The sequence below is a fragment of the Canis lupus genome, chromosome X (assembly GCF_011100685.1).
Source record: "Canis lupus familiaris isolate Mischka breed German Shepherd chromosome X, alternate assembly UU_Cfam_GSD_1.0, whole genome shotgun sequence".
Taxonomy (NCBI): domain Eukaryota; kingdom Metazoa; phylum Chordata; class Mammalia; order Carnivora; family Canidae; genus Canis; species Canis lupus.
In genome coordinates, this window is record NC_049260.1 from 50,981,821 (window position 1) to 51,125,999 (window position 144,179).

The following is a 144,179-nucleotide window of genomic DNA, read 5'->3' on the forward strand; positions in this document are numbered from 1 at the left end:
TTCTTCAGTCTCATTGTTAGTGTATAGAAATGCCGTTGATTTCTGGGCATTGATTTTGTATCCTGCCACACTACCAAATTGCTGTATGAGTTCTAGCAATCTTGTGGTGGAGGCTTTTGGGTTTTCTATGTAGAGTATCATGTCATCGGCGAAGAGGGAGAGTTTGACTTCTTCTTTGTCAATTCGAATATCTTTAATGTCTTTTTGTTGTCTGATTGCTGACGCTAGGACTTCCAGTACTATGTTGAATAGCAGTGGTGAGAGTGGACATCCCTGTCTTGTTCCTGATCTTAGGGGAAAGACTCACAGTGCTTCCCCATTGAGAATGATATTTGCTGTGGGCTTTTCTTAGATGACTTTTAAGATGTCGAGGAATGCTCCCTCTATCCCTACACTCTGAAGAGTTTTGATCAGGAATGGATGCTGTATTTTGTCAAATGCTTTCTCTGCATCTAATGAGAGGATCATATGGTTCTTGGTTTTTCTCTTGCTGATATGATGAATCACATTGATTGTTTCACGAGTGTTGAACCAGCCTTCTGTCCCGGGGATAAATCCTACTTGGTCATGGTGAATAATTTTCTTAATGTACTGTTGGATCCCATTGGCTAGTATCTTGTTGAGAATTTTTGCATCCATGTTCATCAGGGATATTGGTCTGTAATTCTCCTTTTTGGTGGGGTCTTTGTCTGGTTTTGGAATTAAGGTGATGCTGGCCTCATAGAACGAATTTGGAAGTACTCCATCTCTTTCTATCTTTCCAAACAGCTTTGGTAGAATAGGTATGATTTCTTCTTTAAACGTTTGATAGAATTCCCCAGGAAAGCCATCTGGCCCTGGACTCTTGTGTCTTGGGAGGTTTTTGATGACTGCTTCAATTTCCTCCCTGGTTATTGGCCTGTTCAGGTTTTCTCTTTCTTCCTGTTCCAGTTTTGGTAGTTTTGGCTTTCCAGGAATGGGTCCATTTCTTCTAGATTGCCTAATTTATTGGCGTATAGCTGTTCATAATATGTTTTTAAAATCGTTTGTATTTCCTTGGTGTTGGTAGTGATCTCTCGTTTCTCATTCATGATTTTGTTAATTTGAGTCTTCTCTCTCTTCTTTTTAATAAGGCTGGCTAATGTTTTATCTATCTTATTAGTTCTTTCAAAGAACCAACTCCTGGTTTTGTTGATCTGTTCCACAGTTGTTCTGGTCTCGATTTGGTTGAGTTCTGCTCAAATTTTAATTAACTCTCTTCTTCTGCTGGGTGTGGGATCTATCTGCTGTTTTTTCTCCAGCTCCTTTATGTTTAAGGTTAGCTTTTGTATTTGAGTTCTTTCCAGTTTTTGAATGGTTGCTTGTATTGGGATGTATTTCCCCCTTAGGACTGCTTTTGCTGCATCCCAAAGATTTTGAATGGTTGTATCTTCATTCTCATTAGTTTCCATGAATCTTTTTAATTCTTCCTTAATTTCCTGGTTGACCCTTTCATCTTTTAGCAGGATGGTCCTTAACCTCCACGTGTTTGAGGTCCTTCCAAACTTCTTGTTGTGATTTAGTTCTAATTTCAAGGCATTATGGTCTGAGAATATGCAGGGGACGATCCCAATCTTTTGGTTTCGGTTCAGACCCGATTTGTGACCCAGTATGTGGTCTATACTGGAGAAAGTTCCATGTGCACTTGAGAAGAATGTGTATTCAGTTGAGTTTGGATGTAAAGTTCTGTAGATATCTGTGAAATCCATCTGGTCCAGTGTATCCTTTAAAGCTCTTATTTCTTTGATGATGTTGTGCTTAGAAGACCTGTCGATTGTAGAAAGCACTACATTCAAGTCGCCAAGTGTACGTGTATTATTATCTAAGTATGTCTTAACTTCGGTTATGAATTGACGATATATTTGGCAGCTCCCACATTCAGGGCATAAATATTGATGATTGTTAAGTCCTTTTGTTGGATAGATCCTTTAACTCTGATATAGTGTCCCTCTTCGTCTCTCACTACAGTCTTCGGGAGAAACTTTAGTTTATCTGATATAAGGATGGCTACTCCTCCTTTCTTTTGATGACCATGTGAATGGTACATTGTTCTCCAACCTTTTATTTCCTGGATGGAGATGTCCTCATGTCTAAAATTAGTCTCTTGTAGACAGCAAATAGATGGGTCTTGTTTTTTCATCCAGTCTGAAACCCTGCGCCTTTTGATGGGGTCATTAAGTCCATTCACGTTCAGAGTTTCTTTTGAAAGATATGAATGTAGTGTCATCATGATACCTATTCAGTCCCTGTGGATTGTTCCCTTGGACTTCCTCTTTCTTTTACAGAGTCCTCCTTAGTATTTCTTGCAGACCTGACTTGGTGGTCACCTATTCTTTCAGTTTCTGCCTATCTTGGAAGCTCTTTATCTCTCCTTGTATTCTATATGAGAGCCTTGCTGGATCAAATATTCTTGGCTCCATGTTCTTCCCATTTAGGACCCTGAATATATCCTGCAGCCTTTTCTGGACTGCCAGGTTTCTGTGGAGAGGTCTTCTGTTAATCTAATATTTCTCCCCATAAAAGTTAGAGATTTCTTGTCTCTTGCTGCTTTAAGGATTTTCTCTTTACCTTTGGAATTTGCAAGTTTCATTATTAAATGTCGAGGTGTTGAGTGGTTTTTATTGATTTTAGGGAGGGGATCTTTCTATTTCCTAGATCTGAATGCCTGCTTCCCTCCCCAAATTAGGGAAGTTCTCAGCTATGATTTGTCAAATACAGTTTCTGGACCTCTGTCCCTTTCGACGCCTCAAGAACCCCAAATAAATGTAGATTTTTCCTTCTGAGGCTGTCCTTTATTCCCTTAACCTATACTTATGATCTTTTAATTGTTTTTCTCTTTTTTTCTACAGTTTCTCTCCTTGCCATCAACTTGTCTTCTATGTCACTCGCTCCCTCTTCTACCTAGTTAGCCCTCGTCATTAGGACCTCTAATTTGGATTGCATCTCATTTAATTTATTTTTAATTTCTGCCTGATTAGATCTAAATTCTATAGTCATAAAGTTTCTTGAATCCTTTTTATTTTTTCTATAGCCACCAGTAGCTTTATAATAGTGCTTCTGCATTGGCTTTCTGACAATGAATTGTAATCCAAATTTTGTAGCTCTGTGGGAGAGAGGACTGATTCTGATTCTTTCTTTTGTGGTGAGTTTTTCCTTCTACTCATTTTGCTCAGTGCAGAGTGGCCAAAAACAGGTTGTACTGGGAAAAGGAGAAAAAAAGAGAAAAGAAAAAAAGGGGGGAGCAAAAAAAAAGGGGGAGTATCCTCTGATTCTATGTACTGTAAATCCCTCGGTTTACCCTGGAGCTTTCCAGGGCTGCTTGGTCAATTTCTGGGGAAGGGGCCTGCTGTGCTGATTCTCAGGTGTGGGCACCTGGGGGAGCTGCTCAGGCTCCTGCCTGGTGCAGGGCTCTGTGGGAGTTGTTTATCCTGAGGCCACTGTGAGGCTCAGTGTGGGTTGTTTTTCCTGTGAGGCCCCAGGAGGAACAACAACAGTGGCATCTGCCAGCTCTTCAGCCCTGGAGTCACCCTCCGCAGTAACTACCCCAGCTCCCAGTCCGCAGGGGCCTGGATGCTCCAGGGGTGGGGGCGTTGATTTGCACAGCTTGGGGCCGCCCAGTGGTAGGAGTGTCCTTGCTGTCCTGTGCCCTCCCACCCTCTGCCTGTCCCGGGGAAGCCCCAGATCCTGGGCTGTGTCCCTTGGCGCCCTGGGCTCCAGGGCCTGCACTGCTGCTGAATCGCGCTCCCGGGGCTGCTCAGCTCCCTCCATGCGGAGCCGCCTCTCAGCTGCTCCCGGGCCCAGCTTGGTGCATGCTGTAGCCCTTTAGGGTGCTTGGCTGTGGTGTGTGGCATGCTCTTCCCCGGGCGCAGGTCCTCTGTTAGTGCCCCTGGGAGCCAGAGGGCATCCCCGCCCCTCCTGGGATCCTGCTCCAAATCCCTGGGAGCACCTTTCCGTCTGGGAAGATTGGTGAAGCTCCTGCTTCTCCAGGACGGGGCTTTTCTGTCCTGGGGGCACTCACTGCGCAGCCTTCGCCCGGCTCATCGTGGGGCCCCTCCCCCTTGGATGCTTTTTATTTCTTTTTTTTTCTCCATCTTCCTACCTTGATAGAAGCGCAAACTCTTCTCACTGTAGCATTCCAGCTGTTCTCTCTTTAAATCTCAGGCCAAATTCGTAGGTTTTCAGGATGATTTGAAAGTTATCTAGGTAAGTTGGTGGGGACAGGTGACTTGGGGACCCTACTTTTCTGCCATCTTGTTCCCTCATTTGCCTCCTTTTGAATACTTTCCCCCTTCAGATAAAAATTATTTCCCTGAAGTTTGCATTTCAAAGAGATAGATAGCTCAGGGTTCTTTTTTTTTATATATAGGAGTTTTTTTTTAGGACGTACTGTTAACATCTTTTTTTTAAGATTTTATTTATTCATTCATGAGAGACAGAGAGAGAGAGAGGCAGAGACATAGGCAGAAGGAGAAACAGGCTCCATGCAAGGAGCCCAATGTGAGACTCGATCCCGGGAATCCAGGATCACCCGGAGGCAAAGGCAGGCGTTCAACCGCTGTGGCTCAGGGTTCTTAAAGAAGACAGGGTAGAACACCTCAAAGGCACAGAAAAATGATATATTTTTTTCTCCAAGAAGGAGTTTTGTTTTCTATGTCCAGACGTTTTACAAAATCTGCAAGCATTTTGAAATAAATAGGGGAGGTTTGGGGATTGGTTAAAAGGATTGGAGGGCTTTGATTACCTTCTAGAGCTGCATTTCTGTTTTTGTAAATACTCGATTTGTAGGACAAAGATAGTTTTTTTTCCCATTTATCAAAGAATTGGGTTGCAATCTGAATTGTAGTCAAGAGACTGACCCACCAATCCAATTATCCATCTTTCATTTCCTACTTTATATCAAGGAAAATAATTTTCAACCAAGATGGAAATCAAAAGATTCTTATGTTCTAGATTGAGAGCTGTGTGTTTTTGGAATGTTTTAGTAAATTATTTCGCAGTGGATTTGGGATATTCTCTTTCCCTCTGGGTACATAGTTCCTTTTAGTTGAGGGGAGAAGGCCCCCCAAAAGTTCCTTGTATTCTTGTATTCTCTGATTATCAGCTCCCTATTTGATCATAAAGCTCATTGAAAAATACTTTCAAGTATCTTATCATCATATTTTATCCAGGACAAATGTAAATATTCCTGACAATATTGAACTTTTAAATATATATATTATTTATAATTCAGGTAGTAATGTCTCTGACATTGACCATAGCAAAATTTTTCTAGATATGTCTCCTGAGACAGGCAGATAAAAACAAAAATAAACTGTTGGGACTTCATTAAAATAAAAAGCTTCTGCACAGAGAAGGAAACAATCACAAAACTAAAAAGCAACCTATGGAATAGGAGAGTATATTTGTAAACGACATATCTGATAATAAGTTACTATTTAAGATATATAAAGAACATGTACAACTGAACACTCAAAAAAAACAATCCAATTTAAAAATAGGCAGAAGACATGAAAAGACATTTCTCCAAAGAAGACATACAGATGGCCAACAGACATGAAAAGATGCTCAAATCACTTACCATTAGGGAAATGCAAATCAAAACTACAGTGATATATCACCTCACATCTGTGAGAATGGCAAAAATCAACGACACAAGAAACAACAAGTGTTGGTAAGGATGTGGAGAAAAATAAACCCCTTTTACACTACTCATAGGATTGCAGCCATTGTGGAAAACATTATGAAGATTCCTCAAAAAGTTAAAATTAGGAATATCCTATGATCCAGTAATTGCACTGCTGGATATTTATCCAAAATATGCAAGGACAAAAAATATGCAAGGACATTGATTCAAAGGGTTACATGTACCCCTATATTTATTGACATTATTAACAATAGCCAAATTATGTTAAAAGCCCAAATGTCCATCAACTGATGAATGGATAAATGTGATATATATTCACATTTTTTTGGCAAACATAGAAGGAACTAGAGAGTATAATGTGGTTTTTTAAGATTTAATTTATTTATTCATGAGAGAGAGAGAGAGAGAGAGAGAGAGAGAGACAGGCAGAGGGAGAAGCAGGCTCCACGCAGGGAGCCTGATGTGGGACTCGATCCCAGGACTCCAGGATCACGTCCTGGGCCAAAGGCAGGCGCTAAACCACTGGGCCACCCAGGCTGCCCAAGAGTATAATGTTAAGTGAAATACACCAGTCAGAGGAAGACAAATCCAGTATGATTTCATTCATATGTGGAATTTAAGGAACAAAACAAAGAGGGAGAGGAAAAGGCAGACTCCCCACTGATCTGGGAGCCTGCTGTGGGACTTGATCCCAGAACTCTGGGATCATGACCTGAGCTGAAGGCAAATGCTTAACCCACTGAGCCACTCAGAGAGCCTCCATTTTTTATTGCATCTTGTTAATAGCCTTTTTTTATTTCAACTTGATTAGATTTTAGTTCTTTTATTTCTCCAGAAAGTGATTCTCTAGTGTCTTCTATGCTTTTTAAAAGCCCCACAAGTGGGACACCTGGGTGGCTCAGTGGTTGAGCCTCTGTCTTTGGCTCAGCTCGTGATCTGGGATCCAGGATCGAGTCCCATGTTGGGCTCTCGGCCAGAAGCCTACTGCTCCCTCTGCCTTTGTCTCTGCCTCTCTGTATCTCTCATGAATAAAGAAATAAAATCTTTTAAAAATTAAATAAAAGCCCCATTAGTATCTTTATAATCATTATTCAGAACTCTAATTCTGACTTCTTACTTATATCCATATTGATTATGTCCCTGGCAGTCACTACAGCGTCTTGTTCTCTTTTTTGGGGTGAGTTTTTCTGTCTCGTCATTCTATCCAAAGAAGAATAGATGGATGAGGGAGCGAAATACTAAAATGGCAAGAACCCCAGAGACATATACACTAAACAAATCAGAAGATACTCGAATCTGAAAAAAAGTAAAAAACAATATAATTTGGCAGGTGAACATAATAGAGCAATATACTGGATCCTGTATATATTTTGGTACTTTTGTTAGAAAACTAGGTTCCAAAATTGTAATGAAAGAAAAACTTATATGTACAAAAAACTACAATAAAAGGATAGAATATAAGTGTAACAATGAAAATTAAAATACAAAAAAAAAAGGATTGTAAACAGACAGGTGAACAGAATGGAGCAATACACTATATCCTGAGTGTATTTTGGCTGATTTGTTAAAGAAACTACATCTCGAAATTGTAAATATACACATATATAGCCAAAATTAAATACATTGAAAGGATAGAATGTAAATGTAAAGATGAAAATTTAAAAAGACTTTAACAAAACAGAAAAAACCCAAAAGAACAAAAAAAGAAAAGAAAAAAGTGAATATGATCAGACAGGTGAAGAGAATAGAGCCATACACTAGATTCTGGGTGTATTTTCGTCTGTTAGAAGAAACTGTATCCAAAAATTTTAAAGAAAAAAATATATGAGATAAAATTAAATACAATGAAAGGGTATAATATAACAGTAAAAATGAAAATTAAGAAAGATTTTTAAAAAACATTGATAAAATAAGAAATTGGTTGAAAACGGAAAGAAAAAAAATAAATTGAGACTAAAGAATTGTGGGGGGGAAACCCCCATGAATTCTATATGCTATATATTCCTCTAAGTGCTGGAGTTTTGCATTTCTCAGTGTTCAGTAAACTTGGTCCTGGCTGGATGTTCGTGCTGATCTTCTGGGGGAGGGGACTGCTGCATTGATTCTCAAGCATCTTTTTCTCTGGAAATTGTACCACACTTGCCAGGGGACCAGCCTAAGTAATCTTCTCTGGATTGCTTATGTGGCTCCTGTTCCCTGAAGTCTTTCCATTCACACAAATTTAGAGGATGAAAGTGAAAATGGTGGCCTCCCAAATCTCCAGCCCCAGTGCCAAAAGCTTAGGGAAAAGCAGTAAGTAACTCCTGTTTCCCTGGTCTTTGTCTACACTTCATAGTCACCTAGCCTTTAACTGAATGTTTCTGTCTCAGGCATGCAACCCTGTTTTGAGTTCTCAAACCCTACAGATCCCTGAGGTGTGCTCCCATGCCACTCCTCCCTGGGGGAAAAAGGGATAGCTTACCTGTTCTGCCATTTGCTGGGCCCCTACTTGGAGAGCAGTCCATTAACTGTGCCATGGTTCGTGGTTTATGTCAACTCTGAGGTGAGAGCCCACTCCTGGGCTCGCTGATTCAGTTGGTTGCCCCAAATCTGATGCCTGGGAACACTGCTGTACTCAGGGTCCCGGGTGCTCCTGTGATCCTGAAGATCCCGAGACCAAGGATTCTTCCCCCACTTCACAGCCTGAGCACTTTTCAGGCAGGGGCGTCGTCACCAGAATAGACTTCCGGAAGTTCTTATTTTGCGCTCTGCTGCTACTTCACTTTCTAGTAGCCAGTTGATGGAGGCTCCCTATCCCTGTGGTTTATCTTCCCACATATCTCCTCAAATTCACTTCTCTGCACCTCATACCTTGCAGAAAGTGGTCGCTTTTCTATTTGTAGAGTTACAGCTTTTTCTTTTCTTTCTTTCTTCTTTTTCTTTCTTTCTTTCTTTCTTTCTTTCTTTCTTTCTTTCTTTCTTTCTCTTTCTTTCTTTCTTTCTTCTTTTTTTCTTTCTTCTTTCTTCTTTTTTTTTAGAGCTGGTTGAGTTCACAGGTATTCAGAATGCTTTAATACCTATCTAGCTAAAATCCTGGCACCAGAAGAAATTAAAGTCTCTTACCCCTTGCCATCTTGGACTCTCCCCAGAATCTTTTTATCATGATGAAATCCCAATAGTTCATTTTTGCTTTTATTTCCCTTGCCTCAGGAGACATATCTAGTAAGAAGTTGGCACAACTGCTGTCAAAGAGGTTATTGCCTGTGTTCTCCTCTAGGATTTTGATGGTTTCCTGTCCTTTCTCACATTTAGATCTCTCATCCTTTTGATTGATTGATTATGTATTTTTTTATTGGAGTTCGATTTGCCAACATATAGAATTTATTTTTGTGTCTGGTGTAAGAAAGTGGTCTAGTTTCATTCTTTTGCATGTTGCTGTCCAGTTTTTCTAACACAATTTGTTGAGGAGACTTTTTTCCCACTGGATATTCTTTGCTGCTTTGTCAAAGATTAATTGGCCACAGAGTTGTGGGTCCATTTCTGGGTTTTCTATTCTGTTCCATTGATCTATCTGTCTGTTTTTGTGTTAATACCATACTGTTTTGATCACTACAGCTTTGTAATATAACTTGAAGTCCAGAATTGTCATGCCTCCAGCTTTGGTTTTCTTTTTCAACATTCCTTTGTCTATTCAGGGTCTTTTGTGGTTCTATAGAAGTTTTAATATGGTTTATTCTAATTCTGTGAAATGTATTTTGATAGGATTGTGTTAAATGTGTAAATTACTTTGGGTAGTATGTGCATTTTAACAATATTTGTTCTAAAAATCCATGAGCATAGAATGCCTTTCCATTTTTTTGTGTCCTCTTCAAATTCTTTCATCAGAATTTTATAGCTTCAGAGTACAGAACTTTTGCCTCTTTGGTTAAGTTTATTCCTAGATATCTTATGGGTTTTGGTGCAATTGTAAATGGGATTAATTCTTTATTTCTATTTTTACTACTTCATTACTGGTGTATACAAATTCAACAGATTTCTGTACATTGATTTTGTATTCCTCAAATGTATTTAATTCTTATCAGTTCTAGAAATTTTTTGGTGGAGTCTTTTGGGTTTTTTATAGAGTGTATCATATTACCTGAAAATAGTGAACATTCTACTTCTTCCTTGCCTTTTTGGGAAGGGCGTTTTTTCTTTCTTTCTTTCTTTCTTTCTTTCTTTCTTTCTTTCTTTCTTTCTTTCTTTCTTCTTTCTTTCTTTCATTTTTTCTGATTGCTGAAGCTAGGACTTTCAGTAACTATGTTGAACAACAATGATAAGAGTGGACATCCCTGTCATGTTCCTGACTTTAGGGGGAAAGCTCTCAGTTTTTCCTCATTGAAGATTATATTAGCCATACGTTTTTCATCTATGGCATTTATTATATTGAGATATGTTCCTTCTGCCATTACTTCGTTGAAGGTTTTTATCAAGAATGGATGTTGTACTTTGCCAAATGCTTTTTCTGCATCTATTGAGAGGATCACATGGTTTTAATTATTTCTTTTCTTAATGTGGTGTATCCCATTGATTGACTTGTGAATATTGAACCACCCCTGAAGACCAGGAGTTACTCCCACTTGATCATGGTGAATGATTCTTTTAATGTAGTTTTGTATTGAGATTGTGAATTTTTGCATCCATATTCATTGGGGGTGTTGCCTATGTTGTCTTTTTTAGTGGAGTCTGTCTGGTTTTGGAATCAGGTGAATTCTGCCCTCATAGAATGAGTTTGGAAGTTCTCCTTCCATTTCTATTTTTTTAAAATAGTTTGAGAAGAATAGGTATTAACTCTTTAAATGTTTTGTAGAGTTCCCCTGTGAAGTCATCTGGCCCTGGGCTTTTGTTTGTTGGGAGATATTTTTATGATTGATTCAATTTCTTTGCTGGTTATTAGTCTGTTCAAGTTTTCTATTTCTTCCTGTTTCAGTTTGGTACTTTTACATGTTTCTAGAAATTTGACCATTTCCTCCAGATTGTTCAATTTGTTGTCATGTAATTTATAATTGTTTGCATTTCTGTGGTGTTGGTTGTCATTTCTCCTCTCTCATTGTGATTTTATCTCAGTTTTTCCCTTTTTCTTTTTGAGAAGTCTGACTAGGGGTTTATCAATTTTGTCAAAGAACCAGCTCCTGGTTTCATTGATCTATTCTACTGGGTGTTTGTTTGTTTGTTTCAATGTCATTTATTTCTGCTCTAATCTTTATTTTTTTTTTATTTTTTATTTATTTATTTATTTATTTATTTATTTATTTATTTATTTATTTTTTAGCCTTTTTTTTTTATTGGTGTTCAATTTACTAACATACAGAATAATACCCAGTGCCCGTCACCCATTCACTCCCACCCCCCGCCCTCCTCCCCTTCTACCACCCCTAGTTCGTTTCCCAGAGTTATATTTCTGCTCTAATCTTTATTATTTATTTTCCTCTACTGGCTTTGGGCTTCATTGTTCTTTTTCTAATTCCTTTAGGTATAAGTTTAGGTTGTTTATTGGAGTTTTATTTATTTTTTGAGGTAGGCCTCTATTGCTATATACTTCCCTCTTATGACCACTTTTGCTGCATCCCACTGGTTTTGAACCATTTTGTTTTCATTTTCATTTATTTTCAATGTACTTTAAAAAATCTTATTTAATTTCCTGATTGACCCATTCACTCATTAGCAGGCTATTCTTTAACCTCCATATACTTGTGGTCTTTCCAAATTTTTTCTTGTAGTTGACTTCAGATTTCATAGCATTGTGGTCAGAAAATATGTATGGTATGATCTCAATCTTTTTGTAGTTGCTGAGGCCTGATTTGTGACCCAGTATGTCATATAGAGAATGTTCTGTGTGCACTTGAAAAGAATGTGTATTCTGCTGCTTCAGGATGAAATGTTCTGAATATATGTGTTAAGTCCATCTAGTCCAGTGTGTTATTCAAATCCATTGTTTTCTTGTTGATTTTCTGTTTAGATAATCTGCCCATTGCTGTGAGTGGGGTTTTAAAGTCCTCTACTGTTATTGTAGTATTGTCAATGAGTTCTTTATATTTGTTATTAATTGTTTTATTTATTTGGGTGCTCCCAAATTATGAGCATAAATATTTACTGTTGTTAGGTTTTCTTGTTATATAGTCCCCTTTATTATGACATAGTGCCCTTCTTTATCTTTTCTTTCAGTTTTTGGTTTAAAATCTAATTTGTTTGATAGAATTATTGCTACACAGGCTTTGTTTTGACATCCATTTTCATGGTAAATATTTCTCCATTCCTTCCCTTTCAGTCTGCAGGTGTCTTTAGGTCTAAAATGAGTCTCTTGTGGATGGATCTTGTTGTTGTTGTTTTAATCCATTCTGACAGCCTATGTCTTTTGATTGTAGTGTTTAGTTCATTTACATTCAGAATGCTTCTTGATAGATATGTTTTTAGTGCCATTTTATTACTTGATTTGTTGTTTCTGGAGAGACTCTCTGTTCCTTTTTAGTCTTTGTTGTTTTTGACTTTTCCTTCCTACTCAAAGAGTCTCTCTTTCCCTACTATACTGAGTAGAGCTGAAGGGAAGAGACACTACTTAATAGTACACTGTGGTAGGAAAAATGTAGCTTTTGGTGTTGGCTGGGCCTAGAGATGGATCCTATCTTTGCCACTCTTATGTAACCTTTCAGAATCCTTGTCTATAAAAGCAAGATAGTAATAATACCTCCTTCAGAGAATTGCTGGGTGAGTAAATTTATAAATAATAGTAATTAGCATAATACTTAGAATAAATGACCCATATTTGATTTTTCTCCTCCTCTCTTTTTCTTGTGCCTCTCTGATGCATTGCTTAAACTGACCCAGACCTGGGCACCCAGTAGGCACTCCAACAACACTGGCTTATTCACAATTTAATTTGAAGTCTGAAACTACTGTCAGGACTAAGAAGGAACCTAAACTGTTTTAAAATGGTAAGTTGGTATATGAGTGGTTCAGAGTGTAAGTGTTCTTCCAGTACCAATACATTAATTTATCAAATTAATCAATTCATTGTGTAAACAAAGCATCTGCTGCTCATGGTTTAGAAGGGACTGGGAGTCCTTGTTGATGGGGGAGGCATACTATCATAAAAACAATTAATTGAAATTCATTGAATCTGGAACTGAAAATATGATCCTTTCTTTCTTTTTTTTTGTTTTTTTAAATAAATTTATTTATTGGTGTTCAATTTGACAACATATAGAATAATACCCAGTGCTCATCCCGTCAAGTGCCCACCTCAGTGCCCGTCATCCAGTCACCCCCACTCCCCGCCCATCTCCCCTTCCACCACTCCTAACTCCCAGAGTTAGGAGTCTTTCATGTTCTGTTTCCCTTTCTGATATTTCCCACTCATTTTTTCTCCTTTCCCCTTTATTCTCTTTCACTATTTTTTTATATTCCCCAAATGAATGAGACCATAAAATGTTTGTCCTTCTTCAATTGACTTATTTCACTCATCATAATACCCCCCAGTTCCATTCATGTCGAAGCAAATGGTGGGTATTTGTCGTTTCTAATGGCCGAGTAATATTCCATTGTATACATAAACCACATCTTCTTTATCCATTCATCTTTCGATGGACACCGAGGCTCCTTCCATAGTTTAGCTATTGTGGCCATTGCTGCTATAAACATCGGGGTGCAGGTGTCCCGGCGTTTCATTGCATCTGTATCTTTGGGGTAAATGCCCAGCAGTGCAATTGCTGGGTCGTAGGGCAGATCTATTTTCTTCAATGATAGTAATCATTTCACACAATCAACATCACATTGAGAAGGAGGTCTCACCCCATGGCCATGTTTAGCTCCCTGAACTGCAACATTAACAAGAAAGTTGTGCTGAAAGAACAAATACCAGGCAATAATTCTTCTCTTTGAATGTAAATAGCTGGACGGCTGAATTCATATGGCAGGCTGAAGAACTTGAGACATGGTGAGGTGAAGTGAATGGTGAGAGAGAATCCTGTGTAACAGAGATACTTATACTCACCCACATATATGCTTAATCCCATTCTCTACCCTAGCAGAGCTATAGAACATGTCCAACCAACATCCCCAACATGTTCCTTTGGTGTTTCTTCTATTCAATAGAAATATTGACAGTTATGTGTACAAATCTATGTGTATTAGGGAAAAAGTACTTGCAGATCAGAACAATAATTTCATGGATAGTTATTCCTTAAGATATAGCAGAAATTGTGAAAGTGGTATAAAAATGGCTGATGCTTAAAAATTTTGGTATGAAAGATCTTGGAGCCAGCAAGACCTGGGTTTGAATCCTGACTTGATGCTTTCTACTATCTTGGGGCCTTGGTCAAATTACCTTCCCTCCCTAAATTTCTGGTTCCTTATCTCTATGATAAGGATAGTGATAGTTACCTCCAAAGTAATTGTGAGCATTGACAATAAGCATGTATAAATATCTACTAAATCTAAAAATATGTGTGCCCTATGATCTAGGGATTCTCATCCTGGGGATGAACTCAGTAGAAATGAGTCTTTATAGCTTATTGTAATATGTTTCCAACATCCTTCAAGAAACTGAGACCTTCATTCCAGCAGCCTGCAAGTAACCAAATGCTGCCAATAACCATGTGTTTGGAAGTAAATATCTCCCCAATCAATCCCAGTTGTGACTATAAGCCCTAGCCAAATCTTGATTTCAGCTTTGAGATCTTGAATCAGAGGACCCAGTTAAGCCATACACAGACTCTTGGCCCATAGAAATTATGAGATAATAAATGTGTGTTATTTTAATTTGCTAACTGTAAGGTAATATAGTTACAGAGAAATATATGACTAATACAATTGGACAATATAAAATAATTTCAAAAACACGCTTAGTGAAAGAAGCCAGACACAAAAGTGTACATACTATGTGATTATATTTACAAAAAGTTCAGGCATTATATGTTTATATGTTATACAAACAATAGGCAAGATTAATCTATGGTGCTAGAACTCCGAATAAGATTTGCCCCTAGGGAGTTATATTGAATAGAAGAATTTAGACAAAGCTGGAGATAGGCAGACACAGGAAGCATGAAAAGTGATGTGGGAAAGAAACAAAGGCATAAGGGAATGTAGATAAAATTAAATGTCCTTATAACCTGCAACCTATTGACAAATACTTGAGGCAGGCAGAGTATAATCTTCCTCTAGAAAGCTTCCAAGTGTCTTAATGTTAATGCCTTGTTCTAGGGAAAAATAACCTTGGTCTGACAATATCCTGTCCTAGTATCCTGTGAGTCTTTTTTAGCATATGAAAATCCTTTTGGAACTTCCCTTATCTTTTCTTCCCCCCCACCACAAAGTATATAATCAGTTGCCTCTCACAATCCTGGGGCAGCAGGGACCAGCAGGTAACAGCAGCTCTTTCTGACAATGAGTCCTGTCCCTGTGCTTTTTTCCTTTAAAGATTTTATTTATTTATTCATGACACACACACAGAGAGAAGCAGAGACACAGGCAGAGGGAGAAGCAGACTCCATGCAGGGAGCCCGACGTGGGCCTCGATCCCGGGACTCCAGGATCATGCCCAGGGCAAACAAAGGCGCTAAACCGCTGAGCCCCCCGGGCTGCCCCTGTCCCTGTGCTTTTAATAAAACTACCATTTTGCACCTAAGACATCTCAAGAATTCCTTCTTGGTCATCAGCTCTGGACCCCACCAAACCTCACCTATCTTCTAAAACTACATCAAAAAGAACTTGGAAGATCCCAGTTTTCTAGAGAAAGACAGGACTGAGAAAGGAAGGAGGGGTCAGACTGCCACCATCATTAAGAAGAGATGGGTTATATCTGAATGGGAACTTATGATGGGTTAGAATAATAGAGTGGCATTGTACATCCTGCTAGAACTGAAGTAAACTTCAGGCCAGAAAATTTCAGAAAGGCTGAGATTGTGTGTGTGTGTGTGTGTGTGTGTGTGTGTGTGTGTGTGTGTAATTGAGGTGTTGGAACAGAAGGCTGGTCCTATTACTGAGACCTACACTGAGACTCAGATGAAAACTACCACTGTTTGGAAAGAATTATATACATTTCTCCCCCCTTTTTTTTCCCTTTAGCAGTAGTAGGGAAGGAGGAGAAAGGCCAAGCAGAGGGAGTGAGGAAAATTTTCTCTAGGTAGTTACAAATTGCTTAGAGATCTCAGAGAAACTTATTATTATGCTTGTTGCTTAAAGAACATGTTCCATGATATGGAAGATTATTGTAAAAGAATACATATTTGAGATTAAAACTAAATGATGAATTATGGCAATTAGTGATCTGTTTATTCTCTAAAGCAAGCATAATTACTTGTTACCTGATGCAAGGCATGATACCTTGATTATAGGGAATGTATTCAATTCCACTTGACAGATATCTCAAGAGTTATGGCTCCAGATCTGTTAATCCAGTTACTTCTCCTCTTTAGGTCTCAGTCTCCCCATGTATACTATGAGATCCAGATCTTAGTTACCATTCCCTCTGAAATAAACATGCTGGAGATATATGTCAGAACTTTGCAGCCAGGGGTCTGAGCCACACTGAGGACTGTTGAAGGCTTTGAAATATGAGATGTAGAGTAGTTACAGGAGCACTGAATTTTGAGTTCTCAGTCTTAAATTTTACAGTAACAAGTTGGATGATTCTGAGCAAATCATTTGTTAGAGTTTCCTTTTCCTCATTTGTGGAACAAGGACTAGATAATACCTAAGGTATCTTCCAACTTAGGAACCTTACACATGCCTAAGCTTTCAATCACAAAGTCCTTACTTCAGGTGCTATGGGGGAATAATTAGATAAGGCAATTTCTTGCTCCCAATCAACTCTTATCTAGGAGAAAAAAATGGAGATTTTTGTAATTATCCCTTACCTCAGCTACAATCCTTGGCCCAATTCACAAATCCCTCTCTCCAATTAAAAAATCTCTTCAAATGACCCATTTTATACTGGACTGAGTGATTCACCAAACATGAATTGACATGATAAGTATATGAATAGCATTTATCCAAAGATGTACGCTCTGCCTTCATATTTATCTGGCATTCCAGCTGGCTCTAACCTAGTTTTCTCAGCCCTTTTCAGTCCTTTTGTGTATTTGTGTACCTCTATTATCATACAATACATACACAACCAATACGGTGTGATATATGCCATTCTCCAGATGCACACAGCTCTCGGAGGGCCACAACTAAGTGTTGTTCATTTCTGTGCTCTTTACATGGTACCTGGCATATAAGAAATGCTCAGTCAATATATGCTAAACTAAAGAATAAATGAGTAAGTGAATGAATGACACAAATCTAATCTAAGTGAAAAACATATAAATCCCAGAGAAGTCTCTGGCTTCTGGCAGTTTTTGTGACTAGTAGAATAAGGGGAGGCTCTATGGGAAAAATTGTTATGCAACAGTGTCATTAAAGACTATTAGAGTTTCATCTTATGGAAGATTCCAATACAGTGAGCCAAGTTAAGCCAATAGAACTATGCAAGGAGCAGATATGTTCAGAGACTGGACAGCAGTCCAGCTTGGTTGTTCCATGGAAGTTGATAAAAAGGTGAGGAGGGAGGCAGACAAAGGTTCTTCAGAAGCAGGTTATAGTAAACCATGAGTACCAGACTAAAAGGTTTTAACTTTGTTCTGTAGGCAAGGAAGAGCTACTGGTAGCTTCTGAGCAGGTAAGTACTGTAATTCAAGGTGTGATTAATGGAAATGATAGTGGGAATGGGGCCAAGGAAGGACTAAGTGTTTGGTCAGTGAAGTGAGACAGCCCCAGAGACAGGAAGACAGACCTTGTACCCTGCTGTGAGATGGCAGAAGAGTAGCATTTTAGCATGTTCGTGAGAACTCAAACACATTAAATTTGGTGATACATACCAACAATCTCAACAAATGAATAGTGATTCATTCTTTCCAGCTATGAACACCAGTAAGCTGTGGCCCATTTATGTAGTTTCAATCACCTGGTATGTGACATATCAAACTTAAGAGGGAACTCTAAGTTCTGACTGAGCCTCCAGCAGTCTGTGTTCCTATATGACTTCGTCCATTTTGCTGGACCTTTTCCGCATGCTACTAGGGAAATTTTCCCTGCCATAATATTGCCCTCTAGTGGTCTTTGTTCTTCCAACAACCAGCGTTACCTTTAACTCTGACCTTAAACTGTTTCTCTTCCTCACAAATTGCAGTTTTCCTTTATATCTCTCTCTGTTTCCTCTTTCATCTTTACCTTCTCTTTCTTTTCCCTCACTTATTCCATGTTGGAGTAAACTGAGTGAAGCAGAAAGGACTAGAGAGTATTAACTCAATATAAGAGATAAACTGAAGCTTAGAAAGGTGAAGTAATTTGTTCTACATCATTCAGTTACAAGTTGGCTGGATTGGAATTCAAACCTAACCAGGTGATTTTGAATTCTGGGTTCTTTCCTGGCAGCTTTCCTCCTCCCCTCCCCACCCTCTTTTCTTCCCTGTTCTTTTCTTCCACAAATGCCAAGTGACTACTGTGTGTGAGGGACAATGTTAAGACCTGGGGATGAATAGATTCTGTTTTAGAGAAAGCTCCTAGTGTCTCTCTAAGTAAAGACAGACAAATGATGATAAAACCCAGTGTGATTAGAGTAATAATAGAGTCATGTTGGATGTGCTGGATCACCAAGGATGTAGGGTAATTTACCTATCAGTGAAGGAGGAAAAGGGGAGATGATTTCAGGCCAAGAGACAAGCAAGCATTAAAGTTCAGATTTGTGTGAGGTGGTATCTCATTGTGGTTTTGATTTGTATTTCCCTGATGGCCAGTGATGCAGAGCATTTTCTCATGTGCTTGTTGGCCATGTCTATGTCTTCTTCTGTGAGATTTCTCTTCATGTCTTTTGCCCATTTCATGATTGGATTGTTTGTTTCTTTGCTGTTGAGTTTAATAAGTTCTTTATACATCTTGGATACTAGCCCTTTATCTGATACATCATTCGCACATATCCTCTCCCATTCTGTAGGTTGTCTTTTAGTTTTGCTGACTGTATCCTTTGCTGTGCAAAAGCTTCTTATCTTGATGAAGTCCCAATAGTTCATTTTTTGCTTTTGTTTCTTTTGCCTTCGTGGATGTATCTTGCAAGAAGTTACTGTGGCCGAGTTCAAAAAGGGTGTTGCCTGTGTTCTCCTCTAGGATTTTGATGGAATTTTGTCTCACATTTAGATCTTTCATCCATTTTGAGTTTATCTTTGTGTATGGTGCAAGAGAGTGGTCTAGTTTCATTCTTCTGCATGTAGATGTCCAATTTTCCCAGCACCATTTATTGAAGAGACTGTCTAAAAGATATCGCATTTTCAGAGAAAATGGTAAGGGATAGAAGAGACACTGGGACCTTGTGCCAGATTGTAAAAGCTTTTATATGCCAGGCAGAGTACTTTTCTCGATTTATGTAATTCCTGAAACTTCTAAGCAACTACACTTTCTAGTCTATTATTATTACCACCACCACCACCACCCCCCCACACACACCAAGCTGTGTAGTTAATTTGTCAGGCAGGACAGAAGAATAACAAATTATTTTTAAGTTTGCTCAGAGATACAATGTAAGTCCAGGGATGATGGGGCCCAAACTCTGGTCTCCTGCCTTCTAGGTCTTCTGATATTGATCAAAATGGAGGATAGGAGGCAGATATGGAGAGAGTAATTCAAAAATAATAGGCAGATTCCAGACATCTGGACAAGCTTCAGGTAAATCAATATGCAGACTATGTCCTATTTACTCTGGCTTTTACATTGCTTTAATGCCTAGGAATTGAATGGGAAGCAAATATTAGTTTGCCAAAGTATATTATATACCAAAGTATGTTATCCATTGACCTCCAGAATATTTTCAAGAATGGTTGCAATTCCATTGAAAACATGCAGGCCACACACATTAGCCTCAAACTACACAAGAATCCTCATGTAGTACTCCCTCTGTTTTCATGTTTTATCTGAGTGCACGTATTGATAATTATTAGCCTACTAATTTCACTTCTTCACATTTATGAAACTTCTTATGAATAAAGTCCTCTCACAACCAATGTAATCTTCAACAATTTCAGGAGAGATTTTAAGAGGTGAATTCAGCTCCTTATTTTGCAGAAGAAAAACTAAAGTTTCAGAGATGGAGTTGACCACACTAAGGGAAGGAGGCAGAGAAAAACTCCAAGTTCAGTACTGTTGTTACTCATCCAGTTCCTGTCAGGAAATGTAATCAAAGGAACACTAAAGCCTGAATCTATTTGAATACACTTTAATAATACTTTCATTAAAAATACCTCACAGTTAATTTTTATTTGCTGCACATTTTCTTCAGACTCAGGGTCCTAAAACCCAGAGGAGACACACTGAGCTTTTCATCTGACCAATGTGATGCATTGATGCATTTACATTAAGAGCCAAAAACATCAATTAAGGTCCGTATTACCTTTCAAAATAGGGCTCTTCAAGGGGAGAAAGGTCCCTAAGGAGAGCATGACCACTTGAGCAGCATTTATGCTTATCACTCCAAGAATTAGAAATGTACCAGAGAATTGACTTATTTTTTTCCCACCAGATAAAATAGCCCTGGAAAGCCTGAGTTGTTCAATGACATTAAAGCATTTTTACCTTTAGCTGCTTTTCTTTGATAACTGACTTTCTCTTCCTTTGCACATCCTGACCTCAGGGGATGGGACTCAAGGGATCTTTCTCTAAACATTGTCTTTCTCTAAACATTCTTTCTCTCTGTGTCTTGTATCTTTATCACTCTGTGTGTGTGCTTCTAAGAGACCTCATCTCTTCTGTGCTGAGACTCTCACATGTCTTTATGTGGTACTAAGCCATATATAATATAATAACAAAGGTTAAGATATTTGTCCAAAGTCAACCAGTTTAAAAGTGCAAGATTTAAACCCAAGTAGTATGGTTCTAAAGCCTGTATATTAAAGTATCATCCATTTTGTCTTTTTTTCAATAAATTTATTTTTATTAGTGTTCAATTTGTCAACATACAGAATAACATCCAGTGCTCATCCCGTCAAGTGCCCACCTCAGTGCCTGCCACCCAGTCACCCCCATCCCCCTCCCACCTCCCCTTCCACCACCCCTAGTTTGTTTCCCAGAGTTAGAAGTCTTTCATGTTCTGTCTCCCTTTCTGATATTTCCCACTTATTTTTTCTCCTTTCCCCTTTATTCCTTTTCATTATTTTTTATATTCCCCAAATGAATGAAACCATATAATGTTTGTCCTTCTCCGATTGACTTATTTCACTCAGCATAATACCCTCCAGTTCCATCCACATCGAACCAAATGGTGGGTATTTGTCATTTCTAATGGCTGAGTAATATTCCATTGTATACATAGACCACATCTTCTTTATCCATTCATCTTTCGATGGACACCGAGGCTCCTTCCACAGTTTGGCTATTGTGGACATTGCTGCTATAAACATCGGGTGCAGGTGTCCCAGCGTTTCATTGCATCCTTATCTGGGGTAAATCCCCAGCAGTGCAATTGCTGAGTCGTAGGGCAGATCTATTTTTAACTCTTTGAGTGTCTTGATTTTAATTTCAGTATTCAGGGCCTCACATCCTTTGCCTCTTGTCCCAGTTGTATTAGGTTTATTCCAAACCTTATATCTTTTTTTTTTAAGATTTATTTGAGAGACAGAGCGAGAATGAGAGGGGGAAGGGAGAAAGGGAAAGGAAAAGGGAAAGGGAGAAAAAGAAAGAGAGACAGATAAAGAGAGAAGAGAGAGAATCTCCAGCAGACTCCCCACTGAACACAGAGTCCAACTTGGGCCTGAATTCCACAACCATGAGATTATAACCTGAGTTGAAATCAAGAGTAAGATGCTTAGCCCGCTGAGCCCCCCAGGTGCTCCTTCAAACCTTTTATCTTGAGTTTAAGCTGTTCTCCTGCCTCCCATTCTCTTTCCCTTTCTCTGTACCTGTTACAGGCATTTGGAGGCTTAATTTGAAGCCTCCTTTCTCTACAAAAAGAATCCTTTCCTAAATATGCCATTGTTAGGATATCTATCAATTTGATTGTAATTAGCATGGTATCTCAGAATCATCTCAGAATTTTTTCATTGATTTCAAGGATAAATATTCAAGGATAAATATCTTTTCAATTTTATTTTAACTTTTTTAAAGAGCAGAGACACTTCTTTGCTTGTACACACATAGCTTTAGCACAATACCTATGTACATACTTCTACTGAACCCATTTTCCAAACCTAAATAAATACTGATTTGACAAGAATTCAAATTACTCAAATCTAGAATGAATTATTCCAATCCAGTGAAACCATGTTAAATAATCAATTACCTTATCAATTAATCACTTCATGCTCAGAATGTTATCAGACTAAGCTGAAATATTGAGAGCCAAGCCCTGCACTGGGTAATAATCATTTACTCTTTTCCATAACTCTCACAGTAGTCCTGAGAATGACTTCCCACTTACTAAATGAGCAAATCATTATGACTTGCATGAAAAATATTCTTATATGTCAGGGTACTTTTCATGAAGGAGATTCTCACCAAAATTGATCTTTGATGATAGCAATTCAAAGCAGGGCAGAGTTGAATTCTCTCAGTGTAGAAGTGTAAGAGTTTTGTGTCCATCTCTTCTCAAAGGCTACAGACTAAGCCAGTGCTTTATTATAAATTAGAATAAAGATAACAAAAGTTCCTTAGGATAATTCCTTTAATATGAAACCAGCAAAAGGGCTTAAGATTTTTTTAAGTGTTTTGTAGCAAGGTAACTATCTGTATAGTTGTATATAAGAATATATGCTATCTCTCTGTCTACCTATTTGAATAAGAATCCTTAAATAAGTCCACATCCTTTGACTCAACATTTCCATTTACTTCTAGAAATCTATTCTAAGGAAATAAAGATTCTGACAAAGACTTCTGCACAAAGGTATCCAGGACTTCAGAGGTTACATTTTTGTCATTATAGCAGGCTGGACACTGGAAAAAGAAATTAACTTGAGGGACGCCTGGGTGGCTCAGTGGTTGAGAGTCAGCCTTCACCTCTGGCAGTGATCCCAGAGTCCTGGGATCAAGTCCTACATCAGGCTCCCCAAGAGGAGCCTCCCTCACCCTCTGCCTATGTCTCTGCTTCTCTCTCTCTCTTTCTCTCTCTCTGTGTGTCTCTCATGAATAAATAAAATCTTTTTAAAAAGAGAAATTAAATTGAGTTATAAAACAAAAAATTATTTTGACTACACATGCATGTTTATAGATTTACTGAGATTTACACCTGATATATATATATATACTATATATAGTATATAGTATATATATATATACTAATTCTGGGAAACGAACTAGGGGTGGTGGAAGGGGAGGTGGGTGGGGGGTGGGGGTGACTGGGTGGCGGGCACTGAGGTGGGCACTTGACGGGATGAGCACTGGGTGTTTTTCTGTATGTTGACAAATTGAACACCAAAAAACTATAAATAACCCAGAAATAAATTTTGTTAAGATACCTTTAAAATATATATATATATATAACATAAAAAAAAGAAATGGAGCCAGAGCAAAGAAAAAGATATATATACATATACATACACATTCACGTATACATATAGATTTATGGTGGACTGCATTAAATGTTCCAGGGAATAGCTAAATAAATGTGGTATAACTGTAAGAGATAATATAGAACCATTTCAAAGAATATTTACCAACAGGAGGAAATGTCAGTTTTATGACATTAAGTGAGTAAAAGAGGACACAACAGAGTATAATGTCAAGGAAAACAAGTAATACACACACACATACACACATTCAGAAAAAGGACTGGAAAGAAATGAACCAACAAAGTTAACTATAGTTACCTCTTGATTGTAGAATGGCATTCTTGTTCCATTACGTGTATTTTGTTCTCTCTACATTTTTTTATTTTCCTCATTGATCACTATTTTTTATTAATTTATTTCATTTGAGTTTAGTTGGCACACAATGTTATATTAGCTTCAGGTGTACAACATAGTGATTCAACAAGTTTATACATTATGCTTTACTCACCATGAGCATAGCTACTATCTGTCACCATATAATACTATTGCAATGCTGTCAACTACATTCTTTATTGGTAAAGAAGTTAAACTGTCATTATTTGCAACCGACATGATACTATACATAGAAAACCCTAAATACTGCACCAAAAATCTTCTAGAAGTAACAAATGAAATCAGTAAAGCTGTAGAATACAAAATTATTATCCTATACACTATTAATGAAGTGACAGAAGGATAAATTAAGAAAACAATTCCATTTATAATTGCACCAAAAAAGGGATCCCTGGGTGGCTCAGCGGTTTAGCACCTGCCTTTGGCCCAGGGCGTGATCCTGGAGTCCTGGGATCGAGTCCCATGTCGGGTTCCCTGCATGGAACCTGCTTCTCCCTCTGCCTGTGTCTCTGTCTCTCTGTCTCTGTCTCTTTCTCATGAATGGATAAAATCTTAAAAAAAATAATTGCACCAAAAATAATAAAATACCTCGGGATAAATTTAACCAAGGAGATTAAAGATCTGTACCCTGAAAACTATAAGACACTGATGAAAGAAATTGAACATGACACAAACAAATGGAAAGATATTTAATTCTCATGGGTTGGAAGAATTAACATTGTGAAAACCTCCATATTACCCATAACAATCAACAGATTCAAAGCAATCCCTATACTACACTTTGTATGAAACTGCTAAAGACCCTGAATAGCCAAAACAATCTTGAAAAAAACAAAGCAAGAGGTATTACAATCCCATATTTCAAGACATACTACAAAGCTCTAGTAATCAAAACAGTGTAGTGTTGGCATGAAAATAGACACATAGATCAATGAAACAGAATAGAGTGCAGAAACAAACCCACATTTATATGGTTAATTAATGTATGACAGAGGGGACAAAAAATACAGTGGGGGGAAGGCTATCTTTTCAGTAACTGGTGTAGGGAAAAGTGGATAACTATAATAAAAGAATGAAACTGAATCACTTTCTAACATCATACACAAAAACAAACTGAAAATAAATTAAAAACCTAAATGTGAGGCCTCATACCATAAAAATTCTAGAAGAGAACACAGGCAGCAATTTCTCTGATGTTGGCTATAGCAACATTTTTCTAGGTATGTCTCCTGAGGCAAGGAAAACAAAGCAAAGGTGAACTATTGGCATTACATCAAAATAAAGAGCTTTTGTATAGTGAAGGAAACCATCAACAAAGCAAAAAGGCAAACCTACTGAATGGGAGAAATATTTGCAAATGATATATCCAATAAGGGGTTATAACCCAAAATATATAAAAACAAACTTATACAACTCAACACCAAAAACAAACAACCTGTTCTCTGTACACTTAAAGTTTTCTATTTTTAGCATCTTTACTTCTATAATAGCAAGAAAAAAGAAAAAAATACATAAAGGAAGGTGTGTGTGCGTGTGTGTGTGTGTGTGTGTGTGTGTGTGTGTTTGTGTGTGTGTATGTTTGCTTGGGAATATGGGTGGAAAAACACCAATGAGATAAGGATATTATATGAGGATAATAAAATGGTTCTTAACATTAAGGGACTGGAAGAGAAGGAGTGCAACCAAGGTTAGAGCAGCTTATGGAAAGCTGAAGGTAGCTATTTAAAAGAATTGGAGGGCTTGGTTGCTTTTCAGAATGAATTTGGAACCTGAAATGAATATATTGAAAGTAAATTTTCTATGTTTGTATTCTCTGTAATGGTAGGGGTTGGAAAAGAGAGGGTTGGTGTCTGGACAAGGTGGTAGCAGTGGTAAGTATAGTGACAGAGCCTCAAGGTCAAGTTCAGCCTTAGGATAAAAATTTGGTTTTCATCCTACCACTCCCTCCATCCCACCACCTCACCCTCCATACTCTAAACAGGGCCTGACAGAATAAACTGCTCAGTGTTTCAGTGTTTGTTGATGGAAGATTCAGTGGCAAGGAGATAGAGGCCCTTCTACCTAGAGGTTTCCTTCTAGGTTTTTCCTCTCCTTCATTGGCTTTTTTTTCTTTTTAAAATGGAGGCTGTTTTCTTATATAAACTCAATAACTATTACATTTTTTTAGCTCGCTTTTTTCTAGATATATTACATACTTATAATAAAATGCAAAAATACAGGTTCACAAATACAACATAAACAAACAAAGAAATAAACAAAACTACCTGCAATTTCACCAACATTACTGCCTAAAGATAATCCTGTAAACATTTTGGTGTACATCCATTCAGACATCTTTATTTATTTTTGAAATATGATTATGTTGTTTTGCAACCTATTTCCTTTCACTTGGCAATTTAACATAAACATTTTTCCAGGTTATTAATTTTTAATTTTGGATCTTTTTGTTAAAGAAGGTACTTCTTTTTGTTAAGGTACTCAACATTTTTAATGTAAAAGTTAAAATACATAAAATGTACAGATAAGATCAATGCTGTCTTTAACCACCAGTCTTCCCTCTACACTAGTCCTGGTCCCTTTCCGCATCCCTTAGAAATAACACTATAATCATTAGTATGTATTCTTACAGGCGATTCTCTAAAGATTCCCATCTATAATCTACGTACCTATTTATCTATCATCTCTCTCTGTATCTCTCTGTGTGTGTGTATGTGTGTGTAATACACATGGCATTGTTTTGAATGGTCTGCATGGTATTTATTTTCTATAGAAATGGTATCTTGTTGAACATATTAGTCTACAATTTACTTTTCTCACTCAAAAGCATGACTTGGGTATCTTGATGCATTTCATTCTATTTAATTGATATGTGGTATTGTATGGTATATATGTACAATCATTTATCTGACTACATCATTACTGATGTAGGTTTAAATTATTTCTAATTTTTTACTATTTCCAACAGTACTGAGATAAATATCCTTGACATGCTTCCTTGTGCATATGTGTAGGAATATTTTTTTTAGGATAGATACCAGAAGAGAAATTAGTAGGTCATGGGATGCATAACACTTAGCTTCAACATTTATCAACACATGGCCAGCCTTGTTTCATCTATATTCCACCTCCATACATACAGAATTATTTAAAAGCAGGGCAGCCCTGGTGGCTCAGTGGTTTAGCACCGACATCAGCCCAGGACATGATCCTGGAGACCTGGGATCTGGTCCCACGTCAGGCTCTCTGCATGGAGCCTGCTTCTCCCTCTGCCTGTGTCTCTGCCTCTCTCTCTCTCTCTCTTTCTCTCTCTGTGTATCTCTCATGAATAAATAAATAAAATCTTTAAAAAATAATTATTTTAAAGCAATAATATCACATGGATACTTATTTTATTTTATTTTTTTATTTTTTATTTTTTTTAAATTTTTATTTATTTATGATAGTCACACACACAGAGAGAGAGAGAGAGAGAGGCAGAGACACAGGCAGAGGGAGAAGCAGACTCCATGCACCGGGAGCCCGACGTGGGATTCGATCCTGGGTCTCCAGGATCACGCCCTGGGCCAAAGGCAGGCGCCAAACCGCTGCGCCACCCAGGGATCCCTGGATACTTATTTTAACATTTAGTTTATGCTGAAAAATTGCCTCTAAGATGTCTATACCAATTCAAATTCCCATTATTAATGTTTGAGGTTACCTATTTTCAGTATCTTTGCCAAATTTGAAATGATCAAACTTTAAAACTCTGCTAATGAGAGATATTTTATTATTTTTTAATTTGCAATTACCTGATTAGTAGTAAAATTGTGCATCTTTTTATATATTTAACAACTATTTGTTTTTCCTCTTCTGTGAAATTCCTGTTCAAATCCTTTGCTTATTTTTCCATTTTGGTTTGTCTTTTTATGAAACAAATTAGATGATTATGAATGATGACATAATAAATGTATACAATGTTAGCTTATGTTTAGCATTTTGAATCTTGAGAGACAAGTGGACTTTTCCTAGCATCCATTGATTCTTTTATTTATCTAATTGTTGGACACCTGCTATCTTCCACATTTTAGAAAATTCTTGCCCATGTGAAAATTGTGATCAGCTAAGTGGGAGAGATTGACATAAATAGGTGATGGGCACTGAGGTGGGCACTTGACGGGATGAGCACTGGGTGTTATACTATATGTTGGCAAATTGAACTCCAATAAAATATATACATATAAAAATAGCCATGCATATAAATATATAGTTACAAATAATTATAATTACAAATAATTATGTAAAATAAAAGTACCTTGACTGATAGGTTTGAGGTAGCCAGGCTGGTGGACCATTGGATAGGCTGGAATAGAGTAAGGGTGAGTAGAAGTTGCTCTCATTCAAATGGCCAGAAGCAATAGGAAAGGGTATCTAATCTCCTGAATACATTCACCCTCTAAGGCTGTTTCTCACTAGCTTTAGTGTCACAATCTGCTTGGAAGTAGGGCCTTATGAAATAGGTATTATGTGCAAGATATTAGCTGTATAAACACTGGTTAAATGTGTGATCTAGTGCTTCAGTGTTAATCTTTGGCCAAAAATGAATCAGAAACTATCCTCTGTATCCCCAGGACTGGTCTACTGCTAGAAGTGGACTGCTAGTCCTTGACTTGCCACTTTCTAGGGAAGCCAACAAAACATGTGATGAATAACCTACATACCTTCTGAAAAAACTGGGGAAACTGTGACTTGGGGAAATCCAGTAGGACTATGGACTACTGAATTTATAGCACTATTGTTACCAGCAGAAGCAACAATATTAGCAACATGGGAATTCAGAGCAAGGATGCCTGGGTGGCTCAATGATTGAGGGTCTGCCTCCAGCTCAGGGAGTGGTCCCAGAGTCCTGGGGTCAAGTCCTGCATCAGGCTCCCTGCAGGGAGCCTGCTTCTCCCTCTGCCTATGTCTCTGCCTCTCTCTCTGTGTCTGTCATAAATAAAATCTTTTAAAAAAGAAAGAAAATTCAGAGTAATAGGAATATTAATATCTTTAAGAACAAGAGCAACAACATCAACTAGAGCAAGAACATCAACCACATCAACAGGCAGTGTAAGGACAGAGGATGATAAGGGCACCTCAGACATTTTTCTATCTACTCTTTCAAGAGTAACACCATGCTCAAAAATGCTTGTAACTGCACCATACTCTGCAGTGAGAAACCACCTCCAGTCAAGAGCCATGAAATGCAGAGTGATCCATCAAACTTCCGCAATCCATTGGATAGACACCATCTATAATGAGGAAAACCACTAAGCAAGAACTGCTCCAAACTGTTTATATGTGTGCAAGTTCAAAGAACTTGGGGGAAGTGGTCCATTTCATTTGTTCTGTACCCCCCACATTTCTACTTTTTTCATGCTTGGCTGTGAGATATCTACATAGGCTTGGGATCTAAGAAAGTCTTCCTAAAGCAGAAAATAGTTTGGCCAATAATGGGTGGTAGTGGCCCGAATGGCTATTATTTATGATGCTTTATAACAAAATAGAATGGCTCTTACTTGAATTGACTCATGATTTTAAGCCCCTAATGCTTGAGAGGCAGAAAAATACAAGACCTCAAATTCTTCAGGACTCATGGCTTTCTGGCTGATGGGAGCTTCCTGATATGCTTTGAGGCTAGGCTGCAAGCAGGGCTGTGTTGTGGTGAGCTTGCAGGATAAGGTTGCTCTGGTGGAAGTAAGAACCCACAACCATATTTAGGGAAATGTGGGGCCTGAGGCTGTCCCATTTGTCAATGTTCCTCTCAGAGTATGGTGTCCATAAGGGAAAATATTCTGTGGTCTGACTAGTGTTAAGTAGAATAAGACTGTCACTTTCCTGGTTTTAGACAATACAGCTGCATTTTTGTCAATGCAAAGATAACGTTAACTTTTGGCGACCACATCTCACAACCAACACATATTGAGCTCACTATCTACCAAAATCCTTAAATTGGATTACACATGTTAATTTTAGGCCATATCTCCTCCATTTGTGTGTGTGTGTGTGTGTGTGTGTGTGTGTGTGTGTGTGTTTTAAGGAAGTTTGGGGAGGTGAGACAAAGAAGATGAAAGAATTAAGAACTGAGTAATAACTTCTGATCCAAAGAAGGCCCCTCCAATTAGCTATATGTTATTACAAAGAAATGACCCCTGGTAGAGAGTGGGACTCAGAAAGGGATCATCATAGGTTCAAGGTCTGGATTTAGCTTGGTGAGACCGGAAACCTCACCCACAGTTGATCAGACACAGAAGCACTAATTCCTATTATCCATAATCAAAGCTGAGTTACCCAGATCTGCCATTCATCCAAGATATGATCTAGGAGGAGTCCACTCATTAGAGTAGACTTGAGTGCAAAAGAGAGTTTGAAGAATAGAGGAATAAGGCAAAAGGGCTTAGACTTGCTTCTGGGATATTAACCCAGAGTCAGGGTGGCTGTATGAATTGGTCTCTCAAACTTTTGGGAGACTTCTGCTTCTGTGGCACAGGTTGAGCCACAGACTCAGTGGCCTCTCTCCTTAGATAGTGTCAGTGCCACACTGACACATTCTATTTTTGTTTCCTTTTCCTCTAACATCTATAGATACCCTTCCCCCACCAACCTCCCCTCTTATGAAAACACAACAGTAACTTCTGCTAAGTTACAACATAATTGAGTAGGTTACTGTTTTACTGTTTTCTTTATATATATATATATATATATATATATATATATATATATATATATATAATTTTACTGTTTTACTGTTTTCTTTATATATATATTATTGGAGTTTATATATATATATATTATTTTACTGTTTTACTGTTTTCTTTATATATATATGTATATATATTATTGGAGTTTGATTTGCCAACATATGGTATAACACCCAGTGCTCATCCCATCAAGTGCCCCTCTCAGTGCCCATCACCCAGTCAAATTGTCAAATTCCATTCCTGATTTTGTCTTCCTAAAGATTAGACTTAGGTACCTTGATGGAGACTTGGTTTACATTCAATTCCCATTAAATCAGTACAGATTCTTTTTTCAGGTTCAACTCTTTCTACAAAGAGTCCAGCTCATATGCTTCTTGTTGATTCTGTTTGGGACAGTTTCCAAACAAGATCAACTGTGGTCTAACTTGGCCTTTTCATGAACAAGTAGAAGAGCTAGGATTGGAATGTGTGCCCCTTGTGGGATTTGGCATGCCTTCATAGTGACTGTCCAAGTTCCAACTCCTCCAGAATTTATAATAATCAACTCTTACATTCATTTAGCCACTATAAGAGACCAGAGAGATACATATTATTACTAGTTTATTTATGAGAAAGCTAAGGTTTAGAGACACTAAGGGCTTACAGTTACACAACTAGTTAAGAGCACAGCTGAACACAGAAGGTTTCTTGATCCATATCCAGGGATTTTCTGCTTTTCCATTTGACTTTATCCAAAAGTTGGTGGGATGTATGTATGTTACTCCTAACAAATCTTTCCTGTCTCTGACCACTTCTGGGGACCTCACAGAGGGAACAAAATATTCCAATGACAAAATCACTTGGTACCTTGTCAAGATTTGATATAAAAGCTGCAAGAAACTGGACTTAGTGCCTGGGTTCTGTTGCTCATGAGGTACCCTAGTCATAATGGTTAAAGAGAAGGAGAGAGACCTTACCAGACTATTAATAAGGCCTCCCCTGACCCAGGGGCTCTTGATGCTTTGAGAGAGACATCAGTGGAAAGTAGACTAAAAAATGGTCCCTGCCTGCATTAGTTTTCTAAGGCGACCATAACAAAATATTACAGACTGAATTTCTTTAAAAAAACCAGAAATTTATTCTCTCATAGTTTTGGAAGCTAGAACTCCAAGATTAAGGTGTTGTCATGTTTGGTTTCTCCTGCAGCTTCTTTTCTGGCTTGTAGATGGCAACCTTCTCACTGTATCCTCACATGGTCTTTTCTCTGTATACACATATCTCAGGTGACTTTTTTGTGCCCAGATTTCCTCTTCTTAGAAGGACACTAGTCAGATTGGATTATGGCCCATCCTAATGGTCATATATTGAGTTAATCAACTCTTTAAAGGCCCTATCTCCTAATACAATTACATTCTGAGGTTCTGGAGACTTCAGTATAGGAATTTTGGTGGGAAGACACAATTCAGCCAATAACATTTTACTCTGTTCTTTAGAGGCTGGGCTTAAACTAGTCCACCTCACAGGTTTAAATAAATAGAGAATAGATGAATTAAAATGCATGAATAAGATATTGTGAGATAAAGGATATGGAGTGCGAAGGATCAAGGATATTTATTGCAATTACTAATTACAACTCTTCCCCTAGAATTTCAGGGTTGCCTGGCAACCACCCATTGTTCTCTTGCTAGCATAATCTTGTTTTTCTTTCCTGAGGAACATTCATTTTCCATTTTGGTCAGTACTTGATAACTTGAGAAACCTTTGGGCTCTTGACTTCCTTTCTAGGAATAAGCAAAATGAGAATTTGGTTTATATTTATAGATCTTTAAAGACTTTTATTTTTTATTTTATTTGTGAGAGTGAAAGAGAGAAAGAAGGACCAAGGGGGAAGAGCAGAAGAGAGGGAGAATCAGACTCCTTACTGAGCAGGGAGCCCATACAGGGCTTGATCCCAGGACCCTGAGATCATGACCTGAGCTGAAGGCATATGCCTTACTGATTGAGCTACCCAAGCTCCTCAGTATAAATCTTTAATTCAGAAATAGAAATGAACAGTTCTATCTTTAGGCAATATTAATCATAAATATTGTAGACATAGATTTCAGATTTCCCAGGATAACTTCAGGTCGAAAAATTTTATCCTATTGCTCCCATAACAACTTGCACATTTTTCAGACTGGTTGTTGAAATCTGGGTTCATAAGATATACTTTGGGGAGGTGCTGAATGGATTTTAGCATTCTCTTAAATTACTTTCCATTGTTTTGGAGATGAATTCTAAACTGAGCATGACATTCAAGGTCTTCAGCAATGTGGACCTATCCATCTATTCAGTTTTATCTCCTGTCACTCCTCAACATAAATCTTGCATTCAAATCATATAGAATTTTAGTCATCCAAATGTACCTGTTTTATATATCCACATATTTGCACATGCTGGCATAGGATACTCTTTTAGAGTGCATATTATGCCTTTTTTTTCAGCTGCTTTCTATCCTCTTATTTGTCTTTCACATCTCAGTTAAAATCTTCTTTGTGAAACTATTCCTACTCTCCTCAGTAAGTTAATAACTCCTGCTTTGCCACTGTAGCTTAAACATAACATATTACATATTACCCTTGAACATATCATAGTGATGAGTACATTGGGCTAGTTGGAAGTTTGTTTATTTGGCTATCTTCCCCATTAGACAGGGTCCTAGCTCAAAGTAAATACTCATATGTCTGTTAAATGAATAAATTAAAGAATTGGAAAAGGACTCGCTAAGTATGAGTGTCTTCCCCTTCCCATCCAAAATGATTCCTGTGATTAAGATGACAAGAGAGGAATGAGGTAAGCTAAGTACAACTCAGCCTAAACTTCTAGCCTGTTTTACCAGTTATGGGATTCTGAACTGATCTAAGCCACATTTCCAACATGGAGCCCTAAAAAGACCAATGCAGGTTGTCAAATTAACCTAACCCCCCCAAAATGTTAGTAGTTGAAGGGAGCATAGGATGGCCTCATAGACATGTTCCCAGATAGATCAGGTCTAATGTTGAGGAGTACAAAAAACCTCGTTCCTCTCACCCCCATAACCACTCTAGGGTTCCTGAGACTTTGGAAGATCAGAACATTGCCACAGTGGTGGGGAAATGCTAGGCTGTAAATTGCCACACAGGTTTTGGGGAGGTAGTATGGAGGGGGGTGGGGTTGGGGGCAGAATGGTACAGAGGGACTGATGCAAAAGCCAACTGTCATTCTTGAGCAACTGCAGAGGTATGTGCTACAAGTCCAGACTGTTGCTGCTGGGACTTCCCTTTTACAATGACTCTGCAATTTAAAGGCTGGGGATGTGGTTACATAAGCTACATTAGGCCAAGCCTGGGCTAGGGGTGGTGGCAGATAAGCCACCCACTCATGGGTTCCCTCCCCATCCTACTTTCTTCCTTCACATCTATTACATCAGATCTGACAATAGTTCGGTAATTTAGGCAGGTCAAAGATTATGACTTCTGGTTTACACTTGAGGATGTCAAGGCCTAGAGATATGGGCCATGAGCCATCTTCTTTCCTACTCTACTGATCAATTGCCCTTACCTAATCGTCCTTCCATGGCCAGAACCTGAGCTCTGCTGTTACTAGAGCTTGATGTCCATTCAACTTAACTGTTATTTGGCCTTTCCATGTCTTCAGATTCTGTTTCAGCATAATCATAAAATTGAAGCCAGTAACATCATCTCTTCTCATCCTGATTTATGTTGTATCAGGGCACTAGTCATTTACTCACTAAATTTATTTAATATCTCCTATCATGTGCCAGGTACTATGCTAGGCTAATATATCTATGAATGAAACACAGTACTTGTTTATCTTACAGAGCTCTCAATCACAAAATGTAGTGTCCAGAACTAGGGAGATGATCAGCAATAAGCACGTAAATTGACCAAAACATAAATTACTCTAAATGGTAGGAAGTATTAGGAAGGAAATCAGTAGGGTTCTAACTGTGTAAGGGAAAATAGGTAAGGAGAGATACTTTAGCTGGGATTGAAAGGGAAGCCATTCCACAAAGAGGATATTTTAAGCTAAGTTCTGAGTGATAAGAAGGGGTCAGTCATAAGTTGTAGGGAAGTTCACAGGCTTGGAGGTAGGGTGGGGGGATGGGTGAAATAGGTGATGTGGATTAAGGAGGGCACCTGTAGCGATGAGTACTGGGTGATGCATGGAATTGTTGAATCACTATGTTGTATACCTGAAGTTAATATAACACTGTATGTTAACTATGCTAGAATTTAAAACAAAATTCTTTTAAAAAGGCTTGGAGGTAAAAAAAATCAGAAGGAGTGTGAAGAGTTCAGTCATCTGGAGGGTTGATAGTCATCTAGAGGTAGTGTAGTATTGCAGGAAGGGCACTTGTTGCAACCTTAGAAATCTCCTGCTAAAAGTTCACTTTTTTTGTTATTTTCTTTTAATTCCAGTATACTTAACATACAGAATTATTAGTTTCAGGTGTACAACATGGTGATTCAACAATTCCATAATCACCCAGTGCTCATCACAAGTGCCCTCCTTAAAAACAAAAACAAAAACAAAAACAAGTGCCCTCCTTAATCCCCTCCACCTGTTTCCCCATCCCCTCACCCACTTCCCCTCTGATAACCATCAGTTTGTTTTCTATAGTTAAGAGTCTGTTTCTTGCCTTGTAATTCTATCTCTTTTTCTTTGCTTGTTTTGTTTCTTAAAGTCCACATGTGAATGGAATTATATATTTGTCGTTCTATGACTTTTCACTTAGCATTATACTCTGTAGCTTCATCCATGTTTTTGTAAATAAAATTTCTTATTTATCCTGAGTGATATTCATATATATATATGAATATATATATATGTGATATATATATATATATCACATACTCTTTACCTATTCATCAATCAATGGACACCACTGCTTCCCTATCTTGGCTAATGTAAATAATGCTGCTATAGATATACGGATGCATGTGTCCCTTTGAATTAATATTCTTGTATTCATTATTTACTTATTTATTTATTTACTTTTTTAATTTTCCTTTTTTTGGATTTATTTATTTATTTATTTATTTATTTATTTATTTATTTTTATTGGTGTTCAATTTGCCCACATATAGAATAACACCCAGTGCTCATACCATCAAGTGCAGCCCTCAGTGCCCATCACCCAGTCACTCCCACCCCCGCCCACCTCCCTTTCTACAACCCCTTGTTCGGTTTCCAGGGTTAGGAGTCTCTCATGTTCTGTCTCCCTTTCTGATATTTCCCACTCATTTTTTCTCTTTTCCCCTTTATTCCGTTACACTATTGTTTATATTCCCCAAATGAATGAGACCATATAATGTTTGTCCTTCTTCGACTGACTTATTTCACTCAGCATAATTCCCTCCAGTGCCATCCACATCGAAGCAAATGGTGGGTATTTGTTGTTTCTAATGGCTGAGGAATATGCCATTGTATACATAAGCCACATCTTCTTTATCCATTCATCTTTCGATGGACACTGAGGCTCCTTCCAAACTTTGGCTATTGTGGACATTGCTGCTATGAACATCGGGGTGCAGGTGTCCCGGTGTTTCATTGCATCTGTATTTTTGGGGTAAATCCCCAGCAGTGCAATTGCTCGGACGTAGGGCAGGTCTATTTTTAACTCTTTGAGGAACCTCCACACAGTTTTCTACAGTGGCTGCACCAGTTCCCATTCCCACCAACAGTGAAAAGGTTTCCCCTTTCTCTGCATCCTTTCCAACATTTGTTGTTTCCTGCCTTGTTAATTTTCCCCATTCTCACTGGTGTGAGGTAGTATCTCATTGTGGTTTTAATTTGTATTTCCCTGTTAGCCAGTGATGTGGAGCATTTTCTCATGTGCTTGTTGGCCATGTCTATGTCTTCCTCTGTGAGATTTCTGTTCATGTCTTTTGCCCATTTCAGGATTGGACTGTTTGTTTCTTTGCTGTTGAGTTTAATAAGTTCTTTATAGATCTTGGATACTAGCCCTTTATCTGATAGGTCATTTGCAAATATCTTCTCCCATTCTGTAGGTTGTCCTTTAGTTTTGTTCACTGTTTCTTTTACTGTGCAGAAGCTTTTGTTTTTGATGAAGTCCCAATCATTCATTTTTGCTTTTGTTTCTCTTGCCTTCGTGGATGTATCTTGCAAGAAGTTACTGTGGCCGAGTTCAAAAAGGCTGTTGCCTGTGTTCTCCTCTAGGATTTTGATGGAATCTTGTCTCACATTTAGATCTTTCATCCATTTTGAGTTTATCTTTGTGTATGGTGAAAGAGAGTGGTCTAGTTTCATTCTTCTGCATGTGGATGTCCAACTTTCCTAGCACCATTTATTGAAGAGGCTGTCTTTCTTCCAGTGGATAGTCTTTCCTCCTTTATCGAGTATTAGTTGACCATAAAGTTGGGGGTCCACTCCTGGATTCTGTATTCTGTTCCATTGATCTATGTGTCTCTTTTTGTGCCAGCACCACACTGTCTTGATGACCACAGCTTTGTAGTACAACCTGAAGTCTGGCATTGTGATGCCCCCAGATATGGTTTTCTTTTTTAAAATTTCCCTGGCTATTCGGGGTCTTTTCTGATTCCACACAAATCTTAAAATAATTTGTTCTAACTCTCTGAAGAAAGTCCATGGTATTTGGATAGGGATTGCATTAAACGTGTAAATTGCCCTGGGTAACATTGACATTTTCACAATACTAATTCTGCCAATCCATGAGCATGGAATATTTCTCCTTCTCTTTGTGTCTTCCTCAATGTCTTTCAGAAGTGTTCTATAGTTTTGAGGGTATAAATCCTTGGACTCTTTGGTTAGGTTTATTCCTAGGTATCTTATGCTTCTGGATGCCATTGTAAATGGGATTGACTCCTTAATTTCTCTTTCTTCAGTCTCATTGTTAGTGTATAGAAATGCCACTGACTTCTGGGCATTGATTTTGTATCCTGCCACACTGCCAAATTGCTGTATGAGTTCTAGCAATCTTGCGGTGGAGTCTTTTGGGTTTTCTACGTAGAGTATCATGTCATCGGTGAAGACGGAGAGTTTGACTACTTCTTTGCCAATTCGAATGCCTTTAATGTCTTTTTGTTGTCTGATTGCTGAGGCTAGGACTTCCAGTACTATGTTGATTTTTTTTTTATTGGTGTTCAATTAACTAACATACAGTCGGAGAAGGACAAACATTATATGTTCTCATTCATTTGGGGAATATAAATAATAGTGAAAGGGAATATAAGGGAAGGGGGAAGAAATGTGTGGGAAATATCAGAAAGGGAGACAGAACGTAAAGACTGCTAACTCTGGGAAATGAACTAGGGGTGTTGGAAGGGGAGGAGGGCGGGGGATGGGAGTGAATGGGTGACGGGCACTGGCAGTACTATGTTGAATAGCAGTGGTGAGAGTGGATATCCCTGTCTTGTTCCTGATCTTAGGGGAAATGCTTCCAGTGCTTCCCCATTGAGAATGATATTTGCTGTGGGCTTTTCGTAGATGGCTTTTAAGATGTTGAGGAATGTTCCCTCTATCCCTACACTCTGAAGAGTTTTGATCAGGAATGGATGCTGTCTTTTGTCAAATGTTTTCTCTGCATCTAATGAGAGGATCATATGGTTCTTGGTTTTTCTCTTGCTGATATGATGAATCACATTGATTGTTTTACAAGTGCTGAACCAGCCTTGTGTCCCGGGGATAAATCCTACTTGGTCATGGTGAATAATTTTCTTAATGTATTGTTGGATCCTATTGGCTAGTGTCTTGTTGAGAATTTTTACATCTGACTTCATCAGGGATATTGGTCTGTAGTTCTCGTTTTTGGTGGAGACTTTGTCAGTGGTTGAGCATCTGTCTTTGGCCCAGGGTGTGATCCTGGAGTCCCGGGATTGAGTCCCACATTGGGCTCCCTGCATGGAGCCTGCTTTTCCCTCTGCCTATGTCTCTGCTTCTCTGTGTGTGTGTCTCATGAATAAATAAATAATTTTTTTAAAAAAATAAATACCATCTAGAGCAAAGAAGGGACTTTCCCGAGGTCATACAACAAGGCATGGCACAGTTGGACCTGAAACTCAGGTCTCCTGATACTCTTTGTTAGGTCTTTTTTCAATTAGTCTTTAATTCTAGTTAATTTCATTTTCCAGGTCATCAGGAACCAGGGTGAAAGGAGGACTATGGCATTCAGTATTTAGATGTCACCTCATTTTCTGGCCTGTGCAACAGGAGGAATTATATTTCATCAGTAAATTTTTATTCAGTACCTACTATAAACAAGGCATATTTCTAGTCATTAGGGATATTGCAAATAAATTAAAATCGCTGCCCTCAAAGAGCTTGGTAGAAGACACTGGCAATAAACAAAAATATAAAATTCTAGAAGCAAAGTCAAAAGGCAAATGATGAACTAGTGGAAATGTTTGCAATTCTTATAATATACAAAGGGAAATTGCACTGTTGGGGATTTACCCCAAAGATACAGATGCAATGAAACGCTGGGACACCTGCACCCCGATGTTCATAGCAGCAATGTTCACAATAGCCAAACTCTGGAAGGAGCCTCGGTGTCCATCAAAAGATGAATGGATAAAGAAGATGTGGTTTATGTATACAATGGAATATTACTCAGCCATTAGAAATGACAAATACCCACCATTTGCTTCAACGTGGATGGAACTGGAGGGTATTATGCTGAGTGAAATAAGTCAATCGGAGAAGGACAAACATTATATGGTCTCATTCATTTGGGGAATATAAATAGTGAAAGGGAATAGAGGGGAAGGGAGAAGAAATGGGTAGGAAATATCAGAAAGGGAGACAGAACATGGGAGACTCCTAACTCTGGGAAACGAACTAGTGGTGGTGGAAGGGGAGGAGGGCGGGAGGTGCGGGTGAATGGGTGACAGGCACTGAGGCGGGCATTTGATGGGATGAGCACTGGGTGTTATTCTGTGTGTTGGCAAATTGAACACCAACAAAAAATAAATTTATTATTAAAAAAATAAATAGAAAAATTCTCTAATATGTAAAGAACTCCCAAAATCAAGTTAGAAAAAAAATAGCAACTTAATAAAAAATTGGGCATAACAGACATTGTTGTTGCTCTCATAGAGCTTGTAATCTCATAGAATGACTCCTTTTTCTATAAGGCTGAAGGAGTGGCTGGCCTGCAAGTTTTTAAGGAGCCAAAGGAAATGTTGAGTTCTTGAGTAGCCCCTCTCATGCCTTTTTAGGGGTATAGCCAATAAAAGTCTGAATCTCAGTAAATATGGGACTTTGGGGGAAATTATTTAATGTCTTTGAATTTCTGTGCCCTAATTTTTGACATAGGAATGATTCCTATTCTGTAGGGTTATTGAGAAGAATAAGTGATATAATGGATATGAGAATATTTAGTATAATAAACACTAAAAAAACCCTTTTCACTTCCATTTTTTTACTTCTTATTCTTCCTAGAACTGAGAATAGAGGAGCAGTGTCCCTTATTGTGAAATCTGTAGTCTTTGGGGTTCTTACCTTGTATTATTTAGTTTTGACAAAAGTTCTCAGGTATATCCCTTTCCTAAAATCCCATGAGGTACCTATTTCTTGCCTCAATTTTGAAATAGGGAAATGGATAGTCAAAAATATTAGTAATTTACCCAAGCCCCTACAGCTGGAAAGTGGTAAATTGTAATTCAAAGTCAGGTCTTTGAACTGCAAGCTCAATCCTTTTGTCCAATATCCTGTCTCCAGGCCCAAGTATAGCACAAGGTCTCACAGGATGACCTGAAATACTTGTAACCAGGCAAGAGCCCATTTTGAGCATCTTTGATATTTTTATTTCCCACTTAACATAGTTGTGACCTTCTTTAACAGTAAGAGACATTTGACCATCTACATCATAACATCTGCTTTTCGGTTAGAGAAGTTCAGGTTATAAATTTGGGATTCTAAACTACTTATTGCCATACAAATTATGGTGGTTGACACTCTTTAGATGAGCCTATAGAAACAGATATATGCAAATATAGGACAAGAACATTAAGGAAAAGTGTCATGGTAACTAACCTTAGAGAGAAGTATGTAGGAATTAACTGCCTTCTAAATCAATGCTAAACCAAGTTCTAGCATTCTAGTTCTAGTTTCTATTTTCTTATCTTAGAGATGAAAGAACACTGCATCATCTGTACCTTATCTGGCTATCCATGACTCATTGGATACATTTCAGATCCTCAACGTAGTTTATAAGACGTTTCCCACTTTGGCCCCCTGCTTACCTCTCTACTACTGTTCTTTTGAGTTATTCTTTCCTTTGCTCACTTAATTCTAGGCCACTTGAGTCTCCTTGTATTCCTGGAATATAACACATTCTTTGCCATCACAGAGTCTTTACATATTCTGCTTCTTCTGCTTGGAATGATAGTTCACCAATTATTCACGTGGTTCACTTCTTCTCATTCTGCAGACAGCCATCAAAGATTACTTCTTTTGAGAGGTTTACTTGACCTATCCAAGCCTGGTGGATTATGTTTTTCTTGTCACGTGTTCTCCCAGCTCTCTGTGCTTCCCACTTTCTTGTCATATTTACCCACGACTGTTTGTTTAATAATTACTTTCCACTACATTGCAAATATCGAGAAAGCAAGCATTGTTATGTGCCTTGTTCATCTCTGTATCCTGAGTGCCTTGTGCCATGCCTTGATACTTAGAAAACATTCAACATATATTTGTTCAATGAAAAAAATCTAGTCCAGTCTCGTTGTAGAGATGGAAATATGGAGGCCCTTAGAAAGAGGGGGATTTACTCAACATAACACAAAGAACCAGTGACAGAGGAAAGACTGTAGCTCAGACTCTTAACTTCCGGTGAAGTTCTTTTTTCCATACGTGCACCTTCACTATAGTAGCTGTTACTTGTACATACTTATTTATTATTCTGGCTCCTAGACTAGGCTGTAAATTCCTTGAGGGAAGGGACCACATTTTATACATGTGCTGTCCAATTAGCTACTAGCTACATGTGGCAATTGGACTGGAAACATGGCTAGTCCAAATTGTGATGTACTGTAAGTATAAAATGCACATTACATTTCAAAGAATGTAAAATATCTCTTTAATAAATTTTTACATTGCTTATAGGTTAAGATAATATTTTGGATGCATTGGGTTAAATAAAATCTATTATCAAAATTACTTTCACCTATTTATTTTTCAAATTTTAATGTAGCTATTAGAAAATTTATAGGTCACATCATATTCTATTAGATGTATATTACTGGTCTTTTGTATATTTATTTTCCCCTTGGTGCCAAGCACAGAGCTTTGCAGCCAGTAAGTGCTCCACACATCCTTGTTGAATAAAGTTGAACTGTAGTTGGTAGGTCAATTGCTGTCACTTTTCTTGTCAATGTCACTGGACTTGTGGGGAACATCACAGTAAATATCCTGTCTCCAGGCCCAAGTATATATGAAGTTTTTCCATCCTGGCAGGTGGTTCCCTATAGATTGCATCAGCCTTTGATTTCTTTTCAGAGGAAGCTCCGGTGCAATCATATGTACAAGGAACCACCGGGGTTAAGGTGGAGTGTGTATATACTGGCCTCTTGCACAAGAAGTGGCTTCAGCTTTGCAATTGTTCTTGGAGCCTTTCTTGACAGGCTTCCAATAAGAGGTGGGATTAAATGAGCAGGGAAATAAACTTGAAGTTAAAGGGAGGCCTTCATGGAGATAAGGTAAGCTAAGGAATGTGGGTGACTTGGGCTATAAGGATTCCTTCTTTGCTAAATGCACTTACACATTCATTTATTCAACTTGCAGTTCTGGGGTAACTATCTCATGTCTGGCACTGTAAAGAAAGGAAGGGGTCAGACATGATTCCTACTTTTGGCAGCTTTGGTCTTCCGGGAGATATAAACACATAAGTATAGTACGAACAGGTTTTGACACTAGAGGCAAGCACTGCAGGGAGCAATTATTTTCACTGGGAGAAGGGTCATCAGAGAAAGCTTTTCAGAGACAATGAGCATAATTATTTTCTCTATCTTTTAAAATCTAGCTAAAATCCTACTTTTCCAAGAACTACCTCCTTGCCCCCTGCCCTGGAACAGTCACACTCTTTTGACACCACTTTGTACTTCTGTCAAATTACTTATCTCACACTGAAGAAAAACACAATTCCTTGGGTACGTGCCTGCCCAGGAATACCTAAATATGATGTGGTAACTGAGGTTCCAGAAGGCTGTGCATGATTTTTCAAAGACATATAATTAATAATTTATAGAGGTGGGTCTATAACTCACAGGCTAAAACCTACAGTCCAAGACACAATGACTCTGACTCAAAATTCTGTTGTTCTATTCCAGTACTGAGTGAATAAATGAATGTGTCTATAGTGTGGGACTCCAGCACTGACTAACAGCTCTCCTCACCCAACTCTCTTCTTCCTCTTCCCCCTTAATAGGTTTAGCTAAGTCAAAAAACATCCAAAATGAGAGAATTGTGTGTCTTTTGGTTGGACAACAGACTTAGAAGAAAGTTCCCTGTGTGCTATTGCTGTACAGTGGGCCCTTCCCAGCATGCTTTGTGCTTGTGAGGTGAAGAGTAATTTGGAGGATCCTAATGTTTTTACTCTAATTCAGGTCTTCTGCATAGATGGCATGATTTTCAGGTTCTCCTGGGTCCTAATGCTCTCTTTCATGGACATACTATATGGTTCAAAGCGACCACTATCAATTAGTACTTTAGGTAAAAACATCGTCTCCAGAAGGCTTCTGTTAAAAAGCCAGTAGATTACTCATAGGTGAGGGGAAGAAAAGAGTGGGCAGATGAATTTATTCAATCTCTGTGGAGTTAGTAGAAAGAAGGGAGTCCCTCCCTAGGAAAATGCCCACAGGGCAATCCTGGCTCCACCCCAAGCTTTAGTCAGAAACCAAATATAAAAAGGAACTGAATCTTTCTAGAAGCCATATCTGGGGAAACTGGTCTTAAGGACTAAGCCAGTAAATTATTCTGGTAGAAGGAAGTTTCTGCAGAGTAGTGTGACTGCAACTGAATCTCTATCTCAATCTGTCCCTACAGTCTCTGGACCCTGTGACCGCAAGGAAGCCCACAGTGAGGGAGAAGCAGGGATAGAGAGGTTTATAAAGAAGCCACCAGGGAATATTTAAGTTGGAGAGGCCACTAAGATCATCTAGTCCAGTTTCTGTTGATTAAAGGGAAAACCAAAGCTAAGGGAGGAAACAGAGCTAACGGATCTAGGACTGGAGCACAAGACTCCTGGCTCCTCGCACATAGTCTTTTCTCTTAAACTTGAATTTGTAAGACTGTATGTAGCTTGGATAGATTATTCACCAGGGCTTGAGCACTGCCCAGGATCTTACTTATGCTATGGACTGGAACTTGAAAACTGCAATCTTTGAAAACAATCACAAGTATATCCTAAAAGCATTGAAAAATTGCCACTCCTTTCTGCCATGTCATCAGGATTCATGATGTAGAACACTGCATAATGGTAATCCAATGTCTCCCAGGCTGCAAATGGGAACTTCCCAAGGATTGCAAACACATAAACACATGGTGCTAGGAAGTCACTCACTTTCTTCTCACACTTTTATTTTTTTTATTATTTTTAAATTTTTTATTTATTTATGATAGTCACAGAGAGAGAGAGAGAGAGGGGCAGAGACACAGGCAGAGGGAGAAGCAGGCTCCATGCACCGGGAGCCCGACGTGGGATTCGATCCCAGGTCTTCAGGATCACGCCCTGGGCCAAAGGCAGGCACCAAACCGCTGCGCCACCCAGGGATCCCTCTTCTCACACTTTTAATGAAGTCTGAAAGTCACAATTGCATTTAAGGGTCTGGCATCATATTTTACTTTCAAGGTCAACTACTTTCTTCTCTCCTTGTAGCCAGTATGGGAGGGTGGAAAATGCTTAACATTTGGAGTAAAAAAGAATTGAGTGCAAATTCTGTTTTCTCCATTTTTTTCTTAGTTTTGTGTTTATAGGCAAGTCATTTTACTTCTGTGAGCCTCAGTTTCTTCATCCTCTCATAGGGATGGGAATATGCCAGAGAGTTGATGATTAAATGAGATAACACATGTAAAGCATGTAATCTTATTAATAGATGTGACTTTCCTCCTTTCTTTCCTTTTGTAAGCTGCTGGATGCCAAAATATGATCTGTGGTCAGAGCTGTGCCAGTAGAGCCAGCTTTGTAGCCATGTGATCTATAAAATTTCCCAGGTCTCCATGCTTAGGAAGACCCCACACAGGATGTCTGGGTGGCTAGCAGTTGAGCATCTGCCTTCGGCCCACAGCATGATCCTGGAGTCCCAGGATAGAGTCTCACATCAGGCTTCCTGTGTGGAGACTGCTTCTCTCTCTGCCTATGTCTCTGCCTCTCTCTCTGTGTCTCTCATGAATAAATAAATAAAATCTTAAAAAAGACCCCACACAAGGAGGGGTTAACGTTCTGCTGTCACCATTCTTAAATTCTATATTTTTTAATAGGAGGCCCCTCACTTTCATTTTTCACTAGGCCCTGCAAATTATGTAGCTGTCCCAGGTGAGAAGATGTGTCAAGGGGGAAGTACAAAGGATATTTCAGGACCAGGGGGTATATACTGACAGTGAGAGAATCCACGCTTTGGAGTTGATAGAAGTGGATTTAAATTTCATCTATGCCACTAATTCACTTTTTGATATCAGCCTTTTTCTTTCATCTCTCAGAGGATCTGTTTCTCAATTTTGACAATGTGGCATTTCATTTGATAATGTCTCAACTGTGACATCTCCGGATTCCATCATTAACATCAGAGACATCTCCTAGCCCATAGGTAGAACCTGAGACAGCGAGAGGTTTTCTATTTCAACTCTTTGCAGCTTGGAGAACCAGAAGGTTAGCTACAAGTTGGCAGGGTTGGAGGGAACATGACCGTGAGGACTGTTGCTGCAGTAGTGGACCCTTTCACAACACTGTTTTGTCATTTTGTACCCAGATTTCCGTTGGCTAACCTCAGCCTTATCTTCCTCATTTCTGTTTCCTCTTGAAGACACTAAAAGCCCTTCAAAACACACAGCCTTTCTGTTCCAGGCAAAAAGCCCAGTCACCTCTGGCCTCTGCAGTTTGGCTTATCACCATGGAACCTTTGCCTCCTCTGAGACCAAGGCATCACTCCAGTAACAGGTATACTATCCATTTGTCCTCTCTATTTGGATTTCCAAACTTGGACAGTGTCTCTGGCTACCAAAGGTGGCTTGGACCTGCCTACCCCATTCTTCTTGTACTTTCCTCAGGGATCCTGGGTCAAGGGTGGGTGGGAAGAAGGTTCCCATTGGTTTTTTATCTCAATATTTCTAATAGTAAGCAGGGAGGATGACATGTCTTTCTCAAACAGGCTATTTAGGAGATAGTCACATGGAAGTGGCATGTGCTCTGGACTCAGGGGTCAGGAAGTTTGAGTAGCAGTCCTGATTTTGCCATTTACCTACTATGTATCTTTGAGCAAGTCATCTTTCCATACTAAGTCTCACTTTTTGGCCTCTTCTGCAAAGAAGAGGAGGGGAAATATTAGATGGATAGCATATAGAGACTCTTTTAGTTTTTATATCCCTTATTTTGATAGTTGTCACACACACCCCCCGTTGAGACAAGACATAAGAGTGATGCTGAGTAAATATCTCTGGGTGGGGATGAATGCAGGCATGAACCATGCCTACAAACAATTCCATACTTCCTCTTGTATGTATGAGGAGGCCCAACTGGATCAGATGCAGGGCAAGTCCTGCCGCTTGCTGTGTTAACCCTGCCAGGATAGATCAGGGGACAAATAATGTTTTGTGTAGTATGACAGACCAAGAGAAGAGCTTTCAGAATTCCTTAATATCTCTCTGTAGATATTTACATCTTCTTCCTATGGGGTCTGACCAGTCTTTTTCAGCTGAACCTATTTTTCTTATATACACTCTTTAAAGACACATGGACTAGAACATCAAGAGTGGAAATAAAACCTATCTGGTTTCAGCTCAGCCACTAACTTCCTTCTATTAATATTGAGGTGACACGGTCTATAAGGCTCTTCAAGTTTGAGTGTAATAAGAAGGAATCTTAAGCTACTTCATATTTTTCTCTCTTTTTAATTAAGTTAGAAAGGGCTTTCAGGAGGCTGCGGACATCTCCAGTTTATCCAGGTCTTCCCACTGGAGCTGGTAGCCAATGAAGATGATGAAATAAAAGGCATCAGTCCAGTTCTTTCTGTCTTGCCTTCCTGAACTCAAACTCTATTAATCAGCTTTCTTGGCTGGCCTCCACCCATAGCTCCAGGGACTGAGCCATATGGGAAGCTCTGGAGAGCTCACTGAACACTTGCCTAACAATTCTGCCAGGTAAGTCTTTTTTGTCCCCATTTCCAGAGAAGACAACTGAAGCTCAAAGAAAGGCTTACCCAAAGCTATGATTGGGTAGTTGGTACTCAAGGCATCATTAGAATCCAAGTTTGTCTGATTTTTCCCACTATACCATATATGGTGACTAAGATTGCTGCTTTGGCTAAAAGAACCACACTTCTAGTTGACTTGAGGTGGACTGAATAGGTAAGGGAAATGAGGGGATGGGAAAAACTGTTTACAACCTTATATTCAAAGTCACTCCTACATATCAAATTGGAGAAGCATGTCACTCCCTCATCAGCTAAAAGAGTTAAGTTTTTTAAATTCTTTTTTTTTCCTAAAGACAAGTCTCTCTGCCTTGTCTTAGCTGAGACAGGGCATTCTGACCTCATGGGGTGGTTTTCTATTCCTGACAATCTTATAATGTTTGACACTTGTCATGCCAGAATTTAATATAGGTCACCTACTTTGTCACAGATCAGTTGCCACAGTAGGGAGGGTGAAGCATTTGCACAGATAACCTGGAATTTTTATCAGCAGGATATGGGTGTTACCAAGGGAACTCCTCTAGAAATTCAAGATGTAACCATGCTGCTGGCAGCTTCCTTATTTCCCTAATGGCTGTGGGTGGAAAGATCCCAGTGCCTCACTGTCAAGTCTACCATTTGTCTTTTTCCATCCTTATAGATGTGTCTCCCTTTTATCTGAGAGATATATAGGATAGAGAGGTAAAATAACCAATGAGGAAAGCTGAAAGGTACAATGGGGTGATATAGACCACAGCCCAAACTGTGAACAACTTGTATAACTGTTAGCAACTCTCTTCCTCAATATGAACCTTCATTTTCTCATTTATAATATGAGTGGGTAAGAATAGATGATAGTCATTTTATAGCTGTCATTCTTTAGTCCTGATAGTACAAGGGAGACCATGTTAGGCAGGGCTGAGGCCATGAAGTATTACTGTTTCATCAGTTCTGACTCTGTTAAATCAATTGTCAATGGCTCTTGCTTTCCTTTTTGTAGCACAACTTAAATTTTTTGAACATTTGTTATGTATCAAATACTGAACTAAAGGCTTTACATATATTACCTCATGCAATTTTCACAATAACTTATTAGGTAGGTACTCATACCCATTTTGTGGATGTGGAAAACTGGAGCTCAGAGACATGAAATAATTTACTGAGGTTTCCTAGCTACTTAATGGTAGAATCAAAGTCAAGTCCATGTTTAACCTCAAAGTCTATGTTTATAGCCACAAGACTGTGGGAGGGTTGGGAAGGGGGGCCATGGACACTGACTCTGGGGCCTGGTGCTTTCCTGAGGTCAGAGAGGCAGGACAATGACCAAATTCTCTCCCTACTGCATATAGGAACCCACTGAAGCTTGGAACCCCAAGAAATGCCACAGCTATCAGGCCTGAGGACCCCTGTCTGGGCACTGGGGCCTCATCTACAGTCCCAACTGGGCCTTCTTTTAGGATTCATCTTCTGGTTGGGAGCCTTATGCTTATTTTGCTCACTTCCCTATTATATTCAGGCTAGTCCCTTGCCTCTGCAGTTTCTCTGGGGCTCAAGGTGTGACTCCTTTTTCTTTCTTTCCCTCCAGGGCCACATCTCCCAGGAAGATCTTGCATTCCTACTGAAACCCCTGGCCTGGCCTCCTGCAGTGCCACACTCCGTGTATTTGACAAGCTGAGTTAGACACTCCATGTGGAAGAGTGTCAGTTTGTCAAATACCCCAAGTGCGGCACATGCCTAACAGCTCCAGGCCAGAAGAGTTGGGATACAACAAATAAACTGCCAGCTGGATAAAAGATCACTCGCCAAACATGAACTAAGCTCTCATAAGTTATTTTCAGTGACTTTGAGGGAACTGAAGTACCCTGATGTTGCCAGGGGAAAAGTAAGGCAACTCTTGAAGCTATAGCCCTGGACTGTTTCTACATTGTCAGAGCCTGAGGGGGATATAATGGTCTTGAAAAGGTATATAGGGCCCAGGGATGGAAGTACTCTTTGATATATATTTTCTTTATTCACATTCCTCCTACAGAGTCTCCCAATAAGAACACCAAAATTTTTACACAAGCTTCATGACAGAGCTTAGAAACCCACTTTTCTGAAACTCAGCCTGGGCTTTTTTTTTAATTTTAAAAAATTATTTATGACAGAGAGAGAGAGAGAGAGAGAGATTGACACAGAGACACAGGCAGAGGGAGAAGCAGGCTCCATGCAGGGAGCCCAACGTGGGACTCAATCCCGGGACTCCAGGATCATGCCCGGGCTGAACACAGGCGCTAAACCGCTGAGCCACCCAGGGATCCCCCTCAGCCTGGGCTTCTAAACACATTTTGAACTTATCTATCTTTTACCTTGTCCTCATGTCTTTTTTCCTTCTGGTAATACTTTCTCCATTGTTTTCTGCCTATTCAATTATTTCTCATTATTCTGGCCTAGCCAAAGTCCAGTCTCCCCAAGGACCTTTGAAAGTTAACCTATATTTTCTTCTTTTTCATTCAAACACTCCTTGCCTTGGTCCTTTTCTTTTCTTTTTTATTGGAGTTCAATTTGCCAACATATAACATAACACCCAGGGCTCATCCCATCAAGTGCCCCCCTCAGTGCCCATTACCCAGTCACCCCAACCCCCTTTCCACCACACCTTGTTCGTTTTCCAGAGTTAGGTGTCTCTCATGTTCTGTCACCCTCACTGATATTTCCCACTCATTTTCTCTCCTTTCCCCTTTATTCCATTTCACTATTTTTTATATTCCCAAATAAATGAGACCGACCATATAATGTTTGTCCTTCACTGATTTACTTGCTTCACTCAGCACAATACTTACCAGTTTCATCCATGTTGAAGCAAATGGTGGGTATTTGTCATTTCTAATGGCTGAGTAATATTCCATTGTATACATATACCACATCTTCCTTATCCATTCATCTTTTGATGGACACCGAGGCTCCTTCCACAGTTTGGCTATTGTGGACATCGGTGCTATAAACATTGGGGTGCAGGTGTCCTGGTGTTTCACTGCATCTGAATCTTTGGGGTAAATCCCCAGCTGTGCAATTGCTGGGTTGTAGGGCAGTTCTATTTTTAACTCTTTGAGGAACCTTCTCCTATTGCCCAATAGCACCTCTTGAAATATTAGCAGACTTTTCCAGGGGTTATTTTTGAAGTCCCCACTAAATTGTGAAGACAACACTATGTTTCCTTGATTGCTATCTTCCCTTTCAATCTCCTCTCCAGCATGTAGCTCAATATTCTGGGTACAGAAAATAATAAATGTTTACTGATTGATTGACTTCATACTAGATCATTATTCTTGGTTTTGGGTCAAAATGCCGTCCAGGAATTTTGTGAATAAAATTAAACCGTAGTCATCATAATTCTGTAGGATATGTGAGGTAAGAATCAAGATTGAGGGGTTTCCTCCTGAGAAATAGGGTCAAGGGCTGGAGAAGAAGGGCAAAAAAAAGTAGACCCAGAGGGCAAATATGTTTTGGAATTATTTGATAACTCAAAGTAATACAGGTGCTTTATAGCAGGATTTTCAGAGCTTTTAATATTCTATGTTGTATTGGAAATATCCAATAGAGAGCTGTAGAAGGTAGCATTTCTCATGCCTATCTCATCATGGAATTTTTTTTTCCTATAGGCCATCTCTTTTTTATGGTCTTAATGTTTATTTTATTAGGTTTCATTTCAGTGCAAAGCAACTATGTTTTAAAAAATTAACAATTACAAGCATCTTGGAAAGGATTCTTCTTCCCCTATATCCTAGATTAAATTGTATCTTCCAAAAGAAAATACCTTATAGTTGTAGAACTCAGGACTTAAGAAAGTGACCTTATTTGGGAATGGGGTGCTAAGATGTAATTAGTAAAGATGAGATGATGACAGTGTGGGGTGGCCTCCTAATTCAATTGACTAGTGTGTTTGTAATAAGACAGTCAGATGGAGACATGGAGGGCTTCGTGAGAGGGTGGAGGCAGAGACGGTGGTTCTGCAGCTGCAACCAGGGAACCTCAAATTTGTCCTCAAATTTCTCACAGTTATGGAGAAGCAAGGATTCCTCTGCAGGCTCCAGACAGAACGTGGCAAGGCCCTAGAAATGTTGGAAATGTGTATGAACAGGAGAAATTCATTTCTATTGTTTTAAGCCACCTAATTTGTGGTGCTTTGTATGGCAGCCCTAGAAAAATAATATACACAAAAATAAATAAATAGATTCAGGAAATATATATTTCAGTATATATTCAGTATATATATATATATATATATATATATTATTTGCATCAGCATTACAAATTTTTGAAACCAGTTCTACTGAAAATTATCTAGCTAATACACTCCAAGATAAATACACAGGTGCATCTAGTTAAGACATGTTACATAACAAATAATTGAAAGCAACATGAATATTTCTCTGTGGAAAAGTGGTGAAATCTCTTGGCCAATACTTGGGAAACTGCCACAGAGGGACATCATATCTTCTCTCTCTTTTGAGGATCTCCTATTCCAGCTTTCCCTCACTAGCCATCTGCTGAAGACAATTCTATGTTTTCCTCTCATGTTTGTTTAGCCAACACTGTAGCTTTGGGCTAGTCCTATACCTAGGACTCTCTTCCTGGCTTGTCTTATATGGAAAAGAATATTCGTTTTTGGTCAAAGATGATACCCAGAAGTTTTCTGCTGCAATGAATATGCTCCTAGGAGTTCACAGACCTGTTTTATGGTCTCTGTTCTACCACTGACTTGATGTGTGTGATGTTTGACTGTTACTGCTCCTTTCTAGGCTTTATTTCCTCAAGTGTAATATGGGAGAATTAAAATCAATAATCTCTAAGCCTTTGGAGACAAGAGAATCCATGGAGGTCCATAGGTTCTATGGGGTTGTCAAGAGAATATCCCTGGGATTGGGGCTCCTTTTACCAGTGGACATGTAATTAGGATTCTCTTTCTAACCCCAGTCATTCCTTTCTTTAAGGGTAGTGGGAAGAGATAATTTTTTCCCTGAGGGTGTGGGATCTGGACATGGCTGTTTCATGAAGGAAGCTGAAGTTTCCACTCGGTGGGTTCCTGTTTCAGAGGCTTGTAAGCATGATGGGTGGGGAAAAATAAGTTGCTCCTTTCACCAACAATGTGAATCTGGCATATGGGCATGAGGAAAACTTTGAGGTTTAGACCATGGACTTGGCAGGTTGGTGGTGTTGAATTAGAGGATTCCATCTTGTTCATTTCTTTGTACTATTTTGATTTCTGTAATCATACCAAAGGGGAGAAGTTCCTGGTGAAACTGAGCTGACATTGGGACCACACTGGAACCCAAAGTGGCAAAAACAGCTTCCGTGAAGAGCAAAGAGGTTGATTTGACGTGAATTATATGAGGGAAAGGAAGTGGTCATGAGCCACCCTAAATAAGGTCTTTATAGAAGAGACTGAAATAAAGCTGTATGCATGCATGCACACACACAGGTGGACACACACACACACACACACACACACACCTACACTCCTATTTCCCATTTATGCTTGAGGAAAAAGACTTCCTTGCTTTGACCTCCTACTCAAAATTGTAATAAGAGGCCAGGGCATAGAGATAAATTATGATGAATACAAATACTGCAAAGATTTTACAATTCTAGGAGGTAGAAATTTTGAGGGTGATATATTCATACTTTGGAAGGAAAGGGAGCCCTTTATCTCTGCATCCACAGTCTCCAGAAACATAAGAATGGTTCCTTCATTTTCAGCTTCATAACTGATTTAAGAGAGTTATCCAGGTGTAGTTGGCTGGGTAACAAGGGAGGGAATGGAAGGCAGCTGGGTACTAATTTGCCAAACATTCATTATGTCCCAGATGGGCCCATCTCTGAAGTAACTTAAAGTGGCATGGGTGGGAAAGAAAAAGACCAAGAATGAAAAGGTTTTATTTATAATTCCAAACATCTCAACTAGTCTCACTTTAATCACTTAGTAGGTACTTGAGAGAAGACCAATACAATCAAGAATGATATGATTAGATATTTATTGAACACTAAAAGAATATCAGAGCACTAGACTAACAGTTCAGGAGCAAAACTGAACCCTGGCCTGTTACATAAAAATCTTAAAAGCTATCTGGCCCTGAAAAAAAAGGAAGTGATGTTGGACATAACTAGTCCCTTGAGCTGGCAAAGTTTTTTCCTTATGGTCTTCTGGTGGCAAGAGGCCAAAGTTGAGTGACATCTGGAGGCATGGTGACTATGTCTTAGTGCTATGGGAACTTCCTGCTGGTGTTTAAAGAGAAGCAGCAGAAGAAGAGATAGCAGAAGGGCCTAAGGCCTGACCCAGAAGTCTTGTTTAAAAGTGCATATGGTAACTTTTTAAGCAAAGCCAGTCACTCTTAGAAACCTCAGTGTTGGCAGGGAATACACGATAGGTTATCCAGGGAGAGACGTAGCAGAGAAGGCAGCTATGCAGAAGACAGGGACTGAATAGGCAATTATGGCAGCAGACCCTGGCTTAGCAGGGCATTTTTAGCAGACTCTCTCATCCTTGGTTGCCAAAAGCTCATAATCTGGAGAAACTGTGTGCAGCAGATGAGTGTAGTCACTGTTGATCTGGGTGATGATCTGGTACTCTTGGCCCAGGCAGGTATCGTCAGAGTAGTCATTCCCTGGAGTTTGGGAAGATGGCTCTTCGCTGGAGCAGCCACTTGTGAAAATGGCCACTCTCCAGTTTTCACCAGAATTTCTGGCCTGCCTGGTATGTATCCTGTGGTTCAAGATCCCACAACCCATAAAAAGAGACTTCAGGTTGGGACTTTAGTTTCCCACACTTCTGTCCCAATTCTTGCCAACTGACCCTTAGGCTCTTGTTATCAAGGGATTCTGGGAAAAGGAGGCTGATGGACATGCATTATCCTGTGTGATCAGGGAGCCAAGAAAGAATCTCAGAGGTGCTTCAGAGAGGGAAGAAAGCAGTGCCCCAGCCCTGAAGGCCTCTGGGCTTAGAAATGGGTTTGAACCACCCCTTCTTCCTCCGTGCCAGTGACAAACAGAATGAGGGCAGGGAAATGTTCAGAAAATGGAAGAGACAGACCATGAGAGACTCATAACTCTGGGAAACAAACAAGGTGTGGTGGAAGGGGAGGTGCGTGGGGCATTGGGGTGACTGGGTGACAGGCACTGAGGGGGACACTTGATGGGTTGAGCACTGGGTGTTATACTATATGTTGGCAAATCAAACTCCAATAAAAATACAAAAAATAATTAAAAACCTCAAAACAAAACAAAAAAGAAAATGGAAGAGCAGAGGGAGTCTTACCTGGCCACTTCATAGACATGCTCTAAAAAAGAAGGAGGAATCAAGTCAGAATTCTCCACGGGGAGTGGACAAGGGCCAAATGTGGACAAATGAGGAAATGGGAGACAGAGAAGAGGGCCACAATTGGGAGGTATTGGGAAGGTAAATTAAAGCACAGGAATACAGATTTCTCAGAGTGAAGAAGAGGAAGCACACTTGGTTACTACCCTCTCTGACATTCTTTGACTCAGAACATTGGGCTGAAACTGTTGCTTCATGTGGTAGGGTAAAGGACACTGGAACTGGACTCACTCTCCAACCAGGAGTCTCTTGCCAAAGGTTCTTCAGGAGATTTTGTGGAAACTTGGTGGCCAGGCCAGAGCACAGGCAGAATGGGCTGAGATAATCTGTCAGGGACCATGACCAAAGCCATTTCCAAATGCACTCATCCACCATGCGCCCAGGAAAGGTCCTGGAGTAGATCACCATTGCTCCCTAGTGTCTGTGAAGGAGAACTATCTACATTCCGTGAAGGTTTAAAGGCTCTATAACCTGGTACTAGATGGATATCTTTTGGTACTGCCCTCCAATAGTTTATAATTTTACACGAATACAACTGGTAATGTGTGCATTAAACCAGAACAAAGCAAACAGAGCATGCTACACATCCTCTACTTTATGATACTGCCCTGTGTTTCCATGTCTTACCTCCCCTATTGGCCTGGTAGCTCTTCATAATACAGGTGTTGTCTTTTTCATTTTTATATGCCCAATGCCTGGCACATAGTAAGCAATTAGTAACTACATGTTAAACTGAATTGATGGCTCAAGGCTATCTCTCTTATAGATAGGTAAATAATAGAAATACTGGAAAGGCAATCCAGAAGGGAAAAAGCATAAAGTCATGAGGTGTATAGCCTATTTGCCTGTTTGACTCCAGTAACTGAAAATGAAAGTAAGGAGTGGTGAGGGTCAAGAAGATAGGGTACATAAGAGAGGACCATTAATGGAATGCAACACTTTGACTTCTATAATCTGGGCCCAGAGCAGCCTTGGAAGGTTTTTGAGAGAGAAACAATCAAATATGGTTACAGTTTATACCTAGTCTCATTGAGACTATGAAGAAGGTTTTCCTTTAGTATTCATTGGATTTGTGGCTACTTGAGATATCTCTACTTTCAAGTTCAGCCTCATGGGTCATAGCCATGCTTACTGGCCAAAACCAGAGCTTATACTTAAGACCAAGGAGAAAGAAATATTCATGGCTCCCTTCTTGCCTTTGGCTGGAGAAAGCCAGGGTGTAAACCAGGTTATTTGGGAATAGGAGCTTCTGCAGAGAAAAAGACACTACTGTTAGGCAAAATGGCCAGTGCAGAAGGCATTGAGGTGTAGCTAGGTTTTACGTAGAAATCAACATCCAAACTCTTTTTCCTCCTCTGTTGGCTCACAGTTGTTAAATGGCCCTGACAACTGTACCTTCACAATGCCACTCATTTGCTTAAAAAAAACCAAACTGGTGACTTTTAGTTCTTTGCAATGCCTAGAGAAAATTTTCCAAGTTACTTAGCCTGTTATTTAAGACACTCTATAATCAGGAGTAAACTTTCCTTTTCCTCTGCATTTACCCATGAATTTTCTACATTGATGACCCCACTCACAGTCATCTTTTAAGCCTTTGCACTTTTACTCATGTAGTTCCTCCTTCCTGAGATTGCCTTCTAATTTGTTTTCATCCTCCAAGACCTGGTCTAACTCCCATCTCCTCATAAAAGCCCTTGTTAATCACTTCAGCCCAAAGCAACTCTCTTCTCTGGAAACCTTTGACATTGATTGTTTTCTCAAGGTTTTGAGTCTATAGAATTTATTATTATGTATGGATATTGATAAACTTCATGTTTCTACTTTGAATTTTCTAAATAAATTATAGGCAAATTGAGGCCAAGGATTGTGACTTTTGTTTCTCTTGCATCCTTGTTAGACAACCCATTACAGGGATGGTTTTGTACTGAGCTGGATACCAAAAATTTGTGAGTTAACTTCCATATTTGCAAATGGCATATCAGATAAAGGGCTAGTATGCAAGATCTATAAAGAACGTATTAAACTCAACAGCAAAGAAACAAACAATCCAATCATGAAATGGGAAAAGACATGAACAGAAATTTCACCCAAGAAGACATAGACATGGCCAACAAGCACATGAGAAAATGCTCTGCATCACTTGCCATCAGGGAAATACAAATCAAAACTATAATGAGATACCACCTCACACCAGTGAGAATGGGGAAAATTAACAAGTCAGGAAACAAATGTTGGAGAGGATGTGGAGAAAGGGGAACCCTCTTGCACTGTTGGTGGGAATGTGAACTGGTACAGCCACTCTGGAAAACTGTGTGGAGGTTCCTTAGAGAGTTAAAAATAGAGCTACCCTATGACCCAGCAATTGCACTGCTGGGGATTTACCCCAAAGATACAGATGCAGTGAAACAACAGGACACCTGCACCCCAATGTTTATAGCACCAACGTCTACAATAGCCAAACTGTGGAAGGAGCCCCAGTATCCACCACCAAAAGATGAATCGATAAAGAAGATGTGATATATATATATACATACACACACACAATGGAATATTACTCAGCCATTAGAAATGACGAATACCCACCATTTGCTTCGACGTGGATGGAACTGGAGGGTACTATGGTGAGTGAAGTAAATTAATCAGAGAAGGACAATCATTATATGGTTTCACTCATACAGGGAATATAAAACATAGTGAAAGGGATTACAAGGGGAAAGGAGAGAAAATGAGTGGGAAAAATCAGAGAGGGTGACAAAACATGAGAGACTCCTAACATGGGAAACAAAAAAGGGGTAGTGGAAGGAGAGGTGGGCTGGAGGAATGAGGTGACTGGGTGACAGGCACTGAGTGAGGCACTTGATGGGATGAGCCCTGGGTGTTATATGTTGGCAAATCGAACTCCAATAAAAAATATACAAAAAAAACTTCCATAAATCATATTGTCATTGTTGGCTTGCATGTCTGTCTCCATGCACACCTACCCTCAATCCCAAACTAGGCTGGAAGCCCTTTGAAATTATGCCTTACTATACTGTCAGAATGAATTAATAAAAAAAGCCACTCAATAGTACTCATCACTCACCTTGTTGAGATGTCTTCCGGCAGACCATGACATAAGCCATGATGAAGACCACAATACAGCATAGGGAAATGATGAGAACAATAGAAAACACAGGCAGGCCCTTTCCTAGGAGGTAAAACAAGACCAAGACGTATATGGCTGAAAATGAGTTCAGAAACAGAGATTCCAAGGACCAGCCCAGACCAGCCCATAACTCTTTCTTTTCTACTTTTAACTTTCTCCTACCTTTATTAGCTAACCAGAGAGACAAACGAGACCCTAAACCTATGAGAAAGACTTCCAGAGGCTACAGACTCCATGTATAAACATATTCTTCCAAACCCTCTAATTGATGGCTAATTGGCCTGGGCATTTGAACTAGTCCTCCATGCTTTCCTTGGGGTCATTAATAGAGCTTTTCACCTACTCTTAAGAGAAAGTAGTCCCTTGACTTCCCGCTTCACAAAAATGCTACCTTATTGATATTCTGGTCAATTGCTTCTAGGCAAAACATTTATTTCCCCTTGGGGAAGCATCTTACACTGGTGTTGAGAATGGAAACTGGTGCAACCACTCTGGAAAACATGGAGGTTCCTCAAAGGTTAAAGATAAAATACCCTTGACCCAGCAATTGCACTTCTAGGTATTTATCCAAAGGATACAAACATAGTGATTCAAAGGGGCACATTCTCCCTAATGTTCATAGTAGCAATGTCCACAATAGCCAAAATGTGGAAATATCTCAGATGTTCATTGACAGATGAATGGATATATATATCATAATATCTCATAATATTACTTAGTCATCCAAAAGAATGAAATATTACCATCTGCAATGACATGGATGGAACTAGAAGGTATTATGCTAGGCGAAATAAGTCAGAGAAAGAAATACCATATGATTTCACTCATGTGGAATTTAAGAAACAAAAAAGATGAGCATAGGGGAAGGGAAGGAAAAATAAGATAAAAACAGAGAGGGAGGCAAACCATAAGAGACTCTTGTTTTTTCTTTAAGATTTTATTTATTTATTCATGAGAGGAGAGAGAGAGAGAGAGAGAGAGAGAGAGAGAGAGAGAGAGAGAGAGAGAGGCAAAGACACAGGCAGAGGGAGAAGCAGGCTCCATGCAGGGAGCCCGATGTGGGACTCAATCCCATGTTGGAGTCCAGGGACTCTAGCATCATGCCCGGGCTGAACACAGGACCTAAACCACTGAGCCACCCAGGCTGCCCTCCCATAAGACTCTTAACTCTAGAAAACAAACTGAAGGTTGCTGAAGGGGAGGTGGGTGGGGAATTGCATAATTGGGTGGTGATCATTAAGGAGGACACTTGATGTAATGAGCACTGGGGGTTATATGCAACTGATGAATCACTAAACTCTACCCTGACACTAATAACACACTATATGCTAACTAAATTGAATTTAAAATTAACAATTAAAAAAAGAATTCTTTTCTTCACACTCTCTGGACAAGTGCTCAGTTTTCTTTTTCCTCAAAACATATTTCCACTGGGTCTCATGAGTTAACTATCCCAACTATGCCTGCAATCTGAAGGAAACCATTGGACTAGGCTTCCAGTCCTGGATCTGTTATTTACTTGTATTACTGTGGTAGGCAGAACAATGGTTATCCAAAGATGTTCACATCCAAATCCCCATAACCCATGAGTATTTTAGTTTAAATTATAAGGAGGAATTAAGGTTGCAGATATTCTTAAGGTTGCTAATTAGCTGACCATGAGATGGGGAGATTATCTTGATTACCTGAGCAGGCTCAATGTAATCACAAGGGTCATTTAAAAGTGGAAAAGGGAAACAAAGGAGATCAAAGTTAGACAGAGATTTGAGGATGTTACATTGCTAGTTTTGAAAATGATGGAAGGGGGCCAAGAACCAAGAAAGATGAGTAGCTTCTAGAAGCCAGAAAAAACAAAGAAACTGATTCTTCCCCCAAAGTCTCCAGCAAAAAACACTGCCCTGCTAATACCTTGATCTTAGCCCAGTGTGTCAGATGATCTCTAGGAGTATATGATAATACATTTGTGTTATTTTAAGGCACTAAGTTTAATGTACTAATTTTTATAGCCATCAGAGAAAAATAAATACAGTGGCTTTACTCAAATTATTGAGTAGGCCTTAGTTTTCTCACAAGTTCAATGAAAAGATTACATAATGTCACAGGGAACCTGGGAGGCTCAGTCAGTTTGGCATCTGCCTTGAGCTCAGGTCATGATCCCAGGGTCCTGGGATCAAACCCGTCAGGCACCCTTCTTAGCAGGGAGTCTGCTTCTCCCTCTCCCCTGCCCTCACTCATGCTCTTTCTCAAATAAAGAAATAAAATCTTAAATGAAGAGAAAAGATTATATAATGTCTAATATACTTGTAGCTACAGTATTCTGAATTTAGGGGGTGAGACCAGGGGATAGAGATAGGGAAAGGAATTTCACTGTCCTTAGGATTTGTTGTTGCAACTGGCTTTATTTTCACCAGACCCTAAAATATTTTGTCTTAGAAATCTGTAATATTACTTAATCATAAAAAAGAATAATACTTTGTGGCTTGCAAAATCATGGATGGATCTAGAAGGTATCATGCTAAATAAAATAAGTCAGTCAAAGAAAAACAAATACCATATGACTTTACTCATATGTAGAATTTAAGAAATAAAACAAATGTCCAAAGAAAATAAGCAACAAAACTCTTAAATATAGAGAAAAACTGATGACTATCATTGGGGAGGTGGGTGGGGGAATGGGTGAAATAGGTGAAGGGGATTAAGAGTACACTTATGATGAGTGCTGAGCATGTATAGAATTGTTGAATCATTGTACACCTGAAACTAATATAGCACTGTGTGTTACTTATACTTGAATTTAAAAAATAAATTTAAAACATCTGGTATTTGTGGTCCTCAGAACTGTGGTTGGAGATAACCCAAGCTACATCTCTTCTTTGATTTCCTCTTTGACCCATTCATTGTTTAGTATCATGTTACTTAATATCAAATTATTTGTGTTTTTTCCACATTTTTTTGTGTGTGGTTGATTTCAAATTTCATAGTGTTGTGGTCAGAAAATATGCCTGGTATGATTTCATTCTTTTTGTACTTGCTAAGTTCTGATTTGTGACCTAGTATGTGATCTATTCTGGAGAGTGTCCCATGTGCACTTGAAAATCATGTGTATTCTGCTGCTTTAGGATAGAATGAGAGAATCCAAGCTATAAACTGATAAAGATTGAAGAAAAAATTCTTTGTACAGGGAGGATCCAAGTAGTAAAAACAAACAAACAAACAAATGAACAAACAAACAAAAAACACTGATGGGGGATATAGGGCACACAGCCAAGATTCTGAGAATTTTCATTCCCCCAGGTTATTTTCTCATTTTATCAAACCAACTCTCCAAAAATTATCTTCTAATCTCCCTTGTTTCATTGGATGCTGCCCTGCAAGAGGTATGGAATTATAGAAGATGGCAATATAAAGGTAGCCCACAAAACAAATTTGGGCTATGCCTAAAGATAGACAAAAAGCTGTGCAATCAGAAGGGGAGAAGTACATGGACATTAAGAAATCCACCATTATTGATACACAATCAGAGGATGAAACCATTAGTGATAGTCATCATTATTTAGCATCAAAAAATTAAAACAGATACTGACTGTAAACATAGAGTCTCAGAGACCCCCTGCTATACCAGGCATCAACACTTTTGTTGCAGGACCATGTGTGGTCTGGAGAGTTCTAAGAAATAAGGCAGAGCAGATCAGGTGATAGTAGGTTGCTCAGTGATTAATGAAAGCATATAATTATCAACTACCATAAAAGTTTTTCATTATTTTAACAATCAGTGTTGCCCTAGATTATGCATACAAGCTGACTATAAGTTCCAGATAAGACACAAAAAATACTTTTTTTTTTGAGGTTTGAATCTTAGAGATCATGACTTAGGAATCCTTGAAACCTTGGAGAAATAAAAAATCAGCTGCAAGGTGCTTGGTGAACCCTGGTTAAGAGCTTACATAATAATGAGGCCCTGAAATACCCTTATGTGGTCCAATGCCCATCTTCCTAGGAGAGTTGGCTGAGGCCATTGTCCCATTCCTATTATTGTTTAGAGTGTTTGGGAGGTGAGGTATATTACTGTGGCAATAGAGAACCAGCTAAGAACACATCTAACACTTAAATCCACTCTGGCTTTGCTCATTAATTAATTTGTATCTCTCCCTCTCAATCCCATGCACTGTGCTCATCTCCAGGGCTTTTGACAATTGTGTCAAAAAGCCACAGAATAGTGTTTATTGTGGGAAGTTTCAATTGCAAAGTTCGGAGCCAAGAGGGAAGGATAGAAATCCTGGCTTTCCCTTACCTGGCTCTGCACTGGCCGCCCCAAGGTAGACATCTACTTCAGTGGTCCACTTCCAAATCAATTTCACTGTAGATGTTTCTATGAAAACAAAGTATTAGGATCCGAGTCCTCTGTTCTAGCCAAGAACTATAAGGTATAAGGTGACTGCAAAGTTTGAGTACTTTCATTGGGCATCTATGCTGAGCTTTCCAGAAATCCTGGCCATCTATTTACCATTAGTACTATGAGATGAGGTATCTTGGTTTCTTACTGTTAGTGGTGGGAAGAATCCATGGAGGAGGCAGTGCAACATATCCAAAGTCCCACAGAAAATCAGATTAAGAGCTAAATAGAAGTCAGAATTTTCTCTTTTCCAACATGAGTATTCTAACTTTCTTACTTTTGGTTCAGAAAATTTCACAAAGAAGAGTATACGTATTTATTATTTCATTTTTCACAACGTTTTAATTATTACTACCTTTCTTTTATTTCCATTCTGTTATTGCCATGTTTTCTCCGAGGAACTCAGTGACCTCTTAATACCTATATAATGGCATAAAGTCTCCTCCTTTGCCTTCCATGGCATCATTTCAGGACTCTATTGCATCCACAGAACCACAATAAAACTCACCTTCCAAGGGAGATTGCATGGTTGTTGGTGCTTCAGTCTTAGTCTTGAGTGGCTTTGAGGAGTCTGCAAGGAAAAGCGAGGTTAGTCAAGGGCTGTGGCAGCCTTGAGTGAACAGTTGAATGCCCTGCAGAAGTTAGCAAGTAAGAAAGCCAACTAAAAAGAAGTAAGTTAAGGCCAGTCAAGTCCACACCTGGACCTCTCTCAACACTTTTCTCATGATGCCGAAAAGTTAGGCATTACCTGTTCATCCTTCACATCATTATAAAGTAGGATTCTTAAACCAGAGTACATAGACTCCCAAGGAAAGTGTAACTAGAGTCCAGAGGGTCTTTCAATATGGATTAGAAAGACATATTTTATTTTTACTAACTTTTGAAATTTAGCTATTAATTTTCTTGAGAGAGACTTAGAAAATACTACAAAGATGGTGGCTGTGGGTAATGTCAATGGAAATGGTATATTTATGACCTCTGGATATTTGTTTCTTCACAAAAGCAATACAATAACTGGCAAAATTTTTCAAATCAACTTTTCCCCCCAAATTAAAACAATAGCCAAGGGTTTGCATCAATTCATGGAACATTTTTAGAAGAAAAATACCTTAATGTTAATAATGGCAATTTTGTGCCATTTTAACTTTCCCTAACCCCATTACTCCTCCCCAGGCCAATAATAGCCTTGAATGAGTAGAGCAGTTTAATTCCAGAACAACTCTCATTATTTGACCTGTGCAGTGATTTTCTGACTCAAAAGACTTGTCTTTACTGGTTACTCGGTGCTAAGACTCTCCATTGGGGAGAGATATATTTGTCACACAGCTGTCTGAGACAATGGATAACAGTTGAGGGAAACAAGAGACTGATCAAAAAACTTAAAAAGAAAAACTGAAGAATGAAATGTCAATGGGAGCTTTGAAAATCTTGACACATTCCTAAGAATCTAGAAGGTCACTGCCAAGCATAGTGCTGTGTGCATGTTCAGTTAAGACATGAGAAGGTCATAGGCTTTTTTACCTCTGGCTAGCCTTGAGACTCTGTGTAAGTAGGGAGTGAAAGTTATGACACAGTTACAAACTGCCTGTGTAAGTACTAAAGACATATTTCGACAGGCAACAGAGCCCTGTAGGAAAGACTGGGAAATTTATTGGTTTCAGGTATTTAAGGAAATCTCTATTCAATCATTAGCTGACCACCAAGCTAATATAGTAGAGACTTCAGTGGCCATCTATGACAAAGAATATAAAAAAAAGTATACTGGATTAATTCAGAAAAGTCACTAAACAAATAAACAGAAACTAGCACACAAGCAACACCAACAATAAGCCCTGGAGAAAGAATGAGAATCAGACTTCCAGAATTGTCACATTATATTATTTAAAAAACTCTAGTTTTCAATAAAAATGTGAGATATTCAAGAAAACTAGAAATCTCATAAACAGGTAAGAAAATCAATAAATAGAAACTGTTTCTGAGAAAGCACAGGTATTAGACTTACTAAACAAAGATTTCATTTATTTATTTATTAGATTTTATTTATTCATGAGACACATACAGAAAGAGAGTCAGAGACACAGGCAGAGGGAAAAGCAGGCTCCCTGTGGGGACCCCAATGTGGGACTCGATCCTGGATCCCAGGGTCATGACCTGAGCCAAAGGCAGATGCTCAACTGCTGAGCCACCCAGACATCCCACTAAACAAAGATTTTAAATAAATTATTTTAAGTATGTTCAAAAGCCTAAAGGAAACCATGTTTGAAGAACTGAAGAAATGAAGCTGATTCAAACCAAATAGAGAATGTTGATAAAGAGACACAAATTATAAAAATGGAAACCATCTACAAATACTGGAGTTGAAAGGGAAAATCACCAAAAGAAAAAAATCACTAGGGAGAAAAATTTACTAGAGCTGATTAAAGTGGCAAAAGAAAGACTCAGTAAATTTGAAAAGATGACAGTTGAAATTAGCCACTAAAACATAAAAGAAAAAGAATGAGGAAAAATGAGCAGCACCTCACAGACCTGTGGGACACCATCAAGTGTACCAATTTACACATAATAAAAGTCCTAGAAATAGAGGATGGAAAAAGACAAAATATTATTTTTAAATAACATAAAAAAACTCCAATTTGATGAAAGCATTATTCTGGAAATATGAGAAGTTCAAGGAACTCCAAGTAGGAAAATAAGGGGAAAAAATTATACCAAGACACATAATTAAAAGCAAAAGCCATGAAACAATATTGAAAGCAGCAAGGGAGAAGCAAGTCATCATGTATAAGAGATTCTCAACAAGATTTATGACTGATTTCTCACTCTGGAAAACAGTATGGGGATTTCTCAAAAAGTTAAAGATAGAATTTCCTTTGACCCAGCAATTAAACTATGAGGTAATTATCTAAAAGCCAAAAAAATAATAATGATTTGAAAAAGTACATGCACTCCAATGTTTATAGCAGCACCACCTGGTTAAAGAAGATACGGTGTACAACACAAGGTTGTGCCTGTGGGGAAGGAGGGCAAAGGCCCAGGAGCAGACAACGTGGTCTGAGGATCCCCTGGGTTGCATGGGGAGAAAGAGTTCCCCTTCCTGGAGTGCATTTGGGAGAGGTGACACTGACTCTCAGGGGACAAAAGAGAAGGTGGGTGCTATTGAGCAGCCCCATTAATTAGCATAGTAGCAGAGGCAGTTGCTGAAGGCTGCTAACCTGGAAGCGAGCTTTAGGTTATGCTTTACCATAAACTCCTAGCCCCACATGGTCATGTGACTGCATTTCTAGCACAAAATAACACCAGCCAAAGCATTGTGACACCTTCCCCCAGAGGATCAGTGCAGGTCTGTACTGTGCCAGGTCCCCAAAACTTGGAGCTTTGAAACCCAGTCACATGCCTGAAATAAAACACAGGAATACAGTGCTGCCAGGTAACAGATGGCTCAGACATAGACAGAGTGAAGGCACAAGAGGGGACACAAGAAGGAAGATTGTTCACTCTTCTCTGAGAGCTTCCTGAACAGAAACAGATGTGAACTCCCCTCTCTGTGGATGAGAGAGTGAGGTGACACCATTTTTTCCATGCCCATTAGAAAAGACAGACTTCAGTGAGCAACACGGTGATCCCAGTGGAGGCTGGAACAGCTTACACTGAGCCCTGCCCTACTGCACCCTGCAGGTGCATCTATACAAGGACATATAGGCCGAGAACCAGCGCAGCAGTTCCCTTCTCTAGAAGACCAGCAGCAAGTCTACTGATCATAGAGTGCTACAACGGTTCAGTTCTAGGGGAAATAAGATCTAGCCTTTCCTAATAAGCACAACAAAACATAACTAGATAAAAGTTGCCACACACCGGACCATGTCCAAACACTCCACACTGCAAGCAAGAAGAAACTGCAAGAAAACTGATCAGAAAGAAAGAGTAGCCAACAGAAGAGTGGAGCACACACAGAATCTAAAAATAAAAATAAAAATAAAAATCCTTCCTAAAGCACCATGCTCTGAACAGTATATGACCACTTCTTAATATAATCATTATTTTCAAGAGCAGGAAACATAACAGCTTTTCCTAACACACAGTAAACAGAGGTTTAAACAAAATGCCAAGATGGAGGAACTCATTCCAAAATAATAATAATAATAATAATAACTGGAAGAGATAATGGCCAGTGATCTAATCAAAATAAATGTAAGCTGAGGTGTGGGTAAAGTTAAGATAGTGGAAGAATAGTCCTAAAAATCTCTAGTCCCTGGAATTCAGCTAGATAGTTATAAAATCATTCTGAACACCTGAGAAATCTATCAGAGATCTGAGATAAGAAATGCTGCAATTCTTCCAAAAGAAGTGACCACTTTTTGGAAGGTAGGGGGTGCAGAGATTTGAATCCAGGGTAATATATCTGAGGATATGATGGAGGGAAGGAAGCTGGCTTAAGGAGGCTACTTCAAAGTATTATTAGCAGTGGAACACAAAATCAGAACTTTTAGAATTCTGATACAGTGGGGGATGTCCCTGGCTTAAAGCTGCTTAGGTGGTGAAGCAGGATGGAATCCCAGGTGGGAAAGCATTGTCTCAGGATTGCCAGGATTATAATAAGAACAGGGGTGCCTGAGTACAGCAAAGTTCCCAGGCATAAGAGTGGGGAAGCCAGCTAAAAACATGTTGATGTGCTGGCTTTCTGTGCTGTGTTGCCATAAACTGCAAACTGTTGCACAGTAAATCCACTACTCTCCTGGCAGGGGTCCAGCAAAAGGCAGAGATGTGGAAAGATCCCCTTCCCTCCACCAGGAGGAACAGCATGAGTCCACACTGCAGGAGTCTATAAAATTCAGAGTCTTGAAACTGAGTCATGTGCTTCAGATAAAAACACTCAGTCACAGGCTGGGTTAATACAGAATTCAGACAGAAGCCAGAGAGACAAGGGTGATAGACTGCTTCTCTTAGGGCTTACTGAATATCAGGGTCCTTGAATTTTCAGCTTCTGGGTTAGAGAGTGGGGTACCATCATTTTCATCCCTCCTATCTGTGATGAAAGCATTCAGGGAGCAAAACAGTACCACATAGTGGAAATTGGAACTACTGACTCTGAGCCCAGCCTCCTGGGAATGAAGGAATGTTTCCAAAACAACTGCAAAGGCACCTAAGGATCAGCTCAACAGGTGCCTCCCACAGAAGACCAGCAGGAATAACTGCCTAGCAACAAGCTTATGAATCATGGACAACTGCAAAACTTCAGCTCTTGATGAAAGCAGAATATAGCATTCATGAGTTACTTAAAACTGTTTAGTCTTTCAGTGTTATTTTCAGCTATTTTATTATTCTTTCTATTTTTTATTCTTTTAAAATTATATATGTTTTATATATATTAATTTTGTTTCTTTCTTTGATTTTTTTTTATGATAGTCACAGAGAGAGAGAGAGAGAGAGGCAGAGGGAGAAGCAGGCTCCATGCACCGGGAGCCCGACGTGGGACCCGATCCCAGGTCTCCAGGATCGCGCCCTGGGCCAAAGACAGGCGCCAAACCGCTGCGCCACCCAGGGATCCCTCTTTCTTTGATTTTATTTTATTTTTGTGTATATATGTTTTTCTTCCTTTCCTACATTGGAACCTAGTTTCTCTTAACAAGCAGACCAAAACACATTCAGGATCTAGTTTTTTGTTTTCTTCTGTTTTGTTTCTGGTTTGAGTTTTTTAAATTTTGTTTTGTTTTGTTTTCTGTTTTTTTTTTCTTATTGTTCTTATTGCTGTCTTTTCTCCCTTTTCTTCTATTCTTTTCTGGACAAAATGATGAGATGAAGAAATTCATCCCAAAAGAAAGAACAGAAGGCAGTACTCACTGCCAGGGACTTAATCCATATGGATATGAGCAAGATATCTGAACTAGAATTTATTTATGTTTTTAAACGTTTTATTTATTCATTCATGAGAGAAAGAGAGAGAGGGGCAGAGACATAGGCAGAGGGAAAAGCAGGCTCCCTGCAAGGAGCTCAGTGCGGGACTCAATCCTGGACTTTGGGATCACGCCCTGAGCGGAAGGCAGAGACTCAACCGCTGAGCTACCCAGGCATCCCTGAACTAGAATTTAAAACAGTGATTATATGGATGCCTGGGTGGCTCACTCAGTGGTTAAGTGTCTGCCTTTGGCTCAAGGCTTGATCCTGGAGTCCGGGGGGGGGGGGGAGTCAAGTCCCACAATGGGCTCCTTGCATGGAGCCTGCTTCTCCATCTGCCTGTGTTTCTGCCTCTCCTCTCTCTCTCTCTCTCTGTACAGTCGCTCCTGAATAAATAAAATCTTAAAAAATAAAACAATGATTATAAATATAATAGCCGAGCTTGAAAAAAAGACATAGAAGACACTAAAGAATCCCTAACAGAAGAAATAAAAGAATTAAAACCTAGTCAAGCTGAAATTAAAAATGCTATTACTGGAATGAAGTCACAAATGGAGGCTCTAACAGCAAGGATAAACAAGGCTGGAGAGTCAGTATTATAGAAGATAGAATGATGGAAAATAATGAACCTGGAAAGAAGAGAGAAAGACAAGTACTGGATCATGAAGGGAGACTTAGAGAACTCAGTGATTCCATAAAGTGAAATAGGGGTCATAGAAGATGAAGAGACAGAGAGAGGGACAGAAGGCTTATTTAAACAAATTATACCTGGGAATTTACCTAATCTGGGGAAGGAAACAAGCATTCAAGTCCCAAAGGCAAAGAGAATCTACCCAAAATTAGTAAAAATAGGTTAACACCTTGACATATGATAATGAAGCTTGCAAATTTCAAAGATAAAGATCAAATCCTGAAAGCACCTTGGAACAAGAGATCTTTAATCTACAAGGGCAGAAACACAAGGGTGGCAGCAGACCTGTCCACAGAGATGTGGCAGGCCAGAAAGAGCCAGCATGATAAATTCAAGGGACTAAATGGAAAAAAATATGCAACCAAGAATACTTTATCCAGAAAGGCTGTCATTCAGAATAGAAAGAAAGATAAAAAGTTTCCAGGACAAAGAGGAAACTAAAGAAATTCTGAACACTAGAGGGGCGGGGCAAGATGGCGGAAGAGTAGGGTCCCCAAGTCACCTGTCCCCACCAAATTACCTAGATAACCTTCAAATCATCCTTAAAATCTAAGAATTCAGCCTGAGACTAGAAGAGAGAACAGCTAGAATGCTACAGTGAGAAGAGTTCACGCTTCTATCAAGGTAGGAAGACGGGGGGAGGGGGGAAAGAAACAAAAGGCATCCAAGGGGGAGGGGCCCCTGGGAGGAGCCTGGCTAAGGCCGGGGCGAGTGCCCCCAGGACAGGAAAGCCCCGCCCGGAGAAGCAGGAGCTGCACCAATCTTCCCGGACAGAAAGGCACTCACAGAGAGAGCAGGATCCCAGGAGGGGCAGGGATGCCCTCAGGCTCCCAGGGACACTAACAGAGCACCTGCGCCCCAGGGAGAGCGTGCCACATCTCGGGGACCAGCTCACTAAAGGGCTGCAGTCTCCGCACGGCTGGACCCGAGAGCAGCTCTGAGGGGCTCGGGCAGAGTCTTCCCGTGGAGGGGGCTGCGCGGCCCCGGGAGCAGCTTGGAGGTGGCTCAGTGGAGGCTCCGCGCAGAGGGGGCTGCGCTGCCAGGAGTGCAATTCCCGCAGCGAAGGCCCGGAAGCACAGGACACTGGGGACACAGCCCAAGATCCGGCGCTCCCCCTGGACAGGCAGAAGCCAGGAGGGCACAGGACAGCAACGACACTCCTGCCCCAAGCTGAGCAGATCAGTGGCCCCACCCCCGGAGCATCTAGGCCCCTGCAGACTGAGAGCTCCATAGTTACTGCAGGAGCTGAATCCAGGGCTCCAGAGCTGACCACTGACACTATTGTTGTTCCTCCTGGGGCCTCACAGGATAAACTACCCCCACTGAGCCTCACAGTGGCCTCACAGGATAAACAGCTTAAACATCTTTCACTGAGCCCTGCACCAGGCAGAGGGCTGAGGAGCTCCCCCAAGTGCTAACACCTAAAAATCAGCACAGCAGGCCCCTCCCCCAGAAAACCAGCTAGACAGACAGGGGAAAAACAAATTATTGACCAAGCAGTACTGGAAAGTTACAGGGGAAGTCGAGAGATCTAAAGTATACAAAATCAGAGGACACTCCCCCCCGTTTTTTTGTTTTGTTCTGTTTTTTGATTTCTGTTTGCTCCCTGCCCTTTTTTCCTTTTTCTTCTTCTTCTTTTTCTTTTTTCTCTTCCTATACTTCTTTTTTCTTTTTTCTTTTTTTATCTTTCCTACTTTCTCTTCTCTCTTTTATTCCTTTTCCCAATACAACTTGTTTTTCGCCACTATGCATTGAGAAAAATGACTAGAAGGAAAACCTCACCTCAAAAGAAAGAATCAGAAACAGTCCTCTATCCCACATAGTTACAAAATTTGGAATACAACTCAATGTCAGAAAGCCAATTCAGAAGCACTATTATAAAGCTACTGGTGGCTCTAGAAAAAAGCATGAAGGACTCAAGAGACTTCATGACTGTAGAATTTAGATCTAATCAGTCCAAAATTAAAAATCAATTAAATGAGATGCAACCCAAACTTGAGGTCCTAATGAAGAGGGTTAAAGAGGTGGAAGAACAAGTGAGTGACATAGAAGACAAGTTGATGGCAAAGAGGGAAACTGAGGAAAAAAGAGATAAACAATTAGAAGATCATGAGGATAGATTAAGGGAAATAAGTGACAGCAGGAGGAAGAAAAATCTACGTTTAATTGGGGTTCCCGAGGGCGCCCAACGGAACAAGGTCCAGAATATGAATTTGAACAAATCATAGCTGAAAACTTTCCTAATCTGGGAAGGGAAACAGGCATTCAGATCCAGGAAATAGAGAGATTCCCCCCTAAAATCATTAAAAACCATTCAACACCTCGACTTTTAATAATGAAGCTTGCAAATTCCAAAGATAAAGAGAAGATCCTTAAAGCAGCAAGAGACAAGAGATTGCTAACTTATATGGGGAGAAATATCAGATTAACAGCAGACTTCTCCACAGAGACCTGGCAGGCCAGAAAGGGCTGGCAGGATAAATTCAGGGTCCTAAATAAGAAAAACATGCAACCAAAAATACTTTATCCAGCAAGCCTCTCATTCAGAATGGAAAGAGAGATAAAGAGCTTCCAAGACAGGCAAGAACTGAAAGAATATGTGACCTCCAAACCAGCACTGCAAGAAATTTTAAGGGGGACTCTTAAAATTCCCCTTTAACAAGAAGTCTAATGGAACAATCCACAAAAACAGGGACTGAATAGATATCATGATGACACTAAACTCATATCTTTCAATAGTAACTCTGAACGTGAACGGGCTTAATGACCCCATCAAAAGGCTCAGGGTTTCAGACTGGATAAAAAAGCAGGACCCACCTATTTTCTGTCTACAAGAGACTCATTTTAGACATAAGGACACCTACCGCCTGAAAGTAAAAGGTTGGAGAACCATTCACCATTCAAATGGTCCTCAAAAGAAAGCAGAGGTAGTCATGCTTATACCAGATAAACTAAAATTTACCCTGAAGACTGTAGTGAGAGATGAAGAGGGACACTATATCATACTTAAAGGATCTATCCAAGAAGAGTACCTAATAATCATCAATATATATGCCCCGAATATGGGAGCTGCCAAATATATCAATCAATTAATAACCAAAGATAAGGCATACTTAGATAATAATACACTTATACTTGGTGACTTCAATCTAGTGCTTTCTACACTCAATAGGTCTTCTAGACACAACATCGCTAAAGAAACAAGAGATTTATTTTTATTTTTTTTAATTTTTTTAAAATTTATTTATGATCGTCACAGACAGAGAGAGAGAGGCAGAGACACAGGCAGAGGGAGAAGCAGGCTCCATCCACCGGAAACCCAATGTGGGATTTGATCCCCGGTCTCCAGGATTGCGCCCCAGGCCAAAGGCAGGCACCAAACTGCTGTGCCACCCAGGGATCCCAAGAAACAAGAGATTTAAATGATACACTGGACCAGATGGATTTCACAGATATCTACAGAACTTTACGTCCAAACGCAACTGAATACACATTCTTCTCAAGTGCACATGGAACTTTCTCCAGAATAAACCACACACTAGGTCACAAATCAGGGCTGAACAGATACCAAAAGACTGGGATGATCCCCTGTGTATTCTCAGAACATAATGCCTTGAAATTAGAACTAAATCACAACAAGAAGTTTGGAAGGACTTCAAACACATGGAGGTTAAGGACCATCCTGCTAAAAAAGATGAAAGGGTCAACCAGGAAATTAAGGAAGAATTAAAAAGATTCATGGAAACTACTGAGAATAAAGATACAACTGTTCAAAACCTTTGGGATACAGCAAAAGCAGTCCTGAGGGGGAAATACATCACAATACAAGCATCCATTCAAAAGCTGGAAAGAACTCAAATACAAAAGCTAACCTTACACCTAAAGGAGCTAGAGAAAAAAACAGCAAATAGATCCTACACCCAGCAGAAGAAGAAAGTTAATAAAGATTTGAGCAGAACTCAATGAAATAGAGACCAGAAGAACTGTGGAAGAGATCAACAAAACCAGGAGTTGGTTCTTTGAAAGAATTAATAAGATAGATCAACCATTAGCCAGCCTTATTAAAAAGAGGAGAGAGAAGACTCAAATTAATAAACTCATGAATGAGAAAGGAGAGATCACTACCAACACCAAGGAAATACAAATGATTTTAAAAACATATTATGAACAGCTATACGCCAATAAATTAGGCAATCTAGAAGAAATGGACGCATTCCTGGAAAGCCACAAACTACCAAAACTGGAATTGGAAGAAAAAGAAAAGCTGAACAGGCCAATAACCAGAGAGGAAATTGAAGCAGTCATCAAAAACCTCCCAAGACACAAAAGTCCAGGGCCAGATGGCTTCCCAGGGGAATTCTATCAAACGTTTAAAGAAGAAACCATACCTATTCTACTAAAGCTGTTTGGAAAGATAGAAAGAGATGGAGTACTTCCAAATTCGTTCTATGAGGCCAGCATCACCTTAATTCCAAAACCAGACAAAGACCCCACCAAAAAGGAGAATTATAGACCAATATCCCTGATGAACATGGATGCAAAAATTCTTAACAAGATACTAGCCAACAGGATACAAGAGTATATTAAGAAGATTATTCACTCTGAACAAGTAGGATTTATCCCCGGGATGCAAGGCTGGTTCAACACTCGTAAAACAATCAATGTGATTCATTATATCAGCAAGAGAAAAACCAAGAACCATATGATCCTCTCATTAGATGCAGAGAAATCATTTGACAAAATGCAGCATCCATTCCTGATCAAAACTCTTCAGAGTGTAGGTATAGAGGAAACATTCCTCAACATCTTAAATGCCATCTACGAAAAGCCCACAGCAAATATCATTCTCAATGAGGAAGCACTAGGAGCCTTTCCCCTAAGATCAGGAACAAGACAGGGATGTCCACTCTCACCACTGCTATTCAAGATAGTACTAGAAGTCCTAGCCTCAGCAATCAGACAAAAATGAAATAAAAGGCAGTCAAATTGGCAAAGAAGTAGTCAAACTCTCCCTCTTTGCCAATGACATGACACTCTACATAGAAAACCCAAAAGCCTCCACCCCAAGATTGCTAGAACTCATACAGCAATTTGGCAGCGTGGCAGGATATAAAATCAATGCCCAGAAATCAGTGGCATTTCTATACACTAACAATGAGACTGAAGAAAGAGAAATGAAGGAGTCAATCCCATTTACGATGGCACCCAAAAGCATAAGATACCTAGGAATAAACCTAACCAAAGAGGTAAAAGATCTCCCTTAAAACTATAGAATACTTCTGAAAGAAATTGAGGAAAACACAAAGAGATGGAAAAATATTCCATGCTCATGGATTAGCAGAATTAGTATTTTGAAAATGTCAATGTTACCCAGGGCAATTTACACGTTTAATGCAATCCCTATCCAAATACCATGGACTTTCTTCAGAGAGTTAGAACAAATTATTCTAAGATTTGTGTGGAATCAGAAAAGACCCCGAATAACCAGGGGAATTTTTGAAAAGAAAACCATAGCTGAAAAAAATTAAAAAAAGAAAGAAAACCATAGCTGGGGGCATCACAATGCCAGATTTCAGGTTGTACTACAAAGCTGTGATCATCAGGACACCGTGGTACTGGCACAAAAACGGACACATAGATCAATGGAACAGAATAGAGAATCCAGAAATGGACCCTCAACTTTATGGTGAACTAATATGATAAAGGAGGAAATACTATCCACTGGAAGAAAGACAGTCTCTTTAATAAATGGTGCTGGGAAAATTGGACATCCACATGCAGATGAATGAAACTAGACCTCTCTCTTGCACAATACACAAAGATGAACTCAAAATGGATGAAAGATCTAAATGGGAGACAAGATTCCATCAAAATCCTAGAGGAAAACACAGGCAACACCCTTTTTGAACTCAGCCACAGTAACTTTTGCAAGGTATATCCACGAAGGCAAAAGAAACAAAAGCAAAGATGAACTATTGGGACTTCATCAAGATAAGAAGCTTTTGCACAGCAAAGGATACAGTCAACAAAACTAAAAGACAACCTCCAGAATGGGAGAAGATATTTGCAAATGACGTATCAGATAAAGGGCTAGTATCCAAGATGTATAAAGAACTTATTAAACTCAACAGCAATGAAACAAAAAATCCAATCATGAAATGGGCCAAAGACATGAACAGAAATCTCACAGAGGAAGACAGAGACATGGCCAACATGCACATGAGAAAATGCTCTGCATCACTTGCCATCAGGGAAATACAAATCAAAACCACAATGAATTACCACCTTACACCCGTGAGAATGGGGAAAATTAACAAGGCGAGAAACCACAAATGTTGGAGCGGATGTGGAGAAAGGGGAACTGTCTTGCACTGCTGGTGGGAATGTGAATTGGTGCAGCCACTCTGGAAAACTTTGTGGAGGTTCCTCAAAGAGTTAGAAATATAACTTCTCTACGACCCAGCAATTGCACTGCTGGGGATTTACCCCAAAGATACAGATGCAATGAAACACCGGGACACCTGCACCCCGATGTTTCTAGCAGCAATGTCCACAATAGCCCAACTGTGGAAGGAACCTCGGTGTCCAATGAAAGCGAATTGATAAATATGTGGTCTAATTTTACAATGGAATATTACTCAGCCATTAGAAACGACAAATACCCACCATTGGCTTCGACGTGGATGGAACTAGAGGGTATTATGCTGAGTGAAATAAGTCAATCAAAGAAGGACAAACATTATATGGTCTCATTCATTTGGGGAATATAAAAAAATAGTGAAAGGTAATAAAGGGGAAAGGAGAAAAAATGAGTGGGAAATATTAGAAAGGGAGACAGAACATGAAAGACTCCTAACTCTGAGAAACGAACTAGGTGTGGTGGAAGGGGAGGAGGGCGGGGTTGGGGGTGAATGGGTGGCGGGCACTGAGGTGGGCACTTGACGGGATGAGCACTGGGTGTTATTCTGTATGTTGGCAAATTGAACACCAATAAAAAATAAATTTACTAAAAAAATAAATTCTGAACGCTAAACCAGCCTTACAAGAAATATTAAAGGGGATCCTTTTAGTAAAGAGAGAGCCCAAAGGTAACAACTACTAGAAAAGGAACAGAGACAATCTACAGAATCAGCAACTTTACAGGTAATAAAATGGCACTAAATTGATATCTATAATCACTCTGAATTTAAATGGACTGAATGTTCCAATAAAAAATATATGGAGGGATCCCTTGGTCTCTCAGCAATTTGGCGCCTGCCTTCAGCCCAGGGCATGATCCTGAAGTCCCAGGATCGAGTACCATGTCTGGCTCCCTGTGTGGAGCCAGCTTCTCCCTCTGCCTGTGTCTCTGCCTCTCTCTGTCTGCGTGTCTCATGAAGAAATAAATAAAAATCTTTAAAAATATGGTATCATATTGGATAAAGAAAAGAAGACTCATCTATGTGCAATGAAACGCCGGGACACCTGCACCCCGATGTTTCTAGCAGCAATGTCCACAATAGCCAAACTGTGGAAGGAGCCTCGGTGTCCATCGAAAGATGAATGGATAAAGAAGATGTGGTTTATGTATACAATGGAATATTACTCAGGCATTAGAAATGACAAATACCCACCATTTGCTTCAATGTGGATGGAACTGGAGGGTATTATGCTGAGTGAAGTAAGTCAATCGGAGAAGGACAAACATTATATGTTCTCATTCATTTGGGGAATATAAAGAATAGTGAAAGGGAATATAAGGGAAGGGAGAAGAAATGTGTGGGAAATATCAGAAAGGGAGACAGAACATAAAGACTCCTAACTCTGGGAAATGAACTAGGGGTGGTAGAAGGGGAGGAGGGCAGGGGTGGGGGTGAGGGGGCACTGATGGGATGAGCACTGGGTGTTATTCTGTATGTTGAGGGGCACTGAGGGGGGCACTTGATGGGATGAGCACCGGGTGTTATTCTGTATGTTGGCAAATTGAACACCAATAAAAAATAAATTTATTATAAAAAAGATGTGAGATCTATCTATGCTCTATCTCTCTATCTTACATATCGATAGATATCTATATCATCTATATCTATCTATATATATGCTGTATCTATCTATTTATATCATCTATATATCTATCTTTATAGATAGATATATAGATGATAGATAGGTAGATAGATGATTATGATGATGATGATGATGATGATAGATAGATAGATAGATAGATAAATACAATGGAATATTACTCAGCCATTAGAAGTCATTAGAAATCGCAAATACCCACCATTTGCTTCAACGTGGATAGAAGTGGAAGGTATTATGCTGAGTGAAGTAAGTCAATCAGTGAAGGACAAACATTATATGGTCTCATTCATTTTGGGAATATAAAAAATAGTGATAGGGAATAAAGGGGAAAGGAGAGAAAATGAGTGGGAAATATCAGTAAGGGTGACAGAAGATGAGAGATTCCTAACTCTGGGAAATGAACAAGGGGTAGTGCAAAGGGAGGTGGGAAGGCGGATGGGGTAACTAGGTGTAGGGCAGTGACGGGGGCACTTGATGAGACGAGCACTCGGTGTTATACTATGTGTTGGCAAATCGAACTCCAATAAAATACAAAAAAAAAGTCACAACTCATGGGTCTCTGGATATTCTCAAAGAAGGAGGACGTAACTTCATGTTCTGAGAGTAGGTCTGGAGGCCCAAAATAAAGTGAAAATGTTCTGAACTGCTGCTATCAGGAATGGGACAAAAATAAGAAAATTAGTAAATAGCACAAGGATGGGCAATTGACATTATACAGCATGAAATTAAAGTGGTATCAATTTCATCTCTGCTATTTTGTGTGTTTGTTTTATCAGGAGAGCTTAGCAGTCCATGAGTGTGAAAAAGGGCAAAGCATACAGGGCGTTCCCAGAACTGAGGCACTGCATAGAGGGTGAGACAAAGGGATGACAGCTCAGAGCTACATATGTCAGAGATGATACAGGGAACCAGAATCATGGAGCCAGTTTGAGGTATAGAAGAAAGAAGTCTGAGAGCAGGGAAGGGTACAAGGCCTTCTTTGAGCCTGTTTCCTTTTTCATCAGTAGGGGGCAATGTTAAGCACTGCCTAACAGCTATGTTGTCTGTAAGCATAAACTTTGATAAGGAATAGGCAAGTTGATTGGTTGTAAGCAAGGTCTTTCCCAAATGGGCTAGGAACTAATTCACAGAAAGGTGAGAATTTTCAACTTATCTCTTTATGAAGTATAAAATTCTTGGACTTTCTGGCCATGCAATGTTCTCTCTGCTTGACCATATTGTCAACTCTCAGAGAATTGGACCATATAATTCCTTAACAGTGAGATTGCCCTTGTTTCTCCAATTAGTAGACCAAACCATACAGCACACACATATGCATTACAACTCAACTTCGGGAAAGAAATCCCTCTAGATAAACTTAGAAGTCTCAAACTAACATTAGTTTCCTATTCTAAATACAGCCAGCATGGTCATTTTCCTTGCTATATTCTGAGGATAGCAATTTTCAGGGGGCTCTTAGGATAAGTACTTAAAAGCAGTTAGTTCCCAACGTATTTTGGGAAATGGCAGCCTTGTTTGAATAAATGTCTTCCCTTCCAAAGTGATCTCTTGGAAGGCAACAAAATTCATTTAGTTATATCACTGCTGGGCTGTTCAATTAAACCTCAGCCTGCAGCCTTTATGTACATAGTTTGTAGTAATCCCAGGATAATGCTGTATGAAATAGCCAGATTGATTTACCAGAGCCAATGTTCATTGAGACCTCAACCAGAACTTTCATTTGACTTTAAGAAGAAGAAGGGGGGGTGGTATTAAGGAAACTATGTAGATATCTGGGTTTTTATTTCACGAAGCAAAACTAAACACAAACAATAAAATAACAATAAAAAATCCTCACTGAACAAAACAAACAAAAAGCAATGACATATCACCTTATACCTGTCAGAATGGTTAAAATAAAAAATACAAGCCATAACAAGTATTGGTGAAGATGTGGAGAAATCACTTCATACACTATTGGTGAGAATGCAAACTGGTAGAGCCACTATGTAAAACAATATGGAAGTTTTCAAAAAAATTAAAAATAGAAATACTATATGATCCAATAATTCTGCCTTTGGGAATTTACTCACAGAAAATGAAAACACTAAGTTGAAAAGATATGTATACCTCTATGTTTATTGCAGCATTATTTACATTAGCCATGATATAAAAGCAACTTAAGTGTCCATCGATAGACAAAAGGATAAAGAAGGTGTGATATATATTACGTGTGATATAATATCTGTATATTACACAGCCATAAAAGAGGATAAATTTATGTCTTTTGAGACAAAATGGTGAACCTAGAGGGTATTAAGCTAAGTGAAATATGTTAAACTAAGAAAGGCAAATACTGGGGTGCCTAGATGGCTCAGTTGGGTGAATGTCTGACTTCAGCTCAGGTCATAGTCTTGGGGTCCTGGAATCAATCCCTGGACCAGGCTCTCTACTCAGCGAGGAGTCTCCTTGTCCCTCTCCCTCAGCCTCTGTCCTTCTCCTGCTAGTGCTTTCTCTGTCTCTCTCATACACACATACATACATACATACATACATACATACATACATACATAAAAAGACCATATCGGGCCAAAGAAATGAATAAACAAAAAGTAGAATCAGACCCATTAATGCAGAGAACAAACTGATTTTTGCCAGAGTGGATGTGTGAGGAGATGTGAGAGATACAGGCTTCCAGTTAGGGAATAAAAGAAGTTTAAAAGGCACAGTAAAAGGACTATAGTCAATGACATTGTAATAGTGATATAATTGCAGCTAAACTTGTGGTGAACACAGAATAATGTATAAACTTGTCAAATCACTATGTTGTCTACCTGAAACTAATATAACACTGTGTGTCAACTATACTAAAAAAAGACAACAAACAAATAAATAAGATTCAACCATAAGAGAAAATCAGACATAATGGAAAGAGTATGTGATCTGTGTGCAAGTTCCAACTTGAACTTCCTAACCGTGAGCTCCTGGGCAAATAAATGTCCCTTTATGATTTTCAGTTTCTTCTGTAGAATGAGAGTAATTATAGCTATCTCATGAGATAGATATGGGATTCAATTACAAAATGTGTGTTAAATTCTTGTGAATTGTATCTGGCAAATATGATTTAATTAGTGAATGTCACTTTCCCCTTTACTGTCTTTATCTTCTTAACCTACAACATGACAGGCATTGTCTCCAGCCTTATTATCATCAGTCCAGAATTTTTCTTTCTTTGTGATTGTGCAACCCAGGACACCCTCTATCTCCACACATACAAACTCTCTTCTCTGTACAAGGTATCTTCAGTACAAGATGGTCCATTGCAAGGATCACCAAAAGAAAGGATTGCTCACCTTTGACCACAAACTTCACAATGTTGCTGCGCTGCTCAGAGCCTACCCGGCCTTTGGCAGCACAGAAATAGGATCCAGAGTCAGCCACCATAGCATGCTTGAAGAGTAGAGTACTCAACACTGCTACTTTGATAGGTTCTTGATTGTTGGTCTGTTCCTTGTACCAAACATAACTGATGGGAGGAGAACCCCAAGCCTGGCATTGAAGGCTAATCCTCATTCCCTGGGGCACTGTGAAGCCATAGCCACTGCCAGTCGTCACTGTGGGTTTGGAAACAGAGACTGCAAAAGGAAGACAAAAGCAGAGGCTCTGGGAAGTTATAAGGATATGTGAAGACAAGGCTGAGTCATCCTTGCTGGGTACAGAGATAATTATATATCTGCAAAGGACAATAAAAGGGGCTACTTATTAAGGAGGAGAGTAAGAAATAGGATAATGTAAATAAAAATAGCTTCCTTTGGAATATTAGGTACTGTTTTGTGTTATCAACATTTTGGATAATCCAGAGTTAAAATATATATATATATATATATATATATATATATATATATATATATATATATATATATATATATAGAGAGAGAGAGAGAGAGAGAGAGAGAGAGAGAGAGGTTTCTTTAGGCTTTAGTGGACAGAGATTTTGGGTTGTTGGCACTTTTGGATTATCAGGGATTACCAGGACCAGGGTTTTCACGAAACTGTCAAATCAGCAAAATGTATCTTGACTAAACCCAGTATCCCTTTCACCAGAGCTTCTTTGTCAGCATCTATTTACCCTCTAATATCCTGATTAGATAGATATACTCATTTTTATGACTTTCAAGAACCAGAGCCCAAGGAGGGCAACCAGGGTGTGGATGCTAAAATTTCTGGGACACTTGAAGGGGTAGAGATTTAAAAGCCAGAAACCCTTCCCAACATTTCTTAAATTATACTATGAGAGTGATGACCCTGAGGACCCTCTGCCTTTCCACATTTCCTGATTAATACATATGACTGATAAAAGCCTGTGTACAAGTGAACAAAATTATCTGGGTTTCTAGAGGTTTTCTAGGATTACTGTCTTCTATTTGGTCTTTGTCTATCAGTGCTTTCCTACTCTCACAGTGACTTACCTTTCTGGATGCGTAGATCGATGATCTTATCTCTCACCACTTGGTTGCCACTAGGGGTCTGCCAAGTGACTTCACACGTGTAGTGGCTCCGGTCATCCATTTCCAGGGTGTTCAGTTGGAGGGACACATCTCCTGGAACCTCGTGATTCACTTGCAGGCGGCCTCGGTACTTTGCTAGCTGGATATGGTCTCCAGAGGAATCACGTAGGAAGATGGTGACTGGGTCCCAGCCACGTTGTACTAGCCACTTTACCATGACTTGAGTGTAGCCTTGCAGAGGACCATAGGTGCAGGGAATATTCACATCCCCCTTCCAAGGCCCTGTCACACTTTCAGGTGCTTCCAGGATGGGATGGCCTGAAGAGGAGGAAGAAAGCAGACATAGATGGCACACCCACCTGGGAGCTAGGATGGCAGTGGAGGACTTCAAGAGGCTTCTGAGACACCTCTCAAATTTCCTTCCATCATATTTTCAGATTTCATGTTCCCTTTTGTTCTCTGCCAGCCTTCCCATCAATCAGAAACAGTCCTCAGAAGGAAATCTCCCAGCACTGTTTGGCTCTTGACAGTTTAAAATTCCTTTCCTGTCACTGCTTTGCTTTGAGATGACGCTGGATAAGTCACTTTCCACCATGAGGACCCATTTTATTAATCTATAATGTAGAGAGTATGAATGGAATGATCTCTAAGCTTTCTTCAAACTCTGAAATTCTGTAAGTCTATAAAAAAGAACTTCTTTCAATGTTTTTCAAAGGAAGCATAGGAGCAAATGTTGAAAAGTTGTATCTGGGATATTTTACTATGTAATTATATACCTGGAGAAATGTGGGGACTACAGACCTAAGAAAGAAAGGGCCATATTCCCTGCTTATTTCCTATTGCTCCCTCAGAAAGTCTCAGTATTTAGATCCCTAACGCTAAGCTCTTCTTTGGAAGGAAGGAAGGACACAGACAAAGGACAATTCTGAGGGTGGAAATTTGTGTGAAATGTTTAACAAAAATCATTAGTTATTGTTGAATTTGAAATCTGCACTTTGTAAACTTGACCTTTTTTTCTGACATCTCTTTCTGTATTTCACTTTTGGTTTCTTTTAGGTTTCACCAAATGTATATTGGAAAATTCCATCCTGAGGAAGAATGGAGAGGAAAATGTCTGAAAAGGAAAAAGGTCTGAATAAAATACTAGAGCTGGCTGTGGTAAGGATGGTAGTAGGACCAATAGGAGATTGCTCATTAGTGTGCTGGGGAGGGAAGAATAGGGGAGAGGAATTGGGGGTGTGACAGAGCCATCATTTCCTACTAGAAATTTTCATTCATAAGCTCTTATTTTGAGGATTTTGTGTTTTATTTAACTTTAACCAGGAGTGAGGGATTGTATGTAGACAATTTCTTTATATCTGTCCTAGAAGAAGGAGGTTCAAAATGTAAGATGTGGGATCCCTGGGTGGCGCAGTGGTTTGGCGCCTGCCTTTGGCCCAGGGCGCGGTCCTGGAGACCCGGGATCGAGTCCCACGTCGGGCTCCAGGTGCATGGAGCCTGCTTCTCCCTCTGCCTATGTCTCTGCTTCTCTCTCTCTCTCTCTGTGTGTGACTATCATAAATTTAAAAAAAAATTTAAAAAAATGTAAGATATTACTGAATAAATGCCTGTTATGTAGCCCAATATTCCAAGGCTTCAGTCAAACAGATAGTAGGATGGGAGGATTCTTGCTCTCAGAATTTATTGCCAAATACTAAGTACCACTGATGTGGTGACACTAGCCTGTGTCCTCATCAGAGATTCTTAAAACATTACCAGCATATTTTGGCCAAGGTAAAAGTGTTGAGTAAAAAGAGTAAATAAACATGAGACCATGTTGTTAAATCCACCACATAGTTTCTGGAGTGTTTCAAATTGAGCAGGGAGCAGAACTCTGACCCACAAATGGGAATGCGATAGGGGAAGATTTTGGTTTGTCCTAACAATGAACTTGATAATTAATCAGAACTGTTTATTGAATGACTAAGTGGTCTGGGAGAAGTAGTGAGCTTTGTTTAGGTCTTGGACAGCATTACTCTTTAAGGTCCCTTCCACTTCTAGATGGTTCAGTGCTTATAGACTACAATGGAAATGGAAGTTAAATAATTTTATTTTCTAGGTGGTGGTGAACTTTCACCAGATGGTAGTGAGTTTTACTGTTCTATTGCTGGTCCAGACCACCATATGCATACAGACATGGATTATCATCATCATGAACACATATGTGTCACTTGCAAGCACACACATACCAGCCTTAAGCCCCATGAAAACCATCTAAGCCTTTTGGTTTAAAGTGCTCTTTTTTTTTTAATGTGCTCTTTCTTACTAATCTTCTTCCAGCTCTCCCAAATCTGCTGCCTCTCCTCTGAAAAGCGTTCTCACACTCTTTTCCTGACAAAAGGGCAGCAATCTGTTGTGAGGACATCTGGAACAGCTGAAAATGCCTTTGTTATGTGTTTGTATGTTTTCTCTCTGATCTTGGGGGAACTGCTTGTATAACCCTCTCTGGAAACTTCCTGGGGATTCTTATATAGTCCACTCTGGTCTGTCAATATTGTAAATAGCCAGTCTCAATTTTTCAGTCTTGAAAGTCACTTCTAAAAGTAGGTCACAGTTGACTCTTTCCCCTACATTCCAGAATAGGGGTATGGGACAGGGTTAGTAACCAGATTTCTAAGAATTACCTGTTTTTTCCCCTTTTATTTTTTCTTCCCCTCTCCTACCTTCTTTCCTTCCTTCAACCCTTTCTTCCATCTAGCTTCTATTCTTCCTCCTTCTTTTTCTTGTTTTCTCTTCTTCCTCCTCTTGCTTCATTGGTATCACAAAGAGGAAGTGTAGGGTAGGCACAGGGCATCACACACACAAAGACCTTGTACTCTGATCTCCAAAGTGAAGGTAACCTCAGTATAATTGACTTACACCTTCTAACTATCCTTGTGGTTCTCAGAGAGACTAGGGAAACACTGAAGAGTAGCACCTAGCGAGATCAGGAAAATAGCAAAAGACTACATGATGTAGTAAGAAGAATAACACCAATAAAAGTCCAAGGTTTGTCTTAACATGTGACCTGTGTCACCACATCTCTGTGCAACCTTGAGTAAATTGCTAAACCTATCTGAGCTTCAGGTCATCAATAAAATGGAGGTAATAATAAGCCTTCCATGGAGGGTTATTTTGACGATCAAATGAGCTTATAGCTGTGAAAGCACATAGGATAATGGCTAGCATTCAGTAAGTGCTGGATAAATGCCAGATCTGTCTCATACCTTCAAAAGAAACTTGTATTGATTCTTCTTATATTATAGAAGTCCCCTATATGTCTTCCCCAGAGTGGACAGATTGATTAGATTAGATTAGATATTTGTCAGCTCTAATGATGACCTGAAGGAGAAGTTAGCACATGAGAAGGTAAACAGCTACCCTCACCGACCTGAGGGAACCTCCAAAGTTATGGGGAGGAAATAGGCCATCGTTGGATTATAAGGCAGTTGAAAAGGACAGAGTAGCCTGTATCTACAGCAACAGGGCTGACTTGATAGCCAATATGAAATGTTGGTGAAATTAAGCAATACACCTATCTTTGCTGGAAGACTGGGTAGGGAAAATCTATTTCAGGAAAACCTCACCTCCTGGGGGAATATTCTGCCCATTATAGATCCAAGAAAACCACCAAATTTTGAGATATTTGGTGTAACAGAGCTTGAGGTACCAGGAAATACAGAATTTGAAGAATTCTAGAATGGCAGAGCTGCAAAAGCTTTTAGTTGCTTTCCTCCATAATACACATAGACGAGCTGAGAGAGAAACATGATTATCCAAAGTCATAGAAAGCAGGAGCTGAGCTCGGCCTAGAGGCCTAGAATAAAGATGCTACACTGCCTTCTTACCTTATTCATCTAATATCCACAACTGAAACTAGTAACCCCTTACTTGAGCCTACTTGACATGGCTTAAAGAATGTTATTCTAGGATAATATCCACCTAAATTCCTAGGAAAAGAATCCCTATCTGCTGGCTACTTTCTGAAAAGCCTTTCCCAGTCCTTGCTCTCATTTCTCAGGGAAAAATTGATTTTCTTCAAATATTATACCCCCACAGGAGGAAAACCAGGGCTAAGCATCGACTCAAGGGGCTTTATTGAAAAAGAATTTAAGGGAGGAGGGGCAAGATGGCGGAAGAGTAGGGTCCCCAAATCACCTGTCCCCACCAAATTACCTAGATAACCTTCAAATCATCCTGAAAATCTACGAATTCGGCCTGAGATTTAAAGAGAGAACAGCTGGAATGCTACAGTGAGAAGAGTTCGTGCTTCTATCAAGGTAGGAAGACGGGGAAAAAGAAAGAAACAAAAGGCATCCAAGGGGGAGGGGCCCCGCAAGGAGCCAGGCTAAGGTCGGGCGAGTGTCCCCAGGACAGGAGAGCCCTGTCCCGGAGAAGCAGGAGCTGCACCAACCTTCCCAGGTGGAAAGGCGCCCACAGGGAGTTAGAGCAGGACCTCAGGAGGGTGGGGATGCCCTCAGGCTCCCTGAGACACTAACAGATACCTACACGCCCAGGAGAGTGCGCCAGGCTCCCTAAGGGCTGCAGCGCGCACTGCGGGACCTGGAGCAGCTTGGAGGGGCTCAGGCGGCGGCTCCGCGGAGGGGGCTGCGTGGCCCCGGGAGCAGCTCGGAGGGGCTCAGGGGTGGCTCTGCGGAGAGGCGGCTGTGCGGCCGGGAGGGTAAATCCAACAGCGCAGGCCCCAGAGCACAGGGCGCCAGGACACAGCCCAGGATCCAGCCTCCCCCGGGACAGGCAGAGGCCTGGAGGGCCCATGACAGCAAAGACGCTCCTGCCCCAAGCTGAGCAGATCAGAGGCCCCGCCTCAGAGCCTCCAGGCCCTGCAGACAGAGAGCTCTGTAGTTACTGTGGGGGCTGAATCCAGGTTTCCAGAGCTGCCACAGCCACTGGGGTTGTTCCTCCAGGGGCCTCACGGGGTAAACAACCCCCACTGAGCCCTGCACCAGGCTCCCCCAAGTGCTAACACCTGAAAATCAGCACAACAGGCCCCTCCCCCAGAAGACCAGCTAGACGGACAAGTTCCAGGGGAAGCCAAGGGACTTAAAGTATACAGAATCAGAAGATACTCCCCCGTGGTTTTTTTTTTTTCTTTCTTTTTGATTAATGATTGCTTCCCCCACCCTTTTTTCCCCTTTCTTTATTTTTCTTTCTCTTTTTCTTCTCTTTTTTCCTTTTTTCTTCCTTTTTTCTTTTTTCTTTTTCTCTTTTCTTTTCTTCTCTCTTTTTTTCTCCTTTTCCCAATACAACTTGTTTTTAGCCACTCTGCACGGAGCAAAATGACTAGAAGGAAAACCTCACCTCAAAAGAAAAAATCAGAAACAGTCCTCTCTCCCACAGAATTACAAAATCTGGATTACAATTCAATGTCAGAAAGCCAATTCAGAAGCACTATTATACAGCTACTGGTGGCTCTAGAAAAAAGCATAAAGGACTCAAGAGAATTCATGACTGCAGAATTTAGATCCAATCATGCAGAAATTAAAAATGAATTGAATGAGATGCAAACCAAACTAGAAGTCCTAATAATGAGGGTTAACGAGGTGGAAGAACGAGTGAGTGACATAGAAGACAAGTTGATGGCAAAGAGGGAAGCTGAGGAAAAAAGAGACAGACAATTAAAAGACCATGAAGACAGATTAAGGGAAATAAACCACAGCCTGAGGAAGAAAAAACTACGTTTAATTGGGGTTCCCGAGGGTGCCCAAAGGGCCAGAGGGCCAGAATATGTATTTGAACAAATCCTAGCTGAAAACTTTCCTAATCTGGGAAGGGAAACAGGCATTCAGATCAGGGAAATAGAGAGATCCCCCCTAAAATCAATAAAAACCGTTCAACACCTCGACATTTAATAGTGAAGCTTGCAAATTCCAAAGATAAAGAGAAGATCCTTAAAGCAGCAAGAGACAAGAAATCCCTGACTTTTATGGGGAGGAATATTAGGGTAACAGCAGACCTCTCCACAGAGACCTGGCAGGCCAGAAAGTGGTGGCAGGATATATTCAGGGTCCTAAAGGAGAAGAACATGCAACCAAGAATACTTTATCCAGCAAGGCTCTCATTCAAAATGGAAGGAGAGGGGTCCCGGGGTGGCTCAGCGGTTTAGCGCCTGCCTTTGGCCCAGGGCGCGATCCTGGAGTCCCACAATCGAGTCCCACGTCGGGCTCCCTGCATGGAGCCTGCCTCTCCCTCTGCCTGTGTCTCTGCCTCTCTCTCTCTATGTCTCTCATAAATAAATAAAATCTTTAAAAAAAATGGAAGGAGAGATAAAGAGCTTCCAAGACAGGCAGGAACTGAAAGAATATGTGAACTCCAAACCAGCTCTGCAAGAAATTTTAAGGGGGACTCTTAAAATTCCCCTTTAAGAAGAAGTTCAGTGGAACAATCCACAAAAACAAGGACTGAATAGATATCATGATGACACTAAACTCATATCTGTCAATAGTAACTCTGAACGTGAACGGGCTTAATGACCCCATCAAAAAGCTCAGGGTTTCAGACTGGATAAAAAAGCAGGACCCATCTATTTGCTGTCTACAAGACACTCATTTTAGACAGAAGGACACCTACAACCTGAAAATAAAAGGTTGGAGAACCATTTACCATTCAAATGGTCCTCATAAGAAAGCAGGGGTAGCCATCCTTATATCAGATAAACTAAAATTTACCCCAAAGACTGTAGTGAGAGATGAAGAGGGACACTATATCATACTTAAAGGATCTATCCAGCAAGAGGACTTAACAATCCTCAATATATATGCCCCGAATGTGGGAGCTGCCAAATATTTAAACCAATTAATAACCAAAGTGAAGAAATAGTTAGATAATAATACACTTATACTTGATGACTTCAGTCTAGGTCTTTCTACCCTCGATAGGTCTTCTAAGCACAACATCTCCAAAGAAACGAGAGCTTTAAATGATACACTGGACCAGATGGATTTCACAGATATCTACAGAACTTTACATCCAAACTCAACTGAATACACATTCTTCTCAAGTGCACATGGAACTTACTCCAGAATAGACCACATACTGGGTCACAAATCGGGTCTGAACCTATACCAAAAGATTGGGATCGTCCCCTGGATATTCTCAGACCATAATGCCTTGAAATTAGAACTACATCACAACAAGAAGTTTGGAAGGACCTCAAACACGTGGAGGTTAAGGACCATCCTGCTAAAAGATGAAAGGGTCAACCAGGAAATTTTTCTTTTTTTTATTTTTTATTTATGATAGGCACACAGTGAGAGAGAGAGAGGCAGAGACACAGGCAGAGGGAGAAGCAGGCTCCATGCACCGGGAGCCCGATGTGGGATTCGATCCCGGGTCTCCAGGATGGCGCCCTGGGCCAAAGGCAGGCGCCAAACCGCTGCGTCACACAGGGATCCCCAACCAGGAAATTAAGGAAGAATTAAAAAGATTCATGGAAACTAATGAGAATCAAGATACAACCGTTCAAAATCTTTGGGATGCAGCAATAGCAGTCCTAAGGGGGAAATACATCGCAATACAAGCATCCATTCAAAAACTGGAAAGAACTCAAACACAACAGCTGACCTTACACATAAAGGAGCTAGAGAAAAAACAGCAGATGGACCCTAAGCCCAGCAGAAGAGGAGAGTTAATTAAAATTCGAGCAGAACTCAACGAAATCGAGACCAGAAGAACTGTGGAACAGATCAACAGAACTAGAAGTTGGTTTTTTGAAAGAATTAATAAGAGAGACAAACCATTAGCCAACCTTATTAAAAAGAAGAGAGAGGAGACTCAAATTAATAAACTCATGAATGAGAAAGGAGAGATCACTACCAACACCAAGGAAATACAAATGATTTTAAAAACATATTATGAACAGCTATACGCCAATAAATTAGGCAATCTAGAAGAAATGGACGCATTCCTGGAAAGCCACAAACTACCAAAACTGGAACAGGAAGAAATAGAAAACCTGAACAGGCCAATAACCAGGGAGAAAATTGAAGCAGTCATCCAAAACCTCCCAAGACACAAGAGTCCAGGGCCAGATGGCTTCCCAGGGGAATTCTATCAAACGTTTAAGGAAGAAATCATACCTATTCTACTAAAGCTGTTTGGAAAGATAGAAAGAGATGGAGTACTTCCAAATTCATTCTATGAGGCCAGCATCACCTTAATTCCAAAACCAGACAAAGACCCCACCAAAAAGGAGAATTACAGACCACTATCCCTGATGAACATGGATGCAAAAATTCTCAACAAGATACTAGCTAATAGAATCAAATAGCACATTAAGAAAATTATTCACCATGACCAAGTAGGATTTATCCCCAGGACACAAGGCTGTATCTTTGGGAAGATACAGATGCAATGAAATGCTGAGACACCTGCACCCCAATATTTATAGCAGCAATGTCCACAATAGCCAAACTGTGGAAGGATCCTCAGTGTCCATCGAAAGATGAATGGATAAAGATGTGGTTTATGTATACAATGGAATATTACTCAGCCATTAGAAACGACAAATACCCACCATTTGCTTCAGCGTGGATGGAACTGGAGGGTATTATGCTGAGTGAAGTAAGTCAATCGGAGAAGGACAAACAGTGTATGGTCTCATTCATTTGGGGAATATAAATAATAGTGAAAGGGAATATAAGGGAAGGGAGAGGAAATGTGTGGGAAATATCAGAAAGGGAGACAGAACATAGACTCCTAACTCTGGGAAACGAACTAGGGGTGGTGGAAGGGGAGGAGGCCGGGGGGTGGGGGTGAGTGGGTGACTGGCACTGAGGGGGACACTTGACGGAATGAGCCCTGGGTGTTATTCTGTATGTTGGTAAATTGAACACCAATAAAAAATTAATTTATTAAAAAAAGAAAAAAATTAATTTGAGAAAGAGGGGACAGTACTGAAGCCCATTCTGGGTATAGGAACTGGACTTGGAAGAGCAAAACCTGGGGCCTATGTAACAATTCTAAAGAAAGGAAAGGCTTTCTGGGCATAGGCCTATTTATAGAGCCAATTCTGGGTCCCTTTTTAAATCTTCCTCTTCTCACCATAACATAAAGTGAGCTCTTCCCAGAATCCCACATCTCCATGTCTGGCCTCTCTCCCTCTCTTTGGTTGACTCCTGGATAGAATATTAGCTTAGATAATAAGTGTTAATAAAATATTTACAATGTTTATAAAATAAAATTTATTTTTTATTATCATTTATGTTCATATTTTAAAAAAATAATTTATTTTTATTATGATTATTTCAACATGTGTCTTTGACCTAGCAGCTGATTCTGGCCCCTAGAAGCTTTTTAGAAGTGAATCTACAGTTCTAAAGTGCTGCTCAGCTGGCAGGGTCCTTTGAGGCCAGCCAAGCTGACCTCCTCACTGTAAAAATAGCCTAGAAACACTGAGATCCAAGGAGAGGGAATGTGTTAATGGTCCAGAGCTTCAGGTTTATAGTGTTGAACACTCCACACAAAAGGAAGACCTGCTTCCAGGTCTAGAGGACTTCACAGGCTGAGGAGGAAACAATATACATGAGAGCACTCACATGTAAACATACACAATTTACCTTTAACATGTACAGGATGTTACCCTGAGTCCCAGTCCTGTCTCTGTATGCATTAGCTCAAGCTAACAGATTTGGAGAAAATAGAAAGGGGTACTCTAAACATGTTAGAGAATGAAAATATTTTATCTGTTAAAGAAAGCACTATTATTTAGTAGTAGTAACTCTGCCACTAATTCTCTGTGGCCTGGAGCCCAGTTTTTCCCTCCCAGGAGACTTAATTTAATATCCCTTTTACCTTTAGGTTCTAGAATTTGATTTGTCACAGATAGAGTAGCACAATTTGAGTCAGCTATGAAAAGCTGAGTTCTTATCACATAGGAGACACCAAGCTAACATACATCTGGCCTCTCCCTCTAAAGATATGGAACAAGCAGAGATTCAGCAAGAACACCTTGGGGTGTTCTTGGGTCTCACTTAGCTATTACTTAGGCTTAGCTACCTAAAAATCTGTCTCAATTCTCATGGATATAAAAGAAGATGGAGAAATACCCAAGGACATAATGTTTCTATGGGATAGTCAGACCTCTTTTAGGATATATATCCAGCATTAATTTCTCAAAGGTAGCCTGGAAAAACTGGTCCATATTCACACGGAAGTGAGTTTCCCCAGGAGGTGGTAAGAAACAAGACTTGTGAAGACCAGTTGAAGGAGTTAGGGCTTGTTTATCTTGGAGAAGAGATGAATCAAGGGGACATGATGTCTGCCCTCAGAACTCTAAAGGGTTGTCACAGCATCGAGGGAGTAGATATGTTCTATGTGTCTCCAAGGAACACAGTTGCAGACTTAGGATAGAAGCCACAAGGAAATGAATTTAGTTAAATACAAGGAAGAACTTCTTAACATTTGGAACTGCCCTTGTATAGACTACATAGTCTGGAAAAGTGGCCAATTCTCAGTCACTGGACATATGTGAACAGATATTTTGAGCACTGTTCATAGCAGTGAAGAGTGGGTTTAGGCCAATTTTAAGGTCCAATCTAGCTATTAGACAACATTCCTTCTTTGAAGGTTATGCATCTTAACAAGCATCAAGACCTGGAGACAGAGGGGTTAAGGTATAACTATAGAATTTCAGGTGAAAGAAAATGGAGGAGGGATTTGGGTGGCATTGAGCACCTTCTTAATGTCCCAGAGATATGGCAAGTACTAGAAAATCATGTGGATGTTTTTCAAGAGAGGATCCTTTTCATTTTTTCCCAAACTTACCTCCTGGCTTCTTCAGCAGTCTTCACCTACTCAAAGCTGAAAGAGTCTGCAGCACTATGTGAGAACACTCGCCTATTCAGCAGAAATAGACTTTCCTCAGTAGCCATTCAGTTCCAACCCTCCAGCCTTTTTCCCATGCCAGCAGTGGCAACCAGTCCCCTTCTGCTGCCTTACCATAGGTAACCACTGTTAGGTGGCCCAGGAACAGGAGGCCCAGTAAGAGCCCCATCACAGCCAGAATCCCTTTTGTCCTTTCTTCTAGACTCCTGATATCAAAGTTGCTTAGACTTCTGATGGCTGCCAGCGTCTGTGCCTACTCAGTTCCCTTCCTCCTCTATATCTCTCACTTGGACTCCCAGCCCCATCTCACATTCTCCTTCCTTCCCTATTTCAGCACAAGTCACATGAGCACCTCTTCCCTCCCCTGCCTGGGATTGGAGGTTCAGGGTGAGTGAAGCAATTCTTCCCCCTGCTAGGATATTGACTTGACTTTCCATGGAACCAATAGGTCTCTCTGGTCTTTGGTCTCCCAGGCTGTGTTTATTTTGAGTTTCTTCCACAAGACTCAGAGGTTTGAGGGGGGTGACCTTTGGGATGAGTTTTTTCTCTCCAATATAGGGGTATTTTCCTTTTTGGTGGGCCTGGGAGGAGAGATCAACATTGCTGACCTGTACAATATTCAGCAGTCAACTTCTGCGTGATACACCTATGCAAATGAACAGTCTTGGGAGTTGGTGCCTGTGGCTTCAGATTTTAAGAGATTAAGCGTATGAAAGAGCTTTCTACAAATTAAGGCTTAAATAATTGGCAAGCCCGTGGGTAAAGTTGCATGAGGGATATATACTCCCATATCTCATATTCAGAAAGCTCTTTGAATCACTTTTCTCCAATAGCTCTACCTCTTTGGTGGTAAGTGTGCTCATTAGGATTCTATTATTTATTTCTTTAAATATTTTATTTATTTGAGAGAGAGAAGCAGGCTCCATGCAGGGAGCCTGATGTGGGACTCGATCCCGGGACTCCAGGATCACACCCTGGGTGGGAGTCAGGCACTAAACTGTTGAGCCACCCAGGGATCCTGTTTATTTTTTAAAGGGAAAGCTAAGCTTAACATCTAGTGTACTCACCCATTCACCTGGTAGTGGTATGCTCTATTAGGTTGAACTTTTCAATTTCTGTCTGGCCTGGTGATTGTATTTTTGAACTACCTCTGGCCTCTTATTAGGACTTTCTAGATGTGAAGGTAAAGAAATGTCCTAGGAAACATGCACAGCATTTCTTTGGGGAAGAATTTCAATCATACAGTGGGATCAGTAGCCCTGAGAAGAACATTGAAGAGGAAGTCAGGAAACTTGGAGAAGAGCCTGGCTCTGCATCTACTTCATTCTGAGAATTTGAGCAAGTTAAATCTGAACATCAGCTTCCTCAATTACAACCAAGGCACTATTAGATTTGATGTTTATAGCATTTCAGATTTTTAAAAATCAAACTACACAATACATACAATAACAACAATAAAAATGATAGCCACTATCTTTTTTATTGGAGTTCAATTTGCCAACATATACCATAACACCCAGTGCTCATCCAGCCAAGTGCCCATAAGTGAATTCTTTATAATTAAGTCTGATTTTGATTTCTCTCTCTCCTTCACTGCCTCTCTTTCCCTTTGCTCACTTGTTTTGTTTTTCAAATTCCATATACAAGTGAAATCATATTCTATTTGTCTTTCTCTGACTATTTCATTTAGCATTATACTCTCTAGCTCCATCCATGCTGTTGCACATGACAAGATTTTATTCTTTTATTTTATTTTTATTTATTTATATATATTTATTATTTTATTTTATTATTTTTCTTTTTAAAGATTTTATTTATTTGTTCACTACAGACACACACACACACACACACACACACACACACACACAGAGGCAGAGGCAGAGGCAGAGGGAGAAGCAGGCTCCATGCAGGGAGCCCAACATGGGACTGGATCCCGGGTCTCCAGGATCATACCCTGGGCTGAAGGCGGCGCTAAACTGCTGGGCCACCAGGCTGCCCTTATTTTATCATTTTATTTTTAATTTTTTATATCTTATTATTTAGTTATTTATTCATGAGAGACACACACATTGACAGAGGCAGAGACAGAGGCAGAGGGAGAAGCAGGCTTCATGCAGGGAGCCTGATCGGCTCGGGGCTCCGGCTCTGGCTCCATCCGGGATTCCGGGATCATGTCCTGAGCCAAAGGCAGACGCTGGACCACCGAGCCACCCAGGTATCCCAGCTATAAATATCTTCTTAATCGTTCATGAATCAATGAACACTTAGGCGGCTTCCATGTCTGGGCTATTGTAAATAATGCTCTGGAAAATAGAGGTGCATGTATCTCTTTGAATTAGGATATTCATTGGTAATTGAATTGGTATTCATTGGGTAAATACCTAGTAGTGGAATAGCTGGATCATAGGGCAGTTTTATTCTTAACTTTTTTAAAAAAATATTTTATTTATTTATTTATTTATTTATTTATTTATTTATTTATTTATTTATTCTTGAGAGACAGAGAGAGAGAGTGTGTGTGTGTGAGAGAGAGAGAGGGAGGCAGAGAGAGGAGCAGGCTCCATGCAGGGAGACTGACGTGGGATTCGAAACCAGGACTCCAGGATCACACCCTGGGCTGAAGGCAGTGCTAAACCGCTGCACCACCCGGACTGCTCTATTTTTAATTTTTTGAGGAACCCCCATGCTGTTTTTCCAGAGTGTCTGCACAAGTTTGCATTCCTACAAAGAGTGCAAGAGGATTATACTTCCACTACATCTTCACCAACACCTGTTGTTTTCTGTTGTTGATTTTAGCCGCTCTGACAGCTGTGAGGTGATACCTCATTGTAGTTTTGATTTGAATTTCCCTGATGATTAGCACTGCTCAGCATCTTTGCATGTGTCTGTTAGTCACCTGTATGTGGACTTGGAAAAATGTCTATTCATGTCTTCTGCTCATTCTTAATTTTTAAATTTTTATTTATCTTTTATTTTTTATTGGAGTTCAATTTGCCAACATATACCATAACACCCAGCGCTCATCCCGCCAAGTGCCCCCCTCAGTGCCCATCACCTAGTCACCGCAACCCCCCGCTCACTTCCCCTTCCACTGCCCCTTGTTCAATTCCCAGAGTTAAGTCTCTCATGTTTTCTCACCCTCACTGATATTTTCACTCATTTTCTCTACTTTCCCTTCATTACCTTTCACTAATTTTTATATTCCCCAAATGAATGAGACCATATAATGTTTGTCGTTTTCTGACTGACTTATTTTATTCAGCATAATACCCGCCAGGTCCCTCCACGTCGAAGCAAATGGTAGGTATTCGTCATTTCTAATGGCTGAATAATATTCCATTGTATACATAGACCACATATTCTTTGTCCATTCATCTTTCGATGGACACCGATGCTCCTTCCACAGTTTGGCTATTGTGGACGTTGCTGCTATAAACACTGGGGTGCAGGTGTCCTGGCGTTACACTGCATCTGTAACTTTGGGGTAAATCCCCAGCAGTGCAATTGCAGGGTCATAAGGCAGATCTATTTTTAACTCTTTGAGGAACTTCCACACAGTTTTCCAGAGTGGCTGCACCAGTTCACATTCCAACCAACAATGCAAGACAGTTCCCCTTTCTCCACATCCCCTCCAACATTTGTTGTTTCCTGTTTTGTTAATTTTCCCCATTCTCACTAGTGTGAGATGGTATCTCATTGTGGTTTTGATTTGTGTTTCCCTGATGGCCACTGATGCAGAGCATTTTTTCATTTGCTTGTTGGCCATGTCTATGTCTTCCTCTGTGAGATTTCTGTTCATGTCTTTTGCCCATTTCAGGATTGGATTTTTTGTTTCTTTTCTACTGAGTTGAATAAGTTCTTTATAGATCTTGGATACTAATCCTTTTTCTGATAAGTTATTTGCAAATATCTTCTCCCATTCTGTAGGTTGTCTTTTAGTTTTGTTGACTGTTTCTTTTGCTGTGAAGAGGCTTCTTATCTTGATGAAGTCCCAATAATTCATTTTTGCTTTAGTTTCTCTTCCCTTCATGGATGTATCTTGCAAGAAGTTGCTGTGGCCAAGTTCAAAAAGGGTGTTGCCTGTGTTCTCTTCTAGGATTTTGATGGAATCTTGTCTCACATTTAGCTCTTTCATCCATTTTGAGCTTATCTTTGTGTATGGTGTAAGAGAATGGTCTAGTTTCATTCTTCTACATGTGCATGTCCAATTTTCCCAGCACCATTTATTGAAGTGACTGTCCTTGTTCCAGTGGATAGTCTTTCCTTCTTTGTTGAATATTAGTAGACCAGAGAGTTGAGGGACCATTTCTGGGTTCTCTATTCTATTCCATTGATTTATGTGTCTGTTTTTGTGCCAGTTCCACACTGTCTTGATGACCACAGCTTTGTAGCACAACCTGAAATCTGGCATTGTGATGCCCCCAGCTATGGTTTTCTTTTTTAATATGCCCCTGGCTATTCAGGGTCTTTTCTGATTCCACACAAATCTTAAGATGATTTGTTCCAACTCTCTTAAAGAAGTCCATGGTATTTTGATAGGGATTGCATTAAATGTGTAAATTGCCCTGGGTATCATTGATATTTTCACAATATCAGTTCTTCCAATTCATGAGCATGGAATATTTTTCCATCTCTTTGTGTCTTCCTCAATTTCTTTCAGAAGTGTTGTGTGGTATTTAGGGTATAGATCCTTTATGGCTTTGGTTAGGTTTATTACTAGGTATCTTGTGCTTTCGGGTGCAATTTTCAATGGGACTGACTCCTTCATTTCTCTTTCTTCAGTCTCATTGTTAGTGTATAGAAATGCCACTGACTTCGGGGCATTGATTTTGTATCCTGCCACACTGCTGAATTGCTGTATGAGTTCTAGCAATCTTGGAGTGGAGTCTTTTGGGTTTTCTATGTACAGTGTCATGTCATCTGCAAAGAGGGAGAGTTTGATTTCTTCTTTTCCAATTTGAATGCCTTTCATTTATTTTTATGGCCTGATTGCTGAGGCTAGGACTTCTAGTAGTATGTTGAATAGCAGTGGTGAGAGTGGACATCCCTGTCTTGTTCCTGATTTTAGGGGAAAGGCTCCCAGTGTTTCCCCATTGAGAATGATATTTGCTGTGGGATTTTCATAGATGTCTTTTAAGATGCTGAGGAATGTTCCTTCTATCCCTACACTCTCAAGAGTTTTGATGAGGAATGGATGCTGTGTTTTGTCAAAAGCTTTCTCTGCATCTATGGAGAGGATCATATGGTTCTTGTTTTTTCCCTTGCTGATATGATCTATCACATTAATTGCTTTATGAGTGCTGAAGCAGCCCTGCATCCCACTCAATGCAGCCCATTTATCCAAGTGGATAAATCCCACTTGGTCATGGTGAATAATCTTCTTTTTATTGTTGGATCCTATTGGCTAGTATCTTGTTGAGAATTTTTGCATCTATGTTCAACAGGGATATTGGTCTATAATTCTCCTTTTTGGTGGGGTCTTTGGTTTCGGAATTAAGGTGATGCTGGCCTCAATTAACAAGTTTGGAAGTATTCCATCTCTTTCTATTTTTCCGAACAGCTTTAGTAGAATAGGTATGGTTTCTTCTTTAGATGTTTGATAGAATTACCCTGGGAAGCCATCTGGCCCTGGACTTTTGTGTCTTGGGAGGTTTTTGATGACTGCTTCAAATTCCACCCTGATTATCGGCCTGTTCAGGTTTTCTATTTCTTCCTGTTCCAGTTTTGGTAGTTTGTGGTCTTCCAGAAATGCATCCATTTCTCCTAGATTGCCTTATTTATTGGCATGTAGCTGCTCATAATACGTTTATAAATTGTTTGTATTTCCTTGGTATTGGTGGTGATCTCTCCTTTCTCATTCATGATTTTATTTATTTAAGTCTCTTCTCTCTTCTTTTTAATAAGGCAGGCTAATGGTTTATCTGTCTTATTAATTCTTTCAAAGAACCAACCCCTGTTTTTTTTTTTTAATCTCTTTCACAGTTCTTCTGGTCTCTATTTCATTGCGTTCTGCTCAAATCTTTATTAACTCTCTTCTTCTGCTGGGTGTAGGACCTATTTGTTGTTTTTTCTCCAGCTCCTTTAGGGGGAAAGTTAGCTTTTGTACTTGAGTTCTTTCCAGTTTTTGGATGGATGCATGTATTGCAATGTATTTCCCCCTCAGGACTGCTTTTGCTGTATTCCAAATGTTTTGAACAGTTGTATCTTCATTCTCAGTAGTTTCCATGAATCTTTTAAATTATTCCTTAATTTCCTGGTTAACACTTTCATTGTTTAGCAGGATGGTCCTTAATGTCCACGTGTTTGAAATCCTTCCAAACTTTTTCTTGTGATTTAGTTCTAATTTCAAAGCATTATAGTATGAAAATATACAGGGACGATCCCAATCTTTTGGTTTCGGTTAAGACCTGATTTGTGACCCAGTATGTGGTCTATTCTGGAGAAAGTTCCATGTGCACTTGAGAAGAATGTGTATTCAGTTGAGTTTGGACTAAAAGTTCTGTAGACATCTGTGAAATCCATCTGGTCCAGTGTATCATCTAAAGCTCTCGTTTCTTTCTTTTTTTTTTTTTAAATATTTTATTTATTTATCCATGAGAGACAAGAGAGGCAGAGAAGCAGGCTCCACGCAGGGCGCCCAATGTGGGACTCGATCCTGGGTCCCCAGGATCTCACCCTGGGCCGAAGGCAATGCTAAACGGCTGAGCCACCAGGGCTGCCCAGTTTCGTCATTGTTCCTTTTTTTTTTAAATTTTTTTTATTTCTTTATTTTTAATTTTTTATGACAGCCACAGAGAGAGAGAGAGAGAGAGAAAGAGAGGCAGAGACATAGGCAGAGGGAGAAGCAGGCTCCATGCGCCAGGAGCCAGACGTGGGATTCGATCCCGGGTCTCCAGGATCACGCCCTGGGCCAAAGGCAGGCGCCAAACTGCTGCGCCACCCAGGGATCCTCCCCCTTTTTTAAAATAAATTTATTTTTTATTGGTGTTCAATTTACCAACATACAGAATAACACCCAGTGCTCATCCCGTCAAGTGCCCCCCTCAGTACCCGTCACCCAGTCTCCCCTACCATCGGCCCTCCTCCCCTTCCACCACCCCTAGTTCGTTTCCCAGAGTTAGGAGTCTTTATGTTCTGTCTCCCTTTCTGATATTTCCCAAACATTTCTTCTCCCTTCCCTTATATTCCATTTCACTATTCTTTATTTTCCTCAAATGAATGAGAACATATAATGTTTGTCCTTCTCCGATTGACTTACTTCACTCAGCATAATACCCTCCAGTTCCATCCACGTTGAAGCAAATGGTGGGGATTTGTCGTTTCTAATGGCTAATATTCCATTGTATAGATATACCACATCTTCTTTATCCATTCCTCTTTCGATGGACACCGAGGCTCCTTCCACAGTTGGGCTATTGTGGACATTGCTGCTAGAAACATCAGGGTGCAGGTGTCCCGGCATTTCACTGCATCTGTATCTTTGAGATAAAATCCCAGCAGTGCAATTGCTTGGTGTAGGGCAGGTCTATTTTTAACTCTTTGAGGAACCTCCACACAGTTTTCCAGAAAGGCTGCACCAGTTCACATTCCCACCAACAGTGTAAGAGGGTTCCCTTTTCTCCGCATCCTCTCCAACATTTGTTGTTTCCTGCCTTGTTAATTTTCCCCATTCTCCCTGGTGTGAAGTGGTATCTCATTGTGGTTTTGATTTGTATTTCCCTGATGGCAAGTGATGCAGAGCATTTTCTTATGTGCATGTTGGCAATATCTATGTCTTCCTCTATGAGATTTCTCTTCATGTCTTTTGCCCATTTCATGATTGGATTGTTTGTTTCTTGGGTGTTGAGTTTAATAAGTTCTTTATAGATCTTGGATACTAGCCCTTTATCTGATACGTCATTTGCAAATATCTTCTCCCATTCTGTAGGTTGTCTTTTAGTTTTGTTGACTGTACCCTTTGCTGTGCAAAAGCTTCTTATCTTGATGAAGTCCCAATAGTTCATTTTTGCTTTTGTTTCTTTTGCCTTCGTGGATGCATCTTGCAAGAAGTTACTGTGGCTGAGTTCAACAAGGGTATTGCCTGTGTTCTCCTCTAGGATTTTGATGGAATCTTGTCTCACATTTAGATCTTTCATCCATTTTGAGTTTATCTTTGTGTATGGTGAAAGAGAGTGGTCTAGTTTCATTCTTCTGCATGTGGATGTCCAATTTTCCCAGCACCATTTATTGAAGAGACTGTCTTTCTTCCAATGGATAGTCTTTCCTCCTTTATCAAATATTAGTTGACCATAGAGTTGAGGGTCCACTTCTGGGTTCTCTATTCTGTTCCATTGATCTATGTGTCTGTTTTTGTGCCAGTACCACACTGTCTTGATGACCACAGCTTTGTAGCATGACCTGAAATATGGCATTGTGATGCCCCCAGATATGGTTTTCTTTTTTAAAACTCCCCTGGGTATTCGGGGTCTTTTCTGATTCCACACAAATCTTAAAATAATTTGTTCTAACTCTCTGAAGAAAGTCCATGGTATTTTGATAGGGATTGCATTAAACGTGTAAATTGCCCTGGGTAACATTGACATTTTCACAGTATTTATTCTGCCAATCCATGAGCATGGAATATTTTTCCATCTCTTTGTGTCTTCCTCAATTTCTTTCAGAAGTGTTCTATAGTTTTTAGGGTATAGATCCTTGACCTCTTTGGTTAGGTTTATTCCTAGGTATCTTACGCTTTTGGGTGCAATTGTCAACGGGATTGACTCCTTCATTTCTCTTTCTTCAGTCTCATTGTTAGTGTATAGAAGTGCCACTGACTTCTCGGCTTGATTATTTACTTTGCTTTGCAGAAACTTTTTATTTGGATGAAGTCCTTGTAATTTATTTTTGCTTTTGTTTCCCTAGCCTCAGGACACATATCTCGAAAGAAGTTGCTACAGCCAATGTCAAAAAGATTAATGCCTGTTTTCTTCTCTAGGATTTTGATGGTTTCCTGTTTTAATCTATTTCGAATTCATTTTTGTGTATGGTGTTAAGAGAATGGTCAAGATTCATTCTTTTGATTGTAGCCGTCATTTGTTTTAAAGACTGTCTGTTTCCCATTGGATATTCTTTCCTGCTTTTTGAAGGTTAACTAACTATATAGTTTTGGATCCATTCCTGGGTTTTATATTCTATTCCATTAATGTATGTGTCTATTTTTGTGCAGGTACCATAGTGTTTGATCACTACAGCTTTGAAATATAACCTGAAAAAGAAGTTGGAATGTGTCCAGCTTTTCTTTTCTTTTTCAGAATTGCTTAGATTATTAAGGGTCTTTTGTTGTTCCATACAAATTTTAGGACTGTTTGTTCTAGCTCTGTGAAGAATGCTGTTGGTACTTTGATAGGGATTACATTAAATATAGGTTGCTTTGGGTAGTATAGGTTGCTTTGGGTAGCGAAGACATTTTAATAATGTTTAGTCTTCCAATCCATGACATGGAATGTCTTTCCATTTCTGTATTTGATCTTAAATTTCCTTCATTGGTATTTTATAGTTTTCACAGTACATATATTTTCATTTTTGGTTAGGTTTATTCCCAGGTGTCTTATTGTTTTTGGACAATTGTAAATGGGATGGATATCTTAATTTCTATTTCTTTTGCTTCATTATTGGTGCATAGAAATGCAACATATATTTGTATGTTGTCTCTATATCCTTCATCATTATTGATTTTATGGATCAGTTCTAGAATTTTTTGGTGGAATCTTCCCCGTTTTCTATATAAAGTACCATGCCATTTGCAAATAGTGAAAGTTTTACATCTTCTTTATCAATTTCAATGTCTTTTACTTATTTATGTTGTCTGATTACTAGTTTAGGACTTCAAGTACTATGTTAAATAACAATGCTAAGAGTAAACATCCCTGTCTCATTCCTGATGGTAGAGAAAAAGCTCTTAGTTTTTCCCCATTGAGAATGATATTAACTTCATATTTTTCATAAATGGCTTTTATTAAGAAATGTACCCTCTAAATCAACTTTGTTGAGTGTTTTTATCATGAATGTGTTTGTATTTTTTCAAATATTTTTCTCCTTCTATTGAAATGATCATATGTTTTCTATTCTTTCTTTTATTGTAATACAGCATGTTGATTGATTTGTGCATTTTGAACTGCCCTTGCAACCAGGGAATAAATTCCACTTGATTGTGGTGAATTTTTTAAAATGTATTGTTGGATTTGATTTGCTAGTATTTTATTGAGAATTTTTACATCCATATTCATCAGAGATATTTGCCTGTAGTTCTCTCTTATCATAGTGTCTTTATCTGGTTTTGGTATCAGGGTAATGCTGAACTCTTAGAATGAAATTAAAGTTTTCCTTCCTTTTCTATTTTTTTAGAAGAGTTTGGAAGAATAGGTATTAACTCTTTTTCAAAAGTTTTATAGAATTAGCCTGTGATGTCATGTATCCCGGACTTCTATGTTTTTTGGATTTTTTTTTTATTCTGACTCAATTTCTTTGCTGGTTATCAGTCTGGTCAAGTTTTCTATTTCTTCATATTTCATTTTTGGTAGTTAATACATTCCTAGGAATTTATCCATTTTGTTTAGGTTGTCCAATCTGTTGGCAAATAGTTTTTCATAATATTCTCTTATTAATGTTTGTATTTCCATGGTTTTAATTATTTCTTCTCTTTCGCTTGTGATTTTACTTATTTGGGTCCTTTTTGTTTTCTTCTTCATATATCTGGTTAGATGTTTATCAATTTTTAGATGTTTATCAATTTTATTAGTTTTTTTCAAAGAGCCAGCTCCTGGTTTCATAGATCTGTTCATTTTTTTAAAGTTTCTATATAATTTATTCTGCTCTAATCTTTATTATTTTCTTCTTTCTCCTGACTTTAGGCTTCATTTGTGGTTCTTTTTCTAGGTCCTTTAGGTGAAAAGTCAGTTAATTTATTTGAAACTTTTCTTGTTTCTTGAGGTAGACCTGTATTGCTATATACTTTCCTTTTAGGACCACTTTTGCTCTATCCCAGAAGTTTGGGTCATTATGTTTTCATTTGTTTCTCTGCATTTTTATAATTTCTTCTCTGCTCTCCTTGTTGACTGATTCATTGCTTAGTAGCATATTGTTTAACCTCCATGTATTTGTGATCTTTCTAGATTTTTTTCTTGTGGTTGACTTTTAGTTTCATAGCATTGTGGTCACAAAATGTGCATGGTATGACTTCAGTCTTTTTGTAATTGTTGAGTCCTGATTTGTGTCCTAATATGTGATCTATCCTGGAGAATTTCCCATGCCCATTTAAAAATAATGTGTATTCTACCCCTTTAGGATGTAATGTTCTGAATATATTCATTAAGTCCATCTGATCCAGGGTGTTGTTCAAAGCCAGTGTTTACCTTGTTGATTTTTTCTTAAGATAATCTGCCCATTGATGTAAGTGTGGTGTTAAAGTCCCCTGCTCTTATTGTATCGTTATTAGTGAGTTCTTTTATGTTTGGTAATAATTGTTTCATATATTTAAGTGTTCTCATGTTTGATGCACAAATATTTATGATTGTTAGATCTTCCTGTTGGATTGTCCCCTTAATGATTTTATACTGTCCTGGGGCACCTGGGTGGCTCAGTCAGTTAAGCATCTGCATTCAGCTCAGGTCACAATCTCAGGGTCCTAGGTCTGAGCCCCAAGTTGAGCTCACTATTCAGTGGGAGCCTGCTTCTTCCTCTCCCTCTCCTCCATTTGTGTGCTTTCTCTTTCTCTGTCAAATAAATAAAATCTTTAAAACATGATTTTATACTGTCTTTCTTTGTCTCTTGTTATAGTCTGTGTTTTTCTTTTTCTTTTTTTTTTTCAGTCAACCATACTATATTGTGGTATAGAAATGAATTCTTGATACAGGCTTCAGAAACAGTCTTTGTTTTAAAGTCTAGTTTTTCCAGTATAGGCATCACTACTTTGGCTTTCTTTGACATCCATTAGCATGATAAGTGTTTCTCAATCCCCTCATTTAAAATCTGCAGGTGTCTTTAGATCTAAAATGAGTCTCTTATAGACAGCATATAAATGGGTCTCGTTTCTTATTCATTCTAACACCCTATGTTTTGATTAGAGTGTTTAATTCATTTATAGTCTAAGTAATTATTGATAGATGTGTATTTATTGTCATTTTATTACTTGCAATTTTCATTTTTTCCTTTCTTTTGTTACTTTTGGTCTTTCCTTTGTACTCAAAGAATCCCTTTTAATATTACTTGCAGGTCAGTTTAGTGGTCATGAAGTCCTTTAGTTTTTGTTTGCCTGGGAAATTATTTCTCCTTTTATTCTGAATGATAATCTTGCTGAATAGACTATTCTTGGGTCCATATTTTTCCTTTTCAGCACTTTGAATATATTATGCCATTCTCTTCCAGTTTGCCAAGTTTCTGTTGAGAGATCTGCAGTTAGCATTATGGGTCTTCCTTTGTAAGTTAGGGATTCTTTTTTTCTTGCTGCTTTTAATATTTTTTCTTTATCACGATATTTAGTAAATGTAATTATAATATGTCTTGGTGTTGGCCTGCATTTGTTGATTTTCGATTGACACCCTATATCTTTTGATCGAAGCACTTAGTCCTTTTAAATTTTTTTAAAGATTTTATTTAGTTATTTATTCATGAAAGACAGAGAGAGAGAGAGAGAGAGAGAGAGAGAGAGGCAGAGACACAGGCAGAGGGAGAAGTAGGCTCCATGCAGGAAACCCAACACGGACTCAATCCCGGGACTCCAGGATCCTGCCCTGGGCCAAAGGCAGGCGCCAAACCTCTGAGCCAACCAGGGTCCGAAGTCCATTTAAATTTAAAGTAATTATTGATAGATATGTATTTATTGCCATTTTATTACTTGTTTTGTCATTGTTTCTGGAAATCTTCCCTGGTCCTTTCTTTTCTTTCTCTCTCTCATGTTTTGCTGATTTTCTTTAATGATATATTTTTCTTTCTCTTTATTCTTTGCAAACTCATTAGTGGTTTTGATATATAATTACCATTGTGTTTGTATATAACCTCTTCTGCAAAGAACAGTCAATGGTAAATTGATGATTGCAAGTTTGACCATTCCTTTTCCCTTTCCTCTCCACATTTTAGATAGATGTTATTATATTTTATAACCTTTTCATGTGAGTTCTTTAATCAATATTTATAGAAAAATTCGTTTTTACTGCTTTTGTGTTTCCTACCTTTATACTGTCACTTTTGGTCTCTCCTCTACACTCAAAAATTCCCTTTTAACATTTATTACGGAACTGTTTTAGTGGTCATGTACTTTTTAGTTTTTGTTTGTTTGGGGGAACTCTATCTCTCCTACTATTCTGAATCATAGCCATGGTGGATTGTGTTCTGGGGTGCAGATTTTTCCCATTCTGCACTTTAAATATATCATGTCACTACCTTCTGGCTTGCAAAGTTCTACCAAAAAGTCACTTCCCAGCCTTATGGGTTTTCTCTTGTAAGTTACTGTCTTCTTTTTTATTAATACTTTTCAATTTTTTTATCACTATATTTTGCCAATTTAATTATAGTATGCCTTGATATGGATCTGCTTTTGTTGATTTTGATGGAGATTCTTTGTGCCTCCTGGATTTGGATATCTTTTCCTTACCCACATAAGGAAGTTATCATCTATTTTTTTTCTTAAAATAATTTTTCTGTCCCCTTTTCTCTCTTTTTGTCTTCTGGGACTCCTATATTATGAATGTTATTATATTTGATGATGTCATAGATTTCCCTACATCTATTTTCTTGTTGGGTAATTCCCTTTTCTCTCTTTTGTTCAGCTTGATTAATTTCCATTACTCTGTCTTCTAGGTAACTAATTCATTCTTCTTCTATACTGCTGTTCATCTATTATTTGTTTAATTCTTTTAATTTATTTAACCCTTTATCTCTGCTATGTTATTCTGTATCTCTGTGTTAAGGGTTTCATTCATGTCTTTCATTCTTTTCTCAAGTCCAGTGAGTATCTTTATGATTATCGCCTTAAATTTTCCATGATGCATGTTAGTTTTATCTGTTTTTCTTAGATCTCTGGCCACAGTCTTGTCCTGCTCTTCAATCTGGAATAAATTTCTCTGTCTCCTCATTTTGTCTGCTTCTCTGTGTTAAGAAAGTCAGCTATGTGTTCTGATCTTGAAAGTAGTGATTTTATGAAGAAGAGGTCCTGGAGTGCCCTGCTCTGCCATGTCCCTTGTTTTCAAGAACCTGGCACTTCGGGAGAGTATTCTATGTGTGTTGCCTACTCCCTGCTGTTGATTCTGGGTCACTTTTCCTTTTAGTGCTTTCCTTTCTGTTAATCTTACTCTCTTACGTTGCTTTTCTTTTTCTTCATAAAATTCACCACTACTTGGCATATTGTATATTTCCCAGTTTACTCGTTGGTTGTCTGTTTCCTACTGTAGACTATAAGTCTCATGAAAGGAAGAAACTTTGTATTGCATGCTCATTGCTATATCTCCAGTGCCTAGAACAGTGCCTGACATATAACAGATAGTCATAGACACTATTTTTAATGAGTAAGTTGAATAAATCACCATTTTACAAATGAGACTGAGGCCCAGAATCATGACATAGAATAGAAGCTGCCTAGACAAGATGTCAACTCATCTCTTTGTGTCTCCCAAAGTGATACTGTTAAGCATCAATATATTGTGTTCCTTTTATGCCTTTAGTGACCACATATGAAGTATTTCCAGAACTTCTTTAGATATTATAAGGGAGAGAAAAGAAATTTTAGACATTAACCCCGTCTTATGAGATTTTGTTCTAGATAGAGTCAAGATATACATTGTGGACCCACCAATGGATGTGCATACACATGTACACAGTGATACATGATGGATTATTAATTTGGATAATTAATTAATGTGGCTTAGACAGCATCTAGTAAACAGTGTGGAAAGACTTCCCAGAGGAATATGACAACCATTTTTAGCACTTCTGTTCTGGGTTGGGCACATTATCTGTGGCTGTACCTTGCAAGAAAGACATTATTAATCCCTTTTTTTAGTTAAGGTAATTGAGGTCTAGAGACACAAAGGGACATTCCCACAGTAACATAGTTGCTAAGTGTCAGAAAGGAGATTTTCAATTCATGTTATTTTCAAAGTCTGTGCCTTCCTCTTCCATTCCCTAGGGCTATAGTTGAACTGAGCATGGAATGATGAGGTGGTTGAAAAGAAGCATCATGGAAGATGCATATTACCTTAATCTAAGGAGTTCACCTTTTCCTTATCTTCAAATCCAGTGCTTCCTAAGATGATGATATGTATGGGATAAGAGCTCAGATACTGTGGGTGAGTAGCAGGTAAAATGACCCATATCCTTTAAGGACTAGTATTCAGAGGTCATTATGACTTTGCCTACTTGCACCTCCATAGCTTACTTTCCTGGAAAAAGTTTGAAAAGACATATTGGTAATTCGCCATTAATTCATCAGTATGCAAATATTAGCTGAGACCCCTCCTGTATGCGTATGCACATTTAAACAGAGAAGTAGGGGCACCTGGGTGACTCAGTGTTTGAGCACCGCCTTTGGCTCAGGTCATGATCTGGGGTTGAGTCCCACATCACACTCCCTGCAGGGAACCTGCTTCTCCCTCTTCCTATGTTTCTGCCTCTCTCTCTGTGTCTCTCATGAATAAATAAATAAAATCACTAAAAAATAAAATAAACAGAGATGCACAGAAATACACACATATATGTACACACAAAATGGCCATAGACATAAAATATTAGCACATCTACACACAGCACACAAAATATAAATGCAGAGATACATAGAACACAGACACACAAATATACACAGCCATGCATAGGCACCCAAAAAAGCATTGAAACACAGATCGATACACTCAAGCAGGACATAATCAGAGAACACATGCATATAAGCATATAAACACTCATGCAAACATGCAGATACACACAAATAAACATTAGCCCAAAGATACATAAAAAGATAGGCAGATTTGTTTAAAAGCAAACCAACCAGAACAGATTTCATACTAAGGAATATGGGAATAAGAGAATCTCATTTGCATAATGGGAATACAGAGGTGATAACAAACCCCATGGACTTCAATGATCTAAGAAGTCTCTCCAAATAAGATATAATATGGGTGGAGACCTGAAATTTAATTAGAATTAATGAGGCAAAGAGAAGGGGAAGGAATTTCAGGCAAGAAGTAAGGTGAGAGAGGGCCAAAGACCAGAGGCAGCAAGGGTAATAAGAATCCTGGTAATGGTAAAGAGGGAGAAAATTTGACTTAAGCTTTCTGTATATATAGAAATGTAGGGACAGGAAAAGCTTGGCTGGATTTAGGCAGATCCTGAAAATCAAGCCAAGATGCCTCTACTTGATTTAATAGGCTTCTATGGCAGTGATAGAAGGTTTTAGAGTACAACTGGCACCTGCTGCTGCTGCTTCTGCTGAAAGAGGTATTTCAGGGCCAAATCTGCTGGCAGAATACCAATGGAATAAAGTGGAAAAATTGGAGGCAAGGTAATGGGAAACTATTAGGCTATTGGCAGCATAATAATGGAAAGAGCATTTTAACAGGCATTGGGAGGCCTAGATTCATCTTTTCTGTGCCTCAGTGTTCCCATCTGTACCATAGCAATGTCATCTTAACCCATGGATTTTTAAGCTACGTTATGGGGGATCTCTAGGGGTCCTGTAAGAGTATCACTTTAGGGGGGAATTGGGAGATTTAGATGACTCTTTTAACCGATGGGTACTGGAGCCAACTTGAATCCAAAGAGCTAATTATGCATATTTCATCCCAAATCCATGTTCAGTAACATCATGTTGGTAGTTTGAAATCCACCATGGTGGAAAAATTTACATCACAAAAACTATGGAATGCCATAATACAGGGCTACTTATTTTTTCCCCTTCAGAGAACTGATTTTAAACATTTACCTATATACTGCTGGTTTCAATTCTCTAAACCCACATTAACCAGAACAACTCTGATATTTTCTACTACATCTATTGGGGTTCTAACATGTCATTTTTCTGAAAGGGGTCTATAGATTGCATAGTTTTGATATCACAGACCTGTTTGTCTGTTAAGGCCTTGCTAGGTCTGGCTTTACAAGGTCAGTAGAATGAGCACTGGGTGTTATATGTTGGTAAATTGAAAAAAAAATATAGTAGGCACTATATATATATATATATATATATATATATATATATATATATGGCACATAGTAGGTACTGAACATATGCTTATTGTGTACGTTTAATGCTTCTGATTCTATACCAGGGACTGGGAATATAACAGTGAACCAAACAGAAATAGAGCTTAATGTGGTTTTGATTTGTATTTGCCTGATGACAAGTGATGTGGATCATGTTTTTCATGTGCCTGTTGGCCATTTGTAGGTCTTCTTTGGAGAAATGTCTGTTCGTGTCTTCTGCATAGGGCACCTGCACCCCAATGTTCATTTCAGCAATGTACACAATAGCCAAACTGTGGAAGAGGCTGAGATGTCTTTCAACAGATGAGTGGATAAAGATGTGGTATATATATGAATATATATATGTATATATATATATATATATATTACAAACACACTAGAATATTAGTCATAGAAAAGATGAATATCTACCATTTACACTGACGTGGATGGAACTGAAGATTATTATGCTAAGTGAAATAAGTCAATCAGAGAAAGATAATTATCATATGGTTTCACTCATATGTGGAATATAAGAAATGGTGAAAGGGACCATACATAAGGGAAGGAAGGGAAACTGAATGGGTTAAGATCAGAAAAGAAGACAAATCATGAAATATTCTTCACTCTGGGAAATAAACTGAAGGTTGCTGAAGGTGAGGTGGGTGGGTAAATGGGGTAAATAGGGTCAATGGGTGGTGGGCATTAAGGAGGGCATGTGATGTGATGAGCACTGGGTGTTATACTAACCGTTTGGCAAATAGAATTTAAATTTTAAAAAGAAATAGAGGGGAATCTCTGGGTGGCTCATCGGTTTAGCACCTGCCTTTGGCCCAGAGCATGATCCTAGGGTCCTGGGATCGAGTCCCATGTCAGACTCCCTGCATGGAGCCTGCTTCTCCCTCTGCCTGTGTCTCTGCCTCTCTCTCTCTCTCTCTCTCTCTGTGTGTGTGTGTGTGTGTTTCTATGAATAAATAAATAAAATATTTTTTAAAAAAGAAATAGAGCTTAGTTTCTAATGGAAAGAAATCAATATTAAACAAACAACCAAAAATATGGAAATTAAAAGTAAAATATGCAATATGACTAAGCCATGAAGTCCCAGTAACATATATGCTGAAAGTTGTTTTCACCACCAAAATTATCTATGAATTTACTTGGAGAATGGGAAAACTAGAAATATGTATGAGTGTGTAAGTACAGGATTTGGGTAAATGGAATTAAGAGAGTGAATGAGGGCTAGATTCTCATGTCTGTAAAAGATTATAAAAGAGATAGCAATATAAGGACATTATTTAGAGTTACAAAGTCAAAATATCAGAATATCAGTTAGAAGAGTTGAAAGTAACTGTCTCTGAAGAAGGGGAAATGCTTTAGAAAGCATTGAATAACTATTTGACTGTTTTGATTATATGCTTGTTTAACTAGAAAATATGAATATAGACTATAATGTGACAAGTGGTGATGAATACCATAAAGTTAAAGAAGTGCCGTGGGACAAAGGGTGTGGTAGGGAGAATTCTGGACCCCCCAAAATGTCCACTAATTCCCAGAATCTGTGCATATGTTACATTACATGGCAAGAGAGAATTACATTTACAGATGGAGTTAAGGTTGTTAATCAACTTCTCAATCAACATTGAGATTATTTTGGATTATTCAGGTGGTGTCAATGTAATCACTAAGGTCTTTAAAAGTGGAAGAAGGAGGCAAAAGAGTCAGAGGAAAATGTTACTATGGATAAAAAACACAAGGAGTTACCACATGGCTAGCTTTGAAGATGGAGGAAAGAAGTCATTAGCTAAATAATGTGGGTGGCCTCTAAAAGCTGAGAAAGACAACTCTAAAATAGGTTATCCCCTAAAGTCTCCAGAAAGTAATGTGGCCCTGGTGACACCTTGATTTTAGCTCAATAATATCCATGGCAGAATTATGGCCTCACAGTTCTGTGAGATAGTAAATTTGTGTCATTTTAAGCCACTGAGTTTATAGTAACTTGCTATGGCAATAATGAAAACTAATACAGAGATTAATAAGATGACATGTATTTCCTGAGAAGTGGCAATTGATAAGATATTTGATAAAGTGAGGGATCAGGCTTGGCAGATATCTGGAGAAAAATAATTTCAGGAATGGAAGACTGTAAATGGAAAGATGTTAAGCAGGAAGCATGCCTAGCATGCTCAAGTAAGAGTGGTTAGAGCAGACTGAGTGAAGGAGAAAACTGGTAGAGGATGTGTGGGAAAGGGGATGGTTGAGGGAGAATATATCATGCAGGGCCCCATATATCGTTTAAAGGGTCTTAGCTTTTGTTCTAACATAAAGAATGATTGGAGGTATCTGAACATGGAAATCACATGATCTGATTTGTGTTTGGAAAGGATTTTCCTGGCTTTTCCATGATAGACTCCTGAGGGGTAAGAGTAGAAACAGTGACACCAGCCTGGATGATTGTGCAACAACTGAGCAAATGTAGGATGGTGGCAATGAAATTAGATTAGAAGTGGATACCAGAGCCTGGGAAAAGAAGAGTGGCTAAGATTCGGCTGTGCCAGAGTGAATAATGGTTAAATGGAAAGCACAGATACTGCTATAGATCTGGATGTCCTGGGCAACAATAAGACCACAAATAGAACTCTTCTATTTTTAACAGAAGGTAGTTTGAGATCAGTCATGTGGAAACAGAGTGATGTGACTCCTGCATAGAGATGTCCTCCCAGAGAGAATATGGCAGGATGAGTGGTCATAGCCAGAGGGAGTTCTTTGAAAATCATTTAGAGAGAGATGATGGGGAAGCCATGGGAGGTGAAGCCTTTCCCTTTGAGGAAAGGAGAGTAGCGAAAGGAACGGAGACCCAAAGATGGTGAACCAAGAGTTCCTATAATACATTCAACTCCCTTCTTTGCCACCAAACTCCAGGCCTATATTTAGAATCACAGAAAGTCAGAGCCTAGAGAATCCCATGAGATCACCATGAGTTCTACTTTGCGTCAACTGTACAGGTGGGAAAAATTGAAGCCAAGAAAGATAATGGAATTTGTTCAGAGCTACACAGTGAAATCAGCGTCAGAACCAGGATTACAACTTAGACTGCTTGTAACTGCCACTCATACTGCAATATCCATTAATTCTGAAGGTTTTGCTAAATTACCACCAGAAATGTATTCAGAAGAAGCCCCTTCTATACTGGTCAGAGTAAAACTACTTTTTTTTATTTGGCTCCAGTTTCTAAAGTATAAAGCCAATGGGGGCTTAAGATGGTGAGTAGTAGGGGGACTCTGAGCTTGCCTCATCCTTTAAAGCCAATAGAATTGATAAATCTGGAATAACCAAGACTGCACTTGAAAATCAAGTTTGGATCCATTGGTTACATGCATGTACACATAATGGGAAACAACAGCAACAACAAAAAAAATGAAACAAGCATATGCCACCAGCTCTTTTTTTGACTGAACAATAAAACTCAAAATTTCTTGAGCTCCAGTTCTTAAGGTGACAAAAAAGGAAGTGAAACAATTGTGGTGACTCTGAGTGGGTGGATGTGATATAAACACACTGTCTAAATTTCATGAGTTTCCTACGCCCACCCACTTTAGCCACTGACATGGAGATTTGAGCAAGAAACACTCATATCCCAATGCCTAGGAAGATCACTGACAGGCTGTGCTTGCCAGTCTTTCCTGTAGACCTCTTTTGAGTAGACTTTCAGTTTAATTCCAATTTATTTCACCAAAATTTTTTTAAATAATAAATTTATTTTTTATTGGTGTTCAATTTGCCAACATACAGAATAACACCCAGTGCTCATCCTGTCAAGTGCCCCCCTCAGTGCCAAAAATTTTGATTGATGACTTGTTGTCAGGCTTGTGTTAGGTATCTTACAGGGACTGTCTCCTTTATTTAACCCTTATAGCAATGCTATGATGAAGGTACTAATTTTATTCACATTTTACAGATGACAAGGTAAAGCTGCAGGAACGTAGACAACTTTCGTGAGGCTCCATTGCTAATTTGAAGCAGAGTTCAGAATTGAACCTATACAGTTTGTAGCCAAAACTCATATTCTGGTTACCATTATTCAATATTGTGTCTTGTACTATGACTTTCACTTCTGTAATTCTGGGCCCAGCCAAGGGCCAGGTACTTAGTATCTGTTAAGTTTAACCAAACTGAATATGAAAGATGTTATAACTAGTAGTTTAAAGTGCTATAAAACTAAAGGGGAATGAATGACTAAATCTTCAAAGAGTCAGGAAAGGGTTTGAGGTAGCATTTGAAATGGATTTTGAAGATTTGGTAGGTCTTTTAGAGGAATAATTGGAGGAAAATAAGGAGGTTCTAAGTGAAGTTCAAGGTGAAGTAGGACCACTTCTTGTGTGGATGGGTGACTTTCTCTTCAGCACCTCTATCCTTGACCAATATACTAGACTTCAGCCCCCAGACTTGAGTAGCTCTTTTGCCTTAGAAAATGATTTAACCTAGGGGATACCCAAAGCTATGTAATTGCATACCATGAAATAAAATTCCCACTGTATTAAGTAGAAGTTTACATTACCTGACACATTCCATTTTAAGAAGGTGTCTGTGACCATATTGGCAGGTAGACACAAATAAGCCAACATTAAAACTTCATTTAAAAATAGGCAAATTTATAGAATCAGAAAATGGATAAATCATTACCTTGGGCTAGGAGACAGAGGGTACTGAGAAGTGACTGTTAATGGGTACAAATTTATTTTTGGAGATTATTAAAATAATCTAGAATCAATTATGATGATTGTTGCACTGCTCTGTGAATATAATAAATATCATTGAGTTGTACATTTTAAATACGTGAACTTTATGTTCTGCAAATTATATCTCAATAAAATTATTGAAAATTTCATCATAGTTTTGGAAAAAATTGTAATGGCTGGGAAAATGTTTACAAGGTAATAGGAAACAATAAAGCAGACTATGAAACTCTATATAGGTCATAATCTGAAAAATATGATGGACTTGCATATTGCATTTGATTTTTTCTTTTAAGTTTCCATCTTTCCCAATGATCATATTTTTAAAATATTTTTTAATAATTATACATGTGGAAAATAATAATCAAATACTTGTTTTTAATTTGTGGGCTTAAAATAAATTTTTGCCTTGTTGCTTTTCATTTGTTTCCATTTTTTAAAGATTTTATTTATTTATTCATGAGAGACACAGAGAAAGAGAGAGGCAGAGACACAGGCAGAGGGAGAACCAGGCTCCATGCAGAGAGCCCAATGTGGGACTCAATCCCGGGACTTCAGGATCACGCCCTGGGCGGAAGCCAGGCACTGAACTGCTGAGCCACCCAGGGGTTCCAGTTCAAAATTTTTTATAGCTATAATTTATTACTTTAATAGACAAGACTAAAGCATTGAAAATCTCATAAATTATCCATTGTATATTATAGCATCTACAAATAAATAAAAATAATTTAAATAAACCAATAAAAATTGAGTAATAGTTAGGAGATAACTTGCACAAGAAGTAATACATTTAGCTAATAAACACATGGGAATATGCTAAAACTCACTTGCAATAGACAAAAAAATAAAAACAGTTGATACTGCTCAGTGTTGAAGGTATGGGGGAAGAGGCACTCTACCATGGAGATGGCCAAAGTGTAAACTGTTGCTACCATTTTCAAGACAATTTGGCAATATCTATCAATATTTAGAAAAAGCATGTTTACTGAGGTATTGAAGTTTTAGGATATTATTCTATAGAAATCTTTAGACAAGTGTAAAATGAAATACAGACAAGGGTCCTTATTGAACCATTGATTATAATAGGTAAAAATTAGAAGCAACCTAAATATCTATCAATATGTCCATAGAAATGAACTATAATTTAGAATTGTTTAAATAAATTGTAGTTTATCAATATAATAAAGAATACCATGAAGTTGTTAAAAAGTGGTATAAATCTATACACTATGTTCAGAAACAAAGAGTTGTCTACAACATATTCTTAATTGAAGAAAAAAATTTAAAAGAGAATGTATAATGAATCCATTTAAATAATAGGTTAATATATACATAGGGCAATTCTGTGCAGGGAAAATGACAAACTTTAATCTATGGAGTGGATTAATGAGGGCCTTTCACGTTCTACAAAGAAGGAGGGTTGAATTTAAATCCTAGACCTGCTATTTATTAAGGTATGGGAACTTATGTAAGTTATTTCATCTCTCAACTAAGTGTTCTCATATGCAACAGAGAACTTAAAATTTACATATTATAAAATATGGAGATATTGAAGATAAAATGGAAAATGTGTATAAATGCTTAATAAAAGTTATTCTGCTCTGTGGTGTTCTCATTGTTAATAATTTTCATGCATTGTTTCTGAAATCAGGAAAAATGGTAAAGAAAAAATAGACAACCCACATTTAGATAATGGTTTGACAACAGTCAGAGTAGAAAGCAAGGTCAGAAGAAATTGTCTAAAACTTTCCTATGGAGAGCAGAGTATTTGGTAACCTGCAAAGGAGCTCCCTGGATAGGAAAAACTTTAGATCTCTGATCTTAAAGATTATTGAAAACTAAGTGTGTGTGTGTGTGTGTGTGTGTGTGTAATCCCAACTTTGTCAGTTATCACTTTATATATAAAACAGAGACTCTGAATTTAAGTAACTTGCCCAGAAACCAGTGAACCACAAATCTTACCCTGTTCTGTGTGATTCAAAGTTTGTGTTCCTTCATATTGCACAATACCGTCCAGATTAATTCAAGTAGAGAGGAAGTAGACTTTCCCTGGTATATTCCCTTAGTCCCTTATACAGCCATCACCTTTCACACCCAAACTGTTATTTTCTCTAGGGACTGGAAAGTGGAAGTAGAACTCCTCATGTTCTGTACTGGGATATTTCCGGACTGAGCCAAGAGTAGCTATGTGTCCTGCTAGTTCACGGGCTTTCACTCACCACAGAGGTTGAGAACACTTGAGCAAACCAAATTCTTCTATCTCACTGGTCTGGGAGCAAAGCAGAAGTGGCAAAAGCTGACGAAGCCCAGCTGTAGCAGGAATGTTGAAATGGAGACAATAATATGCCCTTGTGAACACAGCCAATATAAATGTTCTAAACTTAATTCTGCTCCTTATGCTTATACATTTTTCTATCTTATCCCTAATCTTGAAGTCATATATCCTAAGGAATAAGAATCTACAATTTTTCTTAAAAAACTTTCACAGCTTATAAAGCTTCTTACTGCCAGAGTTTGCTCTTTTGTTCACATACTCAATAAGTTGTTGAGAATCTATTATGTGCCTGAACCTTAGCTACCAAGGTACAAAAATTAGTGCAAAATTGTCCTGCTTTCAGCAAATCTAGAAGCCAGAGTGGGGCATAGGTAAAGAAAAAAACTAATTAGACTTCTGGGTTGCATATAATAAGTGCCATCTTATACATATCAAATAATTCAGAAGTGGAAAAGAAACAGATCACTTTTAATTCTGTTTTTTAGGGATCCCTGGGTGGCTCAGCAGTTTAGTGCCTGCCTTTGAGTCAGGGCATGATCCTGGAGTCCCCAGGATCAAGTCCCACATCGGGCTCCCTGCATGGAGCCTGTTTCTCCCTCTGCCTGTGTCTCTGTGTCTCACATGAATAAATAAATAAAATCTAAAAGAAAAAAAGAAAAAATAATTCTGTTCTTTAATACTACCTAAAAAATTGCCTTTTTAAAAAAGATTTTATTTATTTATTCATTCATGAGAGACAGAGAGAGAGAGAGAGAGAGAGAGAGAGAAAGGCAGAGACACAGGCAGAGGGAGAAGCAGGCTCCATGCAGGGAGCCAGACATGGGACTCGGTCCGGGGTCTCCAGGATCACACTCTGGGCTGAAGGCAGCGCTAAACCACTGAGCCACCCGGACTGCCCTAATATTGCCTTTAAAGCCCTATATAGAATACCTATCTTTTGGCAGCTTACGTCCATTAAAGTATTAGTAAAAAACATTTGGAAGCTGTTTAACATGCTCCCATGAGTGTTAGCAAGGATATCTCCTTCCCTTACTAATCCTCTAAGCCTTTTCTTCTCTATAGTATATAGTTTCAGTTCCATTAACCTTGCTTCACAAGGAATGGTCTTATGACCTTGAACAATTTTTGAGAGTCCTTGCTAGGTTTTCTTCCTAGTGACTATTCTATTAAGCCATGACAGTTAACCCCATGACTGGGAAGTTGGGAAATTAAAGGGTTTTCAGAGGATGTGCTGACTGAAATGGAAAAATGCTGTTGATGATCTAAAAGTATAAGCAGCAGTCCACTACCCTAGAGCATGGAGCAACTAGGATGATGTAGCAATAGGATAAAGTTGGGGAATGGAGAGCGGGTGAGAGAAACAACCAAGATAGACTTAAAAGAAGTTACCAGAATTCTTAAAGTTTCAGAGGTGATCACCACTTTTACTTACTTTATTGGTTTGGTCACTGTCACCTAGATGAAGAGTGGTGATATTAAATTTATTACCGTGCTACTTTGTAAAGCTGCTCCTGGCTGGCACTATTTAAGATAAGTCATGAACAGATAAATCTGAAGGCCCAGCTATCTATAAGAAAACTGGCTTAATGGAACTGTACTGGTCTGTGTCATAGAAGGGGGCACAAATTTTTAAATAGTACATGCTCCTACATGGACCATATAACAATTCAAACACAACTGTTGCCTATCTCCACTTTGGAAGCTATTGCAAAGACATATCTCAGAGTGTTTCAGTTAATGATATGTTTAGTATTATCGAATCATCTCCCTTTAATTCTTATAATCTCTCAAGGTGAGAGCTATACATCACTGGAAATGTAAAAAAAATAAAATAAAAAAGGTATTTTCAAGAGAGTTTTCTTTTTTTTCCCAAAGGCTTGATAGTATGAGGGAGAAATGTATAATTCTCATACTATCTTGGGGGACATATACCCATGTTCCTGGTTGGAAGTACTTCAAATGTTGGTTTGGTTCCAATTACTTCAGGGGAAGTTATCAACTTTATTGATTCAGAAAGTTCCTATTATCACATCTGTGGATGGTGTCAAATTAATAAAATATATAAAGCAGTATTTCTCACTATTGCTTAAACTTTAGAATCATCTGGAAGAATTTTTAAAGTCCTAATGCCCAATATTATTTCAAACAAATTAAATTGGAATTTTTAGGAATACATCCCAGACATCAGTGTTTTGTAAACATCACAGCAGATTCCAATATGCAGCCAAGGTTAAGAACCACGGCGTTTAGAAAATGCTCCGCATCACTTGCCATCAGGGAAATACAAATCAAAACCACAATGAGATACCACCTCACACCAGTGAGAATGGGGAAAATTAACAAGGCAGGAAACTACAAATGTTGGAGAGGATGTGGAGAAAGGGGAACCCTCTTGCACTGTTGGTGGGTGCAGCCACTCTGGAAAACTGTGTGGAGATTCCTCAAAGAGTTAAAAATAGACCTGCCCTACGACCCAGCAATTGCACTGCTGGGGATTTACCCCAAAGATACAGATGCAATGAAATGCCGGGACACCTGCACCCCGATGTTTATAACAACAATGTCTACAATAGCCAAGCTGTGGAAGGAGCCTCGGTGTCCATCGAAAGATGAATGGATAAAGAAGATGTGGTCTATGTATACAATGGAATATTACTCAGCCATTAGAAATGAAAAATACCCACCATTTGCTTCGACGTGGAAGGAACTGGAGGGTATTATGCTGAGTGAAATAAGTCAATCGGAGAAGGACAAACATTATATGGTCTCATTCACTTGGGGAATATAAAAAATAGTGAAAGGGAAAAAAGGGGAAAGGAGAAAAAATGAGTGGGAAATATCAGAAAGGGAGACAGAACACGGAAGACTCCTAACTCTGGGAAACGAACGAGGGGTGGTGGAAGGGGAGGTGGGCGGGGGGGTGGGGGTGACTGGGTGATGGGCACTGAGGGAGGCACATGACGGGATGAGCACTGGGTGTTATTCTATATGTTGACAAATTGAACACCAATAAAAAATAAATTTATAAAAAAAAGAACCACTGCATTATTCATTATATAAACCCAAGTGTCATTTTAATTACTGTGATGACAGATACAATTAACAAGATTTCCAGGAATTACAACTTCATACTTTCTCCTTTTTGGTAGGAACATGCATAAGAAATATCATCCTGGGAAATCAAACTAAACATTACCCTTGGTGAACATGAGTCAGTTGCTCACCAAGCATGGGAGGAATTCTTATGATTTGGGAAAGTGCATAAATAGAATAAAGGTAAGGGGAGATCCTGGAATTAAATAGCAGAAGCCAAATACTCTCCCATCCTATGAGGCCCTAGTATTATTATTATATAATACACTCCTGTATGCAAAAGGATGCAACCATATTGATCAATTCTTTGGTAAGTTTCCTACTCTATGATCTGTCTGTGGTTTCTGTCTTTAATGGAAACCAATGTTACTTAAAATTTTATTTCAAGAAATTCACTTCCTAGTCAACTTTGGGGGGCATATATATGTAACAAAACATGCAATAACTGTACTTATCATGCTAAGATAAAAACCATTAGAATAGAAACCTTCTGGGAGTATGAAGATTGAACTCTCATTTTTTACAGGTCATCACAATAGTGTGAGATAAATAGAAACAAATATTTTAAAAATAAATGAGTATTGGGGGCTGAAAAAAGGTGAAAAAACATGAAATGTTTAATAGCATTTCAATCACAAAAACTAAGGCAGACTTTTTTGCCCCATTTGTGGATAGCTTCCACAATGAATCAGAATACGTTCAGGCTCTCCATAGAATGTCATCTTGCTTCATTTCAAGCAGATTCCCAGGCACATTTCTTGGCTGTAAGTGAAATGATCCAGACTAGCATCCTCTTTAGAAATTTCACTCTGTATAGAGAGTTCTTTGTCCCAAGATCTTGTATTTCTGTCCAAGTATCCCAAAACAACCCTCTAACAGAGAGCTTATCTGATGGTTTATCCATTTAGTCTCTCAATTAATACATACTAAGATGCTACTATGTTCTCAGTACTGGGAATACAGGGAGAAAAAAGATTAAATCCCTGCTCTTGAACCTTACAGTATAATTAGGAGGAATGGACAATATATATATGTAAACAAAGTTTCCTTTTCCACTTTTACTCTTTGCCTTTATTTTTTTAAGATTTTATTTATCTATTCATGAGAGACACAGAGAGAGGCAGAGACATAGGCAAAGAGAGAAGCAGACTCCCTGTGGGGAGCTCAGTTCGGTGCTGGATCTCAAGACCCCAGGGATCATGCCCTGAACTGAAGGCAGATACTCAACCACTGAGCCACCCAGGCATCCCTACTCTTTGCATTTAATATAATTACATTTGTATGATTAATATGACTCCCCTAAAATAGACTAGGCTCCATGAGGGCTGGGGCCCTCTTTTACTGACCTTTGTATTTCCAGTTCTTGAAACAGAGTAGACAGTCAATAAACATTTGTTAAATGCAAGGAGTCATAACAATAGAAAAGCAGGTGGTACTTTACCACCATTTTTATTAAGAAGTTTCATAATTTGTTCATTCTTCTCTTTGTCAATAACACAATAGTTAGTCAGCAAAGATTTATCTTTGCCTGAAGATCTTGTGTCTTGAGAAGGCACTTGAAAATAGAGAACTGAGATCTTTCTCCATTGTTCTAAAATCAGATCTACCAGTTCTGAATGCCAAAGGACAATGCCCTAAGCACAGGGAATGAAAAATGAGCTAAATCATTTGACTGAAACCTTTTTCATTGTATGACATGAAGTTTTTCATATTTTAAATTTCCAGGGGCAACTGCTAGTAGCTTCTAAGCCTTCATGAAGCAGTTAATACCAAAATATATTTCATTATACATTTCAGAATACACAATGTTTCTAATTTTGAGAGAAGTAACAGCCTCTCTATAATGGATATTTAATACAATGGGAAATTTTAAGCTTTTTCAGGCATGTGACCTTATAGGAGTGTCCATAAAAGCAGTTGGGCACTTGCCTGGCATGGTAAAGAGACCATGATTCTTCAGGGAAGAAGAGAAGCAAATCTCACATTCTTAAATTTACTTGGTGATCTGATACCAAAAGAATTTTTAGATTACTTTGAGGTGGTCATTCTGTTCAGCATAGTGATTTCTTTTTTTCTATAGGCTGTGTAAAGAAAGGCAATTATAGGTTTAGAAAAAAACAAATCTTAAACCACATCTTCTTTATCCATTCATCTTTCGATGGACACCGATGCTCTTTCCACAGTTTGGCTATTGCTGCTAGAAATATTGGGGTGCAGGAGTCCCAGTGTTTCATTTTGGTTTATGTATACAATGGAATATTACTCAGCCATTAGAAATGACAAATACCCACCATTTGCTTCAAAGTGGATGGAACTGGAGGGTATTATGCTGAGTGAAGTAAGTCAATTGGAGAAGGACAAACATATGTTCTCATTCATTTGGGGAATATAAATAATAGTGAAAGGGAATATAAGGGAAGGGAGAAGAAGTGTGTGGGAAATATCAGAAAGGGAGACAGAACATAAAGACTCCTAACTCTGGGAAACGAACTAGGAGTGGTGGAAGGGGAGGAGGGCAGGGGGTGGGGGTGACTGGGTGACGGGCAATGAGGGGGACACTTGACGGGATGAGCACTGGGTGTTATTCTGTAAGTTGGCAAATTGAACACCAATAAAAAATAAATTTATTATAAAAAAAGAAAAGAAAAAACAAATCTTACCAAAACAAAAAAGCCCAAGCTGACTATTCACTTGGTAAACATTAAGACCTCTCAGTCATTTGGTCTTTTGTTTGAAGCTAATAGCTAAGTATGTTGACTATTTTATTACCTATTTAGTGCAAACTGTGGACTTTGGGAAAACATTTTCTAGATTTATAAATGTTTGATTCTTAAAGCTTTCCATACTACTGCCAGATTATTTATACAGCATATCAATTTAATCTCATTTTATTACTTGGGTATTCTCAGTTGCTTCTTATTGCTTATCATTTTAAAATATAAACTTCTGGGGGATTCCTGGGTGGCTCAGTGGTTTAGTGCCTGCCTTCGGCCCAGGGCATGATCCTGGAGTCCCAGGATCGAGTCCCACATCGGGCTTCCTGCATGGAGCCTGCTTTTCCCTCTACCTTTGTCTCTGCCTCTCTCTCTCTCTCTCCCTCATGAATAAATAAAATCTTTAAAAAATTACTTAAAAAATAAAATATAAACTTCTGAACTTTGGACTTGGAGATACTGCCTTACTTTGTCTAACTTACTCATTTCTTTGTTTCTTTTTGTAGACTCTGTTCCAGCTACATCATCTTCAGTTCCAATTCTTCTATTTTTTTATTAACCTAACAGTCTTTAACAGTAGCCTGAAGTCTAATCATCTGGTTAGCATAGAAGTGCCAATAAATCTAGATTACTTTTGTTCATGCTGCTTTGTGATACATATTGATGCTGTGATGTTCTTACCTTGCATAAAACTACATAATTAAAGGGCACTCAGTCCAGACATTATTTTGTAGCAGGAAAGAAAATAGTCCAAACACAAATTCATATATACACATATTTTACACAAGATTTCATACCTACATACATACATGTCTAGAAGCTATATTGCTTTTTGTTATAGGTCCCAGTCTACCTTAAAGAAGGGGACAATATAAAATGCATCCTAAATTCTTTACTTTCATGTAGTATGTGGAAAACCTTATAGTGATGACACACTTATTTTTCAACTTTTTTTCAGTTCTTTAAAAGATTAATTAATTAATTAATTTATTTATTTATTCATGAGAGACACACACAGAGAGAGGTAGAGACACAGGCAGAGGGAGAGGCAGGCTTCATGTAGGGAGCCCAATGTGGGACTTGATCCCGGATCCCGGGATCATGCCCTGAGCCGAAGGCAGACGCCCAACCGCTGAGCCACCCAGGTGTCCCTTTCAGTTCATGAGGTATTTTAAATGTACTCCTACATATCAAATGCCCTGTCCTGAGTAAAATGAAGTCTGGCCTTTATTCAGAATTTTAGATTCTGTAAACCATTGTATTTAAATTAAACGAACATGCTCTAAGATATAATGACTGAAAAAAGTGACAAAATAATTTATTTCCTTTGAGATTGACTTCATTTGAGAGTCTATGGAAGCTCATACAGAACTTTATAAAATAAAAAGGAAATATAATAAGTATATATATAAGGGGAGTATAGATGATTGGAATAAAGGAGTAAGAAAGTAGTACTGAAGTATGTCTTAAAAAATTAGCTTGAAGTTTTCATATTAATGTTGTAGACCTAAAAGGTTTTAAATGCTCCATTTACCAAATAGATGATCTAAATTCTAAGTGTGGTAGTGCCCATTGATTGGGCTAATATGAATACTGCTGCAAGAAAAGCTTATATAACTACTGTTTCAGGTTAATAAACACCACAACATTTCTGAAACATAATTAATTCTGAAAGAATTGCACATATCTCAGAATGTACTTGAAGCAACTAGAAAGACTATGGAGATGGGAGCTATAGTTGAGAAATGATTATGTGTCATTTCTCTTTCTAATAAGTCACTTGTTCTTGAATTTCTTTATATTTTAAGGAAGAAGTTAGCTAGAGTATGATCCTTGGTGATTTTCCATAAAGCATTAGGTGGGATTTAAGGCATTGAGTAAAGACAAAACGTTGACTGGAGTAACAGATGGCCTTTGGTATATAAAAGTAACATTATAGGAAGAGTTAAGATGGTGGATAAGTAGGGGGATCCTAGGCTTCCTTTTATCTTGATCAGAACTGTGCTGAGGTCATATCACTTGGAACACCCAGAAAATCAATCTGAGGACTGGGAGAAGTATCTCCATGTTGGAGAGAGACAGTGTGGTGTGTGTGAGATACGTAGAACTGAATTAGGGGAGAGAAAAACTGCAGTGCCACAGAGGGGAGGGATCCCCTTCTATGAAGAAAGAAAAGAGAGAGAAAGAGAGGGGTAGAGAGAGTGGAGCTTCAGGTTTGCACAAAAAGAAAACCTCTCCAGACCATGGTCTGGGGAGCAAGGGGGTACTGAGTATCACAGATATTTTGTAAACAATGTCTAGAGCTCAAATTCCAAGGTTTTGGAAGTGTGCAACTTTTGCTAGAGTAGAGCTGTGGTGTGAGCCCCTGGGGAGGAGGGTGCTGGCTGGGGAGTACATAACATGGTGTAGGGATTTACTGTGTCACAGTGGAGCAGAATGTTCCCCTTCCTGGAGTACCATTGCCTTTCTAATGATAAAAGACCCTTCAGGGACCAGCAAATGACCTTTCATTGGCAGGAGACAGAAAAAAAAGGTGGATAACCTGGTTGTCAGTTTTCCCTGTGCTACACCATAGATTCTACACACTGCACAAGTGTGGGACTATTTTTCTGGGAAAGAAGACATCAGACATAGCAGGGTAAGGCTCTAGCCAGAAGAGGGGAACAGTCCACATGGTCCTGGGTCGTTTAAAATTTGGAGTTTTGAATCCCAGCCCCACACCAAATATAAAATGCAGGACAGCTGTGGCAATGGGTGTGCTGATGTCACTTGCTATTCCATGAGAGGTTCCTGAATAGCAGGAGATGTGAGATCTCCTGCCTGGGATTCAAGATAATGGGATGGTGCCATTTTCCCTTTTGCCACCAACACAGTCAGATGTCCGAGAGCAACACAGTGCCCCCCTTCCCCCAGTGGAGGTAGGATTGGATTACAACAAAACTCATTCCTCAGGCCTGGCAAGTGCATATTTGCTTCGCAGGTCTCACTCTGAGCCACTGCAGTGGGCCTCTCCTCTAGAAGACCAGCACAGGAAGCACGTTGCATGCATCACCAGGCTTTACTTTTTTTTCCTTTGAAACCAAACTTATAGTTTTCTGCTTATTACTTTGTTTTTTTCATTTCCTCCTCCTCCTCCTTCTCCTCCTCCTCCTCCTCCTCCTCCTTCTCTCTCTCTCTCTCTCTCTCTCTCTCTTTCTGTTTCTTTTCAAGATAAGAAGCTTTTGCACAGCAAAGGATACAGTCAACAAAACTAAAAGACAACCTACGGAATGGGAGAAGATATTTGCAAATGACGTATCAGATAAAGGGCTAGTTTCCAAGATCTATAAAGAACTTATTAAACTCAACACCATAGAAACAAACAATCCAATCATGAAATGAATCAGCCTTATTTTAATAAACAAACCAAAGCACACCTAGTTAAATGTACAAGCACTCCCCACTGCAAGGAAGGAGGAACTTTACAGATGATGGACCAGTGGGAAAGAACAGCCAAAAAGCAACAGTAGAGTGCACATAGCATATACCAGAAAGTGCTAGGCCCTTGACAATGTATGATTCTTTTTTAATATAGCACTACTTTCAGATGCAGGAAACGTAACAAACTTTCAGAATACACAGAAAACAGAAAGTTAGCCAAAATGACAAGATGGAGGAATTCTCCCCAAAAGAAAGGTCAGGAAGGTATTAGAACCAGGGACTTGCTGAAAAGAGATATAAGCAATATATCTGAACAATATTTAGAACAATATTCATAGGACTACTATCTGGACTTGAAAACAACAACAACAGCAACAACAACAACAACATAGAAGACACCAGAGAAACCCTGACTGTACAGATGAAAGATTTAAAAATTAGTCAGGCTGAAATAGCAAAATGCTAGAACTGAGATGCAAAATAGATGGGATATAAACACAATGAGAATTGAAGAAGCAGAGACAATAGGTGATAAAGAAGATAAAGTTATGGAAAATAATGAAGTTGTAAAGAAGAGGAAAAGAAAGCTATTAGATCACAAAGGTAGACTTAGGGAACTCGATGATTCCATAAAGTTAAATAATATCCATATCATAGGAGTCCCATAAGAAGAAGAGAGGGAAAAGGGGGCAGAAGGTTTATTTGAACAAATTACAGCTGAAAACTTCCCTAATATGGGGAAGGAAACAGTCATTCAAATCCAAGAGATACAGAGAACTCCCCCACCAAATCAACAAAAACATATCAACACCATGACATAGCATAGTGAAACTTACAAAATGCAAAGATAAAGAGAGAATTAAAAGCATCTAGGGACAAATATTCCTTAAATTACAAGGGTAGACACATAAGATTAGCAGCAGACCTATCCACTGAAAACTGGCAGGCCATAAGAGAGTGGCATGGAATATTCATCATGCTAAATGGGAAAAATATGCAGTAAAGAGTATGTTATCCAGCAAGGCTGTAATTCAGAATAAGAGAGATAAAGAGTTTCCCAGACAACAAAAATAAAGGAGTTCATGAACACTAAACTGCCTCTGCAAGAAATATTAAAAGGGACCCTTTGAGTGGGAAAGAGAGACCAAAAGCAACAAAGAATAGAAAGGAACAGAGGCAATCTACAGGAACAGCAACTTTACAGGTAATACAATGGCACTAAACTGATAGTTATAAATAATCACTCTGATTGTAAGTGGAATAAATAGTCCAATCAAAAGGCATAGGGTATCAGAGGGGTGCCTGGTTGGCTCAGGTGGTTAAGCATCCAAATCTAGATTTTGGCTCAGGTCATGATCTCAGGGTTGTAAGATCAACTCCCATGTTGGGCTCTGTGCTCTGTGGAGAGTCTGCTGAAGATTATTTCTCTCTCACTCTACCCCTTCCCTTTCTCATGCAATATCTCTCTCTCTAAAATAATTAAATAAATATTTTAAAAAGGCATAGGGTATCAGAATGGATAAAAGAGCAAGATCTATTGATATACTGCTTAAAAGAGACTCATTTTAGACTAAAATATACTACTGGATTGTAAGTGAGGGGTGGAGAAACATTCATCGTGCTAATGGACATTAAAAAAATGGAGTAGTCATCCTTATATCAGACAAACTAGATTTTAAACCAAAGACTTTTATAAGAGATGAAGAAGGACACTATATCATAATAAAGTGGTCTACCAACAAGGAGATTTAAAAATTATAAATATTTATGCCCCTGGCTTGGGAGAAGCCAAATATGTAAATTAATTAATAACAAATTTAAAGAAACTCATTGATAATAACAGAGTAAGAGCAGAGGATGTTAACACCCACTCACAACAATAGGTAAATCATCTAAGCAGAAGATCAATAAGGAAACAAGGGCTTTGAATGACATACTGGACCAGATGGACTTAACAGATATATTCATTCTAAGGCAGAGAAATACACTTTCTTTTTTAGGGCACATGGAATATTCTCCAGAATAGATCAAATACTGGGTCACAAATCAGGCTTCAATTGCTACAAAAAGGTTGAAAACTACCATGCATAATTTCAGACCATAATACTATGAAACTTGAAGTCTACCACAAGAAAAAATTTGGAAGAACCAAAAATACATTGAGGTTAAAGAACATCCCACTAAAGAATGCATGGGTTAACCAAAAAATTAAAAAAGAAATAAAAAAGTATATGGAAGCAAATGAAAATGAAAACATGACAGTCCAAAATCTTTGGGATGTAGCAAAGGCAGTCCCAAAAGGGAAGAATAAGGAATTCAGGCTTTCCTAAAGAAATAAGAGAGGTCTCAAATACACAAACTAACCTCACACCTAAAAGAGCTGGAGAAAGAATAACCAATAAAGCTTAAATTCAGTAAAGATGGGAAGTCATAAAAAAGAAGAAATCATAGAAATTAAAAAAAATAGAACAGATCAATGAAACTAGGAGCTGATTCTTTGAAAGAAAATTGGTAAACTTCTAGTCAGACTTATCAAAAAGAAAAAAGAAAAGATGCAAATAAATAAAATCATGAATGAAAGAGGAGAGATCACAAACAATACTGAATAAACACAAACATTTATAAGAGAATATTATGAACAAATATGTGCCACAATTTAGACAACCTGGAAGAAATGAATGCATTCCCAGTAACATATAAACTACTAAAACTGAAACAGGAAGAAATGAAAAATTAGAACAAACCCATAACCAGCCAAGAAGTTGAATCAGTAATAATAATAAAAAAAAAAAACTTCCAAAATCAAGATTCCAGGGCCAATGGATTTCCAGGGGAATTTACCAAACATTTGAAGAACAATTAAAAAAAAATACTAAAGAACAATTCATACCTATTCTTCTGAAACTGTTCCAAAAAGCAGAAATGGGAGGAGGGGCAAGATGGCGGAAGTGTAGGGTCCCCAAATCACCTGTCCCCACCAAATTACCTAGATAACCTTCAAATAATCCTGAAACTCTACAAATTCGTCCTGAGATTTAAAGAGAGAACAGCTGAAATGCTACAGTGAGAAGAGTTCACGCTTCTATCAAGGTAGGAAGATGGGGGAAAAAAATAAAGAAACAAAAGGCCTCCAAGGGGGAGGGGTCCCGCGAGGAGCTGGGCTAAGGCCGTGATGAGTGCCCCCAGGACAGGAAAGCTCCCTCTCAGAGAAGCAGGAGCTTCACCAATCTTCCCGGGCAGAAAGGCGCTTGTGGGGAGTTAGAACAGGACCCCGGGAGGGCGGGGTGCCCTCAGGCTCCCTGGGACACTAACAGACACCTGCACCCCGGGGACAGTGTGCTGAACTCCCTAAAGGGCTGCAGCCCTCGCAAGGCTGGACCACGGTGCAGCTGGGAGGGGCTCGGGCGGAGGCTCGCGTGGAGGGGGCTACGTGGCTGGGAGCACGAATCCAATAGTACAGGCCCAGGAGCACAGCGCACTGGGGAAACAGCCCAGGATCTGGCCACCCCCCGGGACAGGCAGAGGCCAGGAGGGCCCAGGACAGCAAGGACGCTCCTGCCCCAAGCTGAGCAGATCAGCGGCCCCGCCCCCGGAGCATCCAGGCCCTGCAGACTGAGACCTCCGTAGTTACTACGGGAGCTGAATCCAGGGCTCCAGAGCTGGCCCCGGACGGTGGTTGTTCCTCCTGCAGCCTCACGATGTAAACAACCACAGGCAGGCGGCAGAGCACCTCCCCCAAGTGCTAACACCTGAAAATCAGCACAACAGGCCCCGCCCCCAGAGGACCAGCTAAACGGACAACTTCCAGGGGAAGTCAAGGGACTTAAAGTATACAGAATCAGAAGATACTCCCGCGTGTTTTTTTTTTTTTTTGATTTCTGTTTGCTTTCCCCAACTTTTTTTCCCTTTCTTTCTTTTTCTTTCCCTTTTTGTTCTTTTTTCTTTTTTTCTTCATTTTTTCCTTTTTATTTTTCTCTTTTCTTTCCTTCTTTCTCTCCTCTCTTTTTCTCCTTTTCCCAGTACAACTTGTTTTTGGCCACTCTGCACTGAGCAAAATGACTAGAAGGAAAACCTCACCTCAAAAGAAAGAATCAGAAACAGTCCTCTCTCCCACAGAGTTACAAAATTTGAATTACAATTCAATGTCAGAAAGCCAATTCAGAAGCACTATTATACAGCTACTGGTGGCTCTAGAAAAAAGCATAAAGGACTCAAGAGACTTCATGACTGCAGAATTTAGATCTAATCAGGCAGAAATTAAAAATAAGTTGAATGAGATGCAATCCAAACTAGAAGTCCTAATGACAAGGATTAACAAGGTGGAACAATGAGTGAGTGATATAGAAGACAAGTTGATGGCAAAGAGGGAAACTGAGGAAAAAAGAGACAATTAAAAGACCATGAGGAAAGATTAAGGGAAATAAACGGCAGCCTGAGGAAGAAAAACCTACATTTAATTGGGGTTCCCGAGGTGCCAAAAGGGACAGAGGTCAAGAATATGTATTTGAACAAATCCTAGCTGAAAACTTTCCTAATCTGGGAAGGGAAACAGGCATTCAGATCCAGGAAATAGAGAGATCCCCTCCCCTAAAATCAATAAAAACCGTTCAACACCTGGACATTTAATAAGTAAGCAAATAAATAAATAAATAAATTTCTTTAAAAATAAACTCAAAATGGATGAAAGATCTAAATGTGAGACAAGATTCCATCAAAATCCTGGAGGAGAACACAGGCAACCTCCTGTTTGAGCTCCACCACGGTAACTTCTTGCAAGATACATCCACGATGGCAAAAGAAACAAAAGCAAAAATGAACTATTGGGACTTCGTCATGATAAGAAGCTTTTGCACAGCAAAGGGTACAGTCAACAAAAAAAGACAACCTACAGAATGGGAGAAGATATTTGCATATGACGTATCAGATAAAGGGCTAGTATCCAAGATCTATAAAGAACTTATTAAACTCAACAGCAAAGAAACAAAGAATCCATTCATGAAATGGACAAAAGACATGAACAGAAATCTCACAGAGGAAGACATAGATATTGCCAACATGCACATGAGAAAATGCTCTGCATCACTTGCCATCAGGGAAATACAAATCAAAACCACAATGAGATGCCACCTCACACCAGTGAGAATGGGGAAAATTAACAAGGCAGGAAACCGCAAATGTTGGAGAGAATGCGGAGAAAAGGGAACCCTCTTACACTGTTGGTGGGAAAGTGAACTGGTGCAGCCACTCTGGAAAACTCTGTGGAGGTTCCTCAAAGAGTTAAAAATTGACCCGCCCTATGACCCAGCAATTGCACTGTTGGGGATTTACCCTAAAGATACAGATGCAATGAAATGCCGGGACACCTGCACTCCAATGCTTATAGCAGCAATGTCCACAATTGCCAAACTGTGGAAGGAGCCTTGGTGTCCATCAAAAGATGAATGGATAAAAAGATGTGGTTTATGTATACAATGGAATATTACTCAGCCATTAGAAATGACAAATACCCACCATTTGCTTCAACGTGGTTGGAACTGGAGGGTATTATTGTGAGCGAAGTAAGTCAATCGGAGAAGGACAAACATTATATGTTCTCATTTATTTGGGGAATATAAAGAATAGTAAAAGGGAATATAAGGGAAGGGAGAAGAAATGTGTAGGAAATATCAGAAAGGGAGACAGAACATAAAGATTCCTAACTCTGGGAAACGAACTAGGGGTGGTGGAAGTGGAGGTCGGCTGTGGGTGGGGGTAAATGTGTGATGGGCACTGAGGGGGGCACTTGACGGGATGAACACTGGGTGTTATTCTGTATGTTGGCAAATTGAACGCCAATAAAAAATAAATTTATTATAAAAAAACCCAAAAAGCAGAAATGGAAAGAATACTTCCAAATTATGAGGCCCAGAAATACTTTGATCACTAAACCAGACAGACCCTACCAAAGAGGAGAATTATAGTCTAATATCTCCAATGAACATGGATGGAAAAATTTTCAATAAGATACTAGTAAATCAAATCCAACAAGTATATTAAAAGGATTATTCACCAGAAGCAAGTGTGATTTATTCCTGAGCTGTTGGGGGTGGTTCAACGTCTGCAAATCAATCATCCTGATACAACATATTAATAAAAAAAACATATGGTACTCTCAATACATGCAAAAAGTATTTGATAAGATACAACACCATTTCTTGATAAAAATCCTCCACAAAGTTGGTATAGTTGGAACATACCTCAACATATAAGGGCTGTATAGGAAAGACAGCTAATATCTTCCTCAATGGGGAAAAGCTGAGAGCTTTTCCTCTAAGGTCAGGAACATGATAAGGATGTCCAACCTCACCAGTGACTCTTGTTCAATATAGAACTGGAAGTCCTAGCCTCAGTAGTCAGGCAACAAAAAGAAATAAACTGCCTCCAAATAAGCAAGGAAGAAGTCATACCTTCACTCTTCGCAGACAACATGATACTCTATGTAGAAAACCCAAAATACTCCACCCTAAAATTGCTAGAACTCATACTGGAATTCAGCAAAGTCACAGGATATAAAGTGAATGCACAGACATCTGTTGCATTTCTATAGACCAAACATGAACTAGCAGAAAGAGAAAACAAGGAATCAATACCATTTACAATTGGATCAAAAACCATAAGATATCTAGGAATAAACCTACCTAAAGAGATAAAACATCTGTACTCTGAAAACTATAGAATACTTATGAAAGAAATTGAGGAAGATACAAAGAATGGAAAAATATTCCATGCTCATGTGTTGGAAGAACAAATATTAATAAAATATCTATGTTACCGGGACGCCTGGGTGGCTCAGTGGTTGAGCATCTGCCTTCGGGACCAGGGCGTGATCCTGGAGGTCTGGGATTGAGTCCCACATTGGACTTCCTGCGTGGAGCCTGTTTCTCCCTCTGCCTATGTCTCTGCCTCTCTCTTTCTGTGTCTCTCATGAATAAATAAATAATAAAAAATATCTATGCTACCTAAAAAAATCTACACACTCAACATAATCCCTATCAAAATAACACCAGCACTTTTAGAAGCTGGAACAAACAATCCTAGAGCCTGAATAGCCAGAGGAATTTTGAAAAAGTAAACCAAAGCTGGAAGCATCATAATGCCAGACTTCAAGCTCTATTACATCAAGACAGTATGGTACTGGCATAAAAACAGACACACAGATCAATGGAACAGAATAGAGAACCCAGTCCCTCAACCCGATAGTCAACTAATCTTCAACAAAGCAGGAAAGATTATCCGATGGAAAAAAAGACCATTTCTTCAACAAATGGTGTGGGGAAAATTGAACAGCCACATGTAGAACAATGAAACTGGACTATTTCCTCACATTATACACAAAAATATACTAAGAATGGATGAAAGATCTAAATGTGAGACAGGAATCCATCAAAATCCTAGAGAAGAACACAGGCATTAACTTTTTTTACCTTGACAACCACAAGTTCTTACTAGACAGGTCTCCAGAGGCAAGGGAAACAGAAGCACAAATGAGCTATTATCTTCATCAAGATAAAAAGCCTTTTCACAACAAATGAAACAATTAGCAAAACTAAAATATGACCAACAGAATGGGAGGAGATATTTGCAAATGACATATCAGATGAATGGCTGGAATCCAACATTTATAAAGAATTTATCAAATTCAACACCCCAAAAATTAAAAAAAATCCAGTTAAGAAATGGACAGAAGACATGAACAGATATTTCTCAAAAGAAGGCATACAAATGTCTAACAGACACATGAAAAAATGTTCAACATCACCTATAATCAGGAAAATACAAATCAAAATCACAATGGCACACCACCTCACACTGGTTAGAATGGCTAAAATGAACAACTCAGGAAACAACAGATGTTGGTGAGGATGTGCAGAAAGAGGAAACTTCTTGCACTGTTGGTGAGAAAGAAACCTGGTGGTAGTCACTCTGGATAACAGTATGGAGGTTCCTCAAAAAGTTAAAAATAGGGAGACATCTGCCTCTGGTGCTGTGGCCATTGCATCCTCAGGCTCAGCAGTCCCACTGAGCTTCACCTGGTTTCTGAGTCTTCATTGTCCTCAGGCCACTGGTAGCCTTATCAGCCAGTTATGCTGGAGAATCTGAGCTCATTGCCTACACGAATGTACTACAAGTACTAGAAGCTAGCTGAACAGATGTTTCAGGGAATTATTCTTTTTTTCTGCAATATTTGTATTTATCTATGGGTATTTGGCTGAACAATATGGGTGGACTGTCTATATAATTATGGTCAGATTTTCTTTTTCATATTTATTGACACTTCCTCTATGGCCCATTTACTGCCAGCACCCCCACATGTGATTATGTGTTCAAGAATCAGGCTCAGAAGACAAGAAACCAGCAGAAAGAAAACAATAAGAGACATGCTAAAAATAACTAAATAGGGTTTTTATGATTTAGCTTTACTATTACTTTTACTATTTACTTTTACTAAAAGTAAAATAGTACTACTTACTATTTACTTTTACTAAAAAGAAAGCACCTGCTTTCTTTTTTTCTGAGATGAGCTCAATTATTTTCATATCCAAAACATGAGATAAAACCCATCTCTTCTCTTTCAGCACAGTTGTGTGTAGATTTTGTTCTCTTTATATTCCTTTTTTAACTTAATATATATATTTTTTGTTGAAGTTTGATTTGCCAACATATAGTATGACACCCAGTGCTCATCCCGTCAAGTGCCCTCCTCAGTGCCCGTCACCCAGTCATCCCACCCCCCCCACCTCCCCTTTCACTACCCCTTGTTCATTTCAGAGTTAGGAGTCTCTCATATTTTGCCACCCTCTCTGATCTTTCCCACTCATTTTCCCTCCTTTCCCCTATAATCCCTTTCACTATTTCTTATATTCCCCATATGAGTGAAACCATATAATACTTGTCCTTCTCTGATTGACTACTTCACTCAGCATAATACCCTCCAGTTCCATACATGTCAAAGCAAATAATGGGCATTCATCCTTTCTGATGGCTGAGTAATATTCCATTATGTGTGTGTCTGTATGTGTTTGTATATACACCACATCTTCTTTCTCCATTCATCTTTTGATGGACACTGAGGCTCCTTCCAGAGTTTGGCTATTGTGGACATTGCTGCTATAAACATTGGGGGTGCAGGTGTCCCAGTGTTTCACTGCATCTGTATCTTTGGGGTAAATCCTCAGTAGTGCAATTGCTGGGTCATAGGGTATCTCTATTTTTAACTCTTTGAGGAACCTCCACACAGTTTTCCAGAGTGGCTGTACCAATTCACATTCCCAGCAACAATGCAAGAGGATTGCCCTTTCTCCACATCCTCTCCAACATTTGTTGTTTTCTGTCTTATTAATTTTCACCATTATCATGTTCTCTTTATATTTCACTTCTAATAATGATGAATATTAAGTGATAGTACAATTTAACTGTCACAGTTTTATAATTCATTATGAGTGGTTAAATTGTTTTAATGTTTGCAGTTAAAACTCAATGCAAGTAAAATACATGTTAAAGCTAGAACTACCTTACAACTCAGCAATTGCACTACTAGGTATTTATCCAAAGATAACAAACATAGTAATTCAAAGGGGCACAGCTACCCCAATGTTTATAGAAGCACTATGCACAATAGCCAGCATATGGAAAGAGCCCAAATGTCCATTAAATGGTAAATGGGTAATGAAGATGTGAGATATATAGATATGTAAAATGTGATATTTATTATTCAGTCATCCAAAGTTGAAATCTTGACATTTACAATAATATGGATAGAACTAGTGTATTATGCTAAGGAAATAAGTCAGTCAGAGAATGACAAATACTGTGTGATTTGACTCATGTGGAATTTAAGAAAAAAACAGATGAAAATAGGTTAAAGGGAAGGAAAAATAAAATAAGATAAAAACAGAGGGTGAGGCAAACCATAAGAGATTCTTAACTATTGGGAATAAACTGAGGATTGCTGGAAGGGGGTGGGGGATTGAGTAAATGGGTCATGGGCATTAAGGAGGGCATTTGTTTTAACAAGCACTCTGTGTTATATGCAAGTGATGAATCACTAATTTCTTCCCTTGAAATTAATACTACACAATATGTTAACTAACATGAATTTAAGTAAAATCTTGAATGAAAAAATTATTTTATATTGAAAATTTAACTTCATAGGAGTTACACATTACAAATAATGAAACTAGATTTCGTTTATTTAGTGCTTGCTTTGGCAGCACATATACTAACATAGTTTATTTATAAAAATTGTAAAATAAATGTACATTAAAATTTAGAAAAAACTCTAGTCTCATATTTTAAATACTAACAAAAATTCCTGCTTTTCAAAAACTTACCTGTTTCAGGAAACCCTGGAATAGTAGAAATCATTTGTTACATGTAGAATCAACCTACATAGATTTGCAAATTATTTAGAAAATTGACACACTTTGTGGTATTTAACACACATTCCTGTTAAAAAAATTATTTTTTTTATCTTTGAGAGGAGAGAAAGCACACAAGATCAGGGGGGAGGAGCAGAGGGAAAGTGCGAGGGAGGGGAAAGTATTTCAAAAAGACTCCATGCTGAACACAGAGCCTGACATGGGTCTTGATCTCAAGACCCTGAGATCATGACCTGAGCTGAAACCAAGAGTTGGATTTTCAACTGACTGAGCCATGCTGGTGCCCTGAGAGCACTGGTATCTTTATCAGCCATTCATTTCTAGAAATTATTTAAATACTTTGGGTAAAAAGCCTATCTCTTGAGAGATTAACAAAATGACAAGAATATTTTCATTGCTTAATTTTCTGAAGATTGTAGTTTTCTTTACAAAATGTTCTTTATACAGGAAAGAGAAAATCATTGGATGATGCAGTGAGAATCAACTGTACAATGTAGGTCCAGTTGTCATTTAGCTTGAACTTGCCAAGACAGAACAAACATTGTGAATGTTGGATTCGAACTTGAAAGGTAAGACTCATGAAACATACCTAGTCTGTCTGACATAAAAGAAAAGAATACTTCTTTCAAGTTATCTTGGCTAAATAAAATAGCAAGAAGTCATTCATGTCAGGATTTACTTTCATTACTTATTGGTCAATGACAAAAATATTAAAAATAAGTTCAATTTAGAGATCTTCTGTAGCTGGAGAAAACAATTTTAGAACAGAATAACAGTTTTATTTTTTATTTTTATTTTTTGGTCTTAAAATAGCAAAGACAATCATAAGACCTTATTAAGCTAAAAGAAAAGCACCTGTAAAAACAATAATTACCTGCCAAGAAATAAGTTTCTTTGCTATTCACAGGAGGTTAAGGAAGAGCTTAATGAAGGCAATTTAAGAAAACAGATGCCCTGCTGTTTTTGGTCCTCTTACAATTTCCAGTTGTAACTATGGCTGGTTACCACCTGAATCAGTCTAGTAAAAATGTATGATTTCTTTTTATAGTTTAAATTTTGTTACCTATTTAATATATGCACAGTAGTACATTTAACTTTAGATACTTAACCTTGTCACATTCTAACATGTACATATTATCTCTTTATCAAATGTTCTCATTAAAATGTCACCCATGAGCACAAACATGGTATAAAAGATGAAATGGATATCCTAGGTTATAAAGTCATGTTAAAGAAAATAAAGCAGAGGGGTAAAGTTGTAATGCTAGTGTTTAAACTGCCTATATATATATATATTTTTTTCTGACTGATAAAGTACTCTTAAATACTCCCCTTAAATATTACCCATGGTTTCTTTGGCAATAAGAGGGAAGTACTCAAGAAAGTTCTGTTATTTAACATGGTAAGTAGAGTAAAATTCCATGGATTTAGATGTATTTTTCAGTGTGTGATCATATAGACAAGATAGAGTAAGATTTCTTTTTGTATAATTTATAAAGAAAGCAATTGCCAGGAAAAGTGACAGTTTACTTAAGGGAAGGGCTTTCCAGTTATTTTTTTAGTAGCCATTTCCAAATATGTGAAGAAAGATTTTCTATTTTAATAAGCAGGTCTCTGATGTATCTTTATGTACACCAAAGTAATAAAGTGGTTTGTTTTAAATTACTAATTTAGACTAGAATTTTCTATAATTAGTTAATATTAAGGCAGAGGAGGAAGAGCATGAGTAAGGCAATGGAAGAATACAGATGACATGCCTTAGGCCCTCTTGCTTCGTTCACTTAACTGGAAAGTTTTCCTGTTAATCTACAATCATGGCACAGCATAATACAGGTCCCTACAGCTGGGTAGTATATAACAGCAATATGAAACAGTAGAGAAATAAATCTCACATCTATTACTGCCATGACATCCATATTGAGTAAAGTTTCAGTTCTGCTTGTCATCAAAGTAGGGAGTTCATAACTGACTGGTTAAAAAGGAAAAAAAAAAGGCTCCTGGGTTGCTCAGTTCATTGAACATCAGACTATTGATTTTGGCTCAGGTCATTTTCTCATGGTTGTGAGATGGAGCTCAGCATCTGGCTCTGCACTCAGCAGGGAATCTGCTCAAGATTCTTTCTTCTTTTCTCCCTGCCCCTCCTTTCTCACTCTCCCTCTCTCTAAAAATAAATTTAAAAATCTTAAAAAAAAAGAAAGAGGGACACCTGGGTGGTTCCGCGGTTTGGCGTCTGCTTCAGCCCAGGGTGAGATCCTGGGGTCCTGGGATGAAGTCCCGCATCGGGCTTCCTGCATAGAAACTGCTTCTCCCTCTGCCTGTGTCTCTGCCTCTCTTCCTGTGTCTCTCATGAATAAATAAGCAAAATCTTTTAAAAAAGAAAGAGAATTCATTTTAAACAAGGGCCTTTAATACAATAACTTAAATTCTAAACCTTTAGTTATCATGGGAGCAATATTTTACACAATAGTGAAAGATAATGTGACAAGAAGAGGAACTTCAGATACATGAAAATCTATTGTTAAAGCATCATAATTCTACTTGATGGTTATTTTCATATTGACTGTTTTGAAGTCACTACAGTAAGTAGAAACACCACATAATACTAAAAAAATGTGGCATTACTATGGGGAAGAGAAGCTAAAATAACATCTTCATTTTCCAGTTCATAAAGTTCAACCAAGACATAAATATGTACACTAAAGCGGTGAAAAACTAGGGTAGGAATTCAAATATTTATTGAATACCAGGCCTATTATCCTCAGTGTCAATTGTCACATACAATTTTCTTTTTGTATTGAATAACCCAATAGCATTAAACTCTCAAAAATGAATTAACAGGCTTACTTTACTGACAATCAGTCACATACACTTTCTTCCTAGACAGCAATGACTTTTGCACCACCAAATTAGCTTCATTGCATTGCTTGTATATTTTATCCCTTAAATACTATATGGAGGGATGGGCAATCAATAAGTTCTGTTCCCAAGCAGGATGGAAAAGTGTCAATCTAACTGTCAGAAGACACACAACCCTGAGACTAACACCAGAATCAGTCTTTTAGAAAATGTCCCAAAGGCAATAAATCTAACAGATTGGCAGTTTTCAACCAAGAAACCACAAAATATATGGTGTTTTCCACTTATAAATATTTCACTTTCAGGAAATAAAGTCTATGGCTTTTCATAAGATTTCAGTACATAATTAATTGGTTATAATTCAGCCAGAGTGGCCCTCTTCCATGTAACATACCAGAGTTTGTAACCTGAAGAGGCCCAGAAACGAATAGAAGAAATAGACATTAGTTCAGTCTAGTCTAGATAAGATTTTAGGAATCCTGAATAGGAAGTAAAGCTCTCAGTTCAAAGGATGCCTTTTTGCTCATGCAGTATTAGGTAAAGACAATAAATCAGAATAGAGTTAGGTGTGAGGTACTACAGCAATGTAACTGACTAACTCAAATGACCTCTAGGGTATTCCTACCTATGAGATTCTACACACAATTTAGGTTTTGAAATGACTGTATTTTTCCCAGTGAACAATATTCATTCTGAATTTCATCAGTAGAACGGAGGGAGACATATCAATTGTCAGTGAGCAAAGAAGTAGCATATTTTGACTTTAGACTGTGGCACAGCTATTGACTTCATTTTATGGTGCCATTCATTAAGACAATCAGGTCCTCTGAAAACCATTCATGGTGCTACTGTCAACTATTACTGTTGAACCTGGTTTCAAGAAGCTCAGATGCTACAACATTCTTATCCTAACACAGGAAGTTTATCTTCCCTATAGCATTTTCAATCAATCAGAACTTCAATTCAGCTTTGGTGGCCAATTTAGTCATTTAGTGTTAAAGCTACCCAGAATCGATCATTGAATTGCTATGAACAGCTAAGTTCTGAGAAGCTTCAGGGCCATGAAAGCTGAAGATTTCATTGTCTATTCAAGTTCAAGGGTATATGTTCTGCATTAAAGTTTGGGATCAGGCTGAGAAAGTTTACAGGGCCCTTTATTGAGTGATTCTTAGGAAGCTATTTGTGTGTCCAGATCTATCCTGACTTTTTCTTCTTGCAGTTGGGCAATAAAAGATGATCAGTAGTAGGAAATAATAACATAAAATGATAACATTTAACATAAAATGATAAATTATGTAAACAGACAATTGTAGGCACTGCTGAGGAAGGTGAAACTTAGGCAGACACCCCTCCTCCACATGCTACTCAGGGTTTTTATGGGTAGAGATTTGCTGACAATAGTGCCTTCATGACTCCAATTTAGTAGTATTTCTGCTGAAGTAAACACAACCTCCTAGTTTCAGGAAATGAAGACATCTTTTTTTCCCCCTACAGTTCTGTGCCAAACAGGAGGTTTCACGCTACTTTAAAAAATGTACTTTTAGGGAGACAGAACATGAGGGACTCCTAACTCTGGGAAACAAACAAGGGGTGGTGGAAAGGGAGGTGGGCGGAGGGTGGGGGTGACTGGGTGTCAGGCACTGAGGGGGACACTTGATGGGATGAACACTGGGTGTTATGCTATATGTTGGCAAATTGAACTCCAATAAAAAAATAAAATAATATATAAAATAAAATAAATAAAATAAAATAAAATAATAAAATAAAAAATATACTTTTAGATGTAAGATGGAAATGGATTTTACACCATGGATATCCAGCTCTCATTTTCAGAAGACCACAGATGGGGAAAAATCAAAAAGTGTATCTGTGGTATATGAGAAACAATGATAATATTTGGGAGTGGAGATAGAAGGGACATATTTCCATAATCACCTGTCACTCCCATCACTATAATATTACCCTTATTAATACCTACCAGGTTATTTTCTAAACCCAGAAAGATACATATCTTACATATCTGAAAATCAACACACAGATTTCCTCAGAAACACAAGCCGTGTATTGGAGCGAAGTCCTAGTATAAGGTGTTGAACATAATTTAGTTTTATCTTAAAAAAAAGTCTGAAAAAATAAATAAATAAGTTCTGATTAGTAAAAGTTTTGATGTGAATGTAGATTCAATATTCAACTATATAACCACAAATATAACATAAAATTATGCTGCCTTTTAGCTAGAGGAAGTCACTATCTATAGACTTGAATTTCCTAGTCCCTATCACTATTCCAAATAATGCTCCTGGCCTTCTCAGAAAGGAAAAAGAATGACTGGACAAAGGTGCTCCTCAAATACTCTAAGCTATTGATATATTCCTACCTTTTTGAAGACCTATGCAAACTAATTTCAGGACTATGAAAACATTTTTTAAATGCACATTTTTTTTCTCAAAAACAAGTGGATCTATTGAAAGGATCATATGGTTCTTATCTTTCCTTTATGAATATGGTGTATCACACTGATTGATTTGTGAATATTGAACCATGCTTGCAAACCAGGAATAAGTCCCACTTGATTATGATGAATTATTTTTTAATGTATTGTTGGAATAAGTTTGCTAGTATTTTATTGAGAATTTTTGCATACATGTTCATCAGGGATATTGGCCTGTAGTTGTCTTTTTTTAGTGGAGTCTTATATTTTTTTAAATTCAATTTTCCAACATACAGTGCATCAGTAGTTTCAGATATAGTTTTCAATAATTCATAAGTTGCATATAACACCCAGTGCTCATCACATCATGTGCCCTCCTTAATGCCTATCACCCAGTTACCCCATCCTCCCACCCACCTCCCTTTCATCAGCCCTCAGTTTGTTTTTGAGTCAAGGGTCTCTCATGGTTTGTCTTCCTCTCTGATTTTCCCCATTCAGTTTCCTCTCCTTCCCTTATGATCCCTTGCACTACTTCTTATATTCTGCATATAAGTGAAACCATATGATAATTATCTTTCTCCATTTGACTTATTTCACTTAGCATAATACCCACCAGTTCCATCCACAGTGATGTGAATGGTAGATATAGATTCTTTCAAATGGCTGAGTTTTATATATATATATATATACACACACACACACACACACAATCACATCTTTATCCATTCATATGTTGAAGGACATCTCAGCTCCTTCCATATGGTTTTGGAATCAGGGTAATGCTGGCCTCATAGAATGAGTTTGGAAGTCTTTCTATTTTTTGGAATAGTTTGAGAAGAATAGGTATTAAGTCTTTAAAAAGTTTGGTATAATTTGCCCGTGAAGCCATCTGGTCCTGGATTTTTGTTTATTGGGAGTTTTGTGATTACTGATTCAATTTCTTTTCTGGTTATTTGTCTATTCAAGTTTTATATTTCTTCCTGTTTCAGTTTTGGTAGTTTATATATTTCTAGAAATTTATTCATTTCTTCTAGGTTGTCTGATTTGTGGGCATATAGTTTTTCATAATATTCTCATAATTATTTGTATTTCTGTGATGTCGTTTGCTGTTATTACTCTCTAATTTGTGATTTATTTGGGTCTTTTCTCTTTTCTTTTGATGAGTCTGGATAGGGGTTTATCTTTTTTTTTTTTTAAAGAACCAGCTCCTGGTTTCATTGATCTGTTCTATTGTGGCTTTAGTTTCTATATCATTGTTTCTCTTTTAATCTTTATTATTTTCTCCCTTCTGCTGACTTTCAGCTTCATTTGTTGTTTACCAACCTCCAATAGGTGCAAACATCTATTATTTGAGATTTTTGTGCTCCTTCATGTAAGCCTGTATTGCTATATACTTCCCTGTAGGGACCACTTTTGCTGCATCCCAAAGGTCTTGGAACATTGTGTTTTCATTTTCATTTGTTTCCAAATATTTTCATGTTTCTTTCTTGATTTCTTGGTTTACCCATTCATTGTTTAGTAGCATGTTGTTTAACCTCCATGTATATGTGGTCTTTCCACATTTTTACTTATGGTTGACTTCTAGTTTCATAGTGTTGTGGTCAGAAAAGTTTCATGATATGACTTCAATCTTTTTGTATTTGTTGAATCCTGATTTGTGACCTAATATATGATCTATTCTGAAAAATATGACATGCACTTGAAAAGAATGTGTATTCTGCAGTTTTATGATGGAATTTTCTGAATATGCTTGGTTGCAGGGTTTTTTTTTTTTTTTCAGTGCTTTGACTATATCGTGCTACTTTCTTCTGGCCTGCAAAGTTTCCTTTGAATAATCAGCTGATAGCTTTATGTGGTTTCCCTTGTATGGAACTGTTTTCTTTCCTCTCACTACTTTAAAAATTATCTGTTTGTGACTACTTTTTGCCATTTTAATTATCATATGTCTTGTAAGGTCTCCTTTGAGTTGATTTAGTTAGGGACTTTCTGTGACTCTTGCATCTGGAAGTCTGTCACCTCACCCAGATTAAGGAAATTTTCAGTTATTATTTCTTCAAATAAAATTTCTGCTGCCTTTTCTCTCTTCTTCATTCTGGGTTCCCTATAATGTGAATGTTTTTAAGCTTGGCAATTTCTCTGAGTTCCCCTAACCTACTCTCATTTTTTATTGTTTAAAATGTTTTTGAAGTTAAGCTTGGTTGATTCCCATTACTCTGTCTTCCAACTCACTTATCTGTTTCTCTGATTCCTGTAGTCTACTATTTATTCCCTCTAGTGTAATTTTTTTAAAGATTTTATTTATTTATTCATGATAGTCACACAGAGAGAGACAGAGAGGCAGAGACACAGGCAGAGAGAGAAGCAGGCTCCATGCACCGGGAGCCCGATGTGGGATTCGATCCCGGGTCTCCAGGATTGCGCCCCGGGCCAAAGGCAGGTGCCAAACCGCTGCGCCACCCAGGGATCCCCTTCTAGTGTAATTTTAATTTCAGTTACTGAGTTCTTCATCTCTGATTGGTTCTTTTTTATATTTTCTATCACTTTGTTACAGGTGTCACTGAGATCCTCCAGTAAGTAGCCTTATGACCCCATTATTTTCAATTCTTTATCAGGCAACTTGCTTATCTCTGTTTTATTTAGGTCTCTTACTGTTATTTTGTCCTCTTCTTCCATTTGGGATATATTACTCTGTGTAATTACTTTTTATAAATTTGTTTTACTTTTTTAGAAGGAGAGAGAGGGAAGAGGGTCAAAAAGGGAATCTTAAGCAGGCTCCATGCCCAGTGTGGAGCCCAACTTGGGGCTTGATTTCAAGACCCTGAAATCATGACCTGAGCCAAAATCAAGAGTCAGATGCTTAACTGACTGAGCCACCTGGGCACTTCTATTTTATCTAAATTTCTGTGTCTATTTTTATGTATTGGAAAAGTGAGGTATGTCTCCTCATCTTGAAGGTAGTGGTCTTATATAGAAGAGGCCCTATAATGCCCCATAGTGTAATGTCTTCTGTTCACCAGAATATAGTATTTCAGGGACGTATCATATTTGTGTTGAATGCATCCTACTTTTGTGCTTGAGCTTCAGTTTCTTTTAGTCTGGTCAGTTGCAATGGTCCTATTTGTAGTTGTAAGGGTTTTGTTTCTGTGCTGTTAAGTGGCTCATCTGGGGCTGTCTTGGGCTTGTAGTGGGATCAAACCAGATATTTGCTGTCAGCTCATTTGCCAGAAGTGCATTGGCATCTAACTACAGGCCACACTTCTTGCATTTTTCCTAAGAGTCTTTGTTAGTGGGCAGGGACTATGATCAGACTAGGTGTCTGTTTCTAGTCTATCTCTTGGGATTGCAACAACCCCAAACTGCAGGGCCCTTTCTTTGTGTTGCTCCCTCTGAGGTTTTTGTTTATGGGCAGGGCTGGCAGTCAAATCGGATTTCTTCCCCCAGGGTACTGTTGGGTCTGCACTCGAACTGGTATG

At 38.8% G+C, this 144,179-nt stretch overlaps 1 protein-coding gene, 1 non-coding gene and 1 pseudogene across 7 annotated transcripts; 2 read left to right on the forward strand and 1 right to left on the reverse strand.

The window, feature by feature from the left end:
- Nucleotides 1–31,865: 31,865 nt before the first annotated feature.
- On the reverse strand, nt 31,866–91,873 carry VSIG4 (V-set and immunoglobulin domain containing 4). Of its 6 annotated transcripts, XM_038587585.1 has the most exons (8): nt 91,679–91,872; nt 80,666–81,022; nt 79,550–79,831; nt 62,082–62,144; nt 61,472–61,549; nt 57,118–57,222; nt 53,976–53,997; nt 52,677–53,423 (listed from the first exon to the last, which is right to left on the reverse strand). In XM_038587585.1, the coding sequence occupies exons 1-8, from the start codon at nt 91,731–91,733 to the stop codon at nt 53,186–53,188; spliced, it is 1,200 nt and encodes a 399-aa protein (XP_038443513.1). In that variant the 5' UTR covers nt 91,734–91,872; the 3' UTR covers nt 52,677–53,185. The 6 variants fall into 6 exon arrangements, with proteins under 6 accessions (XP_038443516.1, XP_038443517.1, XP_038443513.1 ...); XM_038587588.1 differs by lacking the exons at nt 52,677–53,423; nt 53,976–53,997 and adding an exon at nt 31,866–32,059; XM_038587589.1 differs by lacking the exons at nt 52,677–53,423; nt 53,976–53,997 and adding an exon at nt 50,203–50,772.
- MIR223 (microRNA mir-223) lies at nt 48,313–48,415 on the forward strand. The gene has a single exon (NR_049440.1). It is a non-coding gene; the product is annotated as a microRNA mir-223 (primary transcript).
- A 41,251-nt stretch (nt 91,874–133,124) lies between the features above and the next one.
- LOC119868205 lies at nt 133,125–133,435 on the forward strand (annotated as a pseudogene).
- The last annotated feature ends 10,744 nt before the right edge of the window (nt 133,436–144,179 follow it).

What these genes read in the sequence shown, in the direction of transcription:
- VSIG4 (XM_038587584.1), bottom strand. Translation starts at nt 91,733, where the DNA reads ATGGGGCTCTTACTGGGCCTCCTGTTCCTGGGCCACCTAACAGTGGTT. An exon ending in GGCGGCCAGTGCAGAGCCAG is followed by an intron (nt 57,223 to 61,471) that starts GTAAGGGAAAGC and finishes TTTACCTCCTAG; the next exon opens with GAAAGGGCCTGCCTGTGTTT. An exon ending in CCGGAAGACATCTCAACAAG is followed by an intron (nt 53,424 to 57,117) that starts GTGAGTGATGAG and finishes CTTGAACCACAG; the next exon opens with GATACATACCAGGCAGGCCA.